At 41.2% G+C, this 144,179-nt stretch overlaps 1 protein-coding gene across 1 annotated transcript; it reads left to right on the top strand.

The window, feature by feature from the left end:
- Positions 1-18,795: 18,795 nt before the first annotated feature.
- SPSB4 (splA/ryanodine receptor domain and SOCS box containing 4) lies at positions 18,796-109,094 on the top strand. The gene is made up of 3 exons (XM_056359064.1): positions 18,796-19,367; positions 43,764-44,619; positions 107,785-109,094. Exons 2-3 carry the CDS (start codon positions 43,926-43,928, stop codon positions 107,910-107,912), a joined length of 822 nt encoding a protein of 273 aa, XP_056215039.1. The 5' UTR covers positions 18,796-19,367; positions 43,764-43,925; the 3' UTR covers positions 107,913-109,094.
- The last annotated feature ends 35,085 nt before the right edge of the window (positions 109,095-144,179 follow it).

Here is a 144,179-nt window from a genome sequence, read left to right on the forward strand (position 1 = left end):
TTTCAGTATTTTTCCCCCGCTCTTGTCTTCCAAATGAAACCATAGCAGAAAATATGTTTCAGTCGTTAGCTTATGCAGGAGAGTGTCCTCATTAACATAAGCAATCTGCTTTTCTTAGTGTAGTGAACGTAGAGTTAAAGGAATTTAAAATGATGTCCCACTGTCATAAGTGGTGTGGTAACACAGGAATGAGATGCCCACAAATCTCCAGCTGTTCTGCAGAGTTGACATGCCATAACCATACGCTTATGAGTAAGGCATTCAAATACCTATTCCAAGATTGTATTAACCTGATTTTCTGAAAGTTTTTTAGAGGAATTTGAAACCTCCGAGGAAAAAAATTTTTGGAAAGTCTGTTAAACTGTAGGACAGGCTCTCCACCCCCCCACCCCCCAACCCTCCATGAGTGGCAGTGGATAAGTAAAACCTTTTTTGTCATATTTTTGGCATTCATATAACTTTAAAGGAAAAGGGGGGAAATCCTTTAAAACCTGCTTTTATAGAAAGTTTTGGCTTTTTTTCTAGGTACAGAAGGCGTCGGTGGTGGTGGAGAGAGAAGGCACTGGTGGCTGGCAGAGAGCAGAGACTTTGGGGTTTTTAGTTGGGTTTTTTTCATTGTGATGGGAGAGTTTTGATTTCACTTAGCTGTAGGATTTGGTCTAATGAGAAAGTACAGGGAAAGGGCTCATGTGTAGATCAAACACAACTGAAATTCAGTAAGCTGCCAGCATAACGAAAGAGTTTTGTTTTCTTGCTCTTGAGAAACTTGTGGTGGAGTACATGGACAAGTGGAGTCCGTGTCTGCTGAACACTCGTGCTCAGGGCTGGGTAGGAGGACACATTGGAGCTACTCCAAGAGGTGAGCCTGCTGCTTCTCGCTCTGTTACTGCCTCATACCAGTGAAATAATCGGTGTACACTGTTGTATATGCAGACAGTCATGGCTGTAGACTCTTGAGGATTTCAGCGGTGTCAGAGAGTATTTCTTTGATCAGCAAAAACTTTTTATCAGTAAAACGTTCAGATCAGTCCTCAGGCTGAATTTGCAGGTTACACATTACTACATAATTGAAATACTTTTTGCTATTGAAATAGTGCTTGACATATAGTAAGATGCATTTCTGAACTTTTAAAAAATGAGATTGAAAAATTTTTCAATGTTGAGTTCATTGTGGTAAAGAATAATGTGTCTCCATATGCTTTATTGTTTAAAGACCTGTGCAGATGGCTAGTCCTTCCACTGATCCTGTGCATGAAGCTAAGGGCAGATGTTGCAATTTGTTATCTTGACAGTAAAATGAGTGTTGAAGTCTGATTTGCTGTTTCAAGAATTAACATGGAGTGATAAGAGGTGATAAAGATCATAATCTGTGTGAAGTAACAAGGACCAGGACAGAGTTGTGTCATTCACTTTGATGCAAACAAGGCATTTGTTTGACATTGCTCTGGTAGTTCAAATGAGGTGAAACAAATGCAGAAATTCTGGGAAAGCATGTTTATAAACAAGAGTATTTACTGTAGATGTCAATTTATCACCAAGTTGTGCTAGAGACCAATATATCTTTCTTGGCTGGTTTATACCTTTATATTTGGATATTTTTACAAGAATAAAATAAAAAATGATTAGCTAAAGAGCACTATAGCTATGTAGCTTGTTTTCTTTTTACTTTCTTTTTTGAAATGTCAAGGTATTTCATGAAACGTAATCATAATGCCCTTTTGATTCCTAAGTTTCTGTTCTTATTAGTGGTTAATTAGAAAAAAATAGAAGGTGACAGTTTTGTGGCTGCTGTGGTGATGGTTTGAAAATAACAAATGCAGCCTTTTTGTTAACCAGCAAGAAGTAAAAAGCAAACCAAATTCCTGATCATGTGTAAATAATCTAAAACTGGCAGCAATTCGGACAAGAACTTCCCAAATTGTTAAGTGTGGATTACAGCCATTTGGCATGTCTTTCGCAGTTGTGCAATGTCATGTAATACAGTAGCTGGATGATTTTACCATATTTTTGGAGACTATGTAAATACTTGAAAGCTTTCATGTAGTGACTTCAGTCTTTTCAGCCTCTCAGGAAATAGTTCTATTTTTGAGTATTTGAGTGTAATTGGTGCCTGTGAAAAGCATCAAGAATCACTAAAGCAAAAAGCTCTCTGTGTTATGGATTTCTGTTCCTTAGTATCTGCAAAGCTGGTAGTGCGTTTTGGGACGTTTTCTGATTTATTTGGGGAAATGAGTGTTCTGTAGGTTGAGGGTAAAATTACAGTGTATTCTTGCTGTTGTACAAAGCTTCTATCTTTAGACTCCGAATTGAGGCTCAGAGGATTCATATATAGCTCCAAGCAAGACGTAGAAGTACCCCTAGCAGGTGATTTCTAACATAACTATAACATAATTCTAATTGCTTTCTAGAGGACTCTGCCCATATCCGTGCAGGAGACACCCTACACATGTCTCGGTATGGGGTTGTGAGGAAAGGAGACTTAGTTACCTAAAGTTAAACATCTGAAGTAAGCACGGTGACTATCCCCCTTGGTGTCTAGTGAGTATGACTATACAGCAGCATCCAAATCAAGTCACACACTGTAATGTGTAATAGGCAACGTGTAAATTCATGCCATTGCCTATTATGCGCTGTCTTCCATGGGTGAGTGCTCAGTAAAGGGGCAGGAGCAGTGACTGTCCTGGTTTTGAACACACTCAAACATTGTGGGCCCTGGACTTTCAACCACACCTTGGCAGTTGCTTCTTCAGACTTGCAGAGCTTTTGATGACCTCATTTTATAAACACACTTGTTAATGCCTCTGAATCACGACCGTCTGAGAACCTGTTGATGTGGAAAGGTTGCTCCATACAAGGTTTTATTCTCAATGACGTGGTTGAAAGTAGATTTTGTTTATTCAGTGTCTGTCGGTTGCCCCATGTGTTGTGAGTTATGATTAACTCCCATTTTCTGCATAGTAGAAGTTTCATTACATAATGTATAAAGGACAATACTCGTGTAAATGAATGTTCCTCGTATTCATGGCAAATCTGCCACTCATTTCAAAATGATCCCACTTATAAAACAATTCTAGGTATAATTAAGGAAATAGTCTTAAAAATACCTGCTCTCACAGTTTGTAATGGTTTTGTAAACTTTCACCAAAACTTGCAATTTTTTCTGGGAAAACTTGAGTAGGGCATCAGTACAGCATTTAATCTGGATCGTGTGATAGATGTGTGAAAATGCATGTTAATATAATTTTTAAAAAATAAGAAATAAAACTTGAAATAACAGATCCTAATCTGAAAAGAAAGTTTTCATGGATATTACTGAAATGAATCTGTTTCAGACTAAGTTCGCTAGAACACTGAATAGTATCAGTAAATTCATCCTTTTTGCTCTGGTACAAGAAAAATCTGTGTGTGTAAGAAAAATCTGGTATAAGAAGACTCTAGTGAGTTGCTTAAAGAACTGTAGTTACTCACACATTGAGTGTTACTTTATTCTAGAGAGAACCTAATTGTGCATTCAACCAATTTCCTTCTTTAGAGCAAAACGTTACTTTTGCAGGAGAGGCCTGGAGGGACAGACTGCAAAGGAGACGGGGAGAGCTTCCTCCGGGTTGTTTTGTTAAGATGGTTTTTCCCTTACACGACTTTCTCCTTTCTGTTGGCTCAAGGTCAGCAGTGACTTTCCTGGCTCGCTTGAAGCATGGCAGTAATGAGAACACACTTCTGGAAGTGTCTTTGTTGTCTGTTGCCCTTGGAACTAGTCCTTGAAAGGGGGTTTGTCCTTAAAAGTGTGGAGGAGCAACATTCAGCCTTAGCTAAACTGCTCTTCCTTAGGTTCGTAGTTTGCAGGATGGGAGACTGCATATGTTGCTTACGCTCTCGGAAGGTTTCTTCCCCCCATCCCCTCCCATGGTGACCTTGCGGAGGTATTTGGCTGGAGCCAGAGCTGCAGTGGTGCTGGCTGACACCTGGGGATGGAGGAGAGGCAGAGCCAAGCCCAAACTGCACATCTATTAAAGGAGCTCTTCAGTATTGCCAACTGTAATTCCACTGGAGTTTTACAGTAATTAATACTTGGATACGTTGTCTTGAAGACTAGTTAATCCTGTCATTGTTTTAGTGCTGCTTACTAATACTGATTAAGAGGTATTAACCCTTACGCTTTTTAAGAAATGAGCAATAATAGAATTTCCACATCGGCTTGTTTTTCACAAGCATCTCTTCTGAGCCATACCTTTATGGCAAGATGGTACTAAATGTAGCTATCTGCAGTTCTACTGGGCTTTAAAAGTCCACTGTTTAATCTGAAAGGGCTTAAGGGGCCCTAAAAATACATTTGAGTTAGTCAACTTACTAATACATTTCAGGTACCTGTACCAAATATTGATTGTTTTAATTTAATTTACTTTTTTAAAAGATTTCCATATTCTGAAAGCAACACTGCTTCAAATTACAAGTTCAGTTGTCAGCAGCATGAATTAATATTTTCAATCAATCTTCTTTCCTCCAGATAGTAATTTTCCAGAGCCTGCATTCTGCTGTGTTCTAAGGAAAATAAAGTTGATGCCTTATTTGGCTAAATGATAGTTGAGATTTTGTTATGTATATGGTTTGGCTACTTTTCTTTTTCTTGTGGCTCAAATTGGTTATAATGGGTCCTACACTTAATGGTTTCTAATTATTTCCCATCAGCATTTTAAGCAATGTATCTCATGGTCTGAACGTTACATAATTAAATCAGATCTTAATAATAAATGGGATCTTAAAATGATCTAATTCATTTTTTAATAAATATGTTTAGCATTCTCATTTTAGTAATCTCATAAAGACATTAGCTTTTAATGAGGAACCAAAAATTTTTCTGTTGGTTTGGTTTTGTTGTTCTGTTTATGTTTTTGTTGGTAAAAGTCTGTAGATTTGAATTGGGCTTTTTTTTAGCTGGGATTTCTGAAAGTATCAATTTTTGTTCTTAGGATATTTTTTTTTTTTTATGAGAAGAAATATCAACACTTTTTCTGTTGTGAACAAACTTTTCTCCTGTAGTAAAAATCTGTAAATATATATAGTTGAACTAACATTTTGAAATGTTGGTTGAATTGTATTTAGTTTTTTCCAATTGTCTGGATCCACTTTCAGGAAAAAACCTGAGCACATTCTCAAAAGTCCCTTATTCAAGTGGAGTGTAACTGTCTAGCAGTCCAGAGAAACACATTCATGTGGAACCATGTCTCAATAGCAAGGCTTCAAATGTTTCAAAAGCAAACAAGCAATTATTTAAATAATAAAACAAACACCTGCTCCTTAAAAACAAACACCTGCTTAAAAAAAACCCAAAGAAAATCCAACCACCCCTGCGAAAACACAAATACAAAAGCCTACTCTTTGGAAGAAAATTACATACTTCCTTAAGAGTTTGCTGACGTGCGGGATGATTCCAAGTCACCAGTTGAACAATATAATCACGTCTACAGTGTTCGCTTTAAATAAATGTGCTTTGGTGAGTGTTTTTTTTACCGAACATGCTTTTTGTTGGTTTTAGTTTTTCTGTAGCATTCTCCTCCTTTCATCTTCTAGATTTTGAATAAATTTTTGACAAAGTATGATCTATTAAAAAAAAAGGCAAAAAGCTTAATGCATCTTGTATGTGTGACTTTTTTTAAACCTAAGAAAATTGTAAAGGATCTTGTCAAAGTTGATTTCTTTGAGTTGATCTAAAGAACTTGAGTTAAAAGCTTTTTGAAGTGCATAGCAACTCCACCACGAATTTATATGGATGGGAGATCAGAGCCATATAATAAATAGCTAGCTGCATATATATAACTTCTAAAAGCCTGCTATCTTGTCCATTAAGTAAATTTTTTTAATTAAATAAAGCCTCTAATCAACCATGTGGTAATATTGTGGTATGATTAAGGGAAGTTTCATGTAACTAATTCATTTATTTGCCAAGGTGAACGAACACAGTTTGGCAACATGCTATTTAACTCCATCTCCGAATTGAGCTTTCTGCGTTGCAGTAATATTATTACCGTTTAATGATAGAGCTGCTGACTTACAATTTAACTAACATGCAATTACAACGCTTCTTGAGCAGCCTGTTCTCATCCCCGGCTCCGCTGTTAGAAACTTCCATGGATGACTGCCCCAGAGATGGCTGACACTCCGTGGTCACGGGTCACTTTAGCATCCCACGGCAAAATACTTGGGGGAGGGAGGCCCGTGTTTGTGGATTATTTCTGGAGGGAAGGATTGAATATCCTACCCCTACTCTGTTGTATCAGGGAAGACTGAAGTTTTCAAACTCACAGGCAACAGTGCAACCTTCCTCCCCACCCTCCACCGCTGCCTCTCGTGACTCTCGGCTCAGGATTTGCTTCGCTTCCCTCCTGCGTAGCTGTGGGGAAGGGTAGTGTAAGGGCATTCCCCGTCTAGGAGTAGGTGGGTGGTGAATGCAGCTTTGTGCTCCTCTGACCTGCCTCAGTGAGCTGTTTTGAGACCCATCACCCAACCAGGTACCTGTGAGGACGACAGGGCTGGTTTTCCTTCCTGCTCCGGTGTCTCTGGGCCGGTGGAATGGAGGAGCGGCACAGACTCGCTAAAGCCCGCTGGAGGCTCGTGGCTCATCAGAAGCAAGTGTCTGGTTGTGCCTGCTCTGGCTGGAGGCACCTGGGTGTTCCAGGGAGCACATGCCCAGGCAGTACCAAACACACTGAGGATGTGCTGCTAGGACAATCGCTCAAACCATCTCTGGTGTCTAATGTTATGCTGCTGAGCGAGATTATGTCAAGTCATATTGAAACACGAGCTGATTGTCTATGTAGTAGACATCTGAGCATTATGTCAAATTTAGACATCACAGAAATTCTCTTATTATATGTTTGGAGCTTGAACTGATTGCTGCAGGATATGAGAGGGAACACAATTCGTTTGAGCCCTCCTTCCAGAAACTTTAATGCTGAACTTTACTTTCCTCACTCATGATTTCAAATAGTTGTCTTTAATGCTCTCTTTGTGTGAAAAATTTATGGCAAAAGTAGTTCAGCATATGATCTCCAGTAACATACGGAATATATAATTTTGATTTAGCTCATATTGATGATGTTCCATCGACCTGTGTGAAAACAAGGAGAGGCGACAAGATGACAGTCTTTCCTTCCCTTTTTATGAATAAAGAGGATAGTTTTTCCATATGTGTTCCATACTAAACATTCTAGGCACCCCATCTTTTCTCAGCAAATGCTCAGTCCTGATTTTTTGTACATCTGAGACGGACTGCATCTTTTGTTTGTACGGAATGCAACTGACTGTACAGAAGGGGTAAGAAAATGTCTTTCTGGCAAAAATGTCCTAGAAATTGGTCTTAAAACAGGAAATTGCAGTTTTCTGTATGTAGAGGTATCAGTGATGCGTATGTATGCTTCGAAAGGTCTACTCTTCTGTTTTGCGAGTGGTGGGTGTAGCTAATGTAGGAGGTGAGCGTGGCCTCACTGGTGGAGTGTGCTGGTTTTGGCTGGGACAGAGTTAATTTTCTTCCCAGTAGCTGGTGTGGGGCTGTGTTTTGGATTTGTGCTGGGAACAGCGTTGATAACACGGGGATGTTTTCCTCACTGCTGAGCAGCGCTCACACAGAGCCAAGGGCTCTTCTGCTCCTCACCCCACCCCACTGGCGGGGACACGGGGGGGCACAGGGAGCTGGGAGGGGACACAGCCGGGACAGCTGGCCCCAAATGGCTAAAGGGATATTCCATACCATGAGATGCCATTCTCCGCTTATGCAGCTGGGGGAAGAAGAAGGAAAGCGGGGATGTCTGGAGTGATGGCGTTGGTCTTCCCAAGTACGCGTCACACGCGATGGAGCCCGGCTTTGCTGGGGATGGCTCAACACCCGCCTGCCCATGGGCAGTGGTGGATGAATTCCTTGTTTGCCTTTGCTTGTGCGTGCGGCTTTTGCTTTCCCTATTAAACTATCTTTATCTCAAGCCACGTGTTTTCTCACATTTACTCTTCCCTGAATCTCTCCCCCATCCTGATGTGGAAGGAGCGAGTGAGTGAGCAGCTGCGTGGGGCTCAGTGGCTGGCTGCGGTTAAACCACAACACAGGGCTGTGTCGGACGGTGGCAGGACAGGGCAGAGCCAGGTAAATCAGCTCCTTCTGTGGCACTGAATTGTAACTTGCTCTGTTTAGATCAAAACTCAGCAAATGAATGTTTGGGAGTGTATATGCATTTTTAGTGCTGAGCTTTTGTTTAAATGGCACTTCACAGGCTTCTAAGAAAACAGAAAGGGAGCCTGTAAGCAATGTCAGTTATCCCCAAGTATGTTGCAGAGTGAGTTTGCTTTTTTTGGAAGGTGATTCTGATGAATTTTAGTATTCTGTGTGTATTCAAGACAGGTTTTATTGTTCTGGCAAACTACTAGGAGGTCTGACTGCTTGAATATGCTTGAATATCAGTTAACTTTCTGAACTTAGGCACTGAACAACACGAGATTGCTGTTACGTTTTCTTTTTCTTTCTTAGCCAAATTTTGCTTCTATCATATGACAGAACTGGGAAGAAGTTACTGTTCAAACATGCTTATTTTTCTTGACAGAAAAATCTGCAAATGTACTTACGTTCCACCTTATAACATGTATATAGAATGCTTAAAGTATTTTATAATATATTTAGGAGTTTACCCTGAGGATATAGTTTATTAATAGAGCTAAAAAATGACTCAGTTGTTTCCATTAAGGATGTCTTTTGGTAAGTTTCTGATTAAAAGAAAGACAAAAAAATAGCTTTCTCAAAAAAAATGAACATAGCAGAAATGCATGCAATTCAGCATTATGAAATGCTTAATAGCATGCAATTATTATTTTAGATACAAACCAGTTAATCTTTCAAAGGAAAGGAGCTTCCAGTTTCACATACTGGCTGCGCTTCCTGGTGTCACCAAGCAAGGTGCATGACAGCACTTCTTCCAAACAAGCAGTTCTCCTGTTAAAATGTTTAGGTCATGGCATCCACGAAGAAATAAATTAGAGGTTAATCGCTTGTAGGTAGGAATGCTGTGTTGCAGACAATGCGTCGATCCAGTTAACTGTGGAAAAAATAAAAGAAGAAAATTAGAGTTTATGAAGTCCTTGTTTAACTTCTAGCTCAGAAAAATTTTAATTTTTCCTCTCTCGCTCTCCACAGTTTCCATTAAATGTCTTTTTCTGCCAGTGAATTCAAGGAAACTCAAACTGTTAATTAACTGTTAATAGCAAAGCTTGTAGGATGGTGTTTGTAGCATGTAAGAGTTTGTCTCAAGCTAAATGCAGGCTAAAATTTGGGAAATATACTCACCTTAGAGATGAAATATACAGTAGTGTTAACTCCTAAGAAAAACAGGTTGATATAAAAGAAATTCTGCCTAGCTCTTAGCTGCATTAATATGAACAGGACAATTTGATTTATGACTCCATGGGTAACTCCAAAAGTGGAAAAACAAAGCACATCTCCAACTCCGCACACACTTCATTTTCATTTTTGAGGGCTGGAGCTCTGCTGTGATAGATACACAAAAGAAGTCCTGGGTCTCAAGGTTAGGGGCTTTTACATCAAAATTACAGATAGCAAAAGGGACAGTATATTATTCCTGAAGATCTTTTCCTCCTTTCTCTAAGTAAATGAACACAGTCATATTTGATTTCTCTTTACAACTTTTAAACTTGCATTGTATCTTCTCTGTGCCGATATGGCAGTGACACATTTCTGTATTTGCTCATCTTGACATCATTCAAAATTCACGTGCTTCTTGAATATTAGCTCTCCTCAATTTACTTTTCATCCTTATTCTTCTGTGACCTGCTATACTTGTGTCATGGTTTAACCCCAGCTAGCAACTGAGCCCCACACAGCTGCTCGCTCACATCCTCCACATTGGGATGGGGGAGAGAATTGGAAGTGTAAAAATGAGAAAACACATGGCTTGAGATAAAGATAGTTTAATAGGGAAAGCAAAAGCCGCACGCACAAGCAAAGGCAAACAAGGAATTCATCCACCACTGCCCATGGGCAGGCGGGTGTTGAGCCATCCCCAGCAAAGCCGGGCTCCATCGCGTGTGACGCGTACTTGGGAAGACCAACGCCATCACTCCAGACATCCCCGCTTTCCTTCTTCTTCCCCCAGCTGCATAAGCGGAGAATGGCATCTCATGGTATGGAATATCCCTTTAGCCATTTGGGGCCAGCTGTCCCGGCTGTGTCCCCTCCCAGCTCCCTGTGCCCCCCTGTGTCCCCGCCGGTGGGGTGGGGTGAGGAGCAGAAGAGCCCTTGGCTCTGTGCGAGCGCTGCTCAGCAGTGAGAAAAACATCCCCGTGTTATCAACGCTGTTCCCAGCACAAATCCAAAACACAGCCCCACACCAGCTACTGGGAAGAAAATTAACTCTGTCCCAGCCAAACCCAGCGCAACTTGTTGGAGCAGCTGTTGCGCTGATACTACCTTTCCCCCATCTGGAAGGCAGATGGGCTGATTCACAAAGAGCCACTATTTTTTCATGGATCAATTTTCAGAGAGTCTAAAGTGAACAACTGACAACCTTCCCAAAGATGCTGAACATGTTCATGCCTGGGCAGTGTTCCATGGAACAAGAAAAGTCTTTCAAGACTTTTATATATTTCCTTCTCTATATATAAGAATGGGAAGAAAGACAGACCATGGTAATTTTAAATTGGGACATTATTTTGCACCACAAATTATGCATGTGTCTCTATTTTTTTAATATAATTTTATTTTTTAAGAGAGAAAATACTACCAAAGGAACAAGGAGTTACTGTCCTCTCCTAGACAACTGCAACTGTAATACTTTAAGTATTTTACACATTCAGTAAGGCTTGTGTCATATGAGAAGACTAATGCTTGTTTGTATTGACCTATGATCTCTTAGATTTTTCAGTTTTCCTGCTGGCATCTTGCTCTTTATTTAAGTATTTGGGCTTTGTTGCCTGGAGAGTCACTATATCCTTGCTGTTTAAGTATGTTGAAAGACTACTTATCCTCTGTTTTCAGAAATTTTGGACAAGTACAAGATGGGCTAGAAGTACACTTAGACTTTCAAAGTTTAGTTAGCAGTGGTATGTATGCCATAGCACATCTGACATCATGTAAACTGCAAAAGAAAAAGCTCTGTGGGAGGGCAACTTGTTACTTTAAGAATCCTATTTTTAAATCAGTCGTAACAGATTGAAAAATAAAGGATTAATGGTTTTCAGGTATATTTTTTTTTGGTGAGTTAAGTGATGAGATTGTTCTCTGTCTCCTCAGACCTTGAGATTCTGTTCTAAAAGACAGCTGAGATGCGTTCCCCTTGGCAAACAGTTGTGCCGGACAAGTCTCTCTGGTGCAGTCAGTTGTTGTTTCCCTTCACATAGATTGTCTCTCTGTTGTGAGCCCTGCACCTTGTCCCAGGTAGGGTTGGCAGTATTGAGAGAAAATATCAACAGAGAGTCTGCATCTACTGCAGGCTGCTGGAAAGTGGCCCTGTAGGTCTGACAGCCCCGTTCGTAGCATAGGATGTCACAAGAGTTGCAACACGCTGTAACTGAGGTGTGGAGCTGCTGTCTGGTATGAGCTGGCCACGCGTATTGTGTGCTTTTCACCTTTGTTCACCATCTGTCCTTGCTGGAGCTGATGTCTGCCATCTGAGGGCTGCCTCCCTGGCGTTTAATTCTCTGATTACATGCTTATGGCACCCTCAGAAAAAAAAAAACAAACCAAAAACCCAAACAAAAAAAAAGCAAACCCAAAAAACCCCCACACACAAAAAACCAACAACCAAAAAACCCAGAAAACCAAAGACAATCGGGTGTCTTTGTATGGTACATGCTTCCATATCCCCACGGTGCTTTTGTGCGTACACCCTTACGAACAGCCTTTTGTGTGTCCAGACCCCAGATGGTTGCCTGCAGTCACAGCCTTTAGTAGAAGAATCATATTCAAATGGGCTAATGGATAATAAACTGTACTGACTTTGCTTTTTGATGTGAATGGATGTTTTCAAGTTGAAGAAACAAAAGATCTCCTGGGGAAAATTGCTGAAGATATGTATCGCTGTAAATCTTGAAGAGAGGGTGCGAGCTGAATAAATTGCAACTGCGGATTGGGTTTGCTGAGTGAACAAGCACTGCAGAAGTTGAAATTAGCACCAAGAAGATATGGTGGAATTGGTAGAATATCTTCTAAATCCTGTTTAGATTATTGCAGCTAAGTAACAGACTTTTTTGTATGTTCTGAATTCATGTAGGTCATATTTTTATATACATATACCTGGAATACTTAGCAGTTTAATGTTACTGAAACAAAATGCTTTCAAGAAGACGACTTTATAGTTGGTAGAGTATTCCCAGAAATTTGCAATGGCAATAACTGAAAACCTTTGAGGCTCTCTCCCCTCCCCTCTGCCCTTCAAATCAGGGAACAGAAAAGCGTGACACATCCTGAGGGTTTCAGGTGGAGTTTCCTGGAGTTTCAGATGTTGGTAATCAACTCAAAAAAGAATCCACATGGATATTAATCAGGCTTAAGTGGTATCTTTGAATAAGAATTCCAGGGCTGGGAAAACAAAGTTGGGGGTGGGGGTTTTTTTGTTTGTTTTTTTAACATGGTGAAAAATGTATTAATGTAGGGTATTTTTAGCTTACTGAGGTGTATTGCTAAAACATGTTTTTCTAACAACTAGCAGGTTTTTTAATCTGTTTTGGGAGTAGTAATTAGCACTGGACTTTTTTTAACATAGAAGGTAAGTTTATGAAAGAATGAAATAATCATGGAATATTATATGTATATATTAAAAAAAAAAACAAAACACCTGTACAACAAAGGTGAATGTCTGGAATATGCTGGGTAACAGCAGTAGTATATTTTTATAGGATGGATGTGAATAAATCCATCTCTGATACAGTTTCCACAAGTTTTAGAAAATGCAGGATTTTTCCTCCAGAAGGAAGGCAGAGCACAGGGCAAATTCTGCCTTTTCGAAGAGAAGGATCTTTTTTTGGATATACCTCTTCCTTTGTCTGATAGTTATATTTTGAAATCTTGTGGAAATTATCCACGAAGCAGTTTTGAAACAAAGCCCAGTCTGTTTCAGTTAAAAGATTTCTGAGCACTGTGTATGAGAGACACACTATTACTTGTATTTCCAGAAATACATCGTGGGGAAATCTGAGTGACAGATCTACCCATGTTAGCTCCTCTTGACAGGGTTTGGAAGAACAGCTAATGTGCTGTGGTTTTGCACACTAGAGTTGCCTGTGGTCCAACGTGTGCATCTTGGTGCTTTCCACAAGTAATTATTTTGGGATGTCATATTTACTTTACAAGAAAAAGGTGGGAGAAAAGGATCATTGCAGCCACTTCTTGCTAACTATAAAGTCAAAAGTTTTCCCATGGAAGGCCATGGAGACCTGTTCTCTCACTTGACTGGCTCAGTGGACAAGTGCCAATATTATAAAAAGCATCAATAATATCTAATCTAAGTTTCCTTCACATGTGTAGTAGCTGATGTAGCAGAATGAATACACAGTGACCTAATGATCCAGGGGTTGGATCAGTCATGATTAAGTCTAAATCAAGCCGAGGTGATATTGATACATTGAAGAGACTTAAGTGAGCTAATGAGGATCACCTTGCACCCCAAACTTATCAGTGTCACTGTCCTTTTGTAAAGCAAGCACAGTTAACATACTGCAGCCTCAGCAGCCTTGTATATTGACTTGGTTTGAGGTGTTCCTGTGACAACCATCGTCCCAGGCTCTATATCCATCTCTTCCTACTGAAAATTTTGTGTTTGATTTCTCTCCTGAAATGGACCTTCCTGTACTGGCATTTGATTGCTATAAGGTACTCCAGGAAGTGCTATACCACTTGAAAATTAAAGCTAATGCAAAATATGATTACGTTCATCATTAGATTTCAAAGAGGAGACCACAACGCCAAAGCCTTGTGATGTGAACTGGCTGCCAGGCAGATTCTGATGGGGTTTGTGGCATTGTAATGACTTGAAAGGGTCTAATGTAGTTTCAAAGCAAGTTCTAAAAAACCACCTCTTTGTACTGGACTGCAGCAGCCAGTGGAGGTATGGGCTGTTGGAGCTTCCCAAAAAGGAACTTACTCCTCAGAGACCATTCTCAGACAGACATTTCTGTGTTGGAATTTAACTACTGGAACTTTCCCTTTAGGTTATGCAGAACCCAAAATAATTAAGTATCATGAGTTTGGGATTGTTTTCAGTACTGTAATAACTATTGCAGTTGTCTATCAATTGATTCTATCACATCCTCTGAGATGTCCCTACCTTGTTTACTGCTGGCACAGGCCAAGTAGCCTTTACAGTGTTTATGAAAAAAACTCTTCCCTAAAAACCTTGGACTGACTTTTTTCTGTGTTGTCAGAAATTTATGGCTGTCTATGTCCAGCTAAATTTTGCACAAAGGAAAGACTTGAATACCAACTCCATGGAGGAATCAGTCACTTCAGGCAGCCCTTGAGACCATGAGCTCTGGTGAAGATAATACATGAGCAAAATGAAAAGGGGCTTTAGCTGCTTTATTCTTACCTGAGAGTATTGTGTACGTATAGTCTGACTATTTTTTTTTTCCTTATCTGATGTGTTTGGGGAAAAGTCTTGACTATGTTATAGGGTATGAAGTATATTGCAAGCTTTGGAAATACATCTGAGAGTGTGGGTAGCTCTGCTTTTGGATAGGTGGACTTTTGACATTTTAAAATAAGCTACTTTTGCAATGTGAAGTAATTCTGAATGTCATCCTTATTTCTCAGATGGGGCATACAGGATCTTTATCCTCTGTTTGGAATCTCTGAACTAATGAAACATTTACACAAGTGCTGATTTCTTAATCTCTGTGAGTTTTCCTCGTTGTGGTTGTAGGGGGATATACTCTACGAAGGTAAATTCTAACTTCTGCCCAGTGGCCTGTGGGAGCAGATCTTAGTTGCAGTAGCAATTTGTCAGTTCATTAAGAAATGCACGTATCCTAGCTTCCTGATTAATGGTTTTGGTAGACTCCAAGTAGCAGTGGTAAAGTCTAAATTCACTGTTACAAATACGTGGCCAGGTCAGAATGAAAACATCCTTGTAGAGAAGCTGTCACCAGATAGTGCTTTGAGTAGTTAAAGGGACGTGTATGCTTCTGTGTTTCTCTGGATCCTTTGGTAAAATATCCAGCATTCACGGAAGCAGAGCTTTGAAACTGGAGTATCTTGTGTGGGAATTTTGTGAACTTTAGACAACTACAGCTAAGGTCATGTCTTTTCATGTGGGTATCTAAAATGCATGAAAACAAAGATTTTAATCAGAGTTCTCAACTTTGGTTCTTCTATAAGAATGATGATTGTATTGCTGTACCTAAGAGAGCTGTTAAGAAATAATATGTTGCTTAAGCACCTTAAATGGAAGATACAATGCAATGAAACGTAGTTCTTTACAACCCATAAATCTTAGTTGTGTATTTGTCCTGTCTTGTGGGCTTCAAGGTGGGCTTTGTCCATACATTCTGCTGATAACCTTTTGTTTGTGGTCTCGTTCAGCTCTCCCTTCTGCCCTGATCTGGAGCTTGCCCAAAACTCAGAGCTGCATTCAGGCCTGCATCCAAACAGGAAGAATTCCAGGGATGTAGATGCACAGGACACAGAAGCAGTGCCTAAACGGCCTTTTGTTGCGAGCTCCTTCTGCCTGTGCTGCGGGGCAGCTCTGGCCCAAATGCCGGGCGGCTGCAGAGCAGCTCAGCCTGGGCTGTCAGCACTGCAGCTCAGCCTGGTATAAAAAACAGAGATGATGTTGCTACCCCAAGTATAGCAATGCCCAGAAACTGGGGTGGGTAAAGTAATAGTGAATTGATGTTATGTAGATAGATGGCAGGATCAGGCCACAGTACTTGCTGCATATGTGTAGGAAATGTTTCATAACTACTTTTGAGTGGCATTGAGGGTGGGTGAAGGTTCATCGTGCGGTAAGCGAGGAACTTGCCTTGAAGGTGAGTATGTGTGGGAAGAACAAACTTGGGCCATTAATACTTTTCGGTCTGTTACAACATAAAACTATGATTCTGATGTGTGATACAAGTAGAAAGCGGATTACTGCCTTCTCTCTCTTGATCTAAAACAACTTTCTTTTCCGTCATCTTTTTTTCTTAACTGCACTTACTCTTTCACGGGTAGGAGCGGGCAGCTTTCACTGTCAACTGCCTGCCCAGCAATTTCAAGCAGATAGGAGAGGCAGGAGGTTTCTCACCTGCCCCTCACCACCTCACCGATGCTGGTGGTGTTTCCCAGTCATGTAGAGAAATGTGTATTATTCTTAAGGTTTCCTTTCTGGCTGTGATTTTTATTTCGTGAGGTAAATCAAACCAGCAGAAGACTTGGGGAATCTGAGTAATGCACAGTGCTTATGAGACAGCCTGAGTTCTGCCCTTCGTCGTGCGCAGCTCCAGGAACTGTATCAAATGGTTCATTTTGTTGATTTTGTGTCACAGAGTTTATCCTGAAAACTTCGTATTGTTCTACAAATGTGTGCCTCCTCCTCAGCTCCCCGGGTATTGTATGAGGTCAGCTCAAAAGAACTGGCTGTATCTACCTATACCATGCACAAAATCTGTTTTAAAATCATGTTAATATTTTAAAATGTGGTTGTTTCATATTCTTTTAATGAGCCCTGTGGAGAGGTATATAAATTCTCATCCATATACAAATAGCATGTTCTAGCCCTCATTAATCAAAATGACACTTTCTATACCCTCAAGTGTTTTCACATTTGCACATGAAGTGTGTTCCCAAAACTCAGTGCTGCCTGATTGATCTCTGCATTGTTCAGTTTTCAGACGTATATGTCTAATGCTGGCTGAAAAGATACAAAGGTTCACTTCTGATGTGACTTCTTTAATTCGCTTTTGTAGAATTACTATTACAAACCGTGTAGAAAGTCTTTCCAAGTTCGCTTTTTGCATCGAGCTTGGCATAGGCATGAAGGACCACATCCCATCTTACACTGGAAAGCATACTGCTTACTGCCAAAAAAAGTGTTAGGAGACACTGCTGCTTTGGGGAAGTGTGTAAGAGAAAGACGTCTGTTAAGAACTGAGGAAAAGAAAGCAAAACATCCTTCAAGGCACAGGCTTCCCTGCTTTGCTTACTCTGTTCAAACAATGCCCGTTCTAGGGCTCCTGTCCCAAATGAGTGCCATGGAACAGGTATTAGCCAGTGCACACATCCAAGAAGAGGAGGATTTAAATTCAGCAACTTGTCTGCTAGCAAAGAGCACAGGCGACTTACTAATTTCAAGACTTACGTGTGTATATATAAACCAGACAAAGACAGCCTGAGTGAATGGGAAGCAGTAGGAATCCTTTTCTAGGCTTAAAGGACTGTGGAACATATAGAAAACTCCCCCTCATCCTTAGTTTTCTATATACTGTACTTTCACCAGTTATCCCCAAAGCTGGGGGCTATAGGCACGGCCTGGAGAGGAACTTGAATTTAGTGCTCTTTTCTAAAAAAATTCTGTAGGGTTCCGGAATGTCTGACCCCAGGAGTCATCTCCAGGTCCCCACAGAAGGGGTGCTGCCATTATCTGACACTTTTCCTGCCCACATGGCATGTGTGAAACACACCACCAGTTTTACTGCAGCTTGTGCTGAGGATTTTTTGACTGAAGACTCTCAAAGAATTTGCAGAATTTCCTCTGGTGTTTTTTTTTTTTTTTTTTATGGTCTAAGCGTGGGTATTTCTGTTGTCTGGCTCAGTTCTTTGCTAAAAGCCTGTCTGAAGATTTTAGTAAAAGATTTAGTAAAAGCAAAATAATGTAGAAATAAACATCACCAAGAAAGAGCATGTGAGTGTGTGCGTAGATCTTGCCTCCTCTATCCCAGGAAGTCTAAATCAGAGGTAGAACAGAAGAAATTGAGGGAAAATACTTACTGGTGTAAGTTCTTTGACTTTGTATGTTTTTCTGGACCATTTCTGCAAGAGGCAGTTATTTTATGCCACCTTTACATGCTGTGAAGTCTCCACGAGGGGTGAATCATGTTTTGGGGTGCATCCATGCCGTGCGAGGGGAAGCGGCACCTGATGTCTCCCGAGCACTGCGTGAGAGGGAAAGCGCAGCATCTCTGTAAACCCATGCTGCTGTTCCTGCTGGTGGGGATTTAGAGCCAGAGATTATCAGGATTAAAAAACAGACTTTCGGGTTGGTATTTACTGATGCTAACAAGGGAAACGCGCACCTCTTGCTTTGTAACCTGGGCTGGTTTGACAGGACTTGCCTTGCCCGTGGCCCCCTAGGAGGCTGGAAGCTCACCTAGGAGCGTGGGTTTGGGTTTGGCGTACGAAAGCGTGATCGGAGCTTCCCCTGCGTGTCCGCGGCCCGCAGCCGTCTGGCCGTGCCGGCGCCCCCCGCCGGCTGCCCCTCGCCCCGGTGCGGCCCTGCCTGGGCTCCGCTGCCCCGAACCCCGGGGCCGGCTGGGGGTGCGGCCCTGCCCCGCTCCGCTGCCCCATCGCACGGCGGGAGCAGCCCGGCTGGCAGCGCGCCCGGCCTGGTCCCGCCGCTTCCCCTTCAGCCAGGCAGGCGGGAGGCGGCCGGTCGGGGGGGCCTTCTCCGGGGGAGCCGCCAGCCCCCCCGGCCGCCCCCCCGGGCCGTGCCGCCGGAGGAAAGTTCTCGGGTGCCCGAGGGCGTGTTCCACGCGTGGGGGAGCAGGTCGGGGTCCCGTGGCGGCCCGGCCCATGTGCCGCTCTGCGCCCGGGGGGGGCCGGGCCGGGGCGGGGGGAAGGGGCGTCGCCATCTGTTGTTAATTCCCGGTCATTGGATTAGTAACCCGCGGTGATGAGATCAGCGGGATCGGCTTTCGCGAGGGGGTACGGCGCTGGCCGCGCTCCCCCGCTGCGCCGGCTCTCGCATGAGGCGGCGGCGGGCGGCCCAGGGGGAGGCAGCGCGCACAAAGCCCGGTAGCCGCCACAGGCCGCCTCAGCGCCGGCACCGGGCGCCGGGCGGGGCTCCCGGGCGGCCCGGCCCAGCGGAGCGGAGCGGGACTGCGCCGCCCCGAGCCCCGGAGCCGCCCGAACCCCCACCCCCCGGGCGCGGCGCCCGCCTCGGTGCCGGGCCGCGGCGCCTCCCGGCTCCCCCCCGCCTCCCCGGGGCCGCGGCTCGCCCTGGCGCGGCGGCAGTCGCTGGGAGGCGGCGGCGGGGATCGGCCTGCGGCGGGGCAGCGCAGGGGGCACCGGGCGAGCCGCGGCGGCCGGGCTGCCCGGGGTGTGCGCTCGCCGTTCGCCTCGCTCCCCCTGGCTTCCCCTTCTGCTCGCGTAACGGATCGGTAGAGGCGCTTCGAGGGGGCTTATGGTAAGTTTGCGGTGGGTGGGCGCTTCTGTTCGTGGGAATCCTGGTCTGTTGCACAATGTGGAGAGGCGAGTTCGGGTTTGTTGCTGTTTTAAATAGTGCCGGTTTCCAAGCTGGCGTTGAAAGAAATGCACTTCTAAACCGTTTTCTGTTCTATAGCGAGATGTGTTACAGTCGAAAATTTAGTTTTCTGAGCTACGGAAGAGCGTTATTTCTAGATGTTAAATAGCTAGGGGCTTGCGTTTCTTACGAACCGAGTTTGTTTGACTTTGCGCTGGTGAAAGCAAAGCCTCGCACCCGACGATTGCCACAAGCTAGTCAGTATTTCGCAGCGGGTGCTCGGTGCTCTTCCGGGCACTAAAAGCCGAGACCCCCGGCCCACTGTTCAGACGGGATCTGCGATACTAAACTCTCTTCCCAGCGAGGGTGGGAGGCAGGCAGAACCTTTGTCAAGTCCCGCCGGAATTTACATGCGAGCCTTGAGCTGCAACAAAGAAAGGTATTGACCGAATTAGCCCTCACGTTACTTCCGAAGCCCCGCAGCCGGGCTCGCTGCCGCCGGGCCGCGCTGTGCCGGGCGGGGCGGGAGCGCTGCCCCGGCGTCCCGCGCCCGGCTGAGGGGAGCGGCCGGTGTGGCGGCCCCGCGCTGCTGTTCCTCCGTGCCGGGGGCTTGGCGGCCGGGCCGCTACGGGGGGGTAAAGCGTCCTGTGCGGGGAGGTGGCCCGCCACATTGCCTCCCCGGTGGCGGGGCCGTGCGGGTGGTTTCGCGGAGCTCTGCTGCCCTCCCGGCGCCAGCCCCCCCCCGCCCCGGCTCCGCCTCGGGAGAGCTCGTCCGCCGCGGGGAGCCGGCCCCGCGGAGCTGCCTCCGGGCTTGTGGCTGAGGCGGCCCGGCCTGTGCAGCGTCTCCCAAAGGATGCTACATCTTTAATGTTGTTTCTGTAACGAAAGGAGCCTGTCAGGGACGCGAATATCAAATTGCCGGTAGACAATCTGGTGCTGCTGACAGCAGTGCCAGATACCGTGCGGCCTCGTAACAACAAGCGGAAGTTTTATGACCGGCCTTGGTATGGACGTCTGGTTTTCTCGGTAGCTATCCGCCTCGGTGTCTTGCCGCTGCCTCTGGATGTCCTTGGGTGACCGTCCTGTGCCTCAGTGTCCCTGCCAGGGCCGAAGGGAGGCCCAGTGTCACAAGGATGGTGAAACTTCGCCGCCCGGTGCCTTGCGGAGGCCCCCATGGTGGTGTTGCTCTGGGAGCACGAACGGGCGCTGCGAGGCTGGGCGCCCTGTGCTCCCACCAGCACCGTCCCACCGCCGTCCTCCCAGCCTTCTGCCTGCCCTTGCAAATGTCACCTCAGCCAGCTTTGAAACACCAGGCTTGCTGTTCGACAGGCTTTGGGAGTAATAAAGCACTACCACCTTTTTGCAAGGAGCTTTTCAGTCCTGTGAGATATCTGGGTTGTTTTCCTAGAAGCATAAAAACCCATAGTGAAGTACTAATTGAATATCGTGCTTCTGTAAAGAACCTGAACTTCCGATTTTTGGTTTGACCAAATTATAGTCATCTTTATGACTCACGTTTGTGCAGCATAGGTATTTCTGACTGATGGGCCATCTCTCCTGCGACTCTGCAAGCAGCAGCTCGTTAACTTGTCAGGCTTCATTGTTGCTGTGTAAACTTCGGTAATGGATTTTCCATGTACCAAGAAAGGTTGAGCAAGCTATTTTTGTCTCGTTTTCCTTCAGTCACTGTTTGCCCCTCTTCTGTGTATAGGTCACTGTCCTCTTTGTGGGGAAGCAGAGTGATTTTCACAGTGGCACTCCGTGCCGTGTTGCAGGACTCTGTGTGATGGTTACTTTGAGCTGGCTTTTTTACATCAAGACAGCTGGAGGCTTTTCCTTTGGGCAGCTGTTTTGCCTATACATTTCAGGCATAGTGACAGCAATCAAGGAGGAAAGCAGAGCATAGTTTTCAGAGATGTTAATTGTTAAAAATACTTGGCTAAAGTGATTAGCAACATCATGTTAGATACTCAGCTGTCCCATCCCTGTAATTCTTCTTGGCTAGGAAGGGGGAGGCAGAAAGAGGGATGCCTTTACCAGATTCAGGTTCTGTAAGCCATGCTGCATCTTAGCTGTCTTCTCTTTTTAGCCTGCTTGGCTGTGCACTACTGCTGCACTGACATCCTTTACTGTGTTCTTTTTTTGCTGGGGCAACATCACCTCAGTGTAAATTTGAGGCTTTCAGAGTGCTTCCAGGCATAGTAAATCCCAGCCTGAATAATGGTAATGCAGAGCAGCCTTGATACTTGCTTCCATCTCCTCCCTCAGTTAGTGAGGACAAATGCACTCCTCTTCTTAATAGAATATCGTTGTAAAGGAAACCTAGATGTATTTTCTTTTTAGCAGGTTTCCCAGGATAGAGGTTTGATGTAAATGTTGCTGGGCTACATAAATCCTGGCTGAAGGCCAAGGCAAGACTGGTAGAAGTGAGGAGTGGTGCCTGGTAGCATGGGGGTGCCTACCTTGCTGACACTATCTAGGAAGTGAACCTGGGCTGGTGGCTTGAGCAGCGAAGGGCTCCATGCTGTCAGAACTCTGTTCAGATGGGTGCCACTAACTGAGCATTGTCTGGCTGAGCTACCTTAGTCCAGTAGGTAACTTGAGGCTAGTGAAGATATAGGCCATGTATGTTGTCCTGGGGACTTGGAAGCATTTGGTAAACCAGCACAGATCCATTTACTGTGATGAAGGCAATGCTTAAGGCTGCCCATTGAACAGTTAACCAATTTTTTGAAGTCAAAACTCAATGTAAGGTGGCTATGCGTAGCTATATATTTGCTAATAATTCTGGAAGTTAGTGTTGTCAGTCTTAACTGTTTGAAAATAAACATGTGCTGTGGATTGAAACTTGCAAGACCAGATAACTGCCTCACCCACACGTATTTTTCATGGGATCGTGTACATGCTAGTGAATCTGCGTCACTCCCTGCAGCACACACATCCTTCAGGGGCGGCTTTAAGCTGTCTTTGTAACGTGCAATTTAGGCAGCTGAAGACTCTGTTAGCTGATGTACGATTGTGCTGCAGGATAAGATGTTAATGCATCACGCGCTTCTTGGGAGAGTAGTTTATGTCTTCAGACTTCTTTAACTATATTCAGCTTATCCTCAGGTCATTTGTGGGGGTGGGTTGTTTGGGGCATTTTGCTTATTTGCTTTTTGCTTTGAAAAGGTACGTGTGGGTCACTAACTTGGCCGGTAGACCATGTCCTGCAAATAAAATATAGCTTGCCACTCTGAAAGAGCTGAATCCAGAGTTTACTGATAATGAACAATCAACTGTTGTTCTTTGAAAGGCTGTTTTATTACACTATCCAAGCTACTGTTGCTTGAAGACAGCTGTGTACTTGACCTGTGCTCTGGCCAGTATTTGTAATGGTGTATGCTATCTGAATGTAGCTGTAAGGTGATGTCTGGTATGATGTCAGGAAATGCCTTCGTTTTGCCTCAGCTGCTTGTACTGCTTCACAGCCCACAGTCCTTCAGATTGTATGGTGATAAAATTGGCTTTGGGGTTTTTGGTGGTGTGTTTTTTTTTTTTTTTTTTGTATTTGGAAAGCTGACAGTATAATCTGTAGCATTCACAACCCATCAGGGAAAAATCCTTGCCCGGAAGAGTTTTATTTCTAAAGCAAATCTTAAAGAGAACAGTGTGCCTCAGTAGCCTTGGTGGCAGCATAGAAAAATGCATCAAAGAGGAGAGCAAGAAAATGTGGCTTATGTTTTTGGGAGCAGCGCTGTGTAAGAGAGAGCTGTGCTCACAGGGTGCCATGACTTCGAGCTAGGAACTGCAGTTGCAATTTAACTGGCAATATTTGATTGAAACCTGATGGCTCTATTTTGGCTGCCTCTGCTCTGTTAAAGACTGGGCCTGCCCATCAGGGGTGCTGGGCAGAGCTCGCAACTTCCCTTCCTTTGGCTCTTTTTCCACCAAAAATGGAGTAGTGACAGGTACTAGCCTATTTAAATTTATGTGTGTGTATATTTATATTTTTTTTGTGTGTGTTTTTTTTAATGGATGTTGCCTTTGCCTCAGAGGCCAGTGCAGTGCAGTTCTTAATTTGTGTAGCAGTTGAAATGCAGAAATTTGACATAATTTGCTGCACTTTGGCCATAGGGAAGGAACACGTGAGGGAGAGTGTTTATCTGTTTTTTCCCTTGGTAAGAGCAAGGCACCTGGGCTAAACATGGGTGCTCAGCTGTCACCTGAGTCTGTTCATACCGAAGTCATTTGAACTTAGAGCAATGCTGAGCAGTATTTTGTATAATTTTTTGCTTCTCTCTGCTTATTTTTTGTATCTTTGGGTTGAACATCAGGGAGTAATCCTGCTCATGCCTGGTGTCAGATGACAAGTTTTATTGTGTTGCACTGCAGAGTGTGGGTGACTTAGCAACTTTATCTTTGAGGATTTGTCGAAGGGTGAAGTGACAAGTAAGCTTTGGTGTGCAGCACGAAGCGCAGCAATGTATGAAATCCATCTTTGAGCTGATTCCAGACTAATTCTTTCAGGGCCGTACAGCAGACTCCTTAGTTGAGTTTGCTTTCTTGATTTAAATATGTGCATTTTCAAAAGCTTGTTCTACTACTGCCTTTCTTATTTTACCGTATCACCAAAGTCTAGTGTGCACTTGTCTTCTGTTAGATGGGGATGTCCCTTTCTATTCTAACAGTTTCTAAAGAACATGTAGCAAAGGGATTTTGAGAGAGAGACGTTGCCTGTGTTTATGCTGTCTTGTCAGAGGAATGAGGATTTCCTTCCTGCAGAACCAGGTCCATGCTCTGGGACCTAACCAGGGTCTGAACTGCAGTAGCTCTGTCTCCGAAACCTCCCAGTGGTGGGGGCAGCTGCCGAGCTTCTGCAGAAGCGGGTGGGCTGGGCAGCCTGGAACTCCTCTATCTTGCAGCTGCAGTAAGGATTGCTGACTTGCACTTTGCTGTTGTATTTCTTCAGTAGTTTTTCATCTTGGTACCTGAATATAGCAAAGCTCCGTGTGAGGGGGAGAAAGTGAGGCTGGTACCGAGAGATCATTCAAGCTCCTTTTACACCTAGCAGCAGCAGCTACCTCATGTGACTTTCAGTTGTTCTGTGGTTAGACCACGATGTTCACTTGTCTGAGCAAGGCTGTTTCCACTTTTTTTTTTTAATTCAGTAGCTTTTGTTAAAAATGGTGTTTCTTGAGCATTTAAAAATCAACGTAGTTAAATTGCTCTTGCAAGGGGGCATTAATCATGCAAGAGTACTTGCATAGCTTTAGGCTTGGAAAAAGGTGGAATTCTTCAGAACTGCTGCAAGGTTTATGTACTCAATTGTCATTTAATTTTAACTGGTTCTCATACATCTCTCATCAGTGAATGCAAACCCAAATTGCCTCCAGTGGAAGGATACAATTTTTTTTCTTCATTAGACATTGGAGGTTGTAATTCTAAAAGAAAACCTTGTTGCACAAAGTATTTATGTCAGTGATACATTTCATACTGAGAATGTGTTGTCTACAGAGATCCCAAAGTCATAATTGTAGGCATAGTCATGATCTATGTATTTGGTTTTCTTGTTTTTCTTTAAGAATATTCTGAAAAGTAGTTTTACGAGGGAAGGACAAAAATGGCTTGGAAGAAAGTTGACTGTTGTTGCCTTTGAACATTGAACCAATTCTCCAAAATCTTGAGCTTATTTCCTAGTTCAAGAAACAATTTTATGTTGAAGCCACACAAAATTAAACAATAAATGCACATGAGGACTGTATTAGTTCACAAGTGAAAATGTGCTGTGACAGTCAAACCTAACTATAGCCAAGGAAATAGTTGGACTAAGTGTAAGGTAAAGGAATTTTGAATTCGGACCTTTAACTCTCTTGTAAGTTACTAGCTAAATTATAAAAGGTTTCTTGTTTTGAGAATTGCTTTAAGGGTAGCTTGGACATACAGAATAGTCTGGGGGCCAGTACTGATACTGTTGAAACTTTTGTTTTCCAAGTTAAATATCTTGGACTCCATTTCCAGAATAAGCTCTGCGATGTTCCTCACCAGAGGCTGTCATGTTCTTTTGGCAGTAGAATCATTGTAGTGTTTTGAAGTGAAAGGCTGCTTTAAAATAAAGTTCAAGTATTGATTTGTTGATACTAGTATTCCTTGCTCGGTGATGTCATTACATACATTTTGTAGTGTATCCTGTGTTTAACTTCATCAACGTGAATTGTTGTCTCAAGTTGAAAATGATCCCAAAATTTACTGTAGCTAATCTGGGGATTTAAGAGTTAAGATTGAAACCTGGTCTTTATGGCATTGTTTGTGTTGTATTATTTACTTTTTTAGCTGAGACAGTTGAGGTTAAAAAAAGCCTATTAAAATTGACTTTTAACTACTCCATTTGTTTGGTTATCTTAAAAGTTTATGCTTATTTAACTGGTAAAAAGATGTACTTGTAGACATTTTTTCAGATTTCTGTAACATATTTGCATGGAGAATTGAGTATCTATTCCCTGTGGTTTATCACTAGTCTACTTGGACTTGAGGATGTTGGTGTGATACTAGAACATGCTGAACTCTTTCCAGGCCTTGGGAATATTTTGGGACTTCAGCTAGTTCGCTTGGGCAGGGCCATTATTTTATCCTTTGCATAGGAAAGATGCAGCAGCAGCACACCCTTCGGGCATGCATTAAACCTGAGACGGTTTATTAATGAATTTAATTCTGACCTTTGATAGTTTCATCTCATGCTTTAGCAGCATCCCTGTCTGTGGGGTACAGCAGCTAGGTGGTTATTTTGGGGGTATGACCCTGCAAGGAGGTTTAGGTACATTATGTCATCTTGCTTTCATAAATTGATGCAGCATAAGCAACACAAAATACTGTTTTCCCTGTTGTTGAAAACTGTTGTCAGGCATGTCAGAGATGACAGAAGTTCTTTGAACTAAAGATGATGACACATCAAAGTGTATAAGAGATGGCAAACATTGCCATCCTGATGCTATTTTGACTGTGTTGCTGCATATTAGTATTACACCTGGTGTGTGCCAGCAATTGACTGTGTCCCTGCATTTTGGTATTGTCAGTCTCTGATGCTGTTAACATCTGGTTAATGCTTACTGTAATATTCTCACTTCTAACTCAGTGTACTGATTGTTCACTAAATATTTATATAGTCCTTTGGTTTTGATGTTGCAAGATAAAAAGGGTGTGTTTTCTATCATCTTTTGTATTCAAAGGCAAGTAATGCATTGAGGCTGCTGATTATTTAAAACGGTTAAAACATAACATAAAGAAGTTCCTTTGTACTTTGGTCAGTGCTGACGTAACCGTTTCCAGTAGTCTAGAGAATCTTACCCCTAGTTCACTCACGGCTTGTTTAGACTGAGATGCAGTGATCACCTACCAAAGATGTGGGAATGTGCTCAGGAAGGATTTGTTACAACATGTATCGTATCTTATCCTTTGAGGTTTAAATATAACAAGATATATTAAACAAGCATGAGCATGAGACCTGGAATATGTACTGGTGGTTCTTAAGTTTCTTAATGTTCATATTAATGATATTTGAAGCAAAATGTGTGGGTGGAGAGAAGGAGGAGAGGCTCACCTGTGCGATAATTCTCCTGGTAGCCATGTACTGAAGTGTGGATGTAGCAGGAGGAGGGGAGGAACATTCAACAGCACAAATTCTTGGAGGCACACCTGGAGAAAAGGTGATTAGTTTGTCAAAGGGAGTAAGCTTCAGTATTCATCAGGATTTAAAAAAGAAATGAGGAGTGGAAATAGACTTCGTAGGCAGAGTACACGAATGAAACTGTCAGAGTTGCTGCAGGATAGTTCTGTGATGCTCAAATTCCTGTGAGGAGTCAGCACTGATGTGCTAACTTACCTTGCCTCGGCTCAGTAAGCTGCCGTGGGCTGGATGGGAGAAAGTCCATGAGACTGCTGCCTTGAATTCCTGTCTAGGGATACAGTGGTCTTTCAGTTTACAATTTTTTTTTTTTTTCCCTCAGTGAGCCACCTACAGCATTGATAATTGGCTTGCATTTCCTACTCTTAGACCCTGTAACAAGAATCAACAGCTTATTTTTACTCAAATACACCTCTTTCTAGCAATGTTGAATGATAGTGCAAGAGAAGAAAAAAATCGATACGTGCCAGGCGGCCATCACAGTTGAACTGCTGGAAGAAGATACCAAAGGAAAATTCAAGCTGAGATGTATCAGCACACCAGGGACTCGAGAGTGACTGGTGAGTTTAGCTCTTACTGCTGTATTCCATCCACATCCTGCTAATAGAGGACGTTGGAGCAGGATGTCTTAATGAATACAGAAGCCAACCCTCTCCTTTTACTCCCTTTATTTTTAGATTTTGTTTTCCCTGTGGTAAAAAGTTTGGAACTTGGGGGAGCTATTTCCAAGGCTGTGCAGAAATCTCACTTAGTAGTGAGAATGCTGCCTGCTACACAATTATTTGGGAGATAAGAGGGGGTCTTATTCTCTTTCCCTGTAGCTAGAGGTTGCTGTGATTGATTGATTGTTGGTGTAACCTTATTCCAGTGTGTGGAGGCCTGACATCCTGTTTGCTTCTGCAAATGGATGAAGATGCTGAATTAATACAGAAGTGTTTTTCTTTTCATTTTGGCTGTTGGAAAGACTGGGAAAACCACTGCCGAAATCTGGCGTCTAAATTTGGATGCCTGAATTAGCAATCAGGAAGCATAGTAGTGAGTGTAGTAAGCTGCTCAGCTCCTCCGGAGGACTGCTGGCAGTATAGACAACTTGAGCGCTTAACTCACGCAGGCATCTCTGCACCCATTGTGAAAAATGTGTGGGGGATGCTTCCTCTGGATATCCTTACAGCAAGACATAACTGACGTTTTAATACAGCTTTCATCACAGAGTTCCCACTGAAGTGGCCTTCACAAGGGACTTTTTGCTTGTACATTTTTTTTTAAATCTGAATATTTGCTTATAGTGGGTTTTGCTTCCACAGCTGTTCTGTATTTGGTTTCCTAAGTGGTAAGAAATGTGGTATGCTGAAATCAAAGCTGAGCCAGATAGTCTGCTGTATAAATATAATTGTAAGGGAAAATTCAAGTGGTTACTGTGTTACAGCAAAGTTGTGTGGGTTGATGGTCTTGGTAGTATTCAGTTCTTGTATTTAGGTCTCTTCTGGTGCAAGAAGAATTTTTTATTACATGTAACAATTAGCTTTTGAAATAAAGGGGATTGTCTTTCATTTTAATCATTCTGCCTCTAATAGCAGGGAAGAAAAGTCATTGTTTTGTAAGAGTCCCAACTCTCTCCTCAATGTTTTCTAGAATGACGTTTTAATTGAATTTTATATTTATGGGGCTTTTTCATGGGTTCTTACCTGTTCCTCTGCTGTATATTAATCGGTTGTATTTTTAAAGAGTGTAAGCTTCTGTCCTGCCCATCTTACCAAGCACAAATTCAGTAAACAATTTTTTTGTGAAGAGAATTATTACTTCCATTGGTCACTTTTAATGTGTAATTCTAATAATCAGCTACACTTCTCTTGTTAACATGAAGCATTATATACTTACCTCGTATCCAGTATGTGAATAGCTTATAAATAAATAACAAAAGTAGATTTAAATTTCATGCCTGTACTTAGCAAAACTAATGGATGGTAATCAGCGTAATGGCTGGTGATAGATTGTACTGTGCCAGCAGGGGAACTTGCGCCCAGAAAAAGAAACAGATCCGGAGTGACTGGAGACTGGTTGGTGAACATATTCTTCTCCAGGTGCTTTCTTAATTCCTTCAATTAACTTGATTAAGCAGCTTAGTTTAAATAAGCAGAATTGGTGAATTGGAAGTTCTCCCATGAAGTATTTTCTCATTGCCTTAGGAATTAATTCCTTTTAATATCTTGCTTGTGTAAAGCAGGCAGCCTTGGTTGCTCCTCTGTCTTGTACAGACATGAGATGGTGTCTGCTTAGTATGGGAGGCACATGCAGGAGTGTTTGTTTTTCTTTTTCCCCTTTCTGCAGTTGGATCTAGGCAGAAGTCATAAATCACAGTGATTTCTGCACAGTGCAATTGAATGGAGACCGACTGCCTTATTTTTTAATAGTATTGAAAGTTCCCTGCTACTTAGATCACTATGAATCCTTTGTCAACAGAGAAGAGTGTACCCTCTTCCCTTTGCCTGTTCCTCTGCTTTCGAGCTGTGTTTTGTAGTGCAAGGTTAGCTCAGAATGCCCTCCTCTGATAGCTGAGCTAGGTAGCTGGTGTATCTATGGTAGAGCCCGGCTAAAGCAGTGACTGAGAAGTTTATACATGGGAGTTTTTGTTCAAGAGCGCTGTCTGCTGTGTTCCAGTTACAGCACTTCTTTTTCTCATTGCTCTTGGGTGTTTGTGTTGGTTGCAGCTGTTGCATGGTTCAACAAATATTTTTCCTCCTACACACCACCAGTTAAGTGGCTGCTCTTGTATTCTTCTGACTGCCATTTTAAGGCACAGGTTCCCAAGCAAGGGAATTGCTCTCGGGGACCACTTTGGAATATAATTAAATTTCCTAAATTGTACTACCACCAGTGTCCCCACCAGGTATGCTGGTACATCTCCTTTCCTACCCAAATGCTTTATCTTCACGGCGTGTGTCATTAGATAAGGAATAGGGATAGGGACGTTAGGGAAGTTGGATGGTAGCACAGGGTTCCCGTTCATCTCTCTGCATTCCTTGAGGATGTCTTCTGCCTTTCCTGTAAGGATGGTGGTTATGTTTTAGTATCTTATACCTCTCAGAGCACAGAAAAGTGGCCTCAGATGGAACCAATTTCTCTATCCCGCAGACCCTGATGGTGCTGGGGAGCCCACCATTAGTAACTAATGCAGCACAAAAAGGCTTTTGACGTCTGGGTGCTGCAGTAGCCTGGAGCTTATCTCTCATGTTTTCAGCTGCTGGCCCAACAAATTTTTGATTTTGAAATTATAGGTCTTTCAATCTGGTTCTGGCTTGCCCTGCAAGTAAGAATATGCCCTCAGTTCCACTGGTACATGGCCACAGGTTATTTTGAACCATTTTCTGAATAAATACTTGTATTTCTGCAGTATATAAAGTTGCAATGTCTTGCATAGATTGTCATTAAATCCATGCAGTAGCTTCAGAAATTGAGATGTGTTTATAACTGGCTTTTTTTTCTTTTGAGGATTTCAGAGAGGACCCTGACACTACTTCTACTTATTGTCCTCCCCTTCATTGTACCGTGTTAATCAAAAGTGATGACATGTTTTGATAGTTACTGGTGGCTCTAGATTGGGATTGAAACAGCTGTCTGCTACCTAATGAAAGATGGTGGTTGAGTGTGCTTCCATGATTTTTCTCTTTCCAGTAGTGCCAGGTGTGCTGCACTGGCTCTAAAAGCCTGTGTTGTGGGGTTGGAGGCAAATGTCTTAAAAGGCTACTAAAAAAAATGGGGAAAATTAGTGTTTTCAGTAGTCTTCATCTATGCATCAGTTTCCTCCCCTTTCTTTATGTTGATTATGAGTGGAACATTAAATAAATCAGTCTTTTAGTTCTGGAAGTGTATGAGATTAATTTCTGCCTTTTTTTTTTTCTCTTCTCTCCTCTAATTTTGGACAAGATTCACTTTTATGTCCATTGCAAAAATGGGCATTTACTGACCTTAATCTTATTTCAGTGATGAGCTCATCTGCATCATAGAATCTAAATTTAGTCAGGCAGATCCCACCTGTGGGGGCTGGCTAATATTTGCAGCTGACTTTTATAATTTGGAAACAAGTGGTCTCGGCATACGCACAAAGTGGAATTGAAGTGGGCCAGTGCTTGTGGAGAAAACAGGAGCAGCATCTACTGGTGATTAGTTGCAACGATGAGGCCTCTGGAGCAGGTTCAAGAAGGCTCACATGGAAAAGAGCTCTGAAGGTGGGGGAGAGTCAAAGCCTTAATTCTTAAGAAGAAGGGGAAACCCAACAGGGACCCACAAATGAGGCCTTTCCTTCTGTTATGCAATGGGGTGAGTTTGGTGTAGAATCTTGTGGTGATGATTAATGAAAGCTGGTTAGCTTTTATAAACCAGTCTTGCCTGGTTGTAATTATTTTGGGGATGTTTCAGCTTTTTGTGAACAGTTGAGTCCTAATATGAGAGCAGGCTTAAGTCCATCTGGAAGGCTGTATGATTTCAGCAGGACATGTGTGGTTTCCCAGTATTGAAGAAGCTGATAATGGGATATACAGGGGAGGGAAGAGGAGAAGGGGTGAAAAGGAGAGGGAGACTGGAAAGACCGGGTTTGTAACAGAAAGCCCTTTGCCATAAATCTGTGATGAAGATGATACACAGGGCAAGTGAAAATACCTGTTATTCATTCCTTCCCTCACTGTGGAGGAAGATCTCTGTCAGTGAGCGAGATTCTTCAGGTTGAAGTGTTAATAAACTTCAGGATTTTAACGCTCCATTTAACTTTTGTACTGCATAAATTACTTTCTTCAAACTTATCTCTATTTTTGATCTCTTTTCTGTAAATTGTAACAGAGTTAATGATAAATATAAAAATGCACAACTCGGATTTCTAGTATCTTAGATACTTTTTTTTTTTTGAACCTGTTGGCCAAAGGGCTTGCTTTCCTCAACCAAAACAGTTTGTAGTGTCCATGCAGTATCCAACATGGTTTTACATTCAAAAGAGTGGTCTGGTTTGTATGTGACTTCCAAGTCTTTTGTAATAGTAAACCATAGTTTGCTTGATAAATACAAATTTGCATTTATGCTCATGTGAATACGTTGGTTAGATGTCAAATGGTTCTGGAAGGATCTTCATATTAATCACCTCAGTTCTACCCTGCCTGTGCTGTTCTTGACGATGTGGCAAAGCTCTGATAAAGTTGAAAAAAGAATAATTTTCACAGTATTTGTTTGGGAATGCAGGCTGTATTGAGTGTGTTAGGGGGTTTATAACTTAGTGGGAAATGATTATTTTTCCTAGAGGTAGTCCCTTACTTTTAAAGACATTTCTAAATGTTACTTTTATTCATTACTATGTGGGAAATCAAGGTGGTCTGTATATCCCAATGCAATCTAGGGTTTCACTTGTTTTTCTAGAATTGAAACCTAACTTTTTTGTTAAAAAAAAAAAAACCAAAAAACTGTTGATGGAGCTCAGCTTGTATTTACTGATGTGCTTTCTTTTTGTGTATAATGCTGCTGATCCAAATTTAGACTGAGCATATAATTCTCCAGGGCAAAGCAGGGGCTTGCCTGAGTGTTGGAGAATTTGTCTGGCAAATTTAGAAGATGTCTTGAAGATTTCCCCCACCCCCCCCAATATCAAATATGGAGGTTTTGTGCAAAGATTAATCAGAGTATGCTCATTCTAATACAGCTTTTGTAAGACTTCCAGAATGTGATGCTAGTTATTTTATTTTGGTGACAGTACACCTGGAGATTAAGTACCAATCTCTTTTTATTCCTGTCAACACTTGCATCCTGGCACAGTTTTCTTCCAAATAACTTTCAGGTTTTTTTCCTCTTTCACCCAGTGCAGTACAGAATGAAATATAGTTAATAATTGTTACAAATAAACTGCTGCTTGAAAGGAAATCCTCTTTGAAAGTCTGTTTAGCAGTGGGAACTAAAGTGTGAAGTTATTTTGAGAAATATCGGCCTTGCGTTTCAGTTTACAGATGATAGTCTGTGTTGAGACTCCTGGAGGTAGGCACAAAGCTGATTTATTTTTATCCATACCTCTATTAGGAAGTCTAGTGTATGTTCTTTAAAGTACTTCCCTGTGGTCAAAGATACCTGAAATTGTTGGCATTTGTAAAATGAAATTCTTCTAGGATGTACACTGTTAGGGCAGTAGTAAAGAGATGTAAATACTACTCAAAGCAGCAGCTTCCTTCAGCATGGCTTTTCCTAGTGGGAGGCCCTCTCTGATTTGAACACTGGAAACAGTCTGGGGTATTTTTTCTCTGTAGAGCAGTATTTGTTTGAAAAGGCAGCCTTTCTGCTTAATCTGGCTCTAGGACAATGAAAGATCCAGAAAGAAAATAACACTCCAGGTAGCTATTGGTGACAGCCAACGTGGCTTCACTAAGGTCAAATTGTACCTGACAAGTTTGGTGGCCTTCTATGATGGGGTTACAACATTGGTTATTAAGGTAAGAGCAACTGATGTCATCTACCTGGACTTGTGCAGAGCCTTTTATGCTGTCCTGTGTGACATCCTTGTCTCTGAACTGCAGAGACATGGATTTGAGGGATGGACCACTCAGTGGATAAGGAATTGGCTGGATGGTCACTCTCAGACAGTTGCAGTCAGTGGCTTGATGACCAAGTGGAGACCAGTGAAGAGTGGTGCTCCTCAGGGGTTGGTATCGGGACATCTTTGTCATTGGCACGGTCGTTGGGATTGAGCGCACCCTTAGCAAGTTTGATGAGGACATCAAGCTGTGTGGTGCAGTTGGCACGCTGGAGGGAAGGGATGCCTTCCAGAGGGAGCTTGACAGGCTTGAGAGGTGGACCTGGGCGAACCTAATGAAGTTCAACAAAGCCAAGTTCAAGGTCCTGCACACGGGTCAGGGCAATCCCAAGCACAGACACAGGCTGGGCAGAGAACGGACTGAGAGCAGCCCTGAGGACAAGGACGTGGGGGTGCTGGCTGACGAGAAGCTCAGCATGACCTGGCAATGGGCATTCACCGCCCAGAAAGCCAACTGTATCCTGGGCAAGCATCAGGTCGAGGGAGGGGATTCTCCGCCTCTGCTCTGCTCTCGTGAGACCCCCCTGCAGTGCTGCCTTCAGCTCTGGGGCTCCCAACGTAACAAGGACATGCTCCTGTTGGAGCGAGTCCAGAGGAGGCCACGAAGATGGTCAGAGGCTGGAGCAGCTCTCCTAGGAAGACAGGCTGAGAGAGTCGGGGCTGTTCAGCCTGGAGAAGAGAAGGCTCCGGGGAGACCTTATGGCAGCCTCCCAGCACCTAAAGGGGCCTGCAGGAAAGCTGGGGAGGGACTTCTGACAAGGGCATGGAGTGACGGGACAGGGGGAATGGCTGGAGGCTGGAAGAGGGCAGATTTAGATCAGATATTAGGGAGAAATTCTTTCCTGTGAGGGTGGTGAGACACTGGCCCAGGCTGCCCAGAGCAGCTGTGGGTGCCCCATCCCTGGCAGTGCCCAAGGCCAGGCTGGATGGGGCTGGGAGCAACCTGGTCTGGTGGAAGGTGTCCCTGCCCACGGCAGGGGGGCTGGGAATGGATGATCTTTAAGGTCCCTGCCAACCCAACTGCTCTATGATTCACTACTGAGACCCAAAGTGTCTCATATCTTCAGGAGAAGTCACAGACTCTTGATCTGAGGATATAACTGCCTGTAAATCTTTAACTCCTTAAAGCCCTGCGGCCTTTTGCAGCCTCTCTCCTGCATTACTATGTGCCCTACATATTAAATTAATAGTAAACACAAATGAAAATGCTACTGTGTAAAATGGGGGAGCTTTTATGTGCAAAAGGAAAATCGGTTATATTGCTTAGAGCTCAGGCAATTTGTTTCATGGTACTGCTTTCTCAATCATCCCCGCTTGTCTGGGCAGTTGTTATCTGCTGATAGATGGGTTTTAGTAGAGGCATGTGTTTAAGGCAGATGAAATTCATTGCTGTTGCTTAAATGTGTTGAGTTTTTGTTGATAAAACATTTATTTCCTTATTTAACAGGAAGTTGGTTTATCTTCTTGTTAGCACTCAAAATCTGTACGTAACTTAATTTGTGTTGCCTCATCTGGGAAACACAAAATCATCTCCACAATTTGAATTTGTGATGATGCTTCCTTAACTTATGTAAAGTGTGTTTACTTTATTTCTGTTCTTTAAAAACAGACACTTTAGAAACTTCAGGACTAACAAAGCATTCCTTCCTGAATTTGTGTCTTGTGGCTGACTTGCTGAGAAATCTTTAGGACACTTTGCCTGCAGTTACAGCTCTGACGGTAGCTCATTCTCTTCTGGGTTCCTTGGCGAGATGTGAACTCATGGTCCAGCCTGGTCTTCCATGTGGTTACTTCCACGATGTCCGTCCTCTCCCCAGCTGCCTCTCGCTGCTGTTCTGTCAGATTTGTCTGATGATGGCTATTGACTGAAGTAGTTAAGGGGGAAGGTTTAGGAGGGATGCAGATGGTGTGATTGTGTAAGCCTATTTTCCTGTAAAACAAAAGAATATGCTTTGTTCAGGATCAAACTTGTTCTCATGGATTAATCTCCTACATGTTTGTGCAAGTACAATGGCTGGGTTCCCTCCAACCCTGCCCTCCCCCTCTTCCAGTGCAATCCTGAGTGGAGGAAATGGGCCTGAGCCCTGCATGTGTTAGTGGCTTCCGTACAGCAGATCACCCACGGTTTGTCCAAGACAGCCTATTTGGGCATCTCTTCTGCATCAGTCTATTCAGCTCGCTGTAGGGGGAAGAATGTCTTCAACTCTTGTCTGTTGTGTTTGGCCAGAGGCACAGTATGGGGTTTTTTGTCACTGGAGTTTGGAAGTGCTGTTGGAAGTACTCAAGTCATCCAGGTCGGATCAGGAACTGCCTCTAATGGGCTGCTTCAGCTGGAGCATGCCCACTGGCCATGAAAGCATCTGACAGGTATTGTCTGTATGCTGCCAATTCAAATGAGAATTAAACAAAGACTTAGAAGCAAAAGAAGAAGGCAAAAGCATCCTGGCCATTCCAGACGCATTGCAAATTTTAAGTCATTAGTGAATGTCTTATTTATAGTGAGGCAAAGCACTGGAAACATCCAGTGCAAAATGTATAGACAGTTCCACTCTCACAGTGCCCATCTGTTGTAGAGTCTGGTAAGTCCACAACAGCCTTGTGATGCTTTAGGTGCCTGCAGAGCTGCTATTAGTGGGTGTTCCTCCCTACGCCCATCCTCATCATGATACTGCCCCTAGAAAACCAGTTGTTACCTAGGGTCCATCATGATGTATAAGGACTCACCAGGCTTGGAAAACGTTGATGCACATAATATACTAAGACTGAAGCTTGAGCGAAGGGGGCAGATTTTCACTGGAACATGTTATTACAGTTTCTCCAGTTGCAGTAAAGTTCTGGTGAACAATGGTGTCAAGCTAAAGGAGCCCTGATCTGACTGTCACTTTCTAACATCTTTGGACCTTCCTTCCTGCTTGGGGATCATCTCTGGCACATTCCCTGGGATTTGCTGCTGCCTAGACTGAGGAATGATGTTTTCCAGGAGTCTTATCTTTCATCTGTGGCATTGTAACTTATTTTAAAGGCCAGCCGACTCTACTGTACATTACAGCAAAAGGAATCACATCAAAAGAATGGTTGTGAGAAGTATTTGGCCGCATCTGAGGTCATTGTTTAACGAATGTTCTGGTTTTGAAATTGAATCTGTATGGGTATTGATCCTTTACAAAGCTGTAAAGGTAAAATGTAAAATTAATTGTCTAAAAAAAAGTGTTAGGCTGGTGAAAAGTAGTAATGACTGGAGAGAAATTACAATATTAAAACAATTATTCCTTGGGCTTTAAATCTCATGTGGTCTGACACTTATTGGTAGTACTTGATGATCACAGCTGAGTAGAAATGTAAAATGGCAAATGATCCTGTAAAATCCAAAATGGAGTTGAAAACATAATTCTCAATTTAATGTTAAGCCTTTTTTCATGTGTTGATTTGCTCTTTTAATATAAACTTGGTACTTGAATGTTCAAAATGGCTATGTCAGCCATTCGGGAAAGACAGGAAGGTATTCACTGTAACAGAAGGGTGAAAGATGAATTGATTTTGTGCCAGAAGGGTGAGGAAGATGTAAGCAGAAGCTCCTGACGACTGAATTTAGATACCAAGTTCAGCTGTGCCCCTTAGGGCAACTTGAAGCAACTGTGGAAATTTACTCCAGGGTTTGGGCTGGTGCCTAAATAGATATTTCTTTCAGCTTTCTTTTCTTTTATTTTTTCCCCTCTCTTTCCTTATGCCAGAACAAGTGTTTACATGACTGTCTGATGCCCCAGATCAGAGGGCTTATCCACCTGAAAATAACCTGGCAAAATAAAATACTACACTTCCTTTAGTTTTCTGAGGCAGACCCATCTCGAGGCCATTTGAATGCAGGTGGCTGCAAGACAAAAGGGAAAAATGAATAGGAAGGGGTGGTAGAAGGGATGTAGCAGCTTGAACATCTGTAAGTTTATGGTAATTGTGGAATCACATGGGTATTCCTGTTAAATACCCTGAAAAGAAAGTGAATGTTTCCTTTCAGTAAGGAATGTTGCTGTTTTTAAAAAGTACTAGAGTAGTAAAAAAAGTAAATTTTATTGTATTATGTTGTTATATTGTTTTTTTGAATTACACTGCTGTATTCTAACTGAAAAGTAAATATGTAAAAAAAAAAAAAACAACAACCAAAAACCAAAAAACAAAAAACCCCCTGTTTACAGAATTGAAGTGGTTTATTGTCATCTTTCACATTTCTACAGAATATAAATGTTTGCATCTAAACCCAACTTTCATTACCGGAGAGGCAAATTCCAGAAACATGCAGAGAGGCGGAAGGCATCAAACCAGCCCAAACCCTCAAATCAGCTCAATTCCAAGTACAGTGGATGAAAGCATTTAAAAATACACATTTTGCTGTATTCATAGCTACGCAAGATTCTTTCTGAATTCTTCATCATATGACTAAGGTGCTTCTAACTAGTGGTACAGATGGTGTGGTATTTCAGATTATTCTAATTCCAAGCAGCTAAATGCACAGTCTATTTTAATAACAAGCTTATCTTGAATTGTGAAACAATTACATTTTTTTAACATTACAAAACAAGTTACTCTTTATGGAGGAATGTCCTTGGGATTTTCAGGAATTGAAGAAGTCATGACTTACATGTGGGATGAACAATGCAGCAGTTAAATGTCATTTGCTCAGTGTGCATGCAGCATAACATTTTATCTGTAGCACAGGATAGTTCAGGGTATCCAAGCATTTTTGGCTTTTTGCATTGTTACTGTATATTCCCAATTTGACAAAGAAAGCCAACATTGTTCAAAATGGGCAGTAAATCAACAGTGTCAGATACCAGGATCTATAGTTGAATCCAAGCTGGCTAATCTTTTTTGGGTGCCAAAAATGTGCTTAATTCATTGTCACTCTCAAAACAGTGCTGTCGTGGTTATGCAGCTGCTTGCACACTGGGAACGCAGTTGATAGATATTGGGCTTCATGCCTTTGTCTGGGTGAAGGTAAAAGGCCTTGTTCCTGAACTTCTAAACCCTTCTTCATCAACTTGCCCAGCTCAGCAGAGCTGCTGTTTTTCTTCTTTCTAATGCTCCTATAGAGATGATAGGACTAGGGTTAAATTTAAAGTACTCAAACACTTAGGGTACTGGTTCTGTTCAGATATCTGGGGAAAAAAAACTGGTTTGGTGCCCGTGGAGAAGATGCTTTGATTCAGAGCTTCCCGTTGCAATTCTGTTAAGAGTTCAGGAGCCCTTGCTTGCTGGTGAAAAGCCCAGGTCAGCAGAGGAGGTGGCAGTGAAGTCTGGCTGCAGGAAGGAAGAAACCCAACAAGGGTCAATAGCAAAAGGCGGGAACTGCTGTGGGAAAGTTAGAAATGCTGGCAGATAGAGGCATCCCCTTCCTTGCTTTTTCTGATAGACAATTTCACCAATCAGTGTTGTTGATTGGGACTCACCTGACTGGTTCTTACGTTTTTTGGTAACTGTCAATTTAGGAGAATTAACCTAAGCCTTAGCATGTTCTTACTGCAGTTTTTGAGTTGCGTTTATGTGGTGTCATTTCTCATGGGTGATTTTCAAGCTTTCTGCATGTCTAGCTCATAATCCAGAGGGAAATACAGCTATGAATTCTGAAAGCTGACTTGCAGAAAGCATGTTTCTTTTATCAGCGGTTATATTCTACTGATGTCAACCTACGAGTTGTTAAAAAATGCACCCTATTTAATTACAGCAAACTGATGTCCCAGCAACCCTTTCTCTGGTAAGTTTATTTTGTGTTTTTATTGTGAAAAATTTCCTTACATATTTTGGCAGTCTGCATGAGGACACTGCTGAGCGACGTTGACACACTTCTCCTGTTTGAAGCTGGCTTGCTCTTGTACAGTACATGTAGTCTAATCATCATACCCTGACAAAGCGTGACATGAATGTGAAACTGTGTGACAGAAATAATTTAGGTTACAAAAGCTTAACAGTCTTCTCAACCAGAGATTTCTAGTTGCTGAAGGAGCGTACTAATGTGGTGGTCGTTCTCTTCCTGTCAAAATACTACTTTGTTTTCTACAAAATATCTTTTATCACAGGGATAACTGATGAAATTTAGTGTTTCAGTTGTAGTCACTGAACAGGTATAAGGGAGAGGTCATATATTAAGCCAGATTGAAATATTTTCTTATTTGCCAATTCCTGTAGTGGTTTGAAATGACTGGAAGTGCAAAGCTTTGGGAAGACCTTTGAAGCAAAACTATACAGTGAAAATGCATGTTCTTTTAATTTCAGAATATTTGTGTGCCTAGTGAGAGGATACAGGCAAGGAAATCTAAGTTTCTCCAAGTAGTATAAGATTACAAAAAGTCACGGCAGTTGAATGGTGGTGCTGTGCTTTGCAAGTTTTATTAATTGAGGAGATGGTAAGAAGGTTTTACATCCAACTGTTTCAGCAAATGGGTTGAATACTACATAATCCAAAATGAGTAACATGTTCTTTCAGGTTGACCCACAGCTTTTCCTGTGTGGTGTAGCCATCCGGTCCCGCAGACAGGGAGCCGGTTTGGGGTACCTTTGCCAGATCTGTCACTCTGCTTCCCTTTGTGAGCGTGTACTCAGCTTTCCCAGCAGCCCCCCACGCACAGTAGTTGTGCAGCTGTATGGGGAGAGGCTGCCTGGAGATCCTGGCAGTAATGGTGTGTGACCAAGGCTTCTGTGTTGGGGGTCTGATGGTACGAGAGATGTAGGGAGGGGTGTTTGCCAGTGGAGATTGGCTGGGTCCTGATAAGCTGCATTCCTGCTACAGCAGTTTCTGGTGAGGAGAAGGACAAGGTGATGCTTCTGCCATTCCTTGCTTCAGTGTGGGTCTCTGCCATCTGCTTGGTGTGAACGGACAGGATGCAGACAAGGAAAGGGAATAGCTGATCTTGGCTTTGAGACAGGCTGCTCCTGCAAGAATCCAACGGGACTGTTATGAGCTGCCAGGAGGGTGTTCTGCATGAGTCGCTCACATTAATGTTGCATGGATTGCAAGCTGGAGGCATGTGTTTCAACCTCTCACTGCCTCCTCCTACAAAGTTTTCATGTCAACTTCTACTCAGAACCAGCAGTCAGAGCCATCAGATCGCAGCCAGCACAGGGTTACACCTTTTTTTGCTGTACTGGTACAAATGATTAAGAACGGTGCCTTTTTTTTTGTTTGTTTGTTTTTTTGTTGTTATTTACTTGTTCAAGTCTGGTGATACTTGAATGAGATCAGTATGGCTATAGTTGGCCTTCTAGTAGAAGCTGAAATAACTACCAGCTACACAGAACTAGGATGCAAGAGAGTATAATATGATGGGTGGGAGAAAGTATTTGATGAAAGGTAGCTTTTGAGCTGTTCTGCTGCTTAGCAACTGCCATGTCTTGAATGCATTGGTAACTGTAAGATTTTTACACTATTGTTCAGTCCTATGTCCATACAAAGCTATTTGGCAAAGCATCACATTATATAATTAAATGACATGGTAATGTCCGTGTATGAAGAAAGACCTAACTGTAAGATGCAGTTTCAAACCAAAGTACTTACTGAGCACATCCCAGAGCAAAGGCACAGCGGCGTGTGTATCAAGGTACTTATAATGATGCATTTCACTCCTCTGTATTACTGGTCTATCTATTATCAGCCTATTCGTTACAGTTTGGGGCACATTAGGAGGAATGTCTGCGGCTTGCCAAGTGAGTCACTTTAGTGTTTATAATCTATTGGTGATTTGCCAGGCAAATGTCTGTGCCAAGTTTAGTTCCTCATGTGATGAGGAAGTGATACAGGAGGATGCACCGAGGACTTCCCCGGCCATCTCCCCTCAGCATTGACAGGAATGTGGCAGTTGTCTTGTGCTTTAAAGAGTACATTTTAAAAGGCATGTAGAGCTAAATCTCATAGAGAAATCATCGAGATTCCTTTGGAACATCTGACATTTTCCCTTTCCGTATCTCCCTTTCAAGCTCAAATAAGCACCTTTTAAAAAGGAACAACCCAATCCCAAGCACGTGTTCTTCTAGGAAAGCTTGCTTACTGATGATGTTTACTCCCTGGTATTTCCCTGTGTGTATATTAACATCATTATTTCATTTCCCCCAGGGTGGTTTAGTGTGGAATAAAGTACTGAACTTGCTTCAGTGGGCCAAATTTGCCATAGTATCTTTGAAACAGCCCATGAGTGCCTCTGCAGTAGTGGAAATGGCAAGTGTCAACTTTAACGTAATTACTGATTAAACTTTCAGATCACTTTTACATGGTTTGGAAAGAAGGATGGGGGATTGTTCAAGCTAATCTTGTGGGAAGCTCCTGTGGATTGTTCTGAAGCCTTCTGTAGGCATGATATGAGGGGCTTGGGGGCTTATGTTTAATTTTGATTTTTGAAGATTAAAATTAGGTGTAAAGAGGTGGTTGTTGTATGCTCAGGTGTGAGCATATACCCATATGGGACCAGCCACCAGAAAATAATATTTTTGTATAGTAACTGTCACATGGCTTTGCAAATCAACTTTTAACTTTTTTAACTTTCTTTTTTTGGCAAAAAAGCTTTCATGTAACATAGGGGTTGTTTCATTTCTGTATTTAATACACACAGAAAAAACTTTACATGGTGTTGGCCATTGTAAGTAATGTAAGAGCTTCAATCACTTCTAAAACATAGTTGGATGGTAAATTTTACAGGTATTTTTTTCCTAGATTACTCTTTTTATTTCCTTCCCTTGTGAGTGTATGTTGCTTACTTCTTTCAGAAATGATCTTTGCAGTGGGACAGGATGTCTGGGGTAGAAGTTCTTTAAAAGGAAGAATGTAGACCTGTGACTTACTAAGTGAAGTCTTGCAAGATGTATGTTGCAAGACTTTGCAATGCCTATGTCTGCTGGTTTGTGCTTTATGAAAACCAGCTCTCGCCTGGGCTTTTCAGGCTTTTGGGAGTTTGGTGACTTTTGCTGCTGCTTGAAACACTCCATTGCTCTGTCAGTAAATGAGCAGAGTGGGTCTGCTCAGCTAGATAGGAGCATTCCTGGACCTGGCGCTTACTTTGCTAGAAGAGAGAAGTATGTCTGCTGCTGTAGATACTTTACTTGGTCCCATGTCAATCATCCACTCATTTTTTTGGGACTTTGCCTTAATTTTTATTCCTTCAGTACTTTTAGAGGTTCTTGGCTTCCCTTTATGTTTTACCTGAGCTCTAAAATCTGAATGAATTCAATTTATCCAGGCTGTAAAAACTCTTTCATGGGTGTTTTTGACCACTTCCAGCTAAATTATCACGTTTGTCTATGGAAGCACAGAAATAATACATTTCAAAATCATGTTTTCATCTTGGTATGTCTTACTGTGTTCCCATCCTCCTCATCAGCGTAATACTGAAATATAGAAAACGTGGGTTAGCCTGCTGTCCAGTAGCATGAAGAACATACCCAGCTGTAGTAGCTGCCTATTACAGAAATCTGCCAAAAACCTGAAACTACCTTTCTTCTTTTGTCCTTCCATGGCTCCTCTTCCCACTTTTTTTTTTTTAGCTTCTTTATAAAAAAAAACCCACAAACCTAAAGCTTGATGAATTTATTTTTGTTTTTATGTAAGAACAGGATAGGTTAAAAGGAAACACTAAAATTTTGCAGCCATTTGCTGTCAGCTGCATTTATTTTAATAACAGCAGAGAAGCCGAAGCCCTCTGCCAGGACCCAGGGAAGAGAACAGCTAGGAATAAAAGGAGATTCCGACATAGTGCTTATTCCTGAGGCTGTGAAACAAAAGCATAAGTGAAAGTGAAGCTATGGCTGAACGTAAACTTTATCACTGTTGCTGGGGATTAGCGTATGCCTTCTTCAGGCCTGCTGTGAACTTGGCCAGACAAAATAGGTGGAAGGGCAGAAGGTGGGGAATGTCTGCATCCTATTATGAATGGGAGGAAATGACTGTCTGCACTCTGGGCGCTGGTGGGCTCGGCGTCCTGTGGGCAGGCTCGTCAGCGCTGAGGGATACTGAACAAAAAGTGGTGAATTGTCAGCTTTGGTGTTTAAAATAACTACTAGGGATGAGAAGAAGTTCTTTAAAAATATGCTGTGGGTTTTCTGTTGGCTTTCTTAAACTAACTGGAAACTTTCTGCTTTCTTTCAGGAGCATTTTTTCTCTGAAAACATTGCTGCTAAAAAGCTCCAAACAGGAGAAGTAAATCCAGTCAGCTTGTCAGGTCACTGGCTCAGTGTAAAAGTGCTTTCATGAGGTAACGTTGGGCCAAAGTCAACTTTTCTTTCTCCTTTGTCAGTCTGCAGCCAAGCAATGGGCCAGAAAATCTCAGGGAGCATAAAGTCTGTGGATGTGAGGGAGCCCCCTTATAGGCCTGTCAAACGAGAGCTGAGAGGCCCGGATTTTTGCAAGCCAGCACGACTGGACATGCTGTTGGATATGCCCCCTGCCAAGCTGGAGGTCCAGTATAAGCATGCTTGGAACAATGAAGATCGCTCCTTAAATATATTTGTAAAGGAAGATGATAAACTGACTTTTCATAGACACCCAGTTGCCCAAAGCACAGATTGCATCCGGGGCAAAGTCGGCTACACGAGAGGCCTGCATGTCTGGCAAATCCACTGGCCCACGAGGCAACGGGGAACTCATGCTGTGGTGGGGGTCTCCACAGCCGAAGCTCCGCTGCACTCGGTGGGATACACGTCGTTGGTTGGTAGCAATAGTGAATCGTGGGGCTGGGATCTGGGACGCAACAAACTCTACCACAATTGTAAAAACCAGCCTGGGGTCACGTATCCTGTCTTTTTGGAACCGGATGAGTCTTTTGTACTCCCAGACTCCCTGCTGGTGGTTTTGGATATGGATGAAGGGACGCTTAGCTTCATGGTAGATGGACAATATCTTGGAGTGGCCTTCAGGGGACTAAAAGGGAAAAAACTTTACCCCATAGTCAGTGCAGTTTGGGGGCACTGTGAAATTACAATGAGATACATCAACGGACTTGACCGTAAGTGTTACCATGTTTCTTCACTATGCTGTCTTTCAACTTTTGTCATGTAGGATTTTTTTTTTTCTTTATCTTTTTGTTGTGATTGTGCTGGGGGGGAGTGGACTGTCCACTGTGCGTAGATTGCATCCCATAGTTACAGCCCATAAGTACTATCTATCAGATGTGTCTCATAATGATGACATAGATTGTATCAAAATATCTTCCCCTTGTGCCAAGCAGTGTCAAGAAATCTGTGTCTAAAGACAGCGAGCAAGCTGAGAAAAAAGATCTTGAGAAACTTCTTGAGTATATTTAAAAGAACAGTTTACTGCAGGATGTGTTTTAAATCTGTGGTTTTCAAATAGGATTTGTGGATCTTATAAAAATTTCCTGTAGCAGTGGGAACTCTTACATGGTGTGCATAAACATACCTGAATTCAGGCCAGTAGGCTTTCTTTCCATAGTTGCCTTGCCAGGACCCTCAGAAGCAGCTGTGGATCCCCAAGAATCTGGGAGCTCAGGTCAAGTATTGTTTTCAGCAGTTTGCCTGAAAGAGAGCTCTGTTCCTGAGTTCGTTTCAGAAGGTGCCCCCTCAGGAGCGTTTTTCTCTCCAGAAATATCAGGTTTTGGATAAGCATTAGCTATTTTTGATCTAAAGGAGTAATATCCCATTAAATCATTCTGGAGTAAGGAACAGCATGTTGCTGCTGTGACCTTGAAGTAGTAGCCCACCAGAAGATGAGTTGCAGAACTGGGTCTTGGCTGGTTATGCTTGCTGCTGGGGTGAAGATGTGTGCTCTGCTGGGTCCACACACGGCACAGCGTGTGTTCGGTCACGCACAGTTACCTACCTACAGCCAGCTCATCGGCTGCTGTCAACTGGGAAGTGGAAGGCAGAACGAGGTAGTAAGTGGAACTTCGTTCCTGTTTTAAGACTGTATTTCTGAGCTGTAGGAGGAAAGAGGAATATAAACACACAGATTTAACAAAAAGAGATGACTAAACTAAATTTTTGTGGGTTTGGGGCTTTATGAATGGAACTTGGTCTTGTATGCTTGCTATTACTCTCTTTTTACAACACCTGACTTTCAGTTACTGATTTCTGAAAGAATTTACTATTCTTTTCAATTAGGACGGGGAGGTCTAATTTTTTTTCTGTCAAGAATTAAATCTCTGCTCATTAGCCTTACACCTGACATACAAAGTAGAAACATAATTAAATAGCTTGACCCTGTTTAAGATTGCCTTTTCGTAAACATCTGTAATAAGCACTGGGGCAAAAAGTCTTTTTCTACAGAAGCCCTGCAGGTTATTACAGCCAGATGCTAAATGGCAGCTTCCTGAAGTGCTTTCATACAGGGGAATATCAGAGGATCATTAAGTATTTTGCAATTACACAGACACTGCAAAGATGCTGTGCTGACAGCTTTTTTTTTTTTTTTTTTTTGGGGGTGGGTGGGTGGTAGGGGAGAGATACTTCTGCAAAGTGAATATTTGTGTGCGAAAGCAGGTTTTATAATACTGGGAATATCTGCCAAGCTAAGCAAAGTACAGCTCTGCTTGATCCACCACATCCACACAAGGAATCGTTCTGCATTCCTTTTGTAGCCTTCGCAGGGTGGCTCAAGGGACCTCTAGAAAGATGAAAATGCAGGAGGAGGATGTGAATGAGTTTGGTAGAAATTACAAAATAAAAGGAGCTAAGTAGGGAAGGATAGCTGTGGTCTGTGAGATGGCAGAGAGAAAAATTCCCATCCGGTTTCTCGTGGGATAATTTTGCTGGAAGAGGCAGGATAGCTTCCTAAACTATCCCTGAGAAAGTCAAAGTATTCTTTTTTTTTTTTTTCTTCTTCTTCTTTTTCTTATTCTTCTTCTTATCCCGCCCCCCCGAACCCATGGCTAAAAGTAAACTTGTGAACTAACTTTTCTGTAGGCCTGAGTGTTAGTGTGATTATGTGAAGAGGAAGTTTAAAGCCACTTTGCCATGGGGCAGTTTGACATCCTGGAATCGCATCATTTGTTATCACATGTTCACTGATCCATTACTGTTCTGCAACAAAAACAGCATTCAAGAAACCAAAGTAGCTTGTTCAGCTGGTGCTTTAAAGCAAACACTTCTGTTCTCTGCTAAAAGTGTTTCTATCCAGCCAGCCCTTGTGTAGCTATGCAAGTTTGGTCATGGCACTCCTCATGTTTGCTCTCATAGCATGTAATATTACAGGTTTTTATAATTGTTCTTGTGAAAATTGGAGTAGATCTTGAGGAACAGTGAGACACTCATGTTGCATTCACAAATTCAAATACATTTGAACATACGCATGTGTAGTTTTCTGGTTTTTTCTTCTTTTACTTTATAACCTTACAAATTCTCCCTCTTCCCCTGCCTCCCTTCTTCCCTGGTAGTGTCTCATACTGCTGATTGCAGCTTTTAGTAGATCTGGCAATAGTGACTTAGCTGTTTGTGAAACTATGCTGTGAAACAGTGACTTGTAACTTGCTATTTAGTGACTGATTGTTACTGCTCAGAATGCATACACCACAGCTTGCAATGGTTGTTTATGTGGTGTCTTACAGAGCAAATGGAGACCTTGACTGCAGGGATTTCTAGTATTTTCAGTACTTGCTGTTTAAATTCAGAGACCTCTGAATACTTGAAAGGCCTGTGTAATTCAGTCGCCTGGCAAAGAGTGAAAGACTTGCAGGAATGGAAGAGAGGAAGGATCAAATGATGGGCTTGTGCAGCTGCAGTGAACTTAAACGTATGTTGTGGCAGTATAGAGATGATGCAGACTTTGAAGTATGTTAATTACTGCATAGATGGCAGAATCCTGGAAGGGTAATGCTGCAGGTCAAAGACTAAGAACCTGTGTGCCCTCTGGACTCTGGGTACTGCTCCTAGAATAATGCTGCAGTTAAAATCAGTTGCAGCTCTTCCAGCTGTATCTGTTAACCAGAATATTCTGCTTCAGAAGCCACTTTGAGCATCATGTGATGATGTGCTGTGACTCACAAGAGTTTTTCACTCACATTTGAGAGAGTCAGAGTTGCAAATACTTGTCAGGGTTTGGGAGGAAGGTGGGGGAACAGGATGAGGAGTGCTTACCATAAGTACATTGAGTTCTTCCCAGGACAAACTTCTTTGATCAAATGCTATCAGTATTTAGCTTGCTGATGCTTGCCCAGCACTGAAGTTTTACAGAATTTTACATCAGGCTTCTGACACTTTGCCTGTTGCAAAAATTAAACCCAAATAAAATAAGTGCAGCATATGTTATTTTTCAGATGCTCTTTTTGTCACAGTACACGCATGTTTAAAAAAAGCTAGGCTATTTATATTGCTCGTCTAATGAGCAGTCCTGAAGACTATTTATAGACCGGAACAGAGAAATAGCAAAACACTTTTGTATAAATGTATATTGCAGATCAGGACATATGTGTTAGTATTTGTGTGTTTAAACAAAGTGGTGGAAAACCACTTTATATATGTGTATATATAGGTGGAAAACACCTATATATGAACACTGTATAAGTGTTCATAATACAGTGTATCATAATACACTGAATAGGTGTATTAAAGCAATCATCCCAACAGAAGTTCTGGGGTCCTGCTTTTAAGTAGCAGCAGCCTGTTCACTGTGCCTGCAGTGAGCCGGTGCAAACATAAAAGTGAGGATGTTTGGCTGGGTGCAGGGAGCCGTATCTGCTCCTGCACAGATGCCCAGGACCAGCAGTTCATGTTTCTGGATCCTGCGCTCCCTCTGTGGCGCTGGGTTGCCTGGAGGAAGGGTGATGGCTTTGGCTGCTGCCTCTCAGAGGTTTGGCTGCTGGTGCTGAGCCTGCCCCTGCCCCTGCAGCCGGGGGGAAGGAGCCCTGGCCTTGTTCTGCGGGGCAGGTGTAGGGAAGGAGGGAGGAGGGGCCTCAGGCACATCCCCTTTGTTTGGATACAGCAACAGAAGTTCTGGGATGTGGGGGCTGTTCAGACCTTCAGTTTGTAGCCCTGCAGAAGACCGCAACTTAACCCTTGAATCCCTTGCAGGCCTTGGGTTGCACGTCTAACATTGTGAAACAAGGATGATGTTTCTAAGCTAAAATAAAAACTTTGGAGCTAAGAAGCTTAGTGCAACTTTTCCCCTCTTTCCTACTGTTCTCAATTTATTTTAATTCACATTGGTCTGTCTCTATCATGCCACAAATGCTAATTATAAATATGGACTTTTTACCATAAAGAAATCTAAGTCAAAATTGCAAATTGTTAACTGCCAGGAGAAATACTGAATTTCTCATCAGACTCTGTGGGTTTCCCCCCAGATAGTTTTCAATTAAACTTTTTAAATGGATATGGTTTTTTGTTTATCTCAACCTGCTTGGTTTATATATTTATGTAAGACATTATTTCCATTGCAACCTCCAGAGTAACATGCTCTGAAAATGCAGTATTGCTAAACCTTAGGAACAATTTTCCCTACAGACATGCAATCAGAGTCTGAAGCGGTAGTGATTAAGCAGCTAATGCTGTGAAGAAGCAATCTTTAGCTTCTGAGATAATTTAATAGGAAACAGTATTTTCAGTTCCTACTTCAGGAATCTGATAGCTCATTGTTGGGGTTTATTTGTTTTCTTCCACATGCACCCCCCCCACCCCCCTACCCCCGGGTTAAGTGCATTTCTTGTCCTTTAATCCTAATTTGTTGACACTTTCTAATTAATTCTCAGCCTTTTCTCAGCAGGCTGAAACTACTATGTTGTCACTAGAATATGCTGCTCAGTTAATTGGCTTTTTGCTCCAGCCACCTCCTGCCCCTTCCTGGGGGTCCCTGCATTACACCTCTTGCCCAGATACTCTTCTTTTTTTTTTCAGTCCTCCCGTTTCTTTCCTGCCTTCTCCAGCTGAGCTTCCCTTCTTTGGCACCACTTGCCAATAATAAAGCCTTACCTACCTCCCCCTGCCTCCTCGTCCCTAACTTCAGGTAGGGCAGGTTTTGTTACTGGTAACAGTAGAACATTGGGCGCAGTGGTTGCTCTTCCAGGGCAAGGAGAAGGACATTTCATTTCAGATTTAAGGGTGTGACTTTAGCTGTAATGATGAATGGTCTTTGTAATGGTCTTTTTGGGTGAATGTCAAATACTTGTTTTCCTATTTGTAGATATTAATTGTGATTGGGTAGAGAATAATTCGGTTACCTCAGGTTAGTAGCAAATAGTTGCTTATGGAAGTATGTAGCTAAAACCACCTTCTCAAGCTCCTATGCTTTTAAGATTAGCTTTGTCTTGTTTTATACAACTTTGACCTATTAAGACCTCTAGCGATAGAGACTCGGGCAATCTAAGGCACTCATTAGCTTTACAGATAAGAGGGGTTTGGGTTTTTTCTGTTACAAACTAGTCTAGTTTGTTTATTTAACAGGGAATCCAGTTACCATTGGCCTAAACTATAAGAAGGTTCTGGCATACTTCAAGTTTAGTAGCTCCTAAGGCTAAGAACAAGCGCCAGTAGTCCACAGCTGTGTTATGGTTTCTTTGCAACCTGCCATTCTTCCGGCTGTGGTTCATAAAGGTGCCATGGCAGCTGCCAAATCTGGCAGTTTAAAGAAAAAAACGCATGTTGATGTGTTCTGATCATGTTTCCACTGACTTCCCATGTATCTTGTTCTTAAGAAATAAGAGCCTTGCATAGTGATGACTACATCTCTGTTCTCAAAATTGAAGTGAATGTTGTAATCTAAAGTTACACTTTGAATATCGTATTTATTGCTCTAAAAGAGCAATTAGAAAATTGATAGCCTTGCTTAATCCTTTTATGAATTTTCTCAAGTTATGATGCCGGAGTTACTCAGTGATGTGAACTAATTGTCACAGGTTTGTATTAGAAGTGGAAATTTATAAAGGGTATTTATGTTTGGATTTGTTTTATCTGTGTTGCTGTTGGGCGTTGTACAGCATAAATCCAAGCTTCAGTGCAAATAATGATGCATCTGCAATACATTATCCAGTGATACATTTACTTAATTACAAAAAATGTGTGTGCTTTGTCCACTTTGATTGTTTTCATAGAAGTTTTCTCATAAGCTATATTCTTCCTTAAGATACTACTTTGTCTCTCCAGCCACAGAAATTTCTTCCCTTCTGCGATCACAAGCCCTTTCTGCAGATGGCCTCTTTGTCTTCCCTTAAAGCCAGCATAGCTTCTCTATTAGGAGAGGCAGGTAGCGATGTAATTTATAGTTTGGGTTCAGAGCAAATTCCCCTTAAAAAAGGTAAACATGAGAAGACTCTGATCTTCCTGGAGTATATTGTGGTGAGTGGCAATTTATATACTGGTCTCCATACTATGGCAAAATCCATATTTTTATGGTAAATTGACAGTCAGCGTGCCTGAAAACAAGCATGTCCAGAAATGCTGCTGTGTTCCACAGATGGTTCCCCTGAAAGTAGTGACGCTGCTGTCTGCCTCCCTGTGTACATAAGAGGAAGGCTGCCCCCGTAGTAACGCTGTGTTAAAATAATGCCGAGGCTGTGAAGTCAGACACTGAGAAGATGGCAAGTGGCAGAACGGGATTTGCTTTTTTGCAGCTGTAACTCTGAGCTTGGCGGCCTTCATCTAGCTGTGTCCTGCTTTCTCCCAGATAGTGTTTCACTCTGGTAAAAGGTGGTAAGTTTTGCTGCAGGTCATCTTTTTGTGTTCCTTTTCTGCCAGCGTTTTTAATTTGAATCTTTTCTCTCCAGTCCTCTGTGTCTGTGAGCTGGGGTATTTTGTAGTTTCCCAAGGATAGCCAGTGGGGAAACCTGACGGAGCATGACAGTGTTCTCAGATTGGGTTTTGCATTGCCCTTTGAAGATAACAAATGAAAAGTCCTACTAGCGAGGACAGGACTGGATCAAAGCTGCTGCTTGTCTTGTTTGATTCATGCATATACAGGGAATTTAAATAACTTTAGTCTTTCACTTTAAATTGTTTTGGGGTGGGACTGATGATCATATCTGTCTTCAGGCCTGTTATCAAACCTGATTTTTGCTGGAAAACCTCCAACACTAAAAGTGTGCGATGGGGCATTTCAATCTTCAGAGCTGAAACTCAGGGCTGAGGCAGAGGAGATGTACATCAAATTCATTTGTGTCAATAACTTCTAACAGGACAAGAACTACGAGGGTTCTTTCAGTTGTTTAAACATGATTTTTAAATGTCAGCGGGTGGTGGAATACAGAAGATGAAATGATGACACTCCTGAGAAGATTTCTGTTGGTAATTTGAAACAAACTGAGCATTTCATATAGTCTTCTGTGTATTGGCCAGGATTCTGCATGACTGGTTTGGAGTTGCGCATCTTCAGCATTGGTGCCAAGAGTGTCTGTTGCATTGGGAAGGTTATTCATTTGGCGCATTGGGTAAAATATTTTTGGTAATGTTTGTTTAGAATGGACTTAGCGGGTAGTAATTGAGGCAGGTGTCCAGTGTTATCTCAGCCCAGTTAGTCAAAGCTGTAACTGTATTTTTCATGGACTTGGCCAAGAAAACACAAATTGCCTAGATGTGTCAAATCGGTATAATGAATAATGATATAACAGTATCTCCCTGCCTGATGTGAACGTTTCTTTCTGAAAGTGATGAACTTCCAGACCTGGCATATCTTTGGGCTGTTTTGTGTTTTAAAAAAACAGACGATAACTTATTACCTCTGTGTCTGCCAATTTCTTATTACTGTTGGGCCAAAAAATTTGCCTTATTCCAGAAAAGTGATTTGTATGAAACCAAAATGTGTTTTGAACAAGGTAACGTTAAAAAAAGGATAATTTTTGTTTGAGAATCACAGTTGTGTTTTCTCACAGTGGAGGCTTTTATCTCTACAGCCTGCTGCATCTCCTTTGCAAATGGGAATTCATGTCTACATGTATTGTTTGGACACAAAATTTAATGAAGATGTGCTTCTGCTTTTCAATAAAAAGTAACTATAAATGTTTAATAATAATCTTCTTGTGTATGCCACGTATTTATGCCTATTCAGTATGCCACTGAATAGGCCACGAAGCATTGATACCTTGAAGCTAGAAAAAAGTGGCTTCTTTTTCTCTGTGGTTTCAGCAGGCTTGACGGCGGTAGTATATTTAACCAAGATAAGGCAATTAGGTTCTTTTAGATACTGGTGCTTTTCCTTATTTCTAGTATTTGCCTTTTATTTTTCAGCATTCGCTTAAGCATAGGGCCTGTAATCACTCTCAAAAATACATTCCTCTGCCCATCAAAAGAGAACAGTGTGTGTGCGGGTTATATCAGTTCACACTTTCAGAATTGAAACACTTCATGCTTCTGAAAATGCCTCATTTCCAAGTAATTAATATTATGTAAAATATTAATTTTTTTGGAGAGGCTTTTTTAAAGGTCTTTTTCTATAAAGGCTGAAATAATTTTTAAAGGCTTAGGGGTTAGGTTCTTTTTTAAGCAATTTATTATTTTATTTTTTTAAATAACAAATTATAGTTTTAAAGCTACCATTAGTATTATGAATATAATGCATTTTGCTTGAATAAAGAACTCCCCAGTAAGTTGCCTCTGGTAAAACGCATCATCTAGCCACAGGCACTATGTCAGAATCTGGTGTTCAAACAAATGCAGCCCCACAGCGTGCCTGGAGTTCACTTGCCTTCGCCTTGTAAACTTTTATATGCTTTGCAGTATTAACCGCCGCAGTGCTGAATTAGCACTTGCACTTAAAAAATTGTAAAAATTTTGACACTGATGATGTCAAAAGCTGCCACTTTTTATGAAACAAGGACTGTTAGTGACTGACTGGCGTTAGACTGGCGGGAGCTCCGGCATTGGCTTCTGCAGAAACGCTAATTAATTTCTTAGTTTGTATCGAGTTTCACAGCACTGGAAGGTCTCCTCATCACCTATATGGACTCACTGTATCTTTGTTATTTTAACTTAAGCAATTGCTTCAGTGTGCTATGTATGGGTGTAACCATGACTACATTACCCCTGCCATATGTGTAAACAATTTGCTGATTTTAGTGGTATGACCTATTGGCCTCTGCCTGTATAAACAAATGAAGGCCAAAGTTCAGAGAGATCAGAGGGGAAACTTTAAACATCCCGCAAAATCTGCAGTCCATTAAGTGTACGTTAGTATCTGGTTACAGCCAATCCTTTTGTACTTATAAATAATTTGTTCATGACACATTTGGGAAAGGAGGATAGCTTCGCCTGGTGCATGGGGACTTCAGGGCACGTAACTGCATTGGTGTTAGGTTAAGAAACCAGCTTTAGTGGTATTTTCTTGTCTTGGCAAAGAGAGTAATGCTAACACATGCTTTACGTTTCATCTAGATTGAGATTTAACATAAATGTTAAAATTGTGGGGACAGGCCATTGGAAAAAGGGCTACAGTGTACAAAGACCGAGCAACGGGTGACCCACAGGCAAGAGAATGAAATGTGTGTCAAGGGAGGAGGAGAAGAAAGAGGTAAGGTGAGAAGTGCCAGCAAGATCTAAGAAGATATGTTTGAAAGAGCAAATGTGAAGGAGACATTGGTGCTTAAAATGAAGAAAGAAGGCAGAGAAATGCAGCAAGAGGGTAGAAAAGGAAAGACGCTGAGACGTTGACAGAAGTATGTAAGCTGAGTAGCACATGGAAAAGAAAGGTCAGGACTATGGAAGTTCCTGAATGACCAAACACCCCTACTTTTACTTTCTTCACTTTCATCAGCGGTTTTTCTGGCAGGAACATGGGAGCTCAGATTCCAACCCCCAGCTGTCTGGTAGGGAGTGAAAATTCACCTGGCTCTTCCTGGTGTTAAGCACAGCCGTGCTGGGCTTTCCTGACTGCTGGAGACTGCTTGCTTTTGTAACTCAAACGAAGAGCCTGTAGAAGTTAAAGAACTTGACAAGTGTTTGGTGTGTTTTCAGTATGAACTTTATAGAAATCACTGTGATGCTGTTGACATCTCACAGGGTCTTTTTGTCATTCGTGAGTTTACAACTGCACATTTCAATTTGAGTAGAAATGAGTGAACTGCTAATGTGTCTGGATCTGAGAGGCTGAATCAACCCTGCAGATTTTTCTGGGATTTTCTTAGTTAATTACGGATGTACTGTTATTTTTTAAATTTTTTTCCTCTTCATTTTCTGAAGACTTACTGAAAAATTACATCTGTTATTTCTACATATTGGATCTTGTATCCTCTAAAACAATTTTATTAACTTCCAGGTATAACTGATCACCAGTAAGAAGTTTAAAGTGTTTTATAATTTCACTGACCGAGAATAAAGCAGAAGCTAAATTATTTAAGAGGCAAATGTTTTCAAAATCCAGCATGTAGCTTGATGTACTTGAAATACTGGAGTTCCAGCCTTTTATCATCATCCTGGGTGACATTTCTGAAATGAAACTCTGGTAGCATGAACAATACTAGCAACTATATGTAAACAGCAGCTTCCTGAGACTGCAGGGTTTTTTTTAAATCACTTATGCAGAGGAACTTCCAGGCTTCCTCTGGCCCATCTTTTCAAACACCTTTAATACATAATGCATATCTAAGCTATAATCTTAAAATATTAATAAAAATAAGTTTGTCTTTAAAGCAGGGTGGAGATGGAAACGTAACAGAAGGACAGACTGGACTTTGTACTGAAGGGGGTTTTGCCTTTAGCAGCTTCTCTGTCAGCGGAGCAGCAGCAGGTCTGTACTTTTGCTTCTTCCCACACATAGCTGCTTTGGTTCTCTGGATGTCCAGGGTCTGGTGTGGTATGGTGATAGCAATGTGAGAACCTGCCTGGCTGGGGGGTTCATATGAGGTGCTGCACACATGAGTAGTTAATGGGCGAAAGCTCACTGCTGAAAAGGAGTTGCAGTAGAAATCTGCTACAGATTGACTGTTTTCAAAACTGTCGGAAAAAGCTTGCCTTTTGGCTTGGTAGTGGGGCGTCTGTCCCCTTAGGGGCCTTCCTTGCAATGTTTTGCTGTTGTCATTAGAGATATTCTGTTGTGGAAGTGGCTCATCGTTGCATGTACAGTGCTACTTTCAGAGCAAGGAGAACCATTATGCTGTTGTGGCAGAAGAGTTTCTCAGCAACCCTCTTGCACATGCTGGTCAACAGATCCCAGAGCTCCAAGTAACTTCTCATCAGACTAGTCAGCTGGAACCACCATCTACTTTCTGTTCCCCAGATTCCTATGTTAATAGAAACTTCCCTAAAATACAAGTATCAAGAAACATTTTGTGTATGAAACGCCAGTGAGCATAAAATGTAAACATCACTTTTACCATAGTGTACTAAATCACTTGTTGCCCATTATTCTGAATTATTGTTGTTTTGGTTTAACAGAAATTCACTTTAAGTGTACTTGTTTAATTCATAAGACATCTTAATAAACTGTTACAGTAGCTGTGTTACATTAAATAGGGAAAAAGGTTTGTTTTCCTAGGTAGAAAATAACAAAGTACTGTATCTGGTAACAATACTAGTTTCCCTTCATATACTCTGAACAGAGAACAACTTATTTGCAAATGTAAATATTCAGAACTCAATATGAGCTCTACTGTTAAGTGCTGTTTACTTGTATAAATTTTATATTCACAGATCCTAACTGACCCACAGATAGCACTCTGATTTTAAGGATCTTTGGTAGTGTCATGAACATGAAGTCCTTTGCAGGTGGGGGGAAGAGTACTATATGAAAATAGAAAAACCATGCTAATCATTAGGCAGGAGGGAGTTGAATTAACATTTTGTACAATTGTTTGTTTTTCCATTGTTGGCAATTACTTGCAATAACAAATAGCATTATTTGCTGGTTTTTCCTTGTTGCATGTTTAGTCACCCTTATAAACAGGGTAACCTGTAGATCCAAACCCCATTAATTTTAACAACATCTGAGTACGTTCTCTCCTCAGCTCACAACCGCCTTTGCAGTGTTAGTTTTTAAAAAAGAGATTAGGCTTTTATTTAACTACAGCTTTTGGTTAACTCTACATGGTTAGTATTTCACGTAAGACATGAAAGTAGGTGTTTGGTAGAAATTGACCTGCTCTTACAGCAAGTGAAAATGGTAGTCAAATGTTCTCTGCACAAGAGACTTTTCTCAGCACTAAGAAAAGAAGAAAACCACATTTATATAACAGAGAACGTGTATTAATTCTTAAAAAAAAATCCAAAAAACAAACCACAAACAAACACACACACACCCCAAAAAACCCAAAACATGAGCCCCAAAACAAACCAACCACCAAAACCCAAAAGCCCCCCAACTAGTTTTTCAGGCTTTTAGCATTAGGATTTTGAGCCAAAAAGGCAGATGGTAAATCCATTTCCCAATGCTAATTTGGCAATAATGCTCTGATCCTCTGTGGAGCTCAGTAATGCTGTGTGATTGTCTGAAATCCACAGGCTGCCGGTAAACGGTGTCTCCTCATGCAAAAAGTCTTCTCTGTTGATGTAGTTGGTGATGGAAAAGTGCCTCCTGCTAGCGAGCAGGTACGTGTAATGCTGTTTCTCTGCAGTGAGTGTTATAAAATATTATTTTTTCACGAGGCAGGGAAGAAGAGTGCTATGTATGTATTTTTCTGAGTGAACGGCTGTAAGCCATCTTTTACTCCTTTCTTTTTTTTCTTTCTTTAATCTGCAAATGATACTGTCTCTATTCCGGCAGATTTGGGAAATGGCCTCTGTTCAGATGATTCTGCCAGTTGTTTTGCACAAACAGTAGTTAAAAATAGTCTTTTGAGGTAGAAATGAGAAGTTACCTTTGAAGATACTGGGGTAAGCCAAGTCATAAAAATGCAGTTGCGCAAAGCTGTCTAGATGTCTTGAACACATCTAAATTTCAATTAATCCCCTGAATAAACTCTAGAACTCTTGATTTTTGTTTTTGGAAAGAATACTCTTTTTTTTTGACTGACAAGAAGTCATTAGTTTTGTTTAACATAGAAAATCATGATAAAACTGATTCAGTTGTAGAGCACTCTTTTAACCTTAACCTTGCAGAATAAGATTCCACCAAAGAGATGGATTTTTAGCTGATGGGTGGGAGAGGCACTGACTGAAGGGCCTCCTGGACCTTCTTACTGCTAATGCTGAAGGGCCTGTTTTGCTTCTGTGTCAAAGTTGGTCTTGGTCATGGGGTTTCTCTGGCTTGGTTTGGCAGCTCACTTTTCTTGTTCACCTGGAGTGCAATAAATTGGGAGGCAAATGGAGCCTTTTTCACGTAGGGGCTGATGTTTGGTATTACATGACACTTTCAAAGAATGAAACGTTTTGGATTAAGTAGGATTAGACCTGTAATTTTTCCAGACCTTTATCTGTGTTTTAGGTAATGACTTCCACATTTGGCTGCTTTGTAACTTTACAAGTAAGCTGCTGCAGACAGAGCCAAAGTATCTATGCCCCTGTGGGCCGTCCAAGATGAATTAATACATGTATTTCATTCTTACCCATTTTAGTAAGGTCTTTCTTGAAATTCTCATAGAACACGTTCAGCTATTTTTGAAAAAGTGAAACCAACTGCTTCATTAAACGCATAATTGTGTGGTGCAGACTGCAGTCTCCAAAGATGTTACTACTCTTTTTGCTAGGTAATTGTAGTAGGGAATTCAGTGCCCTCTGGGGCACTCCTGCCATCAGTCTCTGGTTGTTTCCTGTCTCACAGGAAAAACAGCGAACAGTAAATGATTTCTGATTTTAATTAGGCTGTCAGAGATGCGTGCCCTGAAGCTTACTAGAAGGTGTAGTCATTAAGTGTGGTGTCCCTATAGGCATTTCCTGGATGTCCCTTACAGATGCGTGTGTCCAGGGGTTGATGCGCTGTTCAGCAGGCTCTGAGGGCACACGTGCATCTCTTTTGAGTTGTTGTTTCTCAGACTTGCACTAAACCACCATCCCTGGTGGTCTGTGTTGCCTGGTGCTGGCTGTGGCTTGGATTGCCGAACCTCCCAGCACGCTGCTGGCTGGGTTGCTCCTGCCCTCCGCTCCTCCTTGCCGTGCACGCGCAGCTAGCCGGGTCTCGGGGTGCAGTGCAGCTGCAGGAAAGCAGCGAGTGTGCAACACGGCTCCGAGCAGCCCTGCAGCGTGAGGCTTTCTTAGCAGCAGAGTGCTGTTGGTCCTGAAGCAGTGTTAAACTGACCGCCTTTTGGCTATTGAGAGGTGAGGGGTTTGGTTTTATTGCCTGTTTGCTGCTAAAATTTGTACTAAAATGATAGTTTTGAACAAAACAACTGGCAGCAACGGTGGTCTTGATGAATGCTTATTTTAGACTCTTTATATAGAGGGATTTAGGGGTGTCTTCAGCTGTTGCAATTGGAGTTCAGTGCCTTTTTAATAGTAAATGTGTAAAACTAGAACTTCCACCACTCGAATGGTGACTCTGCAGCACTTCAAATGCCATTCTGTTCAGACTACAGAAGTTTTCATGTTGCTCCCACTGAGGCCTCAGACCTACTTCTGTGGTGCTTTTCAATTTATCTAGATGTTCCAGTCAATTGAAAATATACTTGTTTTCTCATCTAGTCAACATTGTGTAAAATAGATTCCATTACAGAGGGGAAACATACAGGTTTTGCTTCTCGTTCTTCCAGGCTGGAGATCTAGTGTTCAGATAAAGATTAAATTAAAAATGTAAGAAGAATTTTGGCTTTTGCTATTAGAAACTGTAATAAAGAATAGAATTATTAGGCAGGTGAATATATGTGATGGTAACTGTTATCCTTTCATGGAAGAGAGTTAGTGTAATGCTTTTCGCAGTTCTTTGAAGGTAGTAACACGTGTGGGAGTAAGGGCAATCCATTACGTTTTGAAATTCCAGATACTTGAGAGAACCTGACAAAAGCATCCCTTTAAAGAAACATTTACATTGTTAAAGTTGGAAAGTTATTTAGGGAACTTTTAAAAAAGACAAGCAAGAAAAAATAGAAGCAAATGTTCAGATTTTAAGTTGGAAGAAGACTATTTGTAGGTTTGACTGTGCTTAGTACATTAATGAACTGGAAAATAAGGTGAAGTAATTACACAATATTTTTCAAGGTGGAAAAATCTAAATTTGATTCGAAGAAGAGTTGTAGAAGAGTCTCACAGTACTTAACAACTCAATAGTAAAGTGGTGGGTGAAATTCAGCAGTGTTATGTGCCCAGTAATGCATAGTGGAGGACAGGGGTGAGAGGAGCAAATCTGCTTGTATGTAGTGTGTAAAGAGTTCTTGTGCACAGTGGGCTGTTGCCACCTGGAAAAAGATCCTGGAGGCATTGTGCATAATATTATGAAAATACCAATAATGAGTGATCCAAAGGGTGAGCATGGTCTTGTGAATTGAAACAGAACAGGAAACCTGGTTTTGTTGCTGTGGCCAGCTTGTGTCTTGAGTACTGTGTGCTCTTGTTGTCCATACCCATCTTCCTCTACCTCTTCTCCCCAGCTGTAAAAATAAGTAAACAAATACTAAACTAGATAAATACTCTAACTTAATGGGCTGGAGAAGAAGAAAGAATGGCTTCTGCACAAGGAAAGAATACATAAACCTGGATCTGACCAGTGGTCGACCTAGCTCTGTGTAAAGTCTCCAGTAATGACAATTAATGGCTGGCTAAGGGAGTGTACGGGAACTGGGTAAGCTCACAGGGTGTTCCCTGTTCTTTCACTGCATTCCTGTGAAGCTTGTTTTGTCTGGGTGATCCCTTAGTCTCTAATAATTTGGATTTCAGTCACTTACTTAACCAGATGTATATGTGTTTAGTAACCTGTAATAGTTAGTTTCCTAAATGCTCTAGTCTCCTTTTCTGGAGCTGTGTAAGCTTTCTGCATCCAGAGCGCGTTGTGCCAGCTTACATATGTGTTATGTGACAAACCACCTCCTTTGGTTTGTGTTGGCTTAACTCTTCAGCCTGAAAAAGAAAGAACTGCAGAGAATATTAAAAAAATGTCTATGCATTCATAAATGGCACAGAAGAGGTGACTATGGAGGGTCTTGGGTCAAAATCTGATGACTGAGGTGTTCCAATGAAGTATCAGGTGCCTTACTGTTTTTAAAAACATAAAATTTCCATACATTGAAAAAATCAGTCCTATGAATCATTGCAGTGAGATTTCATGGAAACCAAAAGTATAAATGGGTCCAAAAAAAAGATTAAATATATTCATAAAGGATCTACTGATATTGGTTGAATCTACCAATCCAGTTACGTCCTTCAGCACAGGAAACATCAGAAAATGTAAAACAAAATAGCGTTAGGGACACGATAATAAAATTATATGCTCATAAAAAAGCTGAAATTTCATATGGCATTTTCTTGTATATTAAAATAAATACAAGATTTAGCTATATGTTTATTAAAACTAAAATGCTGAAAGGTAACATAAGTGAATTTGTGGCTCTACATAAAATGAATGATCTGTGATGAGAGAGAGAGTGTAACTTGATTTTTGTAGTAAAGCATTGAGTAATTTTGAAGAGCACTGAAACTGTTGTATGAGGGAGTGCCACAGGGATTACAGGACTGGTTTGTCTGGTCATATAAGGTGAATTTCATTTCCACTTTGCCTCTATGAATAAGATTAAAATAAAGTATGGAAATACTACTGTAAGAATTATTTGATATTCTGCTTCTCACATGTGTTTTCCATTACCAACTAAATGTTTAAAATAGTTCCAGGAGACTAAAAACAAGTTTTTGTCAGACACAGTTTATAAAATAGTTTCAACAACTTAAAATGGAAACAGCTTAAAACAGATTATTATAGGTAAGCCTAAAAACTGCCCTCAATAAAGATTAGACCATGGCAGAATTCCTGCTGTGGCTCAGCAGTGGAGTTAATTCCACCGTTTTTTCTTGAGTTGAATATGGGCATCTGTTCATATTTAGGTAACCCTTAAACCTAAAAGGAAGCTGCAGATGTTGTTTGCAGGTATCCTTATAGCTGCTGACCGGTTGTTCATTCAGAACTGGTCATCACAGACACATTGTAAATGTGAAACCTTCCCTGCTGAGGAAAAGCAGCAATTATTTTGTTTCTCTCTCTCTTTAAAATAGGTGCAGCCCAAGCTGTGAAGGAAGAAAATAGTCTATTTAGAATGAAGTATCTTTTTAGGTCTGATCTAAAAATCCAGCTGCTACTCAAACCCATCACCAGTGCCTCAGGATAGTGAGGGAAGCAAATGCCACCTCCAGACTGATTTTGTATCTACTTGATTTGACACAACTTTGAGGATTATGTTAACAGGTTAGCACTGATCAAGTAACTGGTGCGGTATCTGGAAGAGGAGTTGTATTCAGAAAATGGGTAAAAACTGATACTGCTAAAATTGCTGATACGTACCCTTGAAATGGTTCGTTTTAAGTGAGTTTTGTCTGAATTTGTGGCAAATTTGCCCTTTCTGGTTTGCCTCCACTATATATATATATATGTGGACCGATTCCTTTTAAAGATGGTGTATTTATATTGTGAATGTTTGGTGGCTGATGCTAGCCTGCTCTGTCTTGTTTCTGCTTACACTTGGAGATTGATGCTCTGTGATATATCCTTAAAGCATTCTGCAGCAATGTGATGAAAGCTGCCTCTTGCCTCATGTTGTTGCACACTGCTGCTGCAAGTTTGGTCTCAGTGGGCTGGCTGTGGAACAGAATTGCTGCGGAATCTGGGGGCAGGGAGTAAAGCATCAGGGCACCTTTTTGGCAGTCGGTGAAGTTGGTATGACTCTCTGTTGCAAATCTTTGCCTCCCCCAAAACATCGCTTAACAGATATGTCACCAAAATAGTGTCCCAGTGAAGTTGTCTATTAGCAACTCGTTGCTATCTAAAAAAGATGGACCATAAGAAGAAAAAAAAGCATTCATTTTTACATTTTCTTGTTTTTAACCCTGAGAAGTTTATTAAAAAAGATAATTGACTTTTAAAAGAAATTGGTTACATATACCTTGAATCATGGAACAACCTTGGAGCAGTTCATTTGCAGATTGATTTATTTGCTGGGAAGCTTAATCTATTTGACATGCATTGATCCAGTCCATTAAAGAAGGTCACTTTCTCATTATTCCCTGAACTGCAGCTTAAGATCCCAAACTGCCTAACTTTGGCAAGGTTTTACATTAGCCAAGTCGTCTCCCAGCCCACAGTGACGCCACCCCCCCCACCCCCTACCTTATTTCCTTGGTGTTTTATCCTCCAGCAGCACCACATGTCCACCAAGGCTATGTTTTCAGCAAACCTCCTGTGCCTGTTTATTGTCGGACAGTCGCCCTGGAGAGTGTTGGGGAGGTCAGCAGTTGACCTATTAAAAAGAAAAAAAAGTAATTGATTTCAGAGGAAAATTAAGTGCCTTAAGTGACACATGAAAGCAATATGACTTTTTAATGCTTCATTTCCAGGGCTGTTTTGTTGTTGGCATCTAGTGATAAATTTTTTTAAAAAATAAGTAAAAAGAAATAATTAAACTGGTGGCTTTTCGTTCATTGAGCAGGAAAGTTTATAGTAGCTTCTGTGCAGTGGTTTAAAACCATACCAGAAGTTCAATACTTCTAATATTTTATTTTTTTTTTTAATTCAGTGTGCTGTTCACTTTCACTTAGGAGGTTTTCTGTTTCCGAGATAGAGATGCAGTGGTCACCCCTTCCTTTAGCTGCTGGTATTGTGCTGCTTGTGCCGGTGCAGCCAGTGTGCTGGGCCAGCCGGTGTGTTAGGTGAGAGTGTGAGCAGCTGCCTGTCCTCTCTGACTGGTTTCTGTCTGTTGAGGCTTGCAGAGCATTACACAGGCCAGGACATCGAGAGAAATTCTACTTGGTATCTGGTTCACCCTTCTGGCTATTCCACTCTTCAGTTAAACTCATCATTTTAGCTCTAAGATCTATTTTGGAGCTAAGTGTGTGCTCTTCTAAAAGAGTTACCTGAACTCTGTACCTTTTCGATTTTATTATTTTTGTGTTTCTTAAACACTCTTTTATTCCAAATGTTATTTTAAGTATGGGGTGTAACTTGACAGTATGATCTGCGCAATCCTCCCTGTGCTCCCTGCTGCTGTTCTATTGAGAGACTTTGACCTCTATCAAAAATTATAACTTAACAGCGCGGTGATGATGGTGGGGCTTTGAAATGCTTCATGTTCTTTCCTGATTGTAAGGTCCCATTAAAGTGCCAAAAGGACCAAGGAGGGGAATTGATAACGTGCACATTACACAGAGGAGTTGGCCATGAAAAATGTTGCTTTCCTTTTAATGTTGATGTTTTAGGTTTATTATCAGTTTTAGCAATCACCTTTAGTAGTCCTGGTGGTTAAGCCCAAGAGGGGTGCATGTGAAGAAAACTGATCTTCCTCTTTTTTTTCCCCTTCTTTGCTCTCTTGCCCCATCTGTGCTGGATGTACTTTGGGGTCATTTTTGGTGTTCTAGACATAGTTTGTGTTTTTCATTCTTTGCAAGGATAAATTTGCTTTCCCTTGGGAAAATGAGAATATGGAAAGTAAGCAAGCTTTGAGTGCGGTGGCAAGACAAGAAGAGACTTAGGGGCTCAGTATTGTGCAACGACATTTAATACTTGACTAGATTGCTTACAGGGCGTCGGAGCTAAGTTTAGTTACTGGTGCTGTGTTGAATGCCCTGAGTTAAGCTTCAGGGGTGAAGAAGAGTATGTAAAATCACACAGCATAATTATTTGCCTTATTTAAAAAGCTCCTGCTCTGAAGTATCTCGGTAGTGTGTAATGTTTTATTGAAACTAACAAATCCTGGACTGAAAAGAGAGGGGGGTAACTTGATAGTATGGTCACTTTTGGGTATAGGAAGGCTTCTGGGGTAGGCTTATTAAATGTGATTCCATTAAGAGAAGTATTTGAGCTTCATATTGTGATTGACTCCCATTCAGATGGACATCAGCATATTTAAAAAAATAAGTCCTGTCAGAAAACATGGAAAATCGACATAAGAGGCTTTTGTGTAAGAATCAGTTTTCAGATGCTTATTTTTGTTAGTGTGCATTCATGTACTTTTTTAAATTTTGAAGCATTTGTTGCATAAGGTCTTAGTGCAAATTTTTATTTGCTATTAAATTTTATTACAAAAATCCTTTGACTAGAGTACTACTGTATTAGAAACACAGACTCTATTATTTCACTTCCTGCTTGACCTTGCTTTATTACAAAGAAACTTTTTGTGGAGAAAGTGATTCTGTCTGTCTTGCTTTTGGTAGCTGTGATTACTCTAGCGTTAACGTGGCCATGTGCTCCTAGAAAGTTCATAAGGCGAGGAAAAGAGCTGTGCACTTCTTTAGCTAAAAAGCTTGTGTTGGGACGAGGCCAAACTAAACACCCGTACCTCTCCGGGTTTGTGATTTGCATCTCTCTTCAGCTGGTGGGGTTCCTTGGGATTCATATCCTTGCTCAGGGGCTGCCTGCAGGCACTATGGGATCCCATTATCATATAGAAAAAATATATGGGGTACATCTGGGGAGAAATAAAATTTCTATTCTTTGACTTTTTTTAAGAGAAATTTTACTGCATCTCCCTTGACAAACAGTTCCTGTAGGTGAGTGATTACTGTTTTCCATGAGGGGAAATGTTGAAAAATGTGTGGGTGAATCCATACGTTTTTCCATTACAGTTTAAATGTGTGCCTTCAATGTTAGGTTTTAAAGTTACGTGGAAACAAACCGGCAAATCATAAATCCTCATTAAAACTTCCTGAAATGCCCATTTTTCTTCAATTCACACTCGGGCCTTGTTTGTTTGGTTTTGTTTAGAAAAGTTCAGAACCTTTTGTCATTGAGAAAACTCCACAGCAGCTCCTGCATCAGATTTTTGTCTCTCCCCATACATTTCCACATCTATATGGATATAAATAAATTTGAAAAAGCAAGCTTCCTAATCTTGGAAGAACTGTGTTCTGTCTTTGTCTGTCAGAGACAAGGTTGCCCTCCGCGCTGCAGCTGTCGGCTGCCTTGCTCCCTTCCCTGCATGGTTCATTTCTCCTCACCGAATGCTCCTGCAGCCAGGAACTGCATCGTGGTTTAGGAGTTTGTATTCAGGGAGAAAAATGATGAGAAAGAGCTCTTTCAGTTAACATGTGCAGGGCCCAGAAGGGTCTGCTGATTAGAAGGAAAATATGAACTGGAAATAAGTTGCCTGTTTTAATAGTGAGGGTAATTTGTTATCCTTTGGAACACTTTATCAGGGGACATGCAGTACATTCCCCTAGGTAGGTAGGTATGTTTGCTTGTTCATTTAATTCAGCCACCTTGAGAAAGCTGCATTCTGTTTATTGCATCTGATGGGTTGCAGGATGAGATTGTGGTGGTTGCTATGCAGGGTTAAATTTGGGGTGATTTTGATTCTTCTGGAACAGGAGCTGCTGAGCTTCATTCGGTCTCAGCAGAAGCAGATGTTGATTTGGGCTTTGTTCTGCCGCAGCCTGGGCAGCTCCGCTCCTGGTTTTTCAGTGGGAGCACAGCTGAGCACCTCTGATATCACCCGTCCTCGCTATGTCTGTAGCTATGGCAGCCAAGGTTACTCGCTGGTTGCTACTGGGAGCAGGTTTACAACTGTGACAAGTAACAGAACGTGGCCGTTGCGTTCTCCATTTGAGCAATGGCAGACCGGTGCAGGTGGCTGGTGTTCCTTCCTTCGGCTCTTGGGCACCGTGAGGCAGCCACAAGTTGCTCCCTCCGGATCTCGAGATCTGGAAGTTAAAGGTTTTCAGGAATTTATGATGCAAAGCAACCTTTAATTCTGGGTGTTTTACGTGGTTGGCTGGGTAAGGCACAAAAGATGTGACAGTCTTTTGGCCTGCCAAGCCTCCGAGGCCCTTGACTGCTGCACGGCTGGCTGACTGACAGCTGGTTTGATAGACTGCTCGTCAGGAGCAGGGCTCGGCTGTTGTCAGCGGGCTCACCCTGAGAACAGCACTGCTGGGATCTTGCCTTTTGTGTCATTAAGCATCATGTACTTGCTAACATTTCTTTTAGACGGCAGCTAATGGAATTATGGATATTTTATGTCATCTCTACATCAATAATGCAACGTAGACCACGTTAAAGAATTGATTTTGTTTCTTTGGGTTTTGTTTGGGGAGGGAAGTGGAAAGATAATTTAACTCTTGGCAGTAAGAGATTTCTTTTAGTAATTCCAGTTTGATGTAGATTCTCCTTGTGACCTTGAAGTCACACCTAGAAGCAAGGAGGCTAATTGTAAAATTTTTATAATTACTTCAGATGACTCCCTGACTTACAGCCATGCAATAAAATCAATATCCCCTGGAGCAAAGCAAGCTGTACTGCAAAGACAGGTTAGTGCTGAGGACTATACTGGGTGTATTACTATGCTAAATAGATTTTAATATCATTATTTTATTGTGTCTGGAAACTAGGTTGTTGTTTGGCTGGATCTTTGGTTTTGGTTTTTTTTCCCCTTTTCCCATTTTGTTTCTCTATGGGGTAGCCTGTGAGAAGAATTATTAGTTCTTCTATGTTCTATCTCCATGCCTGTTCTCCTTCAGTCAGAGAAAATCAGCACTTGTGTTTGCTGGCACCAAGTGTGCCGTGTTCTTTGAGAGTATCAGTGGAGTCCTCTAAGTTGCCTTCAGAAAGGAGACATAACTTTAGCCTTGCCTGTGCCTTTGCAGATGGCAAGGAAATGCCATGACTTGGCAGAAACGGTCTAAGCCAGGAGCATATTCAAAAGGAGATGGTGATCCCATGGTGCTGTGAAAAGCATTAGGAACCTTTGCCACTTGTAGATGAGCAAGGAATGGACTTTATAAACTGCAGTTTTGGTTGAACAAAACATTCTCTAAAGGCTGACAGTAAGCATGTAATTCAGAATTTCAGAAGTCTAGATTTTGTATGCATGAGTTAACATACACCTGCTTGGTTTTGTTTACCTGGGGTGTTAAGTGTTGAAAAAACAATATTGATGTGTTTATTTCTATAATTTGATTTATTTTTTTTGCACATTGTAAATATGCATTCAAACATTTGTAGCAAATGTGCATTTGGGGAGATGATGTTAAAGAACTGGAGTTTTTAACATATAATTGCATTTTATTAAACAAAGAGAAAAAGATTTCAGATTAAGCTTTTGCTCATCTCTGTGGTGCTGGAAGCTTTTTGTTCAAGATGCAGCATTCCTATCTAGCAAATACCTCAACAGTGTTATTGCTATTACTGTTATTCTATAGCTCTAATACAGATTAATCCTGAAGTTGATATTCCTAATAAAAATTGGATAGTGATTTGTACGTAAGGAATGAGGACTTATAAACGTGGTCTTCACCTGGAACTGCTAAAGAGAAGCCTTTTGGACACTTGTTCTCTTCAATGTATTAATTTTGATTTTTTTTTTTTCTTAGACTCAAAATTAACCTTTTCTTTCTTGCCACTTAGGTTCCTTACACTATAAAGGATAGTGACACATTTATGAAACCTTACTTTGTTTTAGGCTTCTAAGCTGACTGAGGCAAAGTTCATTTATTAAATCTGCACCCGTGACATAGTAGGATTCCTACAACTGATGAAATGAGTGTAGTTTTGTCCAGCAAAACACAGGGCCAAGTGAATAATTAGTTGGGAAAAACTTCAAGCGTATTGTTCTACCCAGCAGGTCATTGTGGAGTGTATGAAGGAACGTGAGATGGCTGAACATGTTTAAACCCCATTTTGTTGATGGGAAGATATGCTTCAGGTAGTGTTTCCAGGTTGAATACCTTGCTTCTCTTTTATATGGCAAGGTGTTAAGTGAGATTTCTCTTCCCTGTTGCTTTTAGTAGTATTTGAGTAATTACTTGAACTGGCAAATGGGGTAGTAAGAAACGAGTAAAGCCATTTTGGTGCTGAAAATTCCCCTACGTATACCATTCATTTTGAGAGAAGTTTTTTTGGTAGGCTATATCTTGTATCTTGATGGAGAAGCTTAGCAGCTCCACTTTGACTTCAGACAAGGGCTTAAACCATAACCAGGCAAACTTCGTAACTGAAGAACCAAGCAATCAACGCAAACATGTTGAATTCCTTTTACATAGTGCACTATTGTATTTTATGCAGTATTAAAGATTCTAGTTCCATGTTATGCTAAAAACCACTCCAGAGCTTCCTTGTATTGCTTGAGAAGTTCACACAGAAACCATTCTGTCTGCCCCAAAGCTATTCACCCAACGTTGAAAGGCACCAGCATAGTGCAGGTGTTGTACTTCAGTGCGTGTCCTTGTGTTTAGTTCAGCGAAGGCACGAGAAAAGCTGAAAATGCTGGTGCCGTAGCTGTCTGCTGAGCACCGACCCCAGTTCAAGGCATCATCTCTCTTCAGCGAAGTCTTCAAATGCATGCCTGGATTCATGTGAATTCATGAATGGCACATAGCACGTGCTTAACTCTCCTCAAGGACCTTCCCACAGCCAGCCCAAATCTGCAGGAAGAGACCAACCTGTGAGTGGCAGGAATGGCATTACGTGCACATCCTACTGAGACAGCTGACTCATTAGTACTGACAGAGCTTATGAAAGACTCGCTCTGCTGTTGGTACACCATACATTAACATAATCAGCTGTGATTATAAACTGACTTACCTGGTTTTAAAAAAAACAAACCCACAAACTCTTTCCAGTCTGTCATCAAATACTATTTTGCTGATGCTGACAGAAAAGAGATGGAGGCAGGCATGCAATGAATACACTTACCCTCTTAAATTTGTCTGTGATAATGAAAACGCGCATCCTTCCTCATTGACACAAAGAGATGTGCTTTTTGCCTGCAGACTTGCTGAGTTGACAGTCTCTGTCACTGTCTGTGCTATCGGCCCATCATCTGGTCGTATTTTTTATTCAGCTGGCAAATCTGCACCATCTAGACAGTCGATGGAAACAAATCCAGTTTTTGTTTCTACTGATACTTGACCTTCCTGTGGTGTATTTACATTTATGATCATTGATTTTTAATTTCTTGTATTCTGTTTCATGTGCACAGTGAGGGGATGTGACTTGGGGTGTTGGGATGTTAGCCTTAGCAAACACGCAGGTACTGGAACTTCAAAATAAACACGTGCTTACTGGTGGGTTTACGTATACTGAAATCTTAAAACTGCTAAGTTTTCTAGAATTATTTTTTGTCATTGCACACATGGGTCAAGACTTGCATTCTAATGTATTTTAAACACAGCAAGATCACCTCTCCCCATGCGGAAGCCTCCTGTGACAGCGGAGGGGAGCAGGGCAGGTGGGAAGGGACCCTCGCTCCCGCTGGCTGGCCCTCTGCCTCCGTCTGACTTGTAGTGATTTCAGTTGAAGGGGGAAAAAGGATGAGTCATCCATCAGCTTGTTGTAAGACGGTGTAGACAGCTGTAAATATATCTTGTCTGGAGATTTGATTCCAGTAATCAGCACAAAATAACCGTTGACATCACACAGGGTAACGCTGAGCCTGTCTCCCTGGGAAAAAAAAAAAAGCTGGCAGGGAAGTAAAGGGATTAATGGTGCCAAAATAGCAAAGGGTAATGCTTCTTGTGTAGGTCACGTGTGTGTCCCTGTGGTGTTTGTTGCCTTCACAAATGACGTTTTAATGCAGCTTTCTTTTTTTCTTTTTTTTTTTTTTTTAGAAGAGTAGTGAAAATCTAAGCGTGGGGTTTTGTGCCTGGGGTTAAGGTTTGTCATAGTACATTTCTTACTTGTAGACAACTTGGGTTGAAATCTCAAATTTAGCTTGCAGAAATATTTGAGAAGGATGTGGCTGAAATAGGATGTGTATTTAATTTTTATGAGCGTGGCTTTTGTATTTCTGTGGTTAAAGGCTTAAGAGTTACATGTCTCCATTTGAACTTTGAAATAAGTAGAAGTACGTGAAGTGAACCAGTTTTCCCTGCATACCTTGCATTTTTTTTATTTGGAGTGCTTAAATCTACCAAAGGCGTTAAAGCAATATAGCTGCTTCCCAAGGCAGATTAGAAACGTGGCCGAAAGCGAGGAATAGCGTGAAAGTTTGACGCTGTTTTCTGTCTGGCTGCACAACAGCCAACAAATATTCAGGATAGACTGAGTGAGGAAGAAACTGCACTCTGTCGCTGTACCTATGGCCAGCCATAGCTTTACTTCAGGAAAAGTACTTTAGCAGTGTGAGTGTTTGTTAAAGCTCCTTTTTCTTTCTGAAGCCACTAATGTGGTTAGGATCACTCCATAGTAACCCTATCGAAAACAACAGTTACAATTGATGCATTTTCTTTTATCCAATGTTATGAATTTCATAATCTGTTAAATATGTGCACAGAGTAAATTAGGGATTTTGCATTCATTTGAAAAAGGCTAATTTGTAATGCCTCATGCAAATCAACTCTTTAGCAAAAAGCCCCTGGGAGCATATGTATACTGTGTTTTTGTGTCTTTCCCAAATGAGTCTGTAGGTTGGAAGCTTTCGCAGTACAGAACAGAAGAAGCAGGTTACCTCTCTGCTTGGCATATGGAAATGAGATTTAAGAAATCATTCAAACAGGGATGTCTAGTTTTGCTGCTTTGAAATGGAAATGGGTTGCAAAACAAAGATATTGCTTTTATATGGGTCTCAGATAGTCTTGCTAGTGCTGCTCCAGGAGGCAGGAATGAAGTGTAAGATATTCAAATAACAAAACCACCAAATCCTCTTTTTTTCCTTTTAACCTAGCTGTATGTAGTCCATGTTCAAAGAGTTGTTGCTTCTGTCAAAAACTTCTCCAATTAACATAAAGTCTATAAATCTGCTAAACAAATGTTTAAGACGTTCACATCAAACGTGCGCACGGTGGGATCTGCGCAGGCGGGGCTGGGAGCGGGTAGCCTGGGAAGCCTGCCTGGCTTCTGGCTCCCGAGGCTGCCGTGCCTTCACGAGCCCCCGAATTCAGCGCACAAGTACTGGCCGTCCTTGGCCCCCAGTATTGTGTGTGGTTCAAGACTGCAGGGAACTGAGGTCCTAGACTGGGGTTTTAAGGTGCTTAACGTCCTGGAAGTAATAACTGCCTCTATGGGAGCATACATGAGTTAAACAGTACTGCTATGGGGTTTTTTTCCCCCCTTGTTTTCCTCCAGTTTTTTGGAATCTAATATTATAAAATGTAATTTCAGGTATTTTGGTGTGTGCATTCCTCCTTGAAGCACGAGCAGGTCTGAAGCAGCCCTGCTGTACCTGCTGTTGCTGGGGTCAAAGTGCAGGTGACTGCAGCCAACGCTGTGCTCTTCATAAAGAACAGGACTCAAACTGGCCAGAGCATCAGCCCTCTTATACATAAAAGTACAAATAAAGACAAGTTTCCTCTTCTGAATCATGACTGAGTGTTTTTCATGCATTAAAAATAAGAGGAGGGTGGTGTTTGTGCGCAGCCCGAGGAAAGAGATTCACCAGTTTAATATTGAAAAATGTGTGTTAACTGCTGAATCAGCCTCTTGGGGATCCTTTGAACTTTTAATGCAGCTGAAAGAAGTGAACATACTTCTGTGCAGTATAGCATAAATATGGAATATGGTATCTTCTCTAAGGGCTTAGTATTTAACATGAGTTTTGTTGTTTGCTTTTAAAAAATTACTTGGAAGGTTATAAATAAGCAGCGCCTACCAGTTAATTGTTGGAATTAGTGTGTAAAAAATGCATGCTCTTTCCCAGAGGGAATTCTGGACAAGCGCTTTGAAGTTTATTCTTTGTGCAACTACCTAATTTTTTTCAGATGACTTGAAAGGCTGCCAGCTTCTCTGCTGATTCAGAACAAGCTGATAGTGTTCTCACTCTCTGCTGCAGAGATATCTGCGTCTTTGGTGACTGGCCTGCATGAATCAATGCAATGTTTACGAGGTCTGTGAAGCCAAGAATAAGTTTTAGAGAGCGGTGGTCTCTCTTTTCATGTAAAATCAGACAAACAAAATAGAAATATTTTTCCTTACCTGTAGTGAGGATGTTTTAGTGGGGTGTGTGGCGAGCATTTCTGCTAAGAAGGGTCATAAAACTGGGTGGAGATCAAGAGCTGTGTGTTTTCTGGTAATTCATATATCAGCTTGAGCTGTCAGCACAAGTACTGTCATGGCGTGTGCTTCTTATGGCTTTGATAGAATTGGTATTCCTATATCATTGTCTTGTTTCGTTTTGGAAAAATGAAACTTTCACTTGAATTATTACCTATTAACCTTATTGAAGCTAATGGAGAACATGCAAAAAGTTATTGTTTACAATTGTATACAATACGAAACATTCTTTTTTTTATTCTTATTTCTTTCTCTGGGCTGAGATGACTGGTTTTCTGTATTGTGGTCTACTTATTGTTTTAATAACCTGGGTAGGAGCTGGAGTTAAAAGCACACCAATATTTATGTAGTTTTGATTCTTAGTGGTATGATGTGGGAGGTAATCCTGCTCTCATCAGTGTCAGTAGGGCGGGCAGTGAGTGCTGCGGACTCGTTTGAAAGCTCCATCCATTCATTATTTCACCAGCTCTGGGCCTGGCATCTGCTCTTTCTTGAGGGCACGTTGACCTTTTTTTGTAATTTTTCCGGCTCCTCAGCCTTCCAGTTTCAGCTGATGTATAGTTACTCCATGTATTTGGAGTGGTGGTTATATTCTAGCTCTCCAGGTGTGTTGCCATAAATAATCTTGATCCTTCTGAAAACCAAGGAAACAAGTTCATAAACTTGGAATTGCATCACCCTGAAACTTAAAAAAAAATAAATAATAAATTATCAGATGTTTTTTGAATGTCTCCTTTATTACAAACCAATTTATCACCGTAAGATTTTTATTGGTAACTCTGCATTTAATCATTGTAGGCTTTGAAATTTGTGATAAGACAGCTTGCATTAAAATGTCTGGTGTTTAATTTGATGTTAGTGTGCAATTATGTGCATGCAATATGCGTGGCATGTATTGGATTTTGATATTTAGTATTGAAAAACGACATTTGCTTCCGCAGTAGAGCTATGCCCTACAAAATGCTTTTGTATAGATAACACGATACAGAGCAGTAGAGGTTTTGCAAAATTGTGGTCTGCTTTTTTCTGTTAAAATGCAGCCCTTACCATTGTATTGATATATCCTGAATCATTATCAAGGCTACTTTTGCAGCAAATTTGAAGGAAGAAATAGTCAGCAAAATGCAACAGATGAAGAAGCAGGTGCAATCTTTGCAGGGAAGATGCACGGGTTTCCAGGGAGAGTGGCGATCTTGGAGGCTGGGTCCATCCCTGGCTAGTTGTGATCCAAAACGGTGAAAGCCCATTTGGCATATGGTTGCAGACTGTCAGATATTTTTTTGGTTTTGTTTCCCCCTTAAAATCCTAGGAATGAGAGTATGAGAGGGAATCCAATCCAGGCCACATGTGTATCCACAGATAATGGTCCTCAGGAAGACAGTCTCAGAGAATAAATCTGTTTTTTATGAACAAGCACCTGTTGCTTTTCATGGAAGCGATAATCCTGGAGCAGCTGCTGGTTAGGACTGGTAGTATCAGGTCTTGGGCCCCGCTGTTAGCGCGTGTTTTAGACCCAGCGTGTGGACTCACTGATCTGCTTTATGGTAAACACAGGCGGTACTTGGACTGTGAGGACTGACAAATGGAAAGTTACAGAAGGCTCCTTGTTGCAGCTCGGTGTAAGTTTCTTTGCCCACTTCAGGAGGCAACATTAGTCATTGCAAGTGTTAGATGCCACGGGTCCTTGCTTGCTTTTCTTTGACGGTGTAGGGTGCAGCAGCTCTCCCACACTGCCCTAGACACTGCCTCCTTCTGTCTTTCTCTTTCAGCTTCTCCAGAGTACAAAAAGCCCCACAGTGTTGGAAAGTGGACAAATGTGCGTGTTTCAGTTTTTCCAATCTGATTTTAAAAATGCCACAGCATGAAAAACTGTTAAATTGTGAAAGGCTTCATGTTGGAGGTTTTGCTGCTCCTCTCATGGGCTGCACTGGCACTGGCAGAAAGACGGGACTTCAGGAGGTCCTGATTTAGCAGGGGTTCGGAAGCCTGGTGGCACTGATAAGCCCTTTAAAACCTGTTTTTAGACAAGAAATGCTGAGGAAAGACCAACACTGTAGTGTTTTGGGGTCAGGCTTTTCCCATCTTTCTCTTTTATGCCAGCCTGATGACTCTTTTGTTTGCAGAATGATTGCATAAAATGAGGAAAAAACCAAACCCACAATGTTTTTAAGCTTTTATAAAATCTAATAAAAGCACAGAGTTATTTCTGTGTAATCGTGGGGAGCGTGCTTTTGAAACGAGTCCTGTTTTTTCCTGTATCTTTTTGCCCTTCTCTTAAAGTACCTTAAGACGCTGTTTTGAAGATGCAATTATCCTTACAAGCGTTATGCAACTTCTTGTTAATGTGATTTCTATATACTCACGTGGCTGCTATCTTTTGGTTATTTTATTGGAAAGAATTGGACTGATAAGTCCCATGTCAGACCCACCAGCCAGGATCATCCCTGGTCCAGCCTCTTATGGTCACTGCTCCTTAGCAGTTGGGGGGGGGGAACGACACAGTGTCATAACATCTTTGCTGCCAGTTTGCCTGTGTTTCCCAGGAGCTGATACTTGGCCACCTGTGGGAAGCTGTGCTCACGTGATGCTGTTCTTATAACCACAGCAACATGGTCTGTCTCTGTTCCATCGCTATACCAGTGCAGAGGTCTAAAATTGTGTGGCTTGTGTAAGCAGAAAATAGGAAGACGTTACTTTGTAATTGGCCACTGTCTTTTTTATGTGCCTTTTGAGGAAAATGCCATCTAGGTATGTATATATGCAAATACAGAGTATATATGTGTATGTATGCATATGCACACCGTTTCGGTTTTGATATTATGAAACTTTAGCTGAGGCAAGGGATGAGCAGAGATATCCCGCAGTGCCTCCACAAGGCACTTAATCTCAGAAAAGTCTTCCCAGCCCAGGTACAGCTCACGAGGAAGCAGCTCTTACTGGTAAGAGAGCTGTGGCTTTCTCGGTCATCTAAAGATCACAAAGCATGTCACGTGAAAGAAGAGATTAAGAATCCTTTTCCCTCATTCTCTCCCCTCTATCTCTGCTTCTCTTTTTTTTGTCTGTTTTGGTGTGTGTCTGTGTAACCAAGTTCTATTTAAAATGTTTGAGGGGTGGGGAAGTTTTGGTGGGTTTTTTTTAATTAGTCAGGTTACTACTTCAATGTATTAGAAACCACCTTTTTTATCTACATGATCATTGAATTTCTTGGAAGCTGGGAGGAAGAAAAGACAGGAGGAACAGGAGTTGCCTGTTAAATTGTTATATACAACTGGCTCTTGAAACGACCAGACATTTATTCATGCTTCAACTTCTTCCTGTTTACATGCAAAAGACAATGTAAAAATTTCGTTTTGCTCTGACTTTTGTTGTTGTTGTTAAGGTATCATTTGTCAAGGTCAAGCAAGCGTGGTAGATCCATTGGCAAAAGCTTGTTCTGGACTGCTGTGCGGTGCTGACAATACGCTGAGCCCTGGGCCGGGTGAGATACTTTGCCAGCCGGGATGAGTTGGTAAATCTTGGTAATGCAACGGGCAGTGGGTCAGCTTTCTGTGTTTGTCATGACATTAAATAGATTCATGCATAAAATGTAGTTACAGTATTTTCAGGCACGCAATATATACTACCATTGTACTAACTTTCTTATTATGCCATATTTACTCATTTGGGGTTTTATTTGCAAACCGTTGGAAGAATAGTGTTAGGTTGCACAGCAGTGTAAATTGGGCTTTCAGGGCACAGCTTAAAATCAATGCACGTCTAAATTCCCTATATTGCTTTGAAAATGAGGTGATCGACAATCTGTTCATTGATTTGGTTAGCAAGCATCAGGCACGATAAATAAAACTGTGTAAATACTATTCGGGTAGCTAAAGAACACTTCACGGCTCTGGAAATAAATATACTTCACTCCTGTTTTCAAATGTCAGATTTCTTTTGGTTCTGTTTCATGTGGTGAGCTTCTGACATGCAGACGTATGGCTCAGAGGAGATTGTTTATCGATCCTCAGCATTTAATGAACGTTGTGACTCTCCCACTGCAAGAACGGGGATCAGCATTCAAACAGCTGAGAACAGCATGCGGCTTTCCTACAGAGCTCCTGGCGGTGTTTCCTTCCATGCTGGAACGTGTCAGTGGGGTTGACTCAGAAGGTTCCTCTTCTTGTAAAATTTGAGCTGAAAGCTGTTGCCTGCCCGGGTCTGTCCCAAGGGGTGGGATGTGTCCCAGCAGAGCTAAGTGCTGCAGGCTCTGGGATAGTCTCTACCACGGATGTGTCTTGAGGTGAAGAGTGCTTTCCGTGGCGGTTTACTTTTGTCCAGTGTCTGCTACCACTCTGAAGCATAAGGAGAAGGTATTTATGTGGAGGTTTTCCATTATTCCTCTTTTCAGAAGCTCTGATGAACTGCAGTGTTTCTGTAAACTTGGAATATAACGCATTTGTTAGTTTTTCAAGATATATATCATTTATTGTGGTATCATTAGCCCCGGTGATTGAAACAACAGACATTGGGATGTGCGTAGACGGAGAAATGTAAGCAATGCTCAAACTACATCAGCAGAAAATAAGATTCCTAGTTCAGAAAATGGAGTCCCTGTTACACAGTACACAGCCTTTCAGGAGTCATCTGTGTGTCTCGTACTGCCCAGTACAAGAGCGCCTGGCCCCGACAGAGGGGACACCTCTTACCGGACAGAGCAAGGTGAGCTGGTGGATGCATATCCTGAGCCTGGGAAGTGATGGAAAGATAAGGCTGCTTTTCAGAGAGCTTTTTTTTTTAGGGCATTCTAGATGTTTGCCTGCAGAAGACAAGCCCTTGTCAGTAAGTGTCTATGATCATGAAACGCAGTGGCGTTCTTCTGCTGATTTCAGTAGTGGCAGATCAAGCCCCGTCCTGTCCCTAACAGCTGAAGCTCCATTTTCTACCTCACTTCCCAGTCTAGTAGCATCTGGTGAGCATCTGTGTGCTTTGGGTTGGAGGCACAACAATGAAGCTTTTGTTGCCTCGAGTATTTTGGAAGAGGAGGTGGCTATGTGAAAGTTAGTTTTCGGTGGTAGCTCATCACTGTTTGCGTGTTTCCCGTCACCCTTTGGTTGATGCTGCTGATGCAGTGATACATTGTCGGGAAAATGTGAGCAACTTTTTCACAATAGAAGTTAAACCGTGTAGAGGAAGTAATTATTTGGAGCTGTTTGTGGTCTCCTTAATGAGTGGGAGTTGGGATCTGGGCAGACTATAGAAATAGGGCTGATGAAGTGGAACTCTTCCTGCCTCTCATCTCTGGTAGCTTGTGATTCACCTGTTGTTTTTTGCATTCAGTTATCTCATTTGGTCTGCTACTGCCGCCAGGTTTGGAGACACATACTGATTAAATTATTTAGTAGTAATAGGTCTGAAGCACTCGCATATAAATTTACAAGAATAATAAAGAAGTAAAATGCTATTCCAGGTGGGAAATAATATACTGAGTAGATGATTCATAATAGCATAAGTCCTTAAAACTTTTTCAGAATTGTGGGAGGGGAGGTAGTTTGGAAACAGAAACAAGTTTATTGCTTGTTGTTGTTAATATTTATATATTATTGATAGTAATGTGTTCCATAACTGTGGTGTGCAGCCAAGTTCTGTTTTTTTCCAGTTAAGCAAAAGGGTTTAGTATCTGTAGGCATCAAAAAGCAGGGCACAAAAGCAAGTCATTAAAAGTCCATGTTTGTGTTTGCTCTCAGCCTGTTGTTTATTACAGAGATGGTCCAAAGCTGTGGTGGTACCTGTTTGGGAGGGTGGGTTAGGTGCTTTCTTTGTTGCCTTTTCCCCCCTCAGGTCTCACAGTCTTATGACTAAGAGCAGGGATTCCTGTCCCTGGGTTGCCAGAGGGCCTTTCTGCTGGTCACGCTGCTTCAGGGTCCCCGTGGGAGGTATGGGAGAGGGCACAGGCTGCGCCCATCTGATCTCCTCCTAGTCCAGTGCTTAGTTACCGGTGTCTTTTTTCATGCATGTTGAAACTTACTTTACTTAAGTGACTGCTTGAAAGCTGAATTAAAGATTTCTGCATTGAAATGTTTTGAACAAAATCAGGACAGACAAATACTGGTTTGATGGTGAAGGCTGAGCACATTCTACCAAAAGCTAAGAAGGAAGGTACAAGAGGTGATAAAACTGCTTAATGCATTTATTCCCTATTTACTGAATGTCAACAGATGTTGTGTTTTGGGTTTTTGTTGTTTTTTTTTAAAAAACAAAACAAGAACAAAGGGGGTGACTGGGTGGCCAGCGTGAGGACTGTTATGTTTGATCCTGGGGTTGTGCCCTGCCATCATGCAGGGACACCAGGGGAGGAGAGGAGGGACAGTTCCTTCCTAGAAGGCAGCCCCATTTTCTCAGCCAGGAGGGTGGAAGGGGTGGAAACACCAGCCCAGAGGTGAGCTCCAGCTCCGCAGGGCTGGGGTGGCTGCTGGAGGTGCAGGAAGCCCATGCGTGGCCAGGGGTTGTGTCTCTGAGGTAATGGAAGAAATAGCTTCTCTGTGGACATGCTAGGGGGAATTTGTTCCAACCCAGAAAACTGCCAAGTTGAGGAGCAAAAGGCAAGCCATAAAGGACCTCTGCTGCCAGGCCGTGGCAGGACGTTTCTTTACAAACCTTTTAATTTGAATTGTTTTATCTATGGGAGCTAAATTTCTTTGCTTAACATTACCTTGTTCTAGTTTGTTCTGATGAAACAAGGCTTTGAGAATGAGTTTTCTGTGGTGTTTCTGGGGTGCTTACTTCAGGGTAAATGTTTGGGAAGATCTTTCCCAAAGTATTTGGGGACTTGCACATCCTTTTCTGTGCGTGACCGTACCTATTCTGGTGAATTTGTCCATTTAGTTTAGAAGTCAATGTTCCTAGTTGAGGGGAAACTTCTGGGTTCTGTCTAAAAGGTGCCTGGATGTAGACCTCATGCTGTCAAGCTCTGTGGGAGTTATCTTGGGACTACAGTTTCTTCTCTTGTGGTTGTTTGTTTGTTTGTTTGTTTGTTTGTTTTTTAAGGCTTTTTTCTCTTTTACACGCTGCATATTTTACTGCATTCTCACACAACCAAGTAATCTGGCAGTGCGAGTGCCTTTTCCTGAGATAAACTGAAGATTTTTTTCCCCTGTATTTTTTCTTTCCTAAATAGTAGTAGAAAATGAACTCCATGTGAGCTAATTGTGGATGTTACCATTCTGTTTAGATTATGCTATACTGCCTTTCCACTCCTTTTAACATTGGAACAGTTAAGATTAGAACAGGCATCCAAGAGAACAACTTGAGATATAAGCAGAAAGAGATGAAGGGGTTGTTGTATTTCTGTGGCTCTTACAGAAAGGATGAAAATATTGTATAGCCTGCTGAGCTATACAGTATGTGGCCATTAGGCTTTATCTGGAGGTAAGGATGATAGCAATGTATCCGTAGTTAATTTTACTCCATTTCACAATTTGGCTCCGTTACCACTTCTGTGAGACTGTGTTAGCGCATAGTATTTATCATATGATAAAAACAGAGCTTTAAAAAAAAAAAAAGCTTTAAAAATGTTTCACAATAAGTAAAAAACAAAACTTAGGAATGACTGGTGTCTGTACTTCTGTTCTTATGACAGTGGTTATTTTTGAGACAAAAGGTTCTACTGAGGAACCAGTTAATGTTTTCATTCCTCCAAAAATAGAAGTGGTTTTTTTTTTCCAAGCTTGGTGGCCAGTATTTGGGCATTAGGTACTACTCAGAGTCTATATGGAACATACTCTTTCCTTAATGATCCTAAGCCTCCAAGTATTAAGGAATAAGTAATTCTTTTAAACTAGAATGCAACTGGAAAAATAACGGCACCTTAGCAGTTCTTGTTTCATATTTAAACTCTATTATTTCCATTAATAGAATAACAAGCCAAAGGTAAAGGATTTATTCCAGATATGTGAGATCTGCAGGACTGGTGTGTGTGACGAAGCAGTTGACTTCTGTTGGTTTATGGTGAATATTGCAGGAGATACTGCAAGGAAGATACTTGACTGAGGTCACGCTCGCTAATGAGTTCAAAGCAGAGCTTTGTCATGGGATTTAGTGTCTGTTTTCTCCGGAGAGGAGGGTAGGGATTTGTGAAAGGGAAGTAGGCTGCATAGAACAATCAAAAGGTCTGTGGTGGTGCTGTAATGAAGTCATAATTCGTCAGCCTGGTGGCCAGCAAAGAGGGAGGGTGGGTTGGAAAACTTTTAGCTGAAGTGAGGTTTGATGGATGGGAAGTGCAACTTTTCCGTACATATAGAGAATAATAGAAAAAAATTACTTGAAAACTCATGATAGCCTTAGTTAAACTTTTGTTATGGCAGATCTGTCTGGAACAGCCAAGTATGTGGCTCTTCTCTGTCCCTGTTCTGTGCCGTGTGGGGCTGGGGGAACTCTGTCCTCGCTTGCCCTGCCTGCCGAGAAGCTGTTGATGGTGAAGGAAAGGATTCGGTGGGGGAAAGTACAGCTTAAACCTCTTGTAAACAGTGAAACTACAAATACCTTTACCTTTGTCAGGAGGTTCAAGCCGTGGCCCAGCCGGGGCTGCTGGCGAGCTGTGTTGGACCTTGGTGTGGCTGCGCCGTGCGGGATGGGATGTGGGGCTGGAGCTGTGGGGGACCCGGGGCACCCTGGCAGTCTTTGGAGTGGAGGGAGAAGGGAGCTCTTACAGGCAGAAAGGTGGAACAAGCAAGGAGACTTAGACAGTGGAGGAGGGGCATGCATGGCCGAAGGAGAAAATGAGGGAAGGAGGAAAGAATCAATAGTTCATTAGATTTGTAGAGCAGAAGGAGAAAAAGGATCGATAGTTCATCAGATCTGGAGACTTGGCTTGTGAGATGTGGTTGATTAACGCAAGAATATTTTAGTGGAGTCATTGTTCATGTGCCATGTTTTAACTAGTGCACATCATATAACAACTCATATCAGTATATGTAGAATAAAGGAGAAGTAGAAATTAAGGGGTAGTCAGCTTGCAAAGCCTAGTTTAGGGGAAGGCACCCCCTTAAAAAGAGCTTTTGGCAAATATGAAATAATTCTTTGAGGTTCTTCAGCCCTCCTTCACCAACACTGTCTTCGCCATGAACAGCATTGCTCAATATTCTGCAGTTTTCAATTAGGATTTCAGTGAATGTGAGTGTTGTCCGCAAGATTGGGCGTTGTGTTTTTAATAGTTTACAGCCCAGGTGAAAAGTAAATGCTGTATTATAACAGACAGATCTCAGACATGGGTGTGAAATTTTCTACAAAATGAGCTCACTTATTTAACACACACGGGCTAGAAGTAATGCAGTCATGCAGTTTCCATGATTATACTGTAGAGAAATAATAGCTACTGCACTATAAACGTATATATTTAGAAAGAAGGTTGCAATCATGCAATGTTAGTTTGGACTGGCACTTCATAGTGAGTGTAAATAGTTCAAGTGAAAAGGGCTACTTTTAGTACAATGTAGCTATTTTCTGTGTTTTTATTGATTTAAAAGTTGTGTATTGGCTGGCATTAAGTGCTGATGGTCTCATTAGGGCCCGTGAAAGCATGCTGTATAATAGCCACATTCTCTGACATCTTTAGTAACACAAGAATTCTTTCTTGCATTTAGGTATCTCAGTTGGCTTAAATATTCCTTGGTGTTCCCTTGCAGTGTACAGGGGAGAGCAATCAAGTTCTCATTAGCTCTGCAACAGGAGCTCCCGCAGCGTCTGTGAGAACTGGAAGCAATCCCTTTGCCTACATGTGGCTCTGTAAGAGATGCAGTAGTTAATTATCATTTACTTTGAGCTAAAATAATGCACCTAGCCTCTTTACTGGCTACAAATTATGAGAGCTTCAGATTCAGTTCCCTATAGCCCTCTAAGCTGGTGAGTGTACTCTCGTCCTCCATGCATGAATAATGCATGACCTTGCTAGCCTCGGTAAGATACAGTTAATTCTCTTGGCCTTTAAGGTTTTTCTCTCCCCCTATTATTACTTAGCTGCCATCCTGTTTGAAGGGAACAAATTAGCCACAAGTCTACAAATGCTGGTGAATTTAGAAGCAATTACATTAAATGGATAAAGCAACTCCAGTGTCCAAATTCTTTAGCAGAGATGTGTCTCTCTAGACTTTCTGAACATCTCTCTTGTGCCATGGACATAATTGGTATACCAATATTCAGATAATTTTGCCTGTAGAGCTTGATTAGATCTCAGTGAAACCCTCTGGCCGTTGCTGTACGAGAGGGGAGCAACCAGTGCAGTAGGCAGGGCAGAGCCTGGAAGCTGCATGCTTGGAGGGGGGCAACACGTTGGGAAATGTCTGCAGCTGGTTCCATGTGTGCTCCCACTCAGCCCTGACCCCACCAGTTAGCGTGGCACAGACATACAGGCAGGGCTGCCATTTGCAGTCTTTTTTGTATTTGCACTTTGCGTGTTAGGATACCATTTCTGAAGGTCAGAAGACTGTCTTGAAATACTGATATGGCCTTCCTAGGATGGCTAGGGAATATAGAGACTTGCCTTTCTGGCTTTGTTTATCCGGATGGAATATCCTTTTGAATGTCTTAATTAAAGCTTAAGTTTGTTCTTCTCTGCTTTACCCGGCACAGCTGCAGAGAGATTTTTGGCATGCTTTGTTAATTTTAGCAACGTACTCTCTTGACATTGAGTAGGTAAGACAAAACTTGAGGATGGCAGGGGTTGACGGTGCACCTGCTAAAACAGACTGCTCTTTATAATCTGTAATTCAAATGTTTATTTTAAAAGGAAATACTTTGGTTGGCAGGCTATGAAGTGTGTGATGATAGCTGAGTAAGCCTAAGCCTATCTGGATAGGAGGAAGTAGAACCACGTCGTGACACATTGTACCTTTTCTCAAGGCACTATATTCAAGAATTTTTCAGCTGGTTAACTTGATTTGCTGACCCCTGTAAAGAGTAACTGAACCCTAACAAAATAATTTCTGATTCATGACAAGCTGTAGCTGGACTGGAGAATCAGGAGCATTAAAAGTCTTTTGTAGTATCTAGTGACATTTACATTCAGTCCTAAAATAGTTGAGAATAGGTGAGATTTATTGGCGCAACATGCTAACAGCTCAATGCTGGAACTTAGTTTTTAATCATTATATACTATATTGCATCAATTTGTCATTATTACTGATACTGGCAGGTCGGAGGTGGAGGGCTGGATTCTCTGCTGGCATGCAACAGCCCAGCTTTGGCTTGGTCCCATTGTTACAACAAAAGCTTAGGCAGTAAAACTAAGGGAGTTTGTGCCAGGCAGTCAGACCCTCTCTGTTGCATCCAGTTGCTCCGAGTAGCTTTTGTGCAAAGAATTTATTCTACCTGCATGGCTGCTGCCTTTGCTTCCACTCCCGCCTTTCCGTTACCTCCAAGATCACATCACTCATTTCCCCTGTTTGCTCTCAAGTTGAGAAGCTTTTATAGACACTGCTCTGTGCAGAAAGACCACGTCACGTCAGGAGCACGTGCATGTTTTCATTCAGAGTGCTGGGTGGGATGACCTGGCATTGAGCGTGCTGTGCTGCCTGAACTGCCCCGTGGTGCCAGGGGTCTGCACAGGCAGAAAGCCCCGCAGAAAGCGGACACGATAACCAGCCTCTGCTGCATTCCTTAGTTGATTGCTTTGCGGGTTGAAAACTGTCATGCTTCTTCCAGATTAATTTTATATTGTGCTAAAAGCATGTAAATGGTGAGAACTTATGGCACCAGCTAATATAATGCTTTCTAGCTGATTTATTCCTTGGATACCTGGCTGACTTTGTTAAGCATTGCCATAGATAATGTAAGTGGCCTCGCTTTGTCATTTTATTTCGTAGCACAGGAGAAACACTGGAGAAAGATATTTGGTGGTGGTAGAAGTGATAATTTAAGCTGACAATATTGTGTGTTATTTGCTATGCTTAACTTAATTGATATTTTTGTATAGGAGAGAAGTTGTATTCTTAGATAAGATTATAAATCCACAGGTGCTGCATGTTATACACTGCATTTGTCTGGTTTAAATTTTTTGCAAGTTCTAACAATTGTTTAACTGTGGTGCTTAAATTACTTGGGTTTCTTGTTCTTCCCCCTGATGATGTTCCGCTGAATTTTGTAAAGACTAATTACTGTCATCCCCAGTAGAGTTGCTTTTTAACTTCAATAATCATTCACAACTTGCTAGATGCCTGCAGCTACAAATCGGTCATTTGAGCAACCCTGGGAAGTGTTTTGTAACTTATTCTTCACATTAAACAGCCCATCTGGTAATGGAAGTATCTAATAGTTATGAGCATATTATCAACTTGAAATCAAGCCATTTCTGAAACATCATAATTAGCAGTTCCTTCAGCCACCCAGATGACTCCAGGCGTGCGCACACGTGCTGCTGCCTGTGTTAGAGGACAGGGGCTTTTTTTCTCTTTCTTTTTTGCTGCATAAAAGCTTGCCAGGAGGGGAAAAAGTCTCTTGATAGTGGCGTTCCCCAGCCGCAGTTGGCAGCTGCAGCCTGTCGTGGGCTACCGATGGAGCCTGGCGGTGGGGCCGGGGTCCGTGTCCCCCAGCGCGGGCAGGGGCTTCGAGGGGCTCTGATGTGCCATCGTCCAGCACGGCGCCCTTGCGCTTCAGAGGGAGAGAAATGGCGCTTGGAGGCCTGAGCTGAGGACGGGTGATAAGCGCAAGATTTAGACCGAAGGCCACAGCTTTGTTTAACCAGCCAGGCAGTTTCTGAAGGGATTTAAAGATTCCAAAGCGAACCAGTTTGTACCTTGAGGCCTGCCATCTTTGAACAGCTTCCTGGAGCAGGGTGGTGGCGAGCGTTAATCTGGGAGGCAGTCACTCACCCGTGAGCTTGAGAGCCAGGGGAAGGGGTTGTGGAGATGATTTCCAGGGGTGGGAGTCAGATCTGGCTGGGAAGAGGAGCCGTCTCTCCGGGCAGCCCTTGCCGCAGCACCCTCCCCTCCGCTGCCGTCAGCGCTCGCCTGGGTGCTGCGAACCAGCACGAGCACAACGTGAAACCCGCTGGAAAGGCACGTTTTGTGTTGGTCCCTGGTAATAGCGGGTACGTTTTGCGGCAGGAGCAAATTGAAAAGAAAAATAAATAAAGAAATTAAAAAGGCACGTTTAGTTAGGTTCCCCTGTTGATCAGCGGTCTTTAAAAAAAGATTAATTTAAATGGCTTTTGAAATGAACAGAAGCCAACCAGAAGTTTGCTGCACAAATGCACAGTAACTTTTCTGTAGGTCAGACAGCATTTATCTTTTAGATTATAACTGTATATTTGGAGTTGCATTTTCCACTGCCTGAATGATGAAAGAGGATAGAAAACAAAAATTTTTGCTCATCCCTTTTCCAATTTACCCAATCTAATTATAGATGCTAGGGCTGACCATTTGCTGCTCTTTCTAGTACTTCTTACAAGGGAAAGAAGCTCAGGCTGCTCTAAGATAAGGCTCAATGAGTTAATGAAATAGTCTATATTGCATCATTCACTGTAGCAAGTTGGTAAACTCCATGACCCAGTTCAGTTTTGCGTTTTTTTGGTGTATTTTGTTTCGTTAATGGCTTGTGTTCATCTGCAAGAAGACTTAGTTATTGGGCTGAATGGTTTCAGTATCTTCCCCCCCCCCCCCTTTCTGTTCGAAAAATATCAATTGATGAAACTGCCATAGTCTGGCTCAAGAGGTTATTCCACAGCTCATTTCTGATACTCATCTTCGACCACCTTTGTTTCCAAAGTTGTATGATTTCCTAAGGAGTTGCTTTTCATGCTGAGAGCTGTGACATTTGATTTTTGTCTGTCCCGTTTCATTTTAACAAGTTCTGTGCTGAGAGTTCTTTTAATCTCTCCTTCCAAGCTAAATTTAGTCACTCTGAAATCAGGCTTAAATGTTGAATTATTACATACAAATGTTAGAACATTGGAAGTGTACTATTGTAATCCATTCATATACCATTTACTACAATTTAATGGTTCTGCACTAGGAAACTGGATTAGGGATTTCCTTTTACACCAAATCAGAGAAACTGAAGGCTGTTTTTTCTTCTTGTTACAAACTGGAAGGAGCTAGGGGTATGGCCAAGCTTTGCCTTTTGACTCACGCTCCATAATTCACTGCTGAAAGACACTTTCTGTGTCCATCCCCTTGACATGTGTTGCTGCCCGTTTTCAGAACAAGCCATCTGTTATGCTCTTAGTATATCTTGCAGTCACTTTTATTCAAATATGCTGAAAGCTGCTGAAGGAAGAGATTTTTTTTCAGGCATTTAAGTCTAAGTGGAATGAGTGATGTCCAGCTTCACTCCTCAAGACCGGATGGTTTAATAATGGAATTAGGCTAGGCACATCCAAAACGGAGCATTCCGATGTCATTCCTGCCTGCCTGAACAGCCGCTGTGATTCTTTCCAGCTGGTCATGAACCAAAAGAAGAAGACAGTATTCATCATAAGAAAAAAGTAATTTGACAGGCATTTTTGCTACTAAGTTAGTGCTAAAAATGTTATCAGCAGTATCAGGCTAGCTCTTGGTCCTGGCAAGTGAGTAACATAATCTCAGGGTTTATGTGCAGGAACCATTGGCACTTTGGTGAGCCCTTTTCCTTTCCTACTTCAGAAGAATGCTCCAAAGACGGGTGTGTGTGTGTGTGTGTGTGTGTCTTTTTTTTTTTTTTTAATTATTTTAATATTTTCTTTAGGATTTGGTGGTTGTGCTTCAAAGGCAGCGATGCTGACAGAGCAACGGAGCACTGTTGGTAAATGATCTGGCATGTGGTTGCCACTGGCTTGTTGAATATGATCGTCATATTTTACCTGTCATGAGCAGTGATTAAGTGTGAGTGAAGCTCTTAGAGAGGCTTGCAGTGAGTGAGGCTGTGGTGGTTTGCAGTTGCTGTTCCCAGCTTTCTGTCATGGCTGTGCAACAGGGCAGGCAGGGTGCCCGTGGTGCTGGAGGAGGAGGGGAGCTGGGTGTTCCCGGGGGATTTGCACCTCGGGATGTTCCTGAAGCCCTCTTTCCCTCCCTCTGTGCAGAACAAGGTGATTCTGCGGTGTGCTGCTCACTGTGGGCATGCCACTTCTGTCCCAGTAACATGTTATGTGCCTAACGGAATTGAACATAGTAAACCCTGTAGCTCCTCCGGAGGCAATCAGATGTTACAGTTCATTTATCCAGCTTAGATATTGTAGCAGCTTGTCTGTTTCCTTGAAAAAGAAAGAAATAATTGGGTCTGAATCACTCATTGGTAGAAAGAAAGACACTTCATGCATTAAGTGTCTCCCCCCGGTTTCTGTGGAGCGGCACAGCTGGTTTCTTTTCAGAACAAATTTCCTTGGCATTGTTTTTAACTAAGCAAACTTCCATTTCATGGAGGAGGCGCTGCAAGTGCCCGTTCTGCTAATATCTTAGAGATTTTCCTCACTGTGTGAAAGCTGCTAGAATGGAAACCAGTCTGGCAGAAAGGTCACCTCCTTTTAATGACTTAATTTTCACTTTCCTTCCTCAGTAATAGCAATAGGAGAACCTAAAAAGCCTTTGGATGTTGATCTTTAACGTATGTGCTTTGGAAAGGAAATGTGTTTTTCCCAGTGAGGAGGGCAGATAATGATGAAGCATTGTCAAATGTTGCTAACAGGACAGAGATCTGTGGCGAGCTGGGCTTGTCTCCTGCCAGAATCTGTTACACTGCATTGCTGTACCACAGCGTGAATTTTCTGGGGGGAAAAATCTAAACAAAACCAACAAAAAAACCAACAACCCATGAACTTCTACAATTGAAAATACAAGATTTTATTCATTAAAATGTTTCTTTCTGTGTTTAGAAACAAAATGAGGCGTGTAAAGACTAGCAGTACACCTCTCATGTTGCCATCTGAGCATCTCTTTGCTGTTAGGATTTATCAGCCGAAGCACGGAGCCCCGGCAGGCAGAGCAGGCTTGGCTCCCTGGCACCTGGCTTGCCTGTGCCACACGGGTTGCCAGTGCCAAAGAGAAGTGCCCATTGCCCCTCGGGCTGGAGTGGCTTCTCTGGCACGTGTGCTCCTTGTGTGGCTCCCTGAGGGTGTTTGCTTCTGGACCAGACTGTGGACCTATTTCACGTCATTTGAATTAATTATGGTAACATGTACTTGTGGCCTTTCATTCACACAAGGGGATTTCTCAGCTCTTCAGGCCTGTGTTATGCACGTGCAATGTTTGGCAGGGTTGTGTGCCAGCTTTTACTGCATCTCATGTCCAGCACATTCCAAACGTGAGCCATGGCAAGACAAACATTGCACCTAGCTCAGCCTCTTGAGCTGGATCTTTGCTGCTCCAGCAGTTGAAACAGAAGACATAGAAGCCTACATCTAAATGTTCTTTTACAAAAAGCTTTTAAGTCACAGCAAAGCGAGGTAGCGCTCCTCTAAATTCCGAAGCAGAAGGTCCCCCCGGGATGGGTCAGGTCTATGTGCAGCACACTCATGTCATTTCAGAAACGGCTCGATGTTGCTGTGCATGAGGAACCCAGCTCCGCTCCATACGTACGTGCAGCAGAGCTGACTGTTACAGTAACCTAAGTGGTTTGGCCAACGTCATGTAGGAAATGTGTCACAGCTAGAAATGTTCTGTGACTGACATGTTTTCACGTGTGGTGGTTTGGTATTCACAAAGCCTCTGGATTCCCCAAAACCACTGTGGTGGTTCTTACAGTGTTGGAATAATGATTTTTGTAGGGTTTTGTAGGCCCTGGCTAACCAACCCAGACATTTGCATTTATACCAGATGCACACAATTTTAAAATGATGCAAGATGATGGTTTTTATTAGTTAGGTGTATAGTTTAAAGCTGATGATACTGTATTTTGGTCTCCCCACAGATGTGTGCAATAAACCTCAGTGCTATTTCATTAGACATCGAATATCCAAAGTTAGTATCTGAACATTTGCTGGAGTGCAAATAAAACGATCGCTGGACCTGAGCGAACATGGCGCACTGGTCCCAAGCCTTTCAGGTTATTTTCCTACTTTCTGTCACCACTTACAGGAAACGAGATCGTCCCTTGGGTATGTAAATCATCCTGTAGTGGTAAAGGAAACTAGTCCATCAGTTGATGTCAGGCGAAAGCATTGACTGATGGCTGGTACTTCTGCCTGTTTGCATCTCTGCTGGTTTAGTAACTCCACTCCCAGGCTGGTGTCCTGTCCAAATGCTCAGCTTCTGCAGAAACCGCCATCAGCGATGCACAGTCTCGGTTGTACTTAAGCTATTCCTTACCTTCTACAACATCTTTCTGTAAATACTTGGAAACCATTCCAGTACATTATTCTTAACCTTCCTGGAACAAAGAATGTGATTAGGAGGTTGTTACTAAAGGAAGGAATACTCACAGGCCAAAATTGGAGGAGGTATGTGTAGGAGAAGCTCTTGCAGGGGACAAAGTGTACCTGCTGCCTTGTAGCAGAGCTGCAGCATTTTGAAGGGTACTGCCTGTTGTCTGACCACAGGTCAGATGCTCTTATATTTGAATTTTTAAAAAGTATTTTGCTGTTATTTGACAAGGTATTTTGGAGCCAAGGGAACTAATCTTTGCGTAGCATTTTGATGCATTCCCCAAAGCTTTCTTCCACCCTTGTGATATTTGCTTGTTTTCAGATATAGAGGTTTTCCATAATAAGTGCTAGTTTAACTTCCTGTTACTGCGGCTTTTAATCCGTGTAACATATAATTAATATAGAAAAAGCAAGATATACTTCACTTCTGCAGATAGACCTCACTATTTTATTTTAAAGAGTCTAGTAAAACTAGATGGTTTACCATTTAAGAACATAACTTAAACATTCAGAGTCCATGCTATTTCCCCAGAGTGATTTAAAAGACAGCAAGAAATGGAAAGCTTAAGAAAAGGGAGGAGGGTTTGGATGGGAACTCTTAAAATTTCTTGGCAGATGCTTATTGCTAGGGAAGCTTAGGTTTTTTTCTTTTTCCTTCTGGGAATGAGAGATTGCAAGGAGGAAATGGCTGACCTGGGTTCCTGAGAGTGCTTTCTGAAGGCAGGCTTAGAGAGCAACCTCATTTACATCACAGGCCACAGCCCTGTGAAAAATGTAGCGTGTGCTCTTAACCCAGTGAGGTTGGCTGGTGCTTTTGGGAACAGAGCCACAGCTGTCTGACAAAGGCGGCTGGCACCGCTACCCGGCCGGGGCTCCCTGCGCTGCAGAAAGCTTGTAACTGAGCGGTAATAAATAGCTTTTTCCTGTTGGAGAGAATGGAGTCAGATCGGTGCAACGGGAAGCTTATATATTCTTGTTTCTGAAAGCCAGGGTTGAAGACTTGCATAAGATGTATTCTGGCATTGTGTCAGCAGTGCTGTTTTGCCCTTATCAGATGAACTTCAGTTTTTTGAAGTGATATTTTAAATTCTCACAAATGATAGATGGGGAGGGGCATAATAGTTGTTACATTTTCCAAAAAATACCGAACATCCAGCATCGTGAATTGTTTATGGCACTTGGGGGGAATTGCTACTACTGGAATTTCTGATAACAGCTCTTAGTTTTACCTTCCTTTGAGCGGAGGTTCCCAAAGAGCTGGTTTCATGCTGTGGTAGGTGGAGCTTTACTGAGGCTCTGCAGGATTAAGATCATGTGTGGCATCTGCAGAGTGCAACTTGCACAGGGTGAGAGGCAGTTTTCAGGGATCCTGGAGGGAGTCGGAGGCTTCAGAGAGCTGCTGGTTTGCTTACTTCTTGTCTTCTCTGTTGTTCCTTCAACTTCCCTGCTTTGTGGGCTCTAGATTGCTTTGTGCATACAAATATATAATTAGTTTGGACCCCAATACTAAAATTTTAGTGGTGGATTAGTGATTTATTACAGATGTGTTTCATCAGTGTGGCAACGGGTTTAAAAATAACAGTGTATCTGCAGCCCTCATTGTTGTAATTACTGTGTATCTAATGTACCATCTTGACCAGGAGGCATGTTTTGTAAAAATAGGAAAGCTGAAGCACGGCAGGTGTCAGTGTGGCTGCCTTTCAACCAAAAATGAATTTGGAATTGCCCTATAAGAACTTTCAATGTGGTGATGTTTGTCTTCATTTTCTCTGAAGCTCGGCTTTGGCATGGATAGGCAATGGAAAAGAAGCATCAAAACCCAGAACTTTGAAACAGGTTTTCAGGAATGAAGCAGGCAGTAGCTCTTTGGAAGAACAGCACTGAAACACAGAAGTCTGTGGAGAGCCATCAGCATGTAAGGGTCACTAAGCATTGGGAACTTACAGAAGATAGAAAGGCGTGTAGACTTGCTCTGAGTCCTTTCTCTAAATGTTTTGTTACCACTGATAAATCCCCTGCTGTCCCTCTCCCTTCCCCCTCTGGTGTGTTTGTCCAAAGAGGAACGGCAAGTCCTGGGCTTGGTCTGAATTCTGGTGGGAAGGGACGTGGTTTTACTCCAGTGGTGCAGGGAAGAACTGTGTTCCTGCTGCCCAGAGCATGGCAAAACCTGGCATGAGGCTAAAGTCCATGCAGATTAGTATCTTAGTCTGAACCATTGGAAATACCTTGCTATAATGAAGAAAAAAAAGTATATTTAAAAGCTAGGTGAATGGATTTTAGAAAAGACTTTGTGGAGACAAAATTTCAGAGCAGGCCTTTAAAAGATACATGGTAACTGCCAGAGAGTGGCACTTGCATAAGAAACCAACTTTGTTTCTCATTTAATGAGTAACAATCAACTCAGCCTTTTGAAGTTTCTAGATCTGTGGGGGTTTTTTTAGTCCATGTGCTCTTATTTAGGAACATTTTCTCATTTCAGGACTCCTTGGAAATGCTTTTCCATTAACAAAATTCTGTAACCAGGATGTCTCCTTAAGGTGCTTCCCAAAGTAAGAGAGATTTCATTCAGATATTCTAAATAGCCTCAGAGGAAGTCAGTTTTTGTGAGATATCCATGTTTGAAGGGACCAAGATGAATCTTTCATCAAAATTGGCTAAAGCCCGTAAGGAAAAACACAGATAGAATTAATTGAGCTTTACATATTTGAAAGCAAGGATTCAGTCGTGCAGTGGCTACTGAGCACGGAAGAGGAACAGACAGGTTTAGAACAGGCAAAATTTTGTGACCTTTTCTGTCAGTGGTAATTGATAAATCCCTATGGATCATCCCAAGCATGAATTTGATGAAATGAGAAGTCTTATGCACAACTAGCTTGTAAAAAATGTGATGCATCTGAGAAACAAGTAGATCAAACGGTTTATTGGGAATGTCTTCTTACTGTGATGGAAGGTTACAACTGCAGTGTGCTGTGTCCTAGTCTATACTGGAATTCTGACCAGACGGGCTGCAGTCTGCTGTTGTCTGGCGGGTGACTTTTACTCTTCTGAGGGCTTCCAGTAATGATCCAAGTTGCTCTCTATGAAGATTGTTTTTACTCAAGCTTAGAAGTTCTTGTTCAAAGCTGTATGGGCAAGAAGTCCAGAAGTTTTGCACAACTGTCACCTGGCTTTGATGTTTTAAAGTAAAGAATGTCCTGGAAGGCTAGTTTTAATTGGTGTTACCTAACAAGGGAAAGGCAGTGATGAATAATATGTAGCTCTGCTTTTCTCTGTGGAAGGTATATTGATAAAGGAAATAATATGTAAATATTGCCCTTTTTTACTAAGCTGGAAAGTTACTTTAGAGACAGTGAAACACATGCTTCAGTTGGTACCAGGACCCCAAGTAGTAAAACCCCAGAATTCCGAATTTGCATCAGTAAATAAAATTAAAGAATATATTATAAAAAGATTTCTTTCAGAATCTGAAATGCATGATGTTCAACATACAAATATGTCATTACTGGCAGAGATGATGTAAAGTATAAGGTTTGTATTGATAACAATACTTAAAACGGTAACGCAGAAAGGAAAGAAGCCTTTATTTTTCTTTGTTCATCGATGTTTTTCCACTGATCTTGGTGTAGTGCTTACCGCTCTGGAGTAGCTTTTGTCTTTGTGGGTTAGTAATGTTTTGGTTAGGCTCCTGATCTCCCAGTCTTCCCAGGTGGGGGATTGGCAGGAGGAGCACAAGAGGTGCACTTTTGAGTTCCTTTTTGAAGAATTTTTTCTGATTTTTGAAAGGACAAGGAGGAGATGCACAACAAGTATCAGCACTTTGGGAAATGGGCTACGTGAGTGGGTCAGGTTACCCCAAACCCTTAAGTTTTCTTGCTCTAGTGCTTGACTGCAGGCTTCTTCGGAGTTGTGGTTTTGGCTCTGTGTATGGTTGAGTGAGATTTAAAATGAGCACAAGGTCTTGATCCTTCTCCTGGACAGGGGAGTAAAAGCATAACCAAAGTAAACAACTGACTAATGCGTCGGGTTTAGAGGATGGGTTAAATGGAACACTCCCCATGAAGTCTGGTCCGGGGGCTGTTCCCACCCCTACCAAGGATGATTTTGGAAAGCTGTGTGTAGATTTTTACTCGGTCATTGTTTATGTGATTAACTTAGTTGGTTAAGAAATACCCAAGACATCAAAATGGCATGGACATATTCTTGTGCCCGAGGGGTTAGCGTTTATCCCAAAACTGTGAGTACTTGGAAACAAAATAATATACTTCATCTTACAGGCAGATTGACATCAGAAATGACTTGGCAACTGGGGAAAGTGAAATATCTGTGTATGGGGGACCCCATTTAGCAGTATTTACCCTGGCAAAATTCCCTTTGGCTTTGCTGACAATGCTGGTGGAGTGAAAAAGGCTGAGTCGACAGGGAGCAGAAGGAATTCGGTGGGAAGCATTCTTTTGTGCTGTGTGTAATTCTGAATGTGCTTTTAATATTTTGGGGGTTTGTACTTCGGATTAAGTACCGAGTTAAAGACTTTGGTTTGATAATGTAGCATTTCATCTGTTGCACCAATGTCACCTAGATCTTGGATTAAAAAAAGCAAAATATGCTGTGCCTGATGTTTACAGACCCACAGCTAGAAGGACTTTTTGCTTTTAAACCCCAGTTCATTGAATGACACTGGCTGTTTTGAGATTTGGAGCAGAGAAGAAAGGGAAGGAGACAGCCAGTAAGAGGAGAAAATTAGACATACTTAAATGATCTAACAGATCGGAAGATTTGGTTGAAAAGACGACAGTCATAGTGGAGTTATATATATGTATATAAATAAAAATAATACATATGTTTATGCATGCCACAAAAGCATAAAAGGGGATTGATATTTGTCTCTCACTTTTTTCTTTTTCTTTTTGTAATCACATTAAGAAAAAGATAAAAATTAGTGTTCAAAATATAAGGCTTGATAGTTAGTAAAGGAGTCTATCTCGAATCTATTAAAACATAATGGAAATTTAGCATCAAACTGATACTCCACTAATTAAAAATAATAAAAAACCCACCCAAAGCAAAGACACACACACCCCAAACAAGCCCATAATTCTTCCCATTGAAGAACTTAATGTGTAATTTTTAAATTACCATATCCCAAACTGTAAATAAAATACCAAAGGAAAAACTGACAAAAAATGCCACCCCTTTTTTGGGGCTGGAAGTGGCTTTATTGTCTTCACTAAGCTCTGCTGCCTGCTTGACACTGTAATGAATCAAATTATTTATTCTGATATCTAAGTACGGGTTTGCATAAACTCACTTGTTCCTGAAAACCTTAACCTGCATATCTGTGAATGTCAGGATGAGAAAATGTATCCTTTTGTAGCTAAAACTGTGTTGAAATTAGTTTATATTTTGTACTAAAACTGTTATACATCTTTGTATTGTAGGATTCTAGAAATATTTTTTCTGTGCTATTAATCACAACGTTAATCTTAATGTAAGTAGAATAGTATTAATTCCAGCTCATGGCTTCATCTCATTTGTCTGTTTCCCTTTGACATCTAAAATCAAATAGCAATAGCTATTTTGTCTCACTAAACTCCGTGGTGTGGTACTGCCACTGAAATAAATAAAACGTGTGTGCAGGAAGGAGGAGAGGATCATTCAAATGTTTCGCTCGTATTCGTACTCTTTCATGTTCTTGTGCATGTGTGTGTATGTATGTGCTTGATATATATACACACGTGTATGTACACACACAGATAGTAGTGAGCTGAGTGCCTCAAGATGAATCTCTTCATGAATCTGAAAAGACAAACATGTACAAATTGTTATAAGCATTGTATTACCTATTCAATTGCTTTCATTCTAGTTTTGTATTTGAAATCAGCTGTATTAGTGGGTTGATGGGATTCCCTTTCCAAAAGAGATAATGCGTACAAGTACATTGAAGATGTGAAGGAATTGCTCAGCTTTGCTTTGTTGTTCCCAAATGCAATTTTTTAATTGCCAGCCTTACAGATTGACTTTGGGATCTGAAAGTCTAGATAAATCTTTGTTCATAATAGCTTTTCCGCAGGCCAAATGATGCTTTCATTTACACCTGTGCAACTGCATTAGCTGGCTGGCAGCTGGGGGTGGCGAGAGCTGGAAAAAGCTGTTTATGGACAGAGCGTATTTGATAATGAATCAGCAAGAAGCCATAATCCCAGACCCTTCACAGTGTTTTATAGCTCCTTCCAGAGCGCGGCCACACTGCTCAGCGGTTCAGCTGCGCTTGGCTTTCTGCTCATCTTGTTTGGCACCAGTGATGCCCTGTGCAGATGGTGGTCATAAAACTGGGAGTGGGTGACACAAAGCACGAGGACAGAAGGACCAAGCGTGAAGCTGGGAGGTGTGTGAGGAGGAGAGGGCTGGGGTGAAAGCTCACCCAGTCTCACTTCTTGCTGCCCTTCCCTTTGTGTCTGAATTCTTTGGAACAGCAAGCCAGTTCCATTGGGGGAAGAGTCATCGTGTTTAGTTTGAGAGGTCCAAAGGAAATGTGTGAGCTGGATCTGGTGAGCTGGAGGAGGATGGGGAAGGAGCCATGGTATGCCACTGCAGGCCTAGTTCCCCAAATATTTTAAGCAGTGTTGTGAGGAGTACAGCTCCTGCTGTCCATGTATCCAGTAGGACCCAGTACAGGAAAGTTCTGCACAGTAATGCTGCCCTGGAGATGAAGAAATTCAGTGTGAGCAAAACTCTAGTTAGCTGTCGGATTCTAGTAAACCCATGTGAAATCCCAGGGGGTTTTAGTGTGTTTTTGGTGTTTTTTCTTGGTTGGGTTTGTTTTTTTTTTGGGGGGTGTGTGTGTGTGTGAGTCTTAATGTTCTGTCATCATGTTGGATCCCCCCATGCTTCCAGGAACAGGAAAAGTCACTTTAGTGGCAAACCATTCCTAGCCTACCTACCCCCTCACCTCTCCCTTCCCATCAGTGGGTTTTATGCTGGTGCTTGAGGTTCGGGGTGTGATAACACCACGTGCGGTGGCTGTAGGAATGCATAATATGGAAATCATCGTTCCATGCTTTCTCACAAAATGGCCGGACCATTTGTAAGACAACATGGCAGGAGTACCGGCTGTAGGCGGTGGCACAGCTGTGTGAAATTTCAGACAAGGGTTTTGCCAAGGTTATAAAAGGTGGTAACAGGAGCTTGTGATGAGAAGACCTGAGCAATAGTGAGTAAAGGCAGCCCTGTGTGCTCTACCTGGGGTATGAGAGCGCATTTGTGTTTCAAGTGAACGCATTAGAAATGTTTTCAGAGGGTGTCAGCTGTGTTTGCATACCAGGAATGATGACAAATCATAAATTCAGTGTGAAAATAATTCACATTGCCTCCAGTACCCATTTTGTGCTGATAAAGATTATGGTACTTAAGAAAAAAATTACTTTCACGAAATTGAAAATATAAGTGGTACTAAACTAATGGGATCGAATTCATTATATTGAGCCTAATTGCAGCATCATTGATCCAGATTTGTTCCAATGTAATTCTGTTAATATCAAAACTAGAGTAGCAAAGTGATGAGTCAGGTCTGCTGTTTGTGGGTCTCCCGTAGAGATCATTAGCTTGTATACAGTTGCATTACAATTTAAATGTCACACTGCTGCCATTTTTTCACTTGGTTTGAGGAAATATGCATTTGTTGGAGCCTCCGGGTAATTTAAATTAAAGCAATTGAGAAAAATAATATGAGGAATGTAGTCAAATAATAATTGTCTTAAACAGCTCAGCACAATTTGTATTAATTAAAGTAGTAGTCATCAGTTCTGTTGCCTTGTCAATATGGTGAAACTTTGAAGAAAGCTGCAATGTGATGCTGAAGATGCTTTAAATCAATTGAATTGCTAACTAAATAACTTTAGTGTAATACTAAACACCCATACTGAAAACTACCGTGATAGATTCCTGCTGAGAATGTGTGAGTTGTAAGCAACGGAAATCCTGAACGAGCATGTGTTATTTTAGTATGGTAGTATTTAGAAATTCTTGTGAGGTGCCAGAGTGCAGGGCACAGTACAAGGAAAGATGACAGGGTGTATGTACTTCATCATCCCATGCAATTACTATGTCATACAAAATGCAACAAGTAGATAAAACAGGCCAGTGGGAGAAGGGCGGATGGGGCAGTCAGGCAACCGGGTACCCACCTGGTTCAGCATGTAGCTCCAACATCTTGTCTTCTTGCATGCATTTCCTTTTTTCTTTCATTCATTCATTCTCTCATTCTCGTGCGTGTACTTGATTATCTTAACCAAAAATAAGAAATATGCTTAGGAACAGCTGCAAAAACTTACAATTATGAATTTTAGAATATTTTACTCAGTATGATTAGGTTTCCCAACAAGAAATACCATCTGTTGTAATACTGTTAAGGCAGAAATGTACCAATGGATTGAGGGATAGGAAAAAAATTCACCTAAAATCTTTTTCTGATCCCCTGTCCAGAGCAATAAAACTTGTTCACGGCCATAAGGGTTGTTACAGGTGTGTGCCTGTACATGGGTGTTCTATATGCCCGTTTATGAAGCACATTTCATGAACAGATAAAACATGAGAAATTGTTTTGGTGTATTGCAGTCATCGTGTTGCATGTTGTTTGCAGTGTGTGAACTCCTGTAGCAATAGTTGTCTGTGGTGGTTCGTCCTTGAAACCTGAACTTTCCTTCAACTTTCTCTGTTTCTACTTTGCCTATAAATCTGTCTATAACTCCTGAACAACATCGTCTTTGAACGCCAGTGCATCTACTCAGTGAAATTCTCATCCAAGCTTTAATCTTCTCTCACCTTGATATATTTTAACTTCCCTCTTTATGGCCTGGCACACAAGCTGAATTTAATGGTGATAAATGTGTTTCTAAAAGCAAAAGTTATAAAGTGTATCTTAAAGATTAATCTAAGCCAAATCGTCATTTGCACCATGTTAAACTTGGGGAGGTTTGAGCTGGGAGGAGCTAAGGAGCCTCAGGCTGTAGCTTAGGCTCCTCTCTGATGTCAAGTACTTCTTTTTTTGTTTGTTGGTTGGTTTTAAAGAGCGTATATTTAGGTGTTTTTTCTACTCCAGAACATCTAGGTCATTGCTGAAGTCACTGTCTCAATTTACCTTCGTACTGTGTTCAAGAATTAAGCAAAGAGTTGTTTTGTGGAACTGCTTGAGAGGAGGAGAAGAACAAACAAATCAAGGCCTGAAAGCGAATCTTTCCAGCTCATCCTATTTGCATTTTCCTGATGCACACGGGGAATGAAATCGTACATGTGCTTCCTCTTTCCGCAGGGCAGTGGCCACCATTCTCGCTGGCTCTCTGGCAGCATGCAAATCCATCGAGCTCTAACAAAACCAGGTTATGATAGGGCTTTGCTCCTTTTTACAAAAACTTATTAGTTCACTGATAAAACTATTAATCTGCCTTCACAGCTTCTGAATTATGTAAGCAGTATGGTTCAGTAATCTGTAGGTTGGAGAAACAGTGTGTTAAAATGCTTTCAAATATGTCATACCTGTGATTTTTTTTTATGTGTTTTGTTACTGGAAGTTGAATTATTATAATGCATGTGTTCATTTAAATTAGCTGTTGTAATACAGAAAATGAAGTTTTTCAGGAAAGTTTCCACAGTGAAGTTTGCTTGTAGATTCAGCTTGGGCCAGACTTTGTATTGCTCCTGTTCTACATATTAAATGTACTTGATCTAGGGCCTGTTATAGGTGGATCATAAACACACCTAAAGGGTAAGAAATGTAGAGCACATTGCGCCTCAGAAGAGGGTTTCTACAGATACGTATGTGTATGACACTATATATATAGTCTCCCTACAGATGTACACAGACAAATCGCTTCCCTAGGAAGAACACTCCTATAAACAATATGATTCAAAAAACATGTTTAGGCATATGCTTATGTCTAATCAATTGAAATCTTTAGGAATAAATTTGAAGCCTGTGTTGAATTTTTTGGATTTAGGCATGTGCTCTGGTGCTTATGAGTTGGGACCAATTGTCCAGGCCTTGTGTCTTCTTTGTAGGAGATTGCAAACACTGAAACACAAAAGAGAAATCCAGGGAGACACATACTCATGCTCAAATGACAGATTCTTTATCAAACCCCTATCAAGAGGCCACTGGCTTTTGGGTTTGATTTTGGTTTGTTTTCATTCTGTTCTGCTTTTCAAGTCTTCTCTCAAGCAAGCACAGCTGGAGAGCATTAACTGAAAACAAATAATGCTGCAGAATATCCGATTGCTGGTTTTCAGCTTAATTCTGCTAAATGGTCCTCGATTTGAAGTTTTAAACTGTACTTAAATGCATTAACACTTCAAAGCCAAAGGTATCTAAACCAATCCCCCCAGCCCAGCACAAGACATGAAGAGGAGGAGGGGGCAAGTTTTACCCGACTCCTTCCCTCTGTTCAAGCTTTCTGGCCTTCCTTTCTCCCTTTAGCATATTTAATTTCAAGTACCAAATCTTTGTGGGATATGGCTTAGCTCAGACATAGGGGGATGTTTGTGTTATTTTTGTATTTTTACATCCCCACCCTGTCTGCTAAAGGCAAGGTGCTGATGTGGTACAACATAAAGCTTTATTTGTCCTAGTAGGCAACTGCTGGAGACAGGGGCTGTTTATCAGCCTTGACTGATACAGGCACAGTGGCTGTTTATCAGCCTTGACTGATTGGAAAAAATCTCACCATCTGCCACCCATTATGCTTTTGAAGAAGCGAGTGCGATAGCTTCCAGCTGGATGTGAACAAGCTGCATGGGTGGGAGGGGGTGATGGAGGGGGGTGTGTGCACTCTGCCTCCCGTAACAGCATCAGCTGCGGCGGGGGATGTCAGAGCTTTGTACACGCAACTTCTGCGAAGGCAGCCTAAGTTTGGTAGCAGGCTGCCAGAGCCTACATGGTATAAACATGATATAGAGAGATAAACATGGGAGTTAGAGAGAAATAGTAATCCTTGCTCGAAAAGCCAGGGTGTTCCTGTTTAATTGCAGATTTCTTGAGAATGGTGATTCTGTTGGATCGCCTAAGCTGTAATTAAAATGGGCTGTTCTGAGGTGCTTCACGTGTATGGCTTGCTGGGGTAGGCTGCAGAGCTGGAAGACATCTGTGGGAAAAATAGATAAGTGATTTCTTTTATCCTGTTATCCTTTGACTGAATTTTCATTGCTGTTAGGAGATTTATTAGCGTTTTTTATGATTGGTCAAAGCCTATGTTCTTTAATATATTATTTGCAATTTCCTTTCTCTAGATTGTGCCAGTTAAGGAACACAACTCAAATTTTCCATCAGTTGCATCAGGGAAGCCATAAATAAGTCACAGGGGGTGTATTTATGTATCGTATTATGTGGGGGAAAGAACTTGGCCTGCAATGCATAAAATTAGAACAATCATTAAGCTTTGGCAGAAAGGTTGGAAGGAAAACTCCTGGCTTATGTGTATTTGTATGTTTATTCTATGTGATAATTAAATGGCAGTTACAAATTTCTGTATACCCTAAATCATCCTAATGGAAACACTTAGGCCACATTACTCCTTAGCAGGTGTTTTAATACCTGGAGGAAGGGGGAAAAAATCAAGAAAAAGGATTAAAACCCAAATGTGCCGCAGTCTGGAGTACAGCGGGACCTCAAGCAGCCTGACAGGGGACAGAGGATTGTCCATTGGAAGGGGTAGGTGTGGGGTAGCAGAGCGGTCACGAGCCGTGGGGGGAGCTTGCCCTTCCCACCTGCTTCATGTCCCCACCAGAACAGGGACAGTCTGAGGGTCGCCTCGGGTCTGTGTTGGATCCCCTTTCTGTGACAGAGGGTTACTCTTATGGGAACGCCATCCCTCTAAAGATGCTGATGACTGTTGAATCTCGTATTTTGCCGAGATCAAAAGAAGCGCAGGGCAGGAACCGGAGTGATGCTGGTGGGAAAGTGGAGAGGGCAGAACGGGAAGCCAGGCAATAGCCTAGTGCGCGTGTACCGACAGCCTGGTAACTTGTATAGAAAACCTTGTGCCCAGGTAGGATACGAACAAGTGCATTGTTCATTTTCCTCGTTTCCAAGACCACTGTCGGTGCACCAGGCATGTATTGCTCTTGCAAGAGGTTACTTTTTTCTCTGTTCTTGAGGCGGCGCTGCGTCACCTCGCTCCTCTGCCGGGTGATGAGCATTCTGGGGCAAGAAAGGTTGTGCTGCCTTGTAAATGAGCTGGCTCTTCCCGCATGGCACTGCTAGCACAGCAGAGCTGGGGCTGGGGAGATGGCGTCCACATCTGTAATGATGTGTGATTCCATTTCTGTCTCATACCGCTGTGTCCTCCCTCTTCCCTGCTCCCACCCTGCCTGACGGCAGTTGGGATCAGCAACATGAATCGCTGAATAGAAGTGCTTTTTAATACGTTTAATGCCAAAAACATCAAAAGATAAGATAATTTGGTATCTTAGGTAGACCTATAAAATAACTAACAAAAATTTTTGGTTACAGGGATTCTCGCAAAAACTCCCTTTGTTTTTCAATCAGCTTTAATTTTGCTTTGATTGTGGTTTGTTTGGTTTTGTTGTGTGTTTTTTTTTTTTTTTTTTCCTCAGACAGCTCTGGTTTTATCAAATGAGATAAAAATATGCTCCTCATAGGCTAGTGAAGGCCATGAACATTATGTGCTGTTAAAGCTTTAAAAATTTCTTTTAAAAATTGATATTGTCATTTGGCAAACAACTGTTGTGTGCTGAAAGCTGCTCTTTGGTATGAGCCTTATGTAACATCGCAGTTAATAACATTTAGTGTTATTGGATCCTAAATGACTTTAGTATCTCAACTATAAAAGCCTGTTTACAAAGATGAGGCAGTCTTGTTGGAGTGTCGGATTGTTAAATAACTACAGGTCGCCAAAATTAAATGAACTTTTCAGCTGGTAATGATGTGCAAATTGCTATCGCAGATGCATATTTATTGCGGAAATGCTCATGAGCACATAGTTATTTCTAGTTACAAACATTTCTTTGCCTTTGTCCTTAAACTGTCAGTGATAACATTAAAACAAATAAATCCAGATACATAAACACGGCTATTCTGTGTTATCAATAGCTAAGTGGCTACTAAATAGCTATTTAAAATTAATTTACTGAATAGCTATGTAAGCTATTTTTAAGCTCTTTGCTGTTACATTAAGTAACTATTGCAGCTATTTTTTACACCGCTTGGTGAAATGCAGCTCTACGTAAGGTGAGCAGCTGTTGTGCCTTGCCCCGGCTCCCAGGGGTGCAGGTGTCGGGGTGTGTGTGTAACCGTTGCGTAGGGAAAATGGAAGGTCTGTGACAGCGTACCCCACTCGGGGACCCGCGGTGGGCCTGCTGCGGATACTGCTGAGGAACAGAAGCAAAGGTCTGCTGCTTAGCTGGGTTTTTTAAATGGGCCTGCTTGTAAACTGCTGGTAAAAAACTGGGAGATACAGGGATTAAACGTTGCCACATAAACTAAACAGTACTACTTTCTCACTTTTTTTTTTTTTCCTCTTGAAAAATAGTTTTCAGTAATGTGACAGTTGTGAGGAGCTAATTTTGGGTCAAGAGGTTTCATAGTAAACTTTAAATGAGCAGACTGTTCCTTAAGGTACATTCAGGAAGGTGGCAGGAGATGGCCCGAGGCTCAGTTCATCTCTTACCCACCAAGCTGTAGTTGTGTTTTTTTCTCTGTGGATATTTTGAAGGTGAAAAACAAGCAAATACAGTACTGTGATTGCATTCCGGAAGGTGCTAACTTAGAGACAGCAGTAGAAAAAGCATATTAGGCCATGTATGCAAATTTACACGCAGGAAACGGGGTGTGTGCTTGGGGGGTGGGGGTGTAAAATCAGGCATGGAAAATGAAAATACTTAGTAGTGTTGCATTTTCAATATAGGAGCTCCACTTACCTTGCAACTTGATAAGAACTGCCCCATCTACAGTAAACCCATGATACGAGTTCTGCTGGAGCCTGGGAGGAGGCGCTGGGTTCCCGCTGCGAAGCTTGCTGCCTTGCCCCAGAGTGGCTCACTTTGAATTTCTTAGCCTGGTTGGAAATTTAATATAAAGAGTCATTCTTGTGAATCATGTTTTCTTTACAATTTTGCATTCCAACTCAGCAATTCATTCCTCCTTTTTTTAATGGCAAGAACGTTATTGGAAGACGCAGGACTTCAGCAAAATGGGTAGTTCATGTTCTGGGAGGCTTGAATGCTCCAGTTTCATTCCGTTGTGTTTTATTCTAAAAATGCAACACTTACAATGCATATTAGGTATACTAATGAGTGAGATGTTCTGACAATCAGTTAATAACCCTGAATTTTAAAGTTTTTCAAAGGTAAATATTTAATGTGAAAGAAAGACTTTTTCAGTAGCCAAACTTACAGCTAACTGTGTGTCTTCAGAATATTCATCTGCCTATCTCTTGCATTATTAGACTACCCTCAGCATTTGTATGATCTCAAATTAAAATAGCAGTTTGACAATGCTGTTTGAAATGTTTGGGTGTGCTGTTGAGTGTTTTGGATACATCAAGTCTACATGTGTGTCTTAGGTGGGGTGCACAGCAATATATACTTGGGATGGTTGAACGTTTCCTTTCTGAAAGGGCTGAGCTACTTGTGGTATTTTTGTTTCTGAAAACCTGCAGCCCTTTTGGTGTTTGCATGTGTATTTTGCATTCCAATTGAGCAATTCATTCCTCCTTTTTCTAATGGCAAGAACGTTATTAGAGGTCGCAGAACTTCAGCAAAATGAGTAGTTCATGTTCTGGGAGACTTGAACGCTCCAGTTTCATTCCATTGTGTGTGAAAGACAACGATTCAGCCGTTACAACAGATGATGAGCAAACCTCTTTGCAGCAGTCCATTTCCTCACCAGCACGCTGTGCTGTGCTAACAGCATCCCAGTTCCCCCTCTCTGAGCTCCAGTGTGGGAAATGCAACTGGAGAATCATCGGAGCAGCAGTGGGGGCACAGCGGGGCCTGGCACGCGGCGTGAGTGCCAGATATGGCAGCCAGGCTGCGCGCCAGATACTGGCACCTGATGAATGTTAAAGCATCTCTGAAATTCCCACTTGCTTACGTCTAGATTGCAGGCCATGGCACTCCGGCACGCCTTTGCCCTGCCGGTTCCCAAGGCAGGGGACCTGCTGGGGCACAGAATGGTACCCACCTAGCCCAGGGCCTGGAGATCGGAGCACGGCTGAGCCTGTCTTAGCTTCAGGGCAGGGTGCTCGGGGGGTGACCCCAGATGGCAGAGTTGAGGAGCACTCCGGGCTGCCATAGAGCACAGCACCAAAGGTCTGCATCATCTTTGTACTTTGTCTCCCCCTTATTAATCCCAGTGCCTCCCGCTGGAACTTGTCCGGTTTTCAGAACCTAACTTGTGCTTCTAAACTTTTTTCTGAACGATCCTCCTTTGTAAAATACTTACTAAAAATGTGCAATGCGATGGATGGGAGAGTGCTCGCCTTAAGGTATATACCAAATGTTGAATAATGCTTCTGTTGAGTTAGGCTGCCTGAATATTGCTGGTCTTTAATTTTAAAGTTTTACATTTATCCCATAAACTAATTTGAAAAATAAGATTATTTCTTTTTCTGAATTTATTTTTTGATCATTTAGGACTATTCACAGCTGCAAAAATGTTTTTACTTAAAGTGCTGTTATGACAACTTTTCCTCAAGTTCTTACAGCCAGAAGCCCAGAAAATATAACTTTTATTTAGTATTGTAGGACAAGCCTGTTCTAAATTTATTGTAGATCTGAACTGCAGTTGGATAGAAAAAGGGAAAAGAGTTTAGTTAAATTTTCAAGTTGGAAAACCACATTCAGTACGTGTAATTTAGCAGCTGTTGCAAACACTTGGGGGCATTTTCTTTAGCATTTGAAAATTCCCTGAAGAAGTGAGACAGGAGACATTATTTAGAATTTCAACTTGAAATATATTTTAATGTTTTCTTAAATTGTATTTTGAAGTTTAGGATTAACTCTGTGCCTGGCTGCACAGATGGCTACATTTTACATACTCCTTTGTCTAGGGGAATAAAAAAAAAAAAAAAAAAAAGGACCACATGGTCAGTTAATGGCTTTAAACACTCTTAGTCTTTATTTTACATCTTCTTAATGGGACCTCAGAGATTTTGGGAAGATATTCAGAAAATTGTTGTTTATGGTGTAAGACTTGTAAGATGTGGTGTATTCTGTGTCCTGGAACTCATGAGCTATTTTTGCTCCAATTTATTAATCCTGGTTGATAAATTTTACAGCTCCATCCCTTAAGATTTAACGGTCATAATTCTGGTATGTGAAAATAAAAACTTAAGATCACCAATGTATAGAAAATGTTACTTTATTACTGGAATGTAAGGTCACTTTTTATTTAATCTTTTAATAGACAATATTACAGATTAAGTGGATTTTTACAGAGAAGTAGACTCCATATCTGAGTCACTGAAGTGGTTATAAAGTAAAATAAGCTTTCTAGTCTTTTAGCGTACAACAGAATGCTCTCTAAGCTTTTCTGCTAGACGCTTTTGGGAAACACCGTAGTGAACTGTGGACTATACGGATCAATTGTGATGCTGGGATAAATGATGGAAAATCCATTAAGTCAGTGGTGTGTCACCAGAGCGGACAGTTCTAGCATATAAAGCCAATTTAAATTGGATATTTTGTGCTTTGTAATGATTTTTTTCAAGTTGAAATAGATTCAGATAAACGATTGTTTAGGTTAACGTAGTTTTTGGAAATCAACTTGTGGCTTGTGAAGGAACTCTAGATAAAAACACTGAGTGCTGTGCAGTGTTGAGCATTTGTAAGTGATCTGGCAAGTTTATAAAAGGTTATTAATATAATATAGGCACATGATTTTTTTTTCCCTTCTCCATTTTGAAGTCCTAGTAAGGTTTTAAAGGCTACTACTGTTTTATCATGTAAAGAGGAAGTGTTTCCTGTAGTCTTTTAAGCACCTACCCTTTTAAACCAACATGTGTAACCAAATCCATCTGGTTAAAGTTGTTCTTGCAGATAGCTGTAACCGGCTCTGCAGCCACAGAGGTCCTTCATGCTACCGCTAGATGCAAATTCAATGATGGTTCCTGCAATTCTGTGTGAGCTCCGCAGGCCAGGGCGGGATATAGGGGTGAGATGGTTTGAGATGCTACAGACCACTGGTTTTGGGCCTCCAGTCTTAAGTGTTATCAGCCAGACGTTTCTCACAGATGGTTAATGCACTTCTGTTAAACTGAGAGCATCTACAGATGTTTTTTGCTTATTTTGGGGGTGTTTGTGTATATATGAGAACACCCTCCCTGCTTTCTGGTCAGCTAAATCCTCTTCCCTTAATTTATTCATGGAGGAAGAGGTTAATTTTCTTCTAGATTTCTGAGGTTGTTTTTGTTTATCTTTTTTTTGCTTCCAATGAACTTCCTAGAAAGAAAGGCTAAGAGGGTGTTGCAGGAAAAGCAGTGTTTGATGAGTGGTTTGGTTACCCTTTAAGTACCATTTCCAGTTCCGAAGATGCAGAAGGAACTGGTAAGTAAAGAGAAGTTGCCAGTGTAGTTCACATTAACACATGACAAATGCTGTGTTAGAAACAAAGTAGGGGCTCTTTGTCTCGTTATTGCATTTCCAGATTTCTAACTTCTTATGCTGCGATTTGGTAGGCCTGAAGAGTGCGTCTAGATTATTATTTTAAGCTTTACAGATAAGGAAGTTCAGTCCGAAACTTTACAGTCACTTACTATGGGTGAAATGCATAGAATTCTGTCTGTGCTCCTATTGATTCTCTTAATTGCCTCATGATTGTCAGGTTTTTCACAATACCATTACTATCTTTATGACTGTTTAATACAAAACAGAGTCTACATTAATAAATAAAACATTGCTTGTAAATGGAGAAGCAGAAAAATTAACTCTGTTTTCTTTTATTTTTTTCAGCGGAACCCCTGCCTTTAATGGACTTGTGCCGAAGATCAATTCGTTTTGCTCTTGGCAGAGACCGCCTGCATGATATAGAAATTCTACCTTTGCCTCTCTCTCTGAAAAATTATTTACAGTACCAATAAGACATCTAGAACCCTCTGGCCTCACTTTGGACTACATCAATGCAAATGGCAGAAAATTGTTTACAGCAAAATATAAATCTTCGTGATGGACACTTAAGTGTTATTTAATTTTTAATATATATTTTTTCTGAACCAGTGAAAGCAGATCACTGTGGGGGACTACTAAAGAATGTGAAAACATTGATTTGATCGAGATTTGTGTATTATCTGTTGCCTGTTGTGTTTACAGTCCTGAAGGCCATTATTCTCATCTCTCATATTGGTTTATCTTTGTTGCCTCTGGTCAATGCCAATAGAAAATCAGACCTGCAAGATCCACTGTCATACAGGACAGAGAATTTTTCAGTAATGTGATTTTTTTTTTCCTTTTTCTTTCTCTCTGCTACACCTCACCCCAATAGATAAAAATAAATTAGCAAAAGAAAAATCTTGACAGTAACTTTTGAAAAAATATTTAAACCTTGCCTTTGATATGCAGAGTTGTTGAGAGCTTTAAGTGTTCAGCACTCAACATAATCAGGCCTATAATATCTAAAAGTTCTAACATTTAAAAAAGTAGAGTATTGTCTAGAAGAAGAATATGTGATTTAAAAATACAAGAGGAAAAAAAACGGTATATGTGTCAGAAAGATCAGGTTTTGGATGTGGTAACAGTAAGATGCAGTTCATTGTTTGCAAGACCAAATCTAGTCCCTCCAAAGTTCTGCAGTTTGTAACAAAGTGTTCACTATCCCAAGAATTTAGGATATTTGTATTTTAGAAAGCTTGTCACTTTTTTTATTTGAACAAATTTATAATTTTTATGTGGTATGAACTCTAAGTACTTGGTTCTCTTTTTAATGTATGTGTGGTTATAATGTTTATTTAACTGTTTAGAGTCTGTGGAGTTCTCATTTAACTGTTTCCCATCTTGGGGTGACTGATTTTGGTTTTTTTCCCCAACTCCACCTGAAATGTATTAATTTTTCAGGCTCATCCCATTTTTTAAGATGCTGCTTTCTATTTGCATTTCTTACATGTTTCAAGTTATCTGCCTGATCAGTTATCTAGTTTTTAAACTGGAAGTTGTTGTTATGGCAGGATGTCAAATATTTAGACTGAGCTGCCTTCAGCATATTTTAATGTGAATTTACTGATGAATGAGGAGAAAATTTCTAATAAAGTCTACTGTCCAAAACAAAACTCTTGTCTCCTTTGATGAAGTGTTAAATAACATAGCAATGCATACAGAGTTGAAGTTCAGTTCCTCCTGCAGCTTTGCAAATGCTTGTGTTCAGCACTTCTTTCAAATTGCTGCTTTGGGTTCACGTGTGAGCAACACTGTGGGCAATGTGTTTGGTTCCTGATTTGTCCCACTTGCTCAGAATATAGCTGTACTCTTGCTTTTAACACAATTCTGGCTAGATTCCTCTAAACAAAACCTCAGTTTTTTGCAAAGTTGCACTTTAAGGCTCCGTGCTTTTGAGGTAGGCTGAAGTTTGACTGCTGTGCACTGATGATACAGGCACAACCACTGAACGGCAGATGGTTGCCCTTCTCTGTCACCCCAAGGAACAGAATTACAGTTTCAATTGGGAAAGAGAAACATGAGATAAACAAGGTACAACACCACAGCAAGACTGGAAACAACAAGAGCAAGGTAACACAGGGATGTCAACAGTTAAGTATTTGTTTCTCTGAACTTGACTATCAAAGTTGATGCTTGCTTCAGCATCAACTTACTTTTGGGCTTGCTTTCATTTCATTAACTGTATTCGTTACTTCAGTCTTGCAAAGGGGAAGAAATTACAGCTGTGATCTGTATTTCTTACTTTTCCCGCTTGTTTAATATTAAACCTTTTGTCTCTATAGGTATGTAGGAAGAAGGAGATACAAAGGTAACACACTCGAAAGGAAAATATAGCTAAGTCAAGTGATCTTTCATAAGCAAGGTAAGCAGCTGTTCAGGAATGGCATAGTAATCCTGGTAGACCTTATTTTTCCACCACTGAAGTCCGTTGTAGGTAAGCATTTCCTAAAATCAGTTTTGCTGTGTGTAACTAGATTTCATGTTCCTTTCAATAACTGCAGTGACACAACTGTTTAAGTGTTGTCTTCTCTGGTGTTTCACTTGGCACAGGCTAACAGCTTTTTAGTGGTTTAACTTTCAAACAGGTTTTTTCCTAACACTTTGCTGCCTTCCAGGAGTGCTAATTTTACAGGAGTGATAGATTTGTTCTTTTACTTTTCCCTAATTGCATGCTGTGATGCTGTGGATGGTAGATACACCCCTTCATGTGAGATTAGGGCCCTCCTTTGGGGGTCAAAGTTTCTTGGTCCACAGAATTTTTGTAAGGAGGGTGTACCATGGAGAATATTAGCCATACTTCAGCGTTCCTACTACCCATCCCTTTGTGAATAGATTCTTTTCCAGGAGGGCTTATAGGGAAACCACAGTGCCCATCTGTATTGCTGGTAAAAATGAGTCAAGCATTGAGGCTAAGCATGTAGTCAGTGTACCTCTTCACCGAATGTATCAAGAGTCTCCTCTCTGTTGTGGAACTCCAGCCTGGGTGGTACGTTCTTGACATGGATGCTCAAGGCTGGCTCTCCTGGAATGCAAACACTGTTTACTGTCTGCTTTAGGAGTGAATTGAGCACTAATTAAAAGATGGCAGTGCATTGGCTTTTGCCCAAAACGGAGGTCAAACACTAAGTTGCAATCATTCTTCAACCAATGCAGCTGAAACTTCTCAGTCCCTCTGTCCTGGAAACCTAAATGCAGCAAGATACCTGCCCAGAAGTCTATGCTCAGACGTGTCTAACAGAGGGGGTGATTACTTACTACAAAGCTGTACTACAAGATTTGCAGTAAGATCTCTCTTGCACCTTTATTTTTAATTTCCAGCTGCTTCTGACTTTCATCACACGAAGAAATAGACAATAGATGTGATTATTTTCAGCTTTTGTATCCCTGCGCCTGAGCAAAAGGAGTATAGCTTTTCTAGACATGATCTGGAAGTTTTCGTACGGCTGGTAAACCAAGGCCAATAGAAACTTTTCAAAGCAAAACACGAGTCTTAACCGTAATATTTAAAAGAACAGGGCACGTTCCTGGGAGCTGCCGCCAAATTGCGACCTTTGTGATGGGTGCATGCTAATTAGTGGGTTGCAGTAGAAAGTATTTCACCTACTTTTTTGGGGATTTGGATCTCTAATATGACCCCTTCCAAGGAGGTACCAAAAATGCAGAATCCCTTCTATTAGAACTGTGGTTAAGACTTGTGGATATATCATGGTGTCCCTTCATTTCTTTTTCAAGATTTCCATTCTTCATCCTTCTGCAGCTCTTGTGAGGGAAGGGTCTTGATTTACCCACCTAGAGGTGCTGTTGTCGTGATCACAATTTGCACTTGCTATAACCTCATTGACAGTCTCAGCTTTTAGATTTACTAAAGCTCTTGTTTCACAACATGTAAATTTGGGGTCAAATCTGAGAAGCTGTTGTCCTTTGGTATAGCAGCTGTCACATGTATCCCTTCTACTAGGCTGGCAAAGTCAGTGCTGTGAAGACTTTGTTTCTGCTCCATATTGGGCCAAGGGAAATGTGTTGAAATGTCTGCGTTCTCATCCAGAGGTAATGTAATATAATCTGTAGAGAAACTGTGAAGTCTCGGTTTAGACTTCGCATGTAGGCTTTCTGGTGTTCAGGTTTGTATCTCAACAGATAGACTCAAACTCTTCCTGTTGAGGTAGGATCTAACTTCGTGAGTTTCTTAGTGTTCGCTTGAAGCTGGGAAAAACTGTTAACGGAAGCAGCTATGTACGAGTCATGTGAGTGTTTCTGATAGTTATAAAAGAGCAGCAAGCCAGGAATGCTATAAAACTTCCTTCTCATCTCCATTACAGTTGGAACTAAACTATGACCATATGTTCTCACGTCAGTCAGCGGCAATCGCCATGTAGCAAGCTTTGTATCAGAGCCAGCAGTACTCATTCAGGTACAATTCCCACTGACATCAGCGGGAGATCTGTCCGAGTCAGCACTGCTGCTTTTGGTTCCCATGTAAAGATCTCCAAACATTTCCAATACATTGTATTGAGCGATACTTTATTATATGTAAGCAATGTCAAGCAGATGGTTTCTGCAGCAGTTTTTCTAATTTGGCAAAACATGCTGGCAAGTGTAGTTAGGTAGATGTGAGAAAGTGGAACGAAAAAGTGTGTCTAGTTCAGGCTGAGAGTGATATTCAAAGGGGAAGCTAGACTTTTTGGCTCCTTGATGATGATTTTCAAAAGCTTTTTCATTTATAAACCTTTAAAATCTCACAGCGGTTTTTATTCTGTATACTTAAAGGAATGTAGGATCTTTATCCATTCCTGTTTATTTCACAAAAGAATGTCTGGTGATCACGAAGTGGAAATCCTTTGTTTGCTTGATTCAAAAAGACACCAAAAAACCTCCTTCCTCCTTGGGAAATGTTCTCTGTAGACACAGAGCCATGAGTAATATGCAACACACATCAGCCTGAATGCCCCCCTTCTTTATTTTTTTTGTCTTGAGTTTGCAACTGTTTATTCAGAGAAGAACTCGGTGTGTTCTGCAGGCAGTGTCTAAAAATAAGTATGATTTGGAGCATCTGCTAGAAAGCAGAACACCCTACGGAGGGTATATTGAAGCAGATTTGAATGTACGGTGGGTGGGGTCAGAGAACAAAGGAGCAGAGCTCTAGAGAGTAGCATTTCTCTAAGGATTTAACTTCTTTTTGTGTTGTTATTGTTTTGTTTAGCCCCACTATAGAATGCAAGTAAATTCACAGGGTAAGAAAAAAAGTGGTTCATGCTTCCACTGCCACCAGGTGTTTAACGTTGATATTTAAAGCTTAAATAATATCTTCCCCACTAAACTCTTGTTGCACAGACTTAACGTCCCAAAGCTCTACACTGACTGCATGGGCTTCAGAAACCTCTGAAGGACCTTGGACTCTGCAGTCATACAGAGTAGCACCCTGTTCCACATATTGTCCTGTTGGAACTTAATGAATTAACTTCTAGGCAAAGAGCACAGCTGCTCTGTCATTATTGCTGCGGCTGCAGTAACATATGGGGCTACCCAGGCTAGCTTAAATATTAGCCAAATAGAAGCCCAGTAACTGGCAGAACAGAGCTCAGTATGGGGTGGTTTACTGTGCCAGGCAGCAGCGAGACAGCAGTGTCAGCATATCTGAAGTGATTAATAAATGGCTGAGCTTAAAAGGGTCTGCATTTCAATGTGGAGGTGTCTCTGCAAATCCTGTTTAAAATAGGTGTCAGGATCAGATACTTCTAGTTTCATTTGTGTCACTGTGAAATTTTGTACGTTTTGTAGCCTCTAGTGTGACATAGATGTATAAGTAGAGCTCGTGTTTTTAGTAACTTTAACATATTAGGGGGTACTTACAGTTGAGATAGCTATGTTCTGGGATTTTAATAAATTGTTTCTCTGGCTTTTTTGAAAACTACAACACAAAAGGCAGGTGTCTTCAGACTTCTAAGGAAAAGCAAAAAAACCCCACAAAAACAAACCTACGAAAAGAGCTGATGCTTCTGAGAGCCTTCGTGTGCTGAAGGTTCTACTGACAGTTTGAAATACCAGTCATAAGCCATCATTATAGAGGCCCTTAGTTGAGGTCAGCATCTGTTCAGCAGTGCCTGGATCAGCTTCCTCCATATTTATTTATTGTCTAAAAATAAAAAGGTATTAAATAAGGTTATTCAAATTGCAAGCTCCACCTGAAAATGCAGGTTTTTAAAGAATGAAATGTTCATATTGCACATAATATTAACAGACACAAGTAACTGGTGCATACATACCTGGGAAACTAATGCATGTTTTTATTGGCAAAATGCTTCAGCCTTTTTTCTTTTCACTGAGAAAATCAGTTTGGCAAGTGCATTGCTTCTTGTGTAGCAAAATGTGAACAGCTCTAAGGCATAGGGCCAGAATTTCAATATACGCATTTGGAAGTGACTTCTCAAGCACAGTAAAGGTGCCTGTGGCATTATTTTGGACCTGGAGTTTTACCTTATTTATAGATAGATTTTTACTGCACGTCATTCTTGGGAATTAATAGGATATGGATCCTCCTGAGCCAAGTATTGTATCTATCAGGGCTTGTCTCAAGATGGAACAAACCAGAACCAAACTTCCCCCCAAATTAAACTACCTCGGTAAACAGAGCCTTGCATCAGGTGCTGCTGCTATTAAAAATGTTTCCCATGTTCTATCATCTAAATGCATAAAAAACCCCTCCATTAGAAAAAGCCCTTTAAAAAAAGGAAAGGACGTTTTGAGTATTAAATGGGCCTACAGAAGATGGAGGGTGAAAGCCAGGTTCTGCCAGAAACTCTGATACCTTGATGATTTTTTTTCCCCCATCATTTTCTTGTGTACATCCAAACCAGCTGTCATTTTTCTTCCATCTTTAATGGCTAGTGCTTGTGTAGGTTCTAATTGCTTTGCAGGACTGTTGTTTTACATCTGATACTGTAATTACTTCTGCAGTGCTGCTGTAATGCAGATAACCTCTCCAGCTGCATAGTCACTGGTACCAAATAGCTATGAACTTGTTGGTTTATTTGTGGCTGGCATAGCAGAACAAGGACTTCTCTTTCCATGACAGCTGTTACACAGGAACATCATAGAATCATAGAATGTTTTGGGTTGGAAGGGGACCTGAAAGATCATCCATTCCCAGCCCCCCTGCCATGAGCAGAGACACCTTCCACCAGACCAGGTTGCTCAAAGCCCCGTCCAGCCTGGCCTTGAACGCTTCCAAGGATGGGGCACCCACAACTTATCTTGCAGGCTCGCTGCTGGTCTTGGCTAACTCATGGGTCACAGTACTGAGCTTATGGGCAGCATCATACTTGGCTCTTTCAAAGATCTTGCACCGTGGTGTGAGTGGCTTTGTCTGCAGGAAACAAATGGCCTATAACCCAGCTTAGTTTCCGTGGTTCTGATTTCCGTGGTTCTAATGCAGGAACTCTGATAACAGCCAGAGCATTACCTCAGGTAGCAGAACTGCATCTCTTCTGTAGATAGATGCAATTTAATCACCAGCTGCCTTCTAGTCTGTAATAAAGGCTGGTGTGAGCCCTGAAACATGACTTTATAATTTTTCCCATTTTTCTTTGTCCCTAAGTTTTCTGATACAAACAAAAACATTCAATCCACTTGTTCATTGTTTTTAATCTTGCTTCATTTTTTACCTTGATGGTATTTGGGAATCAGACTGTGTTTCCCAAGCTAAGCTTCATGAAAATAAACATTTCATATTTTCCAGTGGCAGCGTGTGCCATGCCATGTCTGAAGGAAAGTATTTCTTGTTGTTTATATTGACTTTGCTACCTTGTAATTTCATTCCTTTCCTCACCATCCACATCAGGGAGCGAATCTTTACTGTTGAACTTAACTGTTAATGACCCCAAGAGCCTACTCAAAAGCATGTTGAGAGACATGTCTCTGTTAAACTGACCTCATTTATTTTTAATTTAATAAATGTCCAGTTATTAAGTCCAGTGCCCCTCAATGGCCTCATTCTGCACGTATACACAAGAGACCACTGGTAGCTTGCAGCTAACATGCCTTTTGTCTTGTGCATCTTGTTTGCCTGTGATTGCAACTTCTCTTGGCTCTTCTACTGGGATATCACTCTTGGAAAATCGCTGTGGGCGCTTTAACCTTCAGTGAGCTTAGTTTAGTTCGTCTTCTCAGAGGGATCAGCAGTACTTCAAGTAAGGATTTGTTTTAGATCAAAGTTCTTTGAGCTGTTACAAAGGACATTGCGAAAGATTGGAATACGTATGACTTCTAATAATAGAGCTGCTTATTGTTGAGGCTTAAAACTCCGTATTTTAGTACCTCTTACATCTTTAACTCTCTCCCACTAAGGAATGTTATACGGTACTTTACTATCGATGATGACGCTGACATAAAAAAAAAAATAATCTATAATTCAGAAACTTCTTCCTCTTTGATATCCATGACCCTCCAGCTTCCTGCTGAAAATAGAGATTTGGAGAGCCTGCTTTCTTGCATTACTTGGTATTCTCATCCCCCACAGAAGTGGGAACAAATGGTTTTAGTTGTCAAATAACGGGTTATAAATGGGAAGCTCTCCTAGGATCTAGAATGTTGTGTCTTCTGTGTTGAAAGCAGAAATAAGTGATTTCCCACCTCCCCACACACCCCCAAAAAAAACCCCACAACAATTCAACAGCCTTTTTATCTCCAGAAAGATCTCCTAAATGTGTGTCTCATTGAGCATAAGGAGATGCTCCTAATCATTTTGAAATACCCATCTTTTGGATCTGGGAACTTTTTGACTTTGAAAAAGGAAGGACACATCAGATCATGCCCTCTTTTTACTTTTTGGTTGGTTTTTTTGTGTGTGTTTTTTTTAATTTATTTTAATTAAGCCTTTAAGGTTTTGTTTGCTTTTTCTGGTTTTGGAATTTACTTGTAGAGATATAAAAAAATACTCTTTTTTCTTTTGTGAGTTTCCTTACTGAACCTGTATATTTTTGTGGTCTTGCTATAATTAAGGAATCCAGAGGGGAAAATGGTGTCTTTTATGAGACCAACTGGTTGAAATTGAAAAGAAGAGACACTTCCAAACAGAAAAATTTTTCTTCAGTGAAATACAAATGCCAATTTTCAAAGTTAAATTCACATTAGTGTAAAGGAATGAAGCTGGGTTAATTAACATTGATAATATACAGCTGTGGGCTGGCTTCAGGGGCGGTGGGTTGGCTGGTGTAGGTAAGGTGCAGCTGTGGCTGGTTCTGGTAAGAGGTTGGGCAGCCAAGGAAGAGAGAGCAGGCGAGGAAGAGACAGAGAGAAGAGAGAGAACACACGCCCTGGGACAGGAGAGACTAGGAGAAGGCAGCAGAGGGACTGGCATGAAGGGTATGTTGGTATGTAATGGTAAAAGACCTTGTTGCAGCCAGCTAGTTTGGAGAGTGCTGTGACACATGAGGAACTGTTTAAACTTAATTCTGCTACACAGAAATTTTAGTCAACTGTATTACTTCTGTGCCCTATTACAATTTTTCATGTTCCTGAACCACTAGCAGATTCCTTTGTTTTCTGAGAAACCTGCCTTTCCCCTGTCTTAAGAGGAACTAATGACTCAATGGAATTTTTTCTTTGTGATATTCTTCCCCCTACATAGTTGCAGGTACGAACTTCTTTGATGTAATGAATTAACTTGCATAAGTTAAATGTGTGTCCCTAGTTTCAAGTTGTATTTTGCTTTGAGGATCAAAGCTTCAGCCTGCATATCCGGCAAGCTGGTCTGGCTTTTAGAGTATAGCATTAGTCTCATTAAAGATATTATCTTTGTCTGTAAATTCACTTCTGTTTATACCCTGCAGTAATCATGCGTACATTCACACCATCACTTCTACATAGAAGTTAACTAAAAAGAGCAGATGTCATATATTTAATCAAGATCTTTCCCTTTCATGATTTTCCTGTTTAAAGAAAACAAACATAAATGAGTTCTGAGAATTTAAATTCTCTGCTGTTTGCACAGAGCTCCTGTTTGAATGTTTTCCTAGGCCTACACATGCTCTGCTGTCTTGGAAAAACATGGTAGGAGCTGGCTATGAATTTGTATAATGGAGTAAAAAGAAGGAAAAAAGACTTCCAAAGCACTCTTTTTAAGTACAGTAGAGAGAAGGAAAAGGCAGACAAAGCAAAATTGCTCCTAATCTGTTTTTACCAGTTAAAAGCCTAATAGTGAACTTACAATTTGAGTGCAATAGTTTTATTTTCTATTCTGCCAGCCATCCCATCCACACACTTCCAGTTTGCCTGTCACCCAGCTCCCTGGTTTGTCCACAGATTCAAAGAGTCAGTTAAAGGCACTTTTCTGCATAGCAGTTGGTCTTGTTCTGCTGAAGCACAGTCTGAAGTCTCGGCTTCCCTTGGCCTGCATAGGCCAACGCTGTCAACCTGTGACTATGTTTCTTGGCTGAAAGGTCTCCGTTGGTCTGTAATGGAAATGGGAGCCCTCTGCCTACAGATCCTTGCGACTAGAAGTAATTTCTAACTCCATGAAGTCTCCAGAACCTGCTCCAGAAGCTCATCTGGGAGTCATATCTAGATTTATCGTTGCTCGTTAGAACATGTAATACTGAAAGCAGACTTTCCATGAGTTTAGCAAGGGTTTCTAAAAGGTTACTTCTCACTTTGGGTAGCACAAAAGTAGTGGAGAAACGGACAAAACAAATGAAAACTTAGGTGTATTTCCAGGCTTTACTTTCCTACCCATCATCGGCTATGGATAGGTATTATGTTGGGGTTTTTTTTTTCCTTTAGTTTAGGCTGCAGTGTTTAGGATGCAGTGACATTTGCGTAGCAAAGCTTTTATTTCAAATTGCAGATGTTATTTTCACTTTTCTTTATCCAACAGCTTTTAGTCAGAAACTGTCTCCTGGCACAGAATTATGCCCTCTGTGTTCCTCTCTTATGCTGTCAGTTCCTGGAATTTATAGGTTATTGCACAATGATTCATTTTCTTTTGTTCTAGAGAAAGTCTTTTGCTCCTTTTCTGCAAGAAAGTAGTACAAAACTGTTGGCTTCAGGCTTATCTGGAAGTGCTACTCCCTCTATTTGCAGAAGAGGTGTCAAATGGTAAGGAGAATGCAAATAAACAGAATTTATAAATCACAGAGATGGGTTCTTCGAATCACAAGACCTACATGTCTTGGCAGGCTAAGTTGGATCAAAATTCCAATTTCATTCTTAATAGGAATTGCTAAGCAATGCATGGGAAACACAGCTCCAGCACACATCTCTTGAGTTCCTCTGTCAAACTCAAAGCAGATTTTCAGCTGTCAGTGGTTCCTAACTCAAGAAATTCCAGGCAAGCAAAGCTGCTCTTGGCCACCTGTAGCTCTCCCAAGGTCCCTTTGCCAGATGTTTGCTCTGTCTCTGCAGCACAAGCAGAGCAAGGAGGTCCCAGAACATCGTTATCTGCAATACACATTAAGCAGCGTAAAGAAAATTTGTGTTTCTTTGGCAAGCTGTGCTGCTTGCCCTTGCTGGTGAAGGAGGGAAAATGATGAAGGAAGATTTTCTTGAGAACAGTTTTTTTTTCATAGCACCCACATGGGAATAGAAGGGGGAGAGAAATCAGATGTTTCACAGATTAATTTTTTTTAAGTGCAGAAGAAACTTAGCTCATTTAATCTAACAGTTTTATGGAGGTCATAACGTCTCACTTTAGCAAGTTAAAACCCTTCTATTGGACTATGATGCTTAGCTAGAAGACAATAAATGTATTTCTCGTTCACTATTTCTTATTATAGTTTGTTCCAGTTGTGCACAAAAGCAATTAATGCTGAGGTTTTTTTCCCCTACCTAAAATTATGTACCTTGAGCTGCTTGCCACTGGTGGCTCTTTTTGTATGGAATTGAAGAATGATGTAGCACTCAGTATTGTCTTACCAGTCTGATACATACACGTTGTAAATGAGCCACAATTTATTTGGTCATCTTTTGATGATCTAACCGTACAGTTAAACCTTAAATTCTAAGGAAACATCTCTTGGAAACTTCTAAGGAAACAGGTATCTTTCGATGTGCCAGATTCTACCTTCTAATAAACTGGTTTTGTCAGTCAGTGGTCTCCTGCCAGGTAAAACAATTCTGCCCTTTCTTTCCTTCACTGTCATTTCTTCTTTGTTTCATTTGCCATGGCATGGCTTTGGAAACTCATAATTTAGCTGCGTGTCTGTTGCAACCCTCATGGTTTTTAGCTGCTACTTCCTGAAAGTCTCTCGTCTCATAATTAAAACCTGATGTCTTCTTTGATACCTAACTTTGGCTTTTTCATCACCTTTGTGTGTGAATGGATCTAGTCTCCAAGTGATCCAAATTTTTCTGTACAACTGCCCTGTTCTCCCTCATTACCTATCACCCAATCAGTTCTTTTGTAAATTTGATAAACCATGATTTGACAGTCCCAACCAAACCACCAAGGAAACTTCAAACACCGTCGAGCTCAAGTGGAAGTACTTTTCAGTAATCATTGCTTGCGGATAACCTCTTCAGTTGTCGGCAGCCAGTGCTTATTCACTCAACATGCACTTTGCTGAGGGTGCGGTCATTTTCTAAAATAAGCCATCAGGTACTAGTTCTAATTATTTACCAAAGTAAAAATAGTGCTTTCTTTTTTGCATCTTAAAACAAACTTCAAAAGAAGTATGTGAGACGGAGGTGGAGAAGACTGGTAAACAAAAGTGTGTGTTTGAGGAAGGGAACCAGAAGAGAGAAGGTAATGGGGCGGGAAGAGAAGAGGAGCTTTGTTACTAAGTATAGTAAAGTCTTCTTCTGACCCAATGATGTATTGCAGTCATTATGATGATCTCTAAAGAATATTGAGCAGGTTCTTTAAGATGAAACGCCAAATTTAAGATCTTCTAGCAATTTGGTTTTTACAAATTTTATTTCAATCATGACCTTGCTGTTACTGTGCACTCCTCAGTAGTTGACTGCATTGATTTATTTCTATTCACATGCGTGCTTTCCGACTAAAACATTGAGGCATTATCAATGCATTTCTATTTGACTATATTTCGTGAATATATTTACAAGCAGTACACCAGAAATCTAACATTAGTAGCCTTTAATTTTGTCCCATCTTTCTTATGTCTTATCAAGTCTGTAGAGGGTGTTGCAGTTTGGAAGGATAAGTGTACCGAGTTAATGCTTTACAAGTGGTTGCCTCCAAAGACAGAGCGCTGAACTGAAAAGTAGTTACTGCGATGCACAGTATATAGAAAATACTTGCTTGCTAAAAACACAGAGAGAAGTTCTTTCTAGTTTTGCCACAGATGATTTCTACCTGGCTCAAGCCCATACCTTGGCCACTCCCGCATTTAAAGATGTTTATACCCAGTCACTATTTCCAAGGAATTTATAGGTGAAATAATTTTTCTAAAGGTGTACCACCCTTTGGTGCCCTGAAAGTAGTTTGAAAGATAAAAGGATGGCTGGTGAACATGGTAGATAAGGTACTTGAGGTTACAAATCACTTTTGGGGTAGCTTCCATTAAGCATCAGTTTCTTGTTCCTACAGGGCCTGATTCTACCATGCTAACAGATTTATAATAATGAGACTGTGTTGATACTATAGGAGTTTACTGGTAGGGTGCTATGACTGACTTATGTGCACGCAGGTTGTCAGGAAATGCCTGGTTCTTACAGCTTGGCAGCCTCGCACGTATCTCTTTAGGAAGCAAGGTTATATGTTTTAGCACCTTGACAGGGTTACCCGATGCTTTGTTAGCAGCAGAAACTGAAAATATGCTTGGCCAGATGAAGTCTGGCTCAGCACAGGTGATGAGGGAGGACTCCAGGAGCAACACTCTGTGAATCGCTGCCTACCAGCTGGCTGCAAGCTTGCTGGTGAGCGCTCGTTGCTGCCTGCCACAGTGGGAGGCAGAAGACCAAGGTGGGCTTCTGATAGTACGCCTCTCTGCAGCAGCTACAGGCAAAGCTTGCCTCTGAAAGATCCTGCTTGCTTCCTGCCCTTCTGTATTAGCATTCTCACGTTACGATTTAATTTATTTCCAGTCAGATATAACCACGACTAAAATAGATCAGGAAATGCAAAACCAAACAAAAGCCGTCATTATCCTTACTTCCTCACAGAGACGATTCTTCAACTCTTTGGGGATAAGCTTAAAAAGTATATCTCTTTTCTGTCTCGGTTCTGGATTTTATGTTTTGTTTCTTTCACTTGAGGATAACAAAAAAATCATTGAAGTGTGGCAGGTCACTAGCTAAAGCCTTCAGCTCTCAGTACCACCCCATAAATTTTCAGGTCTCCACCTCTGGTGAACTCTTGGTTTCTCCCTCCATGTCACACAGCAAAACGCCATTCCATAAAAACTAAAACCTCTGCTTGTTTTAAAGCTTACAAAACGCATTCATACTCAGTCTACGCTCCCTTTGGGTTTAGGCCAAGGGGTGACTGCTCGGTGTCATTTTGGCATGGCGTGGGCACAGGCAGCGGTGGTGGCCCCTTGCCCGCCCGCTGTTCTGCTCACAGGTGACGTTCAGGCAAGGTGGCCTTGCCCTGGGTGCTGGGTGAAACCCACGGGAGCCTGATACAACCCCACTTCTTGGCCTGGCTTTAGATGGTACCTGCCTCATTCCCAGGCCTGTTATGTTGGCAACTCTCAGTCACAAATGTGAGCTGCTCCTTGCACCCCGTTCCCCTCGCGTATATTTCTAGGTTACAAAATGTGGACAGAAGGACTATTCTCTAGCCCCTAAGGTGAAGCGACACCAACTGGGCAGGGTCAGACTGTACAGCAGCCATGTCTTTGTGGGTCTTTCACCTGAAAATGTCTGAAATGATGAGAAGTCAGAGCTGCGGATGGGGGCCTGTGGAGGTGCGGGAGGCGGGAAGGAGCGGGGTGACGTGGCCTGGAGGAGCCGCAGTGGTGCTGTCCCTGCCTGCTGAGCCCCCTCCGCCTGCTGCCTCCTGGCCTGTCTGAGGAAAGTCACACCTGGAAACTGCCTGGTGGGAAACTCCTCAGCCTCGGAGGTGTTAGTGGGAGGGAAGCTCTGTGGTAGTGCCCAAATCACTTGCGAGTATAACGCTGCGGCAAGGGAAGGCAGGCTATACAGATTCAGTGCGCAGATAAATTGAGGCAAGGGGGTGAAATGGATCCCCCTGCCTCAGGAGCTCCTGCCTGCTGGCACAGCCTGTGGCTCGGTGCCTGGGTGGCCGCTGTGGCCGGGGCAGGGGGTGCTTCCCCACACGGCCTGCTGGGTCAGTCATGGCGGGGGAGCGGGGCCGCCATCTCCCAGCCCTGCCGGCCCCTGCAGGGTAAACATGTTTCTGGGCTGGCGACCTGAGGGGATGGTGGGCCGCGGGCCAGGACGCAAATACATTTTGCCCTTGCTGGAGGGGCGCTTGGTTTTTCTCCAGAGGAGGGAAAGCTGGTGGATGTGAGAGGGTGGGAGGGCAGGGTTTGGTTCAGTTGTGCCTGTGTGGTGGGCTGGGGGCAGGCAGCCCAGGTGATGCTGGAAAAGAAGCTGGACCTTGTGAAACCCCCAGCTGGGGGGAGTCCCCACCAAGTGCCAGATGGCCCTGGGGGGGCAGTGCGCGTGTAACGCCTGTGCCAGGGAGGGGAATGCAGCTTTTAACTTAAAGAAGAGAAATGTGTGTTTTCCCAGCAAAGAGTAGCACAGCAGATACTCCTGAGGTGGGGATGGTCCAACCTTCTCCTAGGGGCATTGGTGGGGGGTGCCTGTGAGGTGAGGGGCCACCCCCCTCAGACACAGGAGGCTGAGCTGAGGGGGTACAGATACCCCCATAACGTGCTCGGGGATGTTTGCCCTCCCTGGGTAACTGCATGGTGGGTTTGGTGGTCTGTCCTGACCCATAAGAAGGATTTGGCCAAGCAGTGGTTCAAGCAGCATAAACTGTAAAAAAATTTAAGTTTTGGGTGTAATTCATCCCTTCAGTCTGGCCACCCTTGTCAAAATCAAAGGGGAAACACAAAAGTCATTCTCTACTTCTCAGCTCAGGCCAGGCACAGTTTTAATCTGTCCTTCTCCACAGCTGGATTTAACTTTTCTGCTCAGCTTCTTATAGCCTTAACTGCAATGTAGGAGAGTGGGAAATGGGGCGATTGTTTTGGTATACTTCATGTTATTGCTGTATTTTTCTGGCATGCCTGTAGGTACATACATAAAGTCAGGAATCCAACTTGGATTGTGGCCGGTGGCATCATCTTCAGACTTTTTTTTTTCCTGAGTGAAATCATGAGTTGCTGTTAAATAATTCAAACCTCATTCAAGCTGATCCTGAGGAGATTGTACAACATGGCAAGAGGCCATGAGCTCATTGGTTACTACAGAGGGGAGATACCCAGTGTTGTTGGTGCACAGCATCAGCTGTCAGCAATTCTAATAACCCAGCACAGCCCGCTCAGGCAGACTTAACAAATATTTGGGGTTTTCTTTTAGTCTTTTTTTCATTTATGGTGTCCTTTTCCAATTTCACTTGAGAGGCTATGCTATGATAATTGTGTGTTATTAATTTTTGCCTAATTGCATCAATATTCTGTACTTGGCTTCAGGTTTTACAACACCCTATTCATAAATTATGACATCATGATTCATGTCCTGTTATGTCTGTTGCTTAATTAATTCCAAAGAGTGAAATACGGCATATATTCAGTACTCTGCACAGAAAGTTCATGAATGTACTGAGCTGCCTGTTTTGGAGGAATGCCTCCTGATGTTAGGTGGTTTGTGCTGTACTCTGTTGCAGCTCCTCTGGCTGAGTTTTTCAGGTTTCTCATAATTTGGAGTAATAGGAAAGGTTAGAAAAATATGGTTATTCTATGATCCTACTTTCCCAGGTTTACTGTCATAAATCACACTAAGAGACTGTAGCAGCTGCTGGAAAGGGCAATCCAATCTTTTCCTCTCATCCACAGAAATGATTGTGCACTGCCTTCCCTGCATTGGTGCTAGCAGTTGTGTGGCCATGCAGGCAGCAGAAGAGGAAGAAAACAAATTAAATTTCAGCTGTATCAGCAAGTTGGTCTGACTTAGCATGTACCAATGATTGCTGGTGATGACACAAAAAAGGGCAGGAGCGTACAGACATGAGTGTGAGTTCAGATGGGTTTAAGGTGAAGATGAAACCACATCTTAAGATGCAGCAAAGGGGAGGAAGCATTTGTCTTTTGTGCAGATATATACTGTATCTTGAAAGAGACTTCCGTGTTGCTTTTGTCTTTCTAGCCTATGGACTCTTGCACCCAGCCATCTGTTACCACCTTTCTGCATGCTCTGCAATGCAATGAGTCTTCCTCACTTACCCATTTTACTTTTTTTCCCAAATTAGCTGTTTGCAAATAAGAAACATTTTCTCATTTTTCATGTGCAATTTTTAAAGCTTCCTCTTCTGCTGCTTATCCCTATAAGTATTTACTGACCAAAGGGAAGAGTGCTAGCTGAGGAATCAGGAGACTGTATGTGAAATCCTTTTGGAAACACTAGTATTTCATTTCAGCATCTTTTGTTTTCTTTCTGATGTCTGTTGATCTTAAAAGGTAAGTAGACAGCAATTACTAGATTATGAATGGTAGCCCATTATGTCTTTTTTGGGCTCTCACAAGTCAGTCTTAGTGCAAGTACTTAACTATTAGCCTGGTTGAAGTTTTCTTTTGATTTTTGTTTGGTTTTACTTGGAGTTTGCTCTCTTTTTAAAGTATTTGTAAAGTTCTGTGTTTCAGAAAACTTTTTTTTTGGTTGTGTTTTTTTTCCCCCACAATGTTATTGGAAAACAACTCAAGGTTTGTGTTTTAGGCAATTATTCTTATTAGAGCGGTGTAGGTCACAATGCATTTTGTAGATTGTACATTTCCTCAGTTCCATCCCCTTTCTCAGAAAGGTTTTATTGTCATTACTTTCTGAATATTCACTTGGCCTTGAATGCAGTGGGTTGGGTTGGTTTTGTTTGTTTCTTTCTTTCTTTAAACAATATCCATCTTACTGACAAATGGATTTAAAGTCCTTTTGATTTTAGGGAAAAGTCCTGTATAATCTAGCAGAAAACCACAACCTTTCTCTGAAGTTTTTTTTTAAGGAAGCCTAAGGATTTTCTAATCCTTTCTTAAACATGGAACATAGTTGACATACAGATGTGGAATCATTACTAAATGCTTTGTATATGAAATCCTGGCCATGTCAGCTGTTTACAGTATGTGGTATGGTACATCAGCGCATGTTGTCTGCTAAAATATCTGTCTCCGAGTGGGGATATTTTGTTTGAATGTTCAGGTATTTTCTGTGATGGTAAGGGATACAGTTGAAAGACCACATGGATTTTCAGTTTCTTTTTGGCTTTGTTTTCCTTACACTGCCACTCAGCGGTCAGTAATGTTGTGTCATGAGGAGAGTCTAGCTTCTGATAGCTGAAAAATTGATGTCCCAAATGTTCAGCCCTCTGTTTTGGGAGTTCTTATTTCACTGTGGTAGCACACTAGGATTGAGTCTCAGTGTTCAGAGTAAGCCTTGCTACATTGCCAGAGGAATTTTGTTTAACCACAAAGTTTTCAAGCAATGCGATTGAATTCTGTGCCAAGAACTTGCTGTTCTGCCGTAGAGAAACAAGATTGTACTTCCATTTAGAGAAATGAAATTCATGTAAGAGGAAAAAAGTTTTGCTGCTTCTTTTTTTTTTTTTTTTTACTCTTCCTATTGATATTTTATATGCATCTTGAGATCTTGTCTAACTTAGATGATTCATCTCTTCAAAGGCCAGTAAAGAAATGGGAACATCAAGTGGGCAACTCGTCCTAGCCTGAAGTCATTCCAGTGAAATGAAAAAGAATGGTGTTTGGGAGGGGAAATGAAACCTTTTCCATGTCCAAAAATACAGTAATGTAATTTAGAATTGTGATTATTTTTAATTTACAAGTATTCTAATTACACTTAGAGTTGAATACATTTAAATGCAAAGTATTGTTTTAAAGATAATCTAGTTCAGTTGTAATGCTTTCTTAATTGTTTTAATTTTTTGATTAAACACATTGGAAAATGGTGAATGGTTTTGATTGATAACCATCTGGAAAATTTTGCTGCTCTTTGCTTTCCAGAACATTTCATCTTCCACGTGCATTTAGTATATAGTGGACTCTTTCACAGGATGCTGCAAAACAGACATAGCAATTAAGTTTTAAGGGAAAAATCATAAACAAGGCACTGTTCGTGCTTTTCTGGGAATGAGTGAAGAGATTAGCAGGACCTATCTGTGATCAATTTTTGAGCTGAACATCCTTGTGTGTTCTCTAGTACTTTTCTGTGATTATTTTTCAAGCTCTAAGCTTATTGAAACAGCTGCATTTTGTTATTTGAATTCCTGTTTTTTGGTTATCTACGTCTCATGAAATAATTTTCCAATCTCTGATTGCATAGTAGTGGCATCTTCCAGCATATAAATTATCAGGCAGATAACTTGGATATCAAACATATGTTGTTATATAATGTTCCTGTAATTAAGGCTGCTTGTGAAAATAAGCACTTGTAAATGCAGGAGACTCATCAGACTGACAGAAGTGTAGGGCATACAGCATGCACAGACACCAGTGAATTGTGCCAGGGCCTAAATTTTGCTGGTATTTTTCAATTAGGAAAGTTTATAGATGCTTGGAGATGAGAAAGTCTAATGTTTTTATGGTAAAAGGTGCAAGAATGTCAGAACTATTCTTTACCAAGCTGAATTGGCAGTTGAAATGCTTCCTTCTCACAACACGTCCTTCACCAGCTGCATTTTGCTGATGAAGTTTGCAGAGTAGGGATGTGAAAGGCTCAATAAACAGATATTTGGGGTAAAATCAGAAGGTAACTTTCTGTCTGTGTCCTGATAGCTAGAAGCATCTGAGGGCATGGAAAGCAACACAAAATTAAGGTGAAATTCTCTGCTTTCTTAAAGGAGATAAATGTTTGGGAAAGCATAGCAAAAGTGATGGACATGAACAACAACAATGCCCACTGACTCTGACCTGGAAGAGAATACAGTTTGTTACAGAAAAATTTGATGTTAGCCTTATTTACAGGGTCATCAGCGGAAAGCGGGATAAAAGGAAGAAGAAGGGAAAGTACACTGGATTGTACTGGCAGAGATGCAGAGTACAGAACAGAGGCAGCACTTCTCAGTGGTGTGTGCTGGTTAGAACTGCTTTGGGCTGCTGCCATGCAGTGCTGGCTGTTTCACAACAGAAAGGATATTATTAGTGAGAGGCTGTGATGTTCAGCAGTTAGGATGAAACCCAGTCAGTCCCAGGACATCAAGTATAAGGAATGTTTAAAAGAAATGCTTCTTTTTTTATCCCCCACTAGACAATATTCTTCAGGGATAAACCTAAGGTTTATGTTTTGGAAAAAGGGGACAAAGCAGGTGGAAGCAGATGGTGTATGGTGGCTACCAATAGAAATGTGAGAGCCAGAATTAAATAAAAAAGCTTGGACTACATATTTCTGTGCTGAAAGAAATGGACTGAATAAAGCTGCAATTCAGCAAAAGCTTTTCAAAACAGTCTCCAAATCCAGCCTTATCCAGCAAGAGCATAATTTCTCAGAAATGCCAACCTGCAAGTGAACAACACTTGATTTCGTAAATTACTTGAGTGCTCTTGAAAATGTCACACCACAACATGGAAGTACTGATTTAGGAAGATATCCCTAGTAAGGAAAGAGTTTAAATAAGGATTTATGTCCATTTTTGTTAATGTTGCTTCCATGACAAATTGATTTTCATAAAGCTTAAAAACATGTTTAAATTTGAAGATAATTAAATGGCCCCTTGAATTGGGGCCCGGCTTAGCAGAAGGAAACAACTGAAGCAAGTATGATAAATGAATTGAAAATATTTAGAAATTGTTTTGGGAGGAACACGACTGAAAATCAGGAAGATGGGTTTAAACTAAGCTGAAAAGGACTGTGATACCAAGAAAATGTGAGATAGGAAATGCAGAGGTTCTGAAGACAATAAGCAGTGTGCAGCAGTCCTTGGAAAATAAGCTTCTTGAAGCAGGAGTAACTAGCAGAGGCGAGTGAGTAATGGAGTGGTGGTGTTTAGTGTCTTATAAAGCTGGTGGTGCTCTCCATTTAAAACTTTCTTGCCTATTAATCATCCAAATCAGTACAAGCTATCTTCTCTGAAATTTTAGGCTTTCACAGTTCCTCAAAATGTGAAGTTAGTCAAGCAAAATAATTCTGTCACCACTCTGTAACAAATCTTTAAGGTTTATTGAACACATTTGAAAATAGTCCAGGAGAACAGCTGCATAGGATTAATCATTCTTAGGGCAAAAGCTGATTTTTCCAGACCTTTACTTACACTTCACAGTCTCTCTCTCTCAAATAAAGAGCCTGTTCCTATTAAAAAGCTGAAACAAACAAGTCAACTATTAATCGTAACAAATTTGTCTTCTTGACAAAGCAATCAGCTAACAAAAATCTCTGGCAACAAGCAACTAAATTATGACCCTTTTGAGTGTGGAGTCTCATTAATTTCCAGGCCCATCACTGCACCCTCTCATGGCTTTTCAGTCTTCACGTGAAATTAGGTCTTTGGGTGGCAGTTGGCATCTTCAAGCCTACATAACTGGTTCTTTGTGTCATACTTGGTGGTTACCCCAGGTCTGAAGAATGTGAGGACTGAAAGGGTCCCTGAAGAGGTCTGGAGTGTAGTTTTATGGGGTTATTTAAGAAGCAAGCATACATTGTCACTACTTACCTTATCAACTGCGTGAATTTAACAGATGTCTGCTGTCTGTCTCCTGAGTTACCAGTTGAGTATTTCTACATACTCATCTGTTCATATACATGCCAAAAATAACAGGGGTTGCAATTTATTTTTTTCATCTGGTTTTGTTTTCTTTAAGTAAATGGAAGCAAATAAAGAGTTTATGACAGAAAGAAATAATCTGTTGGCAAAAAATCCATGGTCCAAATTACCTCCTGGCTTTATCTCATCCACTGTAGGACGAGAGTTTTCTGTCGGCTTTTCCCCTAACTTGTATCAATATTACTCAATAGAAATGCTGAAGACTGTGGGGCAAGAGCTGCCATGTAAAGAAAAGTCTCTAATGAAACAGCAGCCTTTTCTCTGTGGAAGCATTTTTGCAGCAAGTCAATGATTTCTCCCTGTGTATTAACATCAATTACAGTTTCAGTTTAAAATCTGGAAAATTCATTAATTTTTCTCCTTGTAAGAGTGAAACTTCTAATTCTGATCTTGCATGTGCCACTGATTTTGTGGAAATGACTCCAGAACTAAGCAGTATGAGGTCAGGCTGAGAACCCAGGGTGCTCTTGTACCCAAATTACCTTGGTCTGGAATAACTTAGAAATTTTTACTTTTGCAGATAGCTGATCTCTGAAGATGCACAAGAGATCACCACTTGGCAAGCTGCTCTACTGAATTTCACATCAGTACAGATGAGCAGCTTTTTTCCCCCACCTCAGAAACTGATAGGTGTGGTGCACAAGTAAAGATGACAGAGGTACATCAAACTTCTCTGACATTTGAGCTTTCTACCTACGTGAATTCTAATGTTTATTTCATGGAATCATATTATTTTTGGAATATTAAAGGCTACCCATTGAGGTACACTCAGTTTTCAGCAGGTATAAGCTAGCAGGTTGGTGCTGAACAGAATGAACAAGCATTCAGTGTGACATGATTTACTCATGCTTTCTCTTTAGAAAGCTGAATTCTAAGTATCTGATGAACCTGAAAGCACAGTGGCTCCACTTAAGAACAGGCTGGCTCCTCCTAGACAAATACTTTTTGGTGTTTGCCGTAAATAAATAGCTAACCAGAGAGATAAAAAGAACAAACACCATGATCACCTGCCAGTGGCCGTAGTTTATTATTCTGTACCATAATTAATTTAAAAGATATCCGAACTAGAAACTTTTTTTTTAATACAGGCCATAAGCCTGCAGTTCCTGGCTATATTCTTAATTGTTACTAATTGGATGCAACAAATTTTTCCAGCTTATTTCAAGGACCAGGAAAAAGAAAGATGTGTAAGAAAGACAGCAGTGTGTGAGCATCGCTCAGGCAAGCCTAGTAGACTTTTCCAGCTGGAATCCAAGAACAGCAAGAGATTGCATTAGAATAATTGAACGTCCTGCATGCCACCCCAGTGATTCTGGGACTCAGTAACCACAGTGCACCTGGCGCCAGACAGTGTCTGCATTTTCAGTGTTTCTCTGGATATGAATGATCCAGCTGTCAAACACTGAGTCTGGAGAAATAAGAGATGAGCATGATACAGATGTACAAAACTCTTTTATCAGATTATGTTTCTGAAAGAGCAATGTTTAAAAGAATTTATCAGGAAAGCCCCACTAATTTTTCAGGACAAAAATAAACATAATCATTTTGGGGATAAGTGACATACTAAACAGGAGACAACTGTGTATTTTTAGGACTAAGGAACTGAGCTAAAACAGGGTTGCATGGAGCCACATGCAAACACATAAATTATTAAAATGTGTTGCTGCTATTACTCAGATGCTAAGTAGGATGAATTAAAACTTGCCTGCAAGGAACTAGGCAGGCATCCTTTAACCCTACTACTGCTGTTTGTAAGCTGTGCTCGGTGCTTGTGGCTTATATGTCTGGTAAAGGGATAAAATGTTTTGTGGGTGCAGTTGCCTGAAATTTGCTTTGACAGGAAGTTGTTTAAATCCATGAAAACAAATTTTACCACTTTAATTGTTGTTCTTTTAAAATCATTTACTCCAATGTTTTAAGAAAAACAGTGTTTTGCTTTCCAGCATCAAACCCTTTGTAGCCTGACTCTTGAGTAGTATTATCCCATTATTGTATTCTTTGCAGCCCACCATGAAAATGGTACCAGTACAGAGTAAGGATCGTTCAGACAGGTCAATTCATGTGAAGCAGTGATAAATACTAATGTTCATTCTGATGTAGCAATTTTCCATTTGTGGAAATGAAAGTACTTTTCCAGGTAGTTACTTTTGTATTATGTGGTTGGGGATACTGAAGCTAGTTGGCTTCCCCAGGGTCACAGCAGCAGGACCAACACAAGAACAAAAATCTTGATAGATAGTTGTTTCCATGCTGTACTTACAGCTGCAGAGGTCATAGATCTCAGGGCCTGGAAGGGGTATTTCATGAACAACTGAGCACATTCATGTCCTTTTCAAAAAACATTTTATGGCCAAAACCGTAAGACAAGAAGAGACCAAGAACTCTAATATAATGTAGTTAATAGGCAGGTTTAGGTTCATTTCCATTCCTCAATTATAGCTTATTAAAATAAAATTTTTGGCATTTAAAATGAGAGCTGGAAGCACTGCGCTCAGAAGCAAATTGGAGTGAATTTCATATAAAAGAGCACAGAACAAAACATTTTTTAAAGGCTGTGCAGATAGGCAAACTTTGCATTAATTTAAAGTTCTAATACATACTAATAAGTTTTAAATGTTGATGACTCAGAGATTGCCTTAAATAATTTAGACTAGTGTTTGCTAATGGCTGTGCCAACCAGAATATAAACATATACAAAATTTGATGCAGATACAGTAACCTTCCTGTCTTACTAGAAATCTATTTACATTCAAATAATTTATGAGTTGTGGTGTTCATAGCATGCCTATAGAATAAACATTCAATACAAGGGGAGAAATAGCAGTGGAAGTGTGAAATAGCAGATTTTTGTGTTAATCTTTCATCGGTGGAATACATATTTCTGTATAATGGAGCCCTTATTCATCTATTTATATGTTGTTCCATTCCTTCACGAACCATCCCTGGGGTTTTTTTTCGTGAAAATGTATTGAAGCTCTTTGCCTTGTGAGTTTGAAAGTGCTGCCTATTTGTGAAAAGCTGCAAATATGAACATCCTCACCAGTATGATCAACATCCTCACTTTGGCTCTCCATTATATATACCCAGTCTGAGTCCCCTAGACTCTTCTTTAAGCAATGGAAAAAAAGAGTCTAGATAATGACCTCTTTCACATACCCTAGATATTGATATTAAAATGTGAATGTTAGATTATTTTGCATTGTCTGACCCATATTAATGGACCACAGAGCAAAATGGTCACTGTAGTTATGTGGTTTGTAGTTAAGTGAGCAATAAGATTAAAATATGTTGCGGGCTAGTTCCAACAAGCAGTATTTAGGTCTAGTTCCTGTGCTTGGCTGTACCCTCTGTCCGCACCTCTGAATTATACATTTAAATGTTTGACTGCAGTCTAACATTGAGCCTTCACAATTTTATGGATTGCTATTATGTCATTCAAGTTAATAGGAGTTTCTTGCCATCTTACATGACACCTGGACCAGATCCTTAATGGCCTAAGTCTGAAGGTGTGGTGATTTTGCAAATAGCCTTCCACACATTTCTGATGTGTAGGCTTTATTTAAATCTGAGGCATTATATTTTATGGGTTTAAAGGTAGTTTTTGGACATTTTTTTAATGTTTAAATCTAAATATATTTACTTTGCTTGTCATGATAAAGTCTCTGATATGACAAAGCAAGTTTCTAATACGAATTTCAGCAGGTGTGTAGTATATTCTGTTTGTGTAAGTTGTTCAATGTAGATTCTTTGTGTATGAACACAATTTGATAGAAGAAGTTAAGATAGAAAGACTATATGATCCCATTTTTCTGTGTAAATCCATTGTTGCCATTTTTCTCTTTTTTAATTTTATTTTTTATTTTTGCACTTGAACTATTATTTGAATCCTTCTTGTAGGGTAGGTTTTATTTTCAGAGAGATGGCTGACTGCCAGAAGGCAAAACTGGATTTTCTCTATTTACCAAAAGTCTCCAATGTGACCTTGAGTGTACATCTCAGATGCCCAGAAGTACTTCTGAGCACATGAGCAAATTAAGATCAGTCATGTTCTACTTCATTTCCCAATCTTTCCCATTTATTCCAGGGATGTTCTAAAGACAAATAAACAAAATAAAAGCATTGTGGTGCTCAGATACTACTGTGAGGGGAATTAATAAGAGTACTTGAGACAGTGAAATTACAGTTCCTTTCTAGACAGTCCTTGACACAGTCCTCAACAATCCCCCTTGCAATGTCATTGTGTGTAGCTAATGAGGCTCCTGTAATGCAGAGCAGTCTGCTTCATTATTTAAAATTCAGGGACATTCTTCAGCTGTAGCAGCATCACAAGCCATGTGAGCTGTTACCAACATTAGCAAAATGCCACTTTCATCACATCCAAAAAAAGCACATTGGCTATTAGCAACAATCTGCCCACCTGCTAATGGATTTAGTGCATAATCTACACAAGTCGTCCTCTGCATTTCAACATGAAGATACACAACTGTAGAGATCACATCCAAGAAAATGGTACCTTTGCCCAAGCTGTCAAGTGGAGGCTGGATATTTGTTATTGAGTAAGAGGGGACGTGCTTATTTTTGTACCCCTTGCCTGAGTAAATTCTATGAATGAATTTGAACGATGGCTCAGATGTGACCTCAAGCAAGCACTCTCTTCTGTGTCAATGAATGTTGTAAACCAGACCAGGTATAAAAATGCAAAAGTTTTTGAGAGCACTGTAGAACTGGTACAAAATAGAGTAGCAATAAGAAGGCACTCTACTACGAACGTTTTCTTTTACCAGAAAATGAAGGTTTGATCTGTAGTGAATTAAGCAAAACTCTCCTTATTAAAGTTACAGTTAACAATGTTGTTGTTGGGCTCTCTTTTATCCATTTAGAACCATAAGTGAAAGAGTTACCAGCCTCATCCTTTATAAGGCTGAGCATGGAAGCACTTAACTAAAGACAAGTAAATAATTATCTCCTACAGAGCTGATAATTATAATTCAAAGGAGTATTGTAAGAAAAAAGGGGCAAATCAACAAGAGTTAAAGAAAGTAGAAAATATTGATAACTTTAAAAAATTTCCCTTTTCTTCACTTCATTATTTCCATTTCCCTATCATTGTAATTTTTCATCTAATGTGGTAACACCTATCTGAGGGTATCTGAGAGTCTTACTCATGAGATTTCAGTAATATATTAATTTCCATAGTAATGTGCTTCATTTTTCTTTCTATATCACAGAATTATGTTTCTGGTGGTCTCTGGAGGAACTTCAGAAATGTAAGTTGGAAATGAATCGACACTGCATCCGTCACATTTTATGCTGTTGCCGTGAAAGTGAAGCAATTGTGGACTGGGCTCCAGGTTCCGGTGATATAGGTACTTGTCTTAACACAGGTAGATAAATCATGTCAGTGTCATGTGGTAGCATGAGAACACAAAGTCAAGCACCTTAATCTAGTGCCTGAGATCTCTGATGTATTTGCAGAAAATGTCAAAAACATTAGCTGCTGTAAGGTCTTGTTTATAGAAGTGATAGGTTAGCTTAAACGTTATTTCTGTATCTTGCTATATCTGCATTATGGTTTTCTTTTATCAAATATGAACAAGTGTAAAAGACTACTGTGTTGACTGCTAAATGCTGCTTGGTAGCATTAGACAATCAGCTCGATCACCAGTATTGTTTTTTTCCCTCATGCCAGTCTTTTGTGCTGTCAGGCTATAATGCTGCACATTTCAATCTTCCTGGATCACACTAACGTTGCGTAGGTTCAACTCCTTATGAATGTGAGGAGTTCTTGTTTGTAATGAGCTCCTGTGCAGCCAAACTTTCTCTCCTGAGTTTATCTGTGAAAGACTCCCACTTATGCTCAAAACTGTTGCCTGTGATGACTGAACTGCTTGCTGTCAGATTTGTTTTTTTGATACAGGTGAGTTCACAGCTGTACACATACCTGTGATTTTCCAAAGAGCAAACGTAGCACTTAATAAATTATAATGGACATGAAATTTGGTGGGAATGGGCACAGTAGCAGCTGCTATTCAGTACTAACATTTAGTTTCAAAGTAATACAGAGATTTTGAACAACTAGTGATGTTCAAATATACAATGGCATCTTGGGAAAACCTATAAAGAGCTCAGTACAAACCTCATCTCGCCACCCTTATCTACAATGGCACAGGGGAAAAGAAATGGGAGTTTTTAACAAAAAAAATAATAAATGTATTTGTGCAAGAAGGATCCTCCTTACAAAAGGAAAGGAGGGTAACAGTAAATATTATGATGCTATTATAAAAGTGAGTGGTGTGTGCTTTTCTGAAACACTGTGTTTACTCTTGGTTTGTACCATTTTTTGTCTTTCAGTTACTTCAAGGTTACCCTTAGGAATTTTCTTTATATGAGACTATATTCCATTACAATCCTCATGAATAGCTAGAAACATGACTAAGACTCCTGGTATTAGTAAATTTTACGTGTCTTTCTGTGCACTTTTAAGGCCCTGGCCTCTTTCTTCTTATAATATATTTATGCAACAAGTTGCTGTTCTTACAAAGTTGTTCTTTTCTTCTCCCTGTCTGTCATAACTTTAAAACCTCAAGGAACATCCTTGATGCATAGAGTTGTGGGCACCTTGTCATAAACAAAATCAATACACTAGAAAATTATTTCATTGAGAAATGTAATCAGTTTGTCCAATTATTTAGTCTGATAGCACAATGTATGTCTGTGAAAAGTGGGAAGTGCTATTGAACAAGTATATTTTCTCATGTCAGTGAATAAACAGAGTATAACTGTTGGCCTCTGCAGAGCAGTAAAGAAAAAAGGAACTATTAACTCAAACCCTCATTTTTATTTTTCTGGAATAGACAGAGTGGACTATCTTGATGTATAGTATGGTTAATATTGTATTACTGTTCAGGTTTGAGAAACTGGGAAAATATGAATACTGGAAAGTATGGCTCAAAGCCATAGGAAGCAAACTGCATGAATTTCCTCCCTAAGAGATCTCAAATTCCCAGCCTGAAGTGTGTGTTTTCAGATGTGATACCTTTTACAGTTGCAAATTCTTAGCATAAAACCCAAACTGACCTATTTAGTACTGGGAATATCGTTTAATAGAGATTAGTTTATATTCTGGCACATCTTGTTCACCTTAAGATAGGGCAGATAAATTGTGAAGACCCGTGTCCATCTCAGCTGGTAGGGAAAGCTGTAATATACCTGGCATTGTTCCTTTAGTCATTCCCCATCACTTCTGTGTTTGGTGTTGTCTTGTAAGTATGATTTTCTGGAAGTGGCAACTTAGTTGTGATTGGAATTTTTTGTGCCAGGAAGGGCTACTCACCGCCAGCTGAGGCTGTGCTACACTGGCCAAAACATATTACCTGCCACATTTAAGAAAATGAAAGTGGGAAAGGAGATGGAACAGCAATCAGTTTGGTCAGGACTTGCTATTTGTTAAAAAATCCAGTATATGTGTGCTTTACTGAATACTTGTGCAGTCTGTCTGTTGCAACTGCTTAGTTTAGGGTTTGTGGTTTTTTTAAAATATATGTTTAAAGGCAGATAATGGAGACAATAAAAAAGAAGAATGGTGTTGGGATGGTTCCTCTGTTTCTGGTCTCATAGGGACACTTGTTGCATGGTCTATGCTGGAAAGTCAATGTTCCCCTTCATTACCTTCCCTTCAAACACAGGAAAAGCCAGTCTATGATTCTGCTGCTTTTCCGCCTACACTGGTAGGTAGCAGCAGAAAATATTTGCCTGTGGAAAATCAGTACCTAGTACAGCAAGAAAAGTGTAGAAAAGAAACTATGTGCCTGCAAAAAGGTTGGTAGATTCACTTGTGTGTTGAGAATCACGGGCCTGGGCTTCTACCCAATGGAATCAGAGTTTGATTCCTGTTCCACTCATCTGGAGGCTCAGAAGAAGAGAAACTGTTTTTTTTTTTTTTATGTAACAGTTCTAAATCCCTTGGTGACTATGTTGCTAATTTTTGGCATAATCTTCCTTATAAATTTAGCTTATGCTATTTATGCCATGTCTGCAGATAACAGTCCAACTCCTATACCTCTAGCTAGGAAATGCTTACTGACTGTGACTAATAAAAATAAAAACATGTTGTGATGCTCCTTTACAGAACCTGTGATGAATCTGGAGCATGAATTTTCTTCCACAAGTAATAAAGCTAAGTAGGTTAGTGAGGCTGAGAAATGCTTTGGATGAAGAAGAAATGTAAAAATAGAAACCTGCAGTTGTATGATGGGGATGTTCAGACTTTAAATTTCAGTGAAGAATGTGAGTGTGTGTGAAAAATGGGAAGGCATTTATCCCTTCCTAAAAGTTTACCCAGTTTTTTTCATAGCTAAAATAAGGAGGCATGAGATTGTACTACAGGGATTTTAAACGGGTTCAAGAAAGCCCAAAAAACCCAAAAATACAGCTTCTTAATTTGAGCTGGTTTTATGATTGCATTTATAATCTGCTAATTATCACTGCCAAAGAGAACTTGTTCTTTGTAAAAGTACCCGGCTATGTCTCATTGTCTTCAGAGCAAGCAAGTTGCTAGCTTCATACCACCCATCTGTCTGATCTAATACAGGTCCCATACGCTGCAGAGAAAGAATTTGAGTCGTGTCCCTGACCAGGGAGGAGTGAAAGTGTCAGCCACAGGTTGGCCGTGGTGATCGAACAGATCTCTTGCCTACAGTACCCGGTACAGGCAGGTCATTAAGCCCTCTCCTCTCCCAGTCATACTAGGCTGTTGAGGAGACTGGGGCCACACTGTCCCCAGCCCCCAGGCTTGGATGTTGTTCAGTAGAAGCTGTATTTGTCACTACTGCCTGCGAGGGCCACAGTCTAACGGATTCAGTACGGCTTTCTCCATTTCAAGGACAAACTGGTAGTTTCAGGATAATGCTTTGGACAAGTAATTGTGCATGCCCTGGGGAGCTGTGGGAAATGTGTTGCTGTGCCAGCAGCATTCCCACTTGGGGTAAACTAATCCTTCTTGTACATTTATGCTCTCTGGGCTGGTCATTCCGCTCTGGTTTTTGCAGTTCTTTCTGTGTATGCTGGAGATCTTTTTTGTTGCTGTTTTGATAATTACAGAATATATATTTTGCAAAGGTTTCCAGCTGCTGCCGCCATCTGTTCTGTACCAAACTACATAAAACATTTTTTTTTTAATCAGCACTTAGTCTCTGCGGCCACAGGAGCTGGTGTGATGCAGATTCAGTACTGCTAGTGACAGGCAGCCTAGCAATGGGTGGAATGGGGTCTTTTTAATGATTCTTGTGGGATTGGATTCAGAATGTGGACTATGTCTCTGTCATTCTTAAACTGGGTTCCTCCATATCAGAGATTTGGAACGGGCTGTTGGTAATACAGGAGCAGACGTAATAAGCCTGGGAACTATACATTCATTGTTAGAAATAAATGGTATTTGATATTCTCGGTAAAGATTTCCTATTTAAGCTGTACTTCCTCTTGTTCTAAGGGGCCCCATCTGTACGCTTCATTGCCTTTTACAATGCTGAACTTAATTCACACCATGCTAAAAGTGCCCTTGAAAGCAGTTGTCCCTGATGACTCCTTGCCCCAAGTGACCTCTACATCTGTCACTAAATACAGTTTTCAGCATTTTAGATCTTTAGTATTTAGAGTGAAAAAGAAAGGAATGCTTCAGAGCACACAAGAAGATAAAAATTTGTGAGATCAAGTGGGATAGTCCCTCATGTCACTATACCCAATAGATAAGTATGGTGTAGACTTATCAAATCTCTCTTCGCTTTATTTCAAGTCACAGCTTCTGGTTTTTTTGAACTTTGATGGAAATAGCACTGTCTTCCACTTGCCTCAGGTGTAGGCTATGGACTACCTGATACAGCAGTTTCCAAACAGATGGTTGATTTCTTTCTGTGTTTCAATGCAATTTCTTTTCATTTTTCATCAATATTATAACATAAGGCATATATCTAATGAAAACTGATGAAATTCTCCTTGACTTAGTTCTATTGCTACAATAACCCAGGAGGTCACTTTGTGATTTCCAGCATTATTCCTTTGGGCTTTCTACTATCTTAGCCAAATTCTCCACCATGAAGCTTTTTTGCAGCTATGCTATTAACTGAAATAAATGTTCTGTGTTAGCTTGATATTCAGACATTACAGTGGCCACTGAAGTTCATTTCTCTCAGTAAAGTAGTTATGTATGTTGCCACCGATTCCATCTTATTTCAGAATCAGAAAAACCTTTTCCCACGACAAAATATATCCTTTCCAGTAGATAAATGCTAAATCAAATTGTACAAAAGGTATTTGAAAAATAAAGTGTGCATATTCTTGTTGAATGTTACCTTGATTTAACTAAATCTAAGAATAATAGGTCTCTGGCTGGTTTAATTTCCCCTTAATTAGTAGAACAAAGACTATAAGGAATAAAAGAATGAATCTTACATCAGTCTTGAACTCAGCTGCTTCACAGCAAAAGCTTGCAGTGAGCCATTGAGAAAGAAAAGGCAGAAGTGAGAACTGCAGATTTAGACGATCATCATTAAAAAAACTAATGATGTTTGGAGATAGAAATAACTGAATAAGGAGGGGCGGAGAAATTGTGCAACTCCTTTAACATTATAATACAAAGATTTCCTAAAGGTTTCCCCTACAATTCACATTGCCAGGCAGCTGGGCTAGGCATGTAGATGGGAAGCAGAAGGGATGAAAGGAGCATGTCCAGGAATCTCGTGGGGACTGCATGAAATCTATCAATCCCATGGACAGTTGAAAAGGGACTTATCACAGCAATCTGTGTTTTTACCCCCCTGCCAACCAACAGAGCCTCCATAGAGGGGTGGAAGTGATCATGCTGTAAAGCCACTGATCTCCCTTTCTTTGCCCAATGGTTATTCCACCTCCTCTAGAGGGGCACTCAGTCTTAGAAACTATTTCTTTAATGTTTCTACTTCCACCCAGCTTTTTAACAGATATCTAAAGCTGCAGCCACTCTGAAGGGTGAATGAGACCGTGACTGTTGGCTGGTTGGACTTTTTATGTATTCCATATGGAAGTAAAGAAAACATTTAAGCAGAATTTTAGTGCTGACAACTGTATCAGGAAGAGCTTAGGTAGGAAGAAGAGCAGGAATGGTTTATATGAACTCCTTGGAGGCCTGCGTTTCTGTCCTCATGAAAAACAAAGAAAACAAAAACCTTTTAAAGAAAAATAACTCTGCTATATTCTCTGTCACTTTGTTAGTGCTGTTGTGCATAAGCTGAAGAATGTGAGGAAGTGGGGAGATGATGAGTTAAGACAGACTTATGGCAAAGAGTTGACTATAGTCTTACTTTAATCCCACCATACGTGCCATTGTCACTGGGAAGTCACGGCTCTGGCACCTTGTACCTCTCACTGCAGGTAGGCAGCCTGTGAGTCGAACTGGGAAAGAGTACTGGACAGCAAAAGGAATGAGATGAGTGTTCTGTATAACTCATGAGAATGGAAAAAGAAGAAAATTGGAGAACATGGCTAGTTCAAGTGTTTTCCCCAGCCCTAGAGTTTTATTGCAGTCTTTACAGGTCGTGTATACACCCCAACTCCATCACAGCTGAGTTCTTATTTCAGAAGCTACTGTATTGTTCCACCTGACTCGCTATGTGGTGCATGTTCATGTGGATGTTTGGTGAAGTGACCTTCTGCATTCACTGGTGCTTGAAAGAATTATTACTTATCAATAATTATACTCTTTTACAATTCTGAAACATAATGTCTGTGATGTTTCTCTGGCATGTTTGATTATTGTAGATGGAAGGATGAAGATGGAAGGAGAAAGCTGGATTATTTCTATGCGATGTTATTTTGTTCTGTCTTCAAGTTGGCTAGGTATAAGGCTACACCATTTTATTCAGAAGCTGCTGTATATACATTTCACATTTTGTTCTCAAATCCCTGCATTATTTACTTGATATGTTGCCACTTCTCATTTATACCAATGAATAAATGAGATCAGAATCAGGTGTCTTGTCCACACATTTCCTTTGCAGAGGGTGCTGCTGGGAAAGTCCCACTTTTTTCAGAGGTTCTCAAGTATTCTGTATCCAATTAATTTACATTCATGGATAGATAAAGTTCTCTTTAATTTTTCCATGCTCAATTTTAATGCCATCAGATAAAATATTAAACCATGAGAGAATGGCAAAACACCTTTCCTATCTTTTTTTTTTTTTTTTTTTTTTTTTGTTATCTGGGATACTGCCATGATTTTGTTTCTCTGCTTCTGCCTCTGTAGGTGAAAAGAGGTCAAATCAGATTAAGTAAGGTTGCATGTTCTGTGTTACATTAGTACTTTCGGTCATTTTACTTTTTTGGTGATCTAGCTAAAGAATTTTGATCTCAAAGGGTGTTTTAATATTTATCCTCAGTCAATTAATGATTAAAATAAGTAATTAGTATTTTGCTAAAATCTACCTATGTTTTTTACATTTTGTATCAATAACGAAACCTTGGAGGGATTTTCAGCACCACAAAAGCATTTTGTAGCGGCTGTGTTGGTAAGGGCTACTGTAGTGTTATTTTGAAGTTTCATATCCATACATACTTTCACAGGTAGGGTCACAGGACATTATAGCAGGGATACTGTCTGGAGCTCATCTGGAAAATGAAGTCAGTGATGAATCCTGGGACATGTAGTCTAATCAGGAAGCTCCAGCTCTGGGGCAAGTGGAAACCTGATATGTTTTGGCACTTCTGGTGAATATTGGCTATTGTTGAAATGGTCCAAAGTGATCTGATTGAACACGACTAGTAACAGTTTTTCAGAACGGGTTTATATGACCTGAGGAGAATGACTGTCTTCTCATTAGGAAAAACCAAAAAATAAATAAAACTTTTAACAAAACCAAAACTTCACTGTAAAAAAAAAAAAAAAAGTCAGTTGTGTGGAAACTGCAGTGAAACTTTGTAGTATTGTACTCTAGAAATACACCTTTTCTGCAGCTTTTTTGTTTTTACAGAAAATTATCCTAATTTACATTGCCCAGACCTTGAGTTTCGTGATAAAACACTGATCCTCTTTTTCTGTCATTCTTTGGAAAGTGGAAGTTTTTCCCCTGTGGGGGATGAGTCCGTGTGGTCTCTGGAGAGGGTTCCTGCAGGACTGTAACATGCCACCTCTCAAAGCAGCAAATGTTTCACCCTCAAAGCTCCCTGGAGGTATTTTGCCTCATGAGCATTAGTGTATATGTTTTCTAATCCAAGGTGTAACATAAGAATATGATTAACTAATATAATTAATCACCAGAATGCCCTTTTGAGTCCTGAGAATTAGATTTCCTTCCCACTACTTCACAGTTCAGTTCTGTTATCCCTTCTTTTGTGCAGTGCCTTGCCATGCAGGCCTTCCTGTGCTCTGCCTCAGCGAGGGTGACAGGATCAGGCCTTCTGAGTTCAGTCCAGTCACAAACAATTAATCCCCATTAAAGAAATTTGTAACTATGGAGGGAGTGAGGAATTCTGTAGGAATCAAAACTTTCAGCAGTGCCTCAATTCCTGCAGAAAGCAGGGTTTAATGTTTTCAGTGGGAAGGTCGCCCACTGCATGTCCCCGTGTGAGTAATCAGCTGGCTGTGAAGGTAACGCGTCTCTACTTGTTAGGGATGGTCTTCCTCCAGGATTAGCTATTACACAGAGCTCAGCTTGTTCTTCAGTTTGATGTAATTAATTCATGACCATTCTATGTCCAACTCATCAATCTGGTAACTTAGAGCACCAATTCATTAAAGTCATAATTTGTCATCATATTTATTTAACTACTAAGTTATTTTCCATACTCAGTGAATATACTTGGCCACTACTGGGAAAAAAATTAACTGAATTGAAAATGACATGTATAGGAGGCTTATAGACTTACTATAAATGCATAACGGGTAAAAGGTAGTAAAGAACCAAACTGTTTCAATGCATCATATTGTTAGCCTTGACCACCACAGTGTCACCTCCTTTTGACCAAATGAAAATGTTAAAAAGGAACATATCCACAGATCAGGGGCCACTGGTCCAGGCAAACTACAGCTGACTTTGAACATAGATAAGAAAACCAATTTCAATTATTTTATCTCAGCGTTTCCAGTAGACTGTTTACCTTTGTTTTTAATTTATAAGAACAGCATTTTCCCCTCTTATTTCTCATGTAGTATCAGAATTTACTATCACTTGCCATGAAGATTATTTTTAGTTATTAATATCATGTGCATTATGTATAAACAGAACATCTATACTTAATTAAATAAAAACCTTAAATATATGCAAAAATAAAATATCTTACGCATGCCATGTATGACTACAATCACTACTTTGATGTGTCTAATATGCACAGAATGTATCAATACTGGAGTTTCCTGCAATGACAAATGAATCATTTGGGAACTTAATTTTATTCTGCAATTTACACTTTAATGGTTCTGCAGTGAGTTTTCTTTCCTCAGAAATAAAGCAAGTGTTGGGAATCTGATGGCATGGTTCTTCAAAGCCTGCTGTAATTGCAATGCTCATTTTATTTCTCAGTGCTACAGCAGGAGAGTGTTTAAAAAAAAAAAAAAAAAAAAAAAAAGCGTCCTTGGGTTTTCTCATCAGAAAGCACCATCTAGCGTTAGTTTTTAAAACTTAGGCCAAAAATATAAAAGACAATACAAAAAACCAAATAATCCAAAAACCAACAACCAACGAACTTCACTGTAAAATAAAAGTCTTGAAAGGAAAAATGACACTGGCTGCACAAGTCACAGTGTTGGTTCGTTAGGCTAGTATAGTAAAAAGATTTCCTTGGCACTGTTGAGTAATAAGTTAACTCTAGGGTCCTTCCAGAATGCTTT

This window comes from Falco biarmicus, chromosome 13, assembly GCF_023638135.1.
Source record: "Falco biarmicus isolate bFalBia1 chromosome 13, bFalBia1.pri, whole genome shotgun sequence".
NCBI lineage: Eukaryota > Metazoa > Chordata > Aves > Falconiformes > Falconidae > Falco > Falco biarmicus.

Bases quoted from the DNA above. Each gene is read 5' to 3' on its own strand.
- SPSB4 (XM_056359064.1), top strand. From the start codon at position 43,926: ATGGGCCAGAAAATCTCAGGGAGCATAAAGTCTGTGGATGTGAGGGAG. The intron at 44,620-107,784 runs GTAAGTGTTACC...TATTTTTTTCAG, and splicing joins ATACATCAACGGACTTGACC to CGGAACCCCTGCCTTTAATG.